Raw genomic sequence first — 140,000 nt, 5'->3', positions numbered from 1 at the left:
GTTGGGCATTCCCATAGAGTATATAAAGGATAGAGACCGAACTGGAGCACTAGCCCCGCCCCCAAGCTATTCATTTCGATGAAGTTGCTCGGTGGCGTTTTGAAGCACCCGGAAGACTGCCGGAAGTACCTCCTCCGGACGGGGTGACGTAGGGAGTGATGGTCCTACGTGTTAAAGCCCAGCTGCACGGGGTGTCCTCGTCATGAATCCACGGGTCCGCCTGCAGTCCTTCCTCGTACCACTAGGGCCCAGTGCTTCAACGTTGGAGCGCCTCACTGGCCCCTTGGGCATTCCACATGTTGGTGGCGTAACAGTAGAATGATGTCATCCCCAATGTGTTTGTGCCGAATCTGGGGGGGGGATGAGATCTGGGGGGGGATGACAATGACATGCCAGGGTCCAGTTTAGTTTTTGGGGTAGTCCTCCAGGCTCCCACCCCCACCCCCCCTCCCCTACACCACCAGCAGGTGCAGGGCCTATTTCCCCACCTCCTTATATTGCCATGCAACAGATGCCGCCTGCGGCCGCATGAATATAACGACATTACATCACTGCTCCTGTAACAATGACTGCTAATCATTCACACCACTCCCCGCGGCTGTGCTTCGAAAACTCTTAAATCACGCAGCGGACCGACCACAACACAGACAGTATATATACCACACGGCACACACCGTGATCTATTGTTGCGGAGGAAGTTACGACGAGGGAGGAGGAGGAGGAGGAGGAGGAGGAGAACGGGCTGATATTTGTTTTACTTGATTATTTATATGCATGTTCACTTTTGTCTCCACCAAGGGTCTCTCTCTCTCTTTTTGTTTTTATTGCACCGGCCGGCCCGGCTCGTGTTTCACGGGTCGGGCCATGAGTCTGTGTGAGTCTGTGACATAGGGAGAAAGTATACTATCTCACGTACACGTACGCACGTACGCACGCACGCACGCACGCACGCACGCACGCACGCACGCACAAAGAGAGAGACATGGAGCTGTATACATGTCTATAGTGTTCACCAGGAGGAGGGAGACAATGTTTATTTATTAGTTTCATTTGCTCTTTATGTAAGCGCTGTCTTTTGTGGTCCGTTTTTACTGGCCCGAGTTCATGTTTCATGGAGGACCCCCTGTGTGCGTGCGTGCGTGCGTGCGTGCGTGCGTGCGTGCGTGTACTTGCATGTTGCCGGGGGTGGGGGGGGTTTGCATTCTTCATGCAGACCACCGTTCTCTCTGCTCACAAGCACTGTGCTTCCTCCAATACAGTAATAGCTCCCTGGAGCCCCTTCCTCTGTAATGCGTGTGGAGAGAGAGAGAGAGAGAGAGAGAGAGAGAGAGAGAGAGAGAGAGAGCCAGATGGGTGGCATTCACTGCGTTTTGGGGCATATGGAGAGAGTTTTCAGGTGCACGCTAAATTAATCTGTGTTCAGTTAACTCCGAGGGTGTTTATGGAGGGAATCGAATGGACCCTCATTCCCTCCGCACACTCTCAGAGTTAAAACCCATTTTGGGCAGGAACCCCTTTTGGTGTTAGCATTATGTTATGCTTTAGCTATTGAAAAATAGCAGATCTACAAGCTCATAGCGCGCCACCGAGTGGCGCACTACGAGCTTGTAGGTCTGCTATTTTTGAAAAATCGAAGAACAAAGCTAGAAACATAGCTTTTTCAGAAAACTGTCAGGATGTAGAAGACATTTTTAGAATCTGATCTCAGGTCAAAATGGGTTAAATGAACACTACAGTTAGTCTCTCAGAGTTAAATCGACACTATACAGAGACACTCTGTACACTGTCAGAGTTACATTTACACTACAGTTTCCCTCCGTACACTGTCAGAGTTACATTTACACGACAGTTTCCCTCCGTACACTGTCAGAGTTACATTTACACTACAGTTTCCCTCCGTACACTGTCAGAGTTACATTTACACTACAGTTTCCCTCCGTACACTGTCAGAGTTAAATTTACACTACAGTTTCCCTCCGTACACTGTCAGAGTTAAATTTACACTACAGTTTCCCTCCGTACACTGTCAGAGTTACATTTACACTACAGTTTCCCTCCGTACACTGTCAGAGTTAAATTTACACTACAGTTTCCCTCCGTACACTGTCAGAGTTAAATTTACACTACAGTTTCCCTCCGTACACTGTCAGAGTTAAATTTACACTACAGTTTCCCTCCGTACACTGTCAGAGTTACATTTACACTACAGTTTCCCTCCGTACACTGTCAGAGTTACATTTACACTACAGTGTCCCTCCGTACACTGTCAGAGTTACATTTACACTACAGTTTCCCTCCGTACACTGTCAGAGTTAAATTTACACTACAGTTTCCCTCCGTACACTGTCAGAGTTAAATTTACACTACAGTTTCCCTCCGTACACTGTCAGAGTTACATTTACACTACAGTTTCCCTCCGTACACTGTCAGAGTTACATTTACACTACAGTTTCCCTCCGTACACTGTCAGAGTTACATTTACACTACAGTTTCCCTCCGTACACTGTCAGAGTTACATTTACACTACAGTTTCCCTCCGTACACTGTCAGAGTTAAATTTACACTACAGTTTCCCTCCGTACACTGTCAGAGTTAAATTTACACTACAGTTTCCCTCCGTACACTGTCAGAGTTAAATTTACACTACAGTTTCCCTCCGTACACTGTCAGAGTTAAATTTACACTACAGTTTCCCTCCGTACACTGTCAGAGTTACATTTACACTACAGTTTCCCTCCGTACACTGTCAGAGTTACATTTACACTACAGTTTCCCTCCGTACACTGTCAGAGTTACATTTACACTACAGTTTCCCTCCGTACACTGTCAAGAGTTAAATGAACTCTACAGATTCCCTCTGTATACTCTCAGTCGTTAAATTAACACTAAAGATGAAGTACTGTGTATTGCTGCCAACGGAATCGCTATGTTAAAAATGACAAATACTTCCTTTGCTTTGATCATTTAGAATCAAGCCCTCTATTTATATACTGTCTCTCTCTCTCTCCAAACAACAAGTTACAAAGAGCTTTATTATAAAGCTTTGTAATAAATGTCCTAGCTAGCTAAGCCTTATGTCCATACTGTTACACTACACACCACACCCATGTGGCATTTCGGTGGTAAACCACACCAATGCAACTCATTGAGTTGCAATGAGTTGCATTGGTGTGGTCTACCTTAAAAAACCTTTTGTCCCAACCCGACCCTTTGGTGTGGTGGTGTGGGCTTAAAACAGTACAGTATATTATTTCACTGTGAGTCATTGCTGCATGTTAACAGAAGTTACTTTTGTTGATCGTATTATGTCCATCGGACTCTTCAAATCAAATCGATCGAAATCCACACTGTAAATGGAAATTTCCTTCGTTAGAAGATGGGGTGTCACTAACAGTAAATTAAAACGTTTTATTCACAGTGATATCATTATGCAAATGATTTGCCACTTTCATTTCACATTACACACACAGACATGGTGTCTATTCAGTGGCCTCAGTTACATGCGCAAAATGTATTCAGAATTAATTTATTCATTCCGAACAGAGATTCATACCCAACTGTTTACAACGTACATGGAACCTGAATACATGTATTCCTATTCCTCAACTGTTTACATGGAACCTGAATACATGTATTCCTATTCCTCAACTGTTTACATGGAACCTGAATACATGTATTCCTATTCCTCAACTGTTTACATGGAACCTGAATACATGTATTCCTATTCCTCAATTGTTTACATGACCAAAGCATTCATTCGGAATATAACTTTGGCCAACCCATAACCGTTATCCCTTACGAAATGAATAACCGACAAACACCAACAGCTATTATCTGATAAAATAAAATAAAAATATATTTTCAAGCGCAGTCCCTGCAACCACCCAAAACAACCCAGAAGTAAAAAAACACAGCATGAAGCGGGTGAGAGAAGTGGTGTTTGGGAACGTTTTTCCCAAGAGATATATCGGCGTGGTCAATGGCGAGGGTTTTCAGGAGTTGCTGCCTTCCAAACGCAATTAGTTTTCATGATTGCACAGTGCGCAATTTTCGAACGCGCCCAGACTGTCACGGGTAGATAGATAGATGGATAGATAGATATATACTTTATTAATCCCCGAGGGGAAATTGAAGTGTTACAACAGCAACAGGCAGCCAGAGTTACGCAGCGCCGAAGGGTTCTGAAAGGGTCCGTCGAATGGAAGCCCATTTTAAAGAAAACATAAAGCTTAAAAGTGCAACTGGAGCAGTTGAGTTTGCGTGTGGCTCTTACGAGTCCGACCTACTGTTGGACGGCACTCGTCAGTCACCTCGGCCCCTCCTCTCTCCCTGTGTTTTAGGATCCAAGATGGCCGCAGCACCAGGAGGGGGTGGGGCAGAGGTGAGCGGGCGGGGGTCGACATATGACCTTACTGGGCTGCATTCAAGACACTTGCCCTGTGTCTGACACCTGACTTGTGTCTGAACACAGCTTTGATGGATGTGTTCTGCCCCCCTTCCCCCCCATCAAACAAAATGTTTGGTCAAACCATATGGGCTTCCATTGGAAATGCATTGGAGTGGCCATTAAACACAGACACAAGACAAACGCAAGACAGGTGTCTTGAATTTGTGAACGCAGCCCAGTAAGGCCACCCCCTCCTGGTGCTGCGGCCATCTTGGATCCTAAAACACAGGGAGAGAGGTGGGGCCGAGAAAGGCCCTTGCCACTATTGACGAGGAGTGCACGTTAATTCATCCGTCAGTCGTCAGCCGTTAGACAGAATTTGCCCGACAGACCGACAGACACAGACAATTCCTGGTAGGTAAACTCAACGATGCGGTGGAGGCTTCATGGTGACTCCTGGGAAAGTGTGCATGTGTTCACAACAACTCACGCCAATTTCCCCGCCCAGGTGGACTGGGACACTGTTCCATGTTTCACCCCATACACTGCAATTGGCAATGGCACTGTAATTCACCGATGGTGTATTTGTCTTTTTTTAATGGGTAGAATTGAGCATTTCTAGCTGCGCGCATAAAATGTCTCCAAATGGCCATCCCTGCATGGACATGGGCAAAAAGCACTATAGTCTACTAAGGGCAGATGTATTCCAAACTCCCAGTACCATTCGGAATAAAGTGTTTATATGGTGATCTATACCGATTCAAACGGTATATACCACCCCTCCAGACCGGAATGAAAATTAATTCGGAATGGGATATTCTATTCCAATTGAGGTGTTTACATGAGCAATTTTATTCTGATGACTAAACTGAATTTCTGCATGTAAATGAAAATGGGGGCACTGTTTCTCTGGGCTGGTTGAGGTGTTTATAAAAGCACCTTTGACAACCAGCCCTATATGGTTCTTTAGAACCAACTAGACCTGTACGTGCCCGTCGGCTACCGGCCTGGTTCCCAAGTTGCATCGTTCTCAAGTAGGCCGGTAGCCGACGTATGACAAGTTGACGGGTATTCCGTTGTCAAAAATGTCAACTTGTCATAGCACCCGATTTAACTGTCTGTGTTGTGTCCCACATGGAGATCTCTGTATGAGGCAAACTGACTGTGGTTAAGAAGGCCAAAATCCCCTCACCTGTGCAATTTCCAGCCACTGAGGCAGTGGCTGGAAATTGCACAGGTGAGGGGATTTTGGCTGATTAGGCCCACTGGCAGAGCCTGACCAGAGCCTTTTGTGGTGGTTCTGGAGAACCGTTTGGTCCGACCGACTCGACACCGGGCACTACACTCCCTGCGGTGGTGTGGAGCGCGTGTGTCGAATATGAAGTCGGTGGGGCAAATGGTTCTCGAGTTACGTGCATTACAACCGTACACACACGCACGCAGAGACGTGGCGCATTTATAGTAGGATGGTTCTCGACCTTTTCAGGCCGCGATCCCCCAAAATAATCATATTTGAACTAGGGACGCCACCAAAATAATCGTATTTGAACCAAAAAAGAATCATAATTGAACTGGGGACACCCCAAAATAATCATATTTTGCACTCCGTCCGTCCGTCCGTCCGTCCGTCCGTCAGTGTGTGAACAGCTAATCTCCGGCACAGTCGATGCCAAATTTTGCACACACACTCCCTGGATGCCAACGATGAACCTATGCCCCCACATTTCCAGAACGGCCTGTTCATATTCGTTTGAAGTATCAAGGACCCCCAGTTTGACATGCACCTATGGACAGTCGCACAGGTACTCGCATAGATCCAATTGCAGGTGCATTTGCGTCCAAAACGGTCTCAATTTTGAGCGTTGGCTTGAGAGAACTCATGGCTTTTGCAACCTGTGATGTTGTGAGCTTGTAGATTAGCTGTTTTCGCCGGAGCGCACGCTGTAGCCACTTCACGCTGTGTGTGTGTGTGTGTGTGTGTGTGTGTGTGTGTGTGTGTGTGTGTTTTGGGGGGGTGGGGAGAGGGAGTTGGTAGAGAGCTAAGGAGAGACACAGCCCTCTGACCACTTACGTTCAAGACAGTTGTATCTCGTGTTGTGTTTATAGCGAACTGAAGACGGCCACGCGCTGACGCACACACATACGCACGCGCGCGCGCACACAGCGAAAGTAGTTTACACACACACACACACACACCCCTGGGGGTCCCGACATGCAGGTTGAGAACGAGAACCATTATTTTGGACGTTTTTTCATCAGTAGGCTATGCCATGTCTCTTCATCACAGGTTCTTCATTGTATAGCTTTAGTTTAGACGAGAGGAAAGGATGGAAAAAAAGAGCTATATTAAAATGCAGTGTATTTCCTGGGGTCAACACATTACCCCCAAGGCCCCCCTTATGTCTGTGGAAATATGTCAGAGCCCTCCCAAAGGAGTCATGTCTGCCTCTCATCACTGCATCATTCTGTACATGTCCCTGACCTCTGAAGGCGCCATATGGCACCTTTAACCCATTTCGGGGCGGGAGCACCTTTTGGTGTTTTAACCCTGCAAAGACCCAGGTATATTTCTACTTATATTTCAACCTTACTACTACTTGTACTACTATAGGACTTTGTAGAGGAAACTTACTTTTGTCAGGGTTAAAGGTCAAAGGTGTTAAAGAATGTTCAAAATCAGAGTCCAGAGATTTTTAAGGTGTGGGAATTTCAGCCTCTGTGGGGGGTATTTATATGCAAATATCATGACCCATGACATTGCAATGGCATTGCAATGAACATCATGAGGATGTTTAGGTGAAAAAAGAACAGAAATATGAAAAAATATATTAATTAATTAAAATATAAATTGTTGGGGGCATGGTGGCACAGTGGCACAGTTGGCACAGTTGGTAGTGCTGTCGCCTCACAGCTAGAAGGTCCTGGGTTCGATTCCCGCTCGGGACGCTGTGGGCGCTGACGGCGTGTCCTCTCCTCCGCGTCATCAGTGCCCATACCCGAGGCGGGGTTGGCGAAAGGGCCTTTCTGTGTGGAGTTTGCATGTTCTCCCCGTGTCCCCTAGGGTAGGTAGGTACCCTCACAAAAAACATGCAGTAATCCTGGTCTCTAAACTGCCTCCCCCTGGCCAGCCTGATGGAGGGGAAAGGAACTGGTTGGAATAACGTGTCCCTTCCACGCGCTACGTCCAACCAGGGAAACTCCCCCCTGTCAGGTGTAAAGGAGCAACTTGGACACTCATGCATGAAGGAAGCATGAGTTCAAATCCGTTGCTCTCCCCAGGTTGGTGGAGGGTGTGTAGAGCCCAGGATCACATTAGATACTTGACACAGGGGTGAAAATGGGTTACAAAATTGTGGGATAAAAATTATTTAAAAAATATATATAAATTGTTGTATATTTACAACGGTGGGTCTTGTCTTTATAACATACTGTATATTCTTTCAGAGCGAACGTTTCAGAGCGAATATTTGCTTCTGGGAGGTCCCTGGAACAACATATTTTCAGATGGGGGGTCTCCGCGGCCAAATACATATCATTCTGGGGGTCCTTGACATGAAAAGGTTGAGCACCACTGACATAGGGTTTTTCAGATTTTTTTAGGATTTAGAAGACATTTTTTTACAATCAGCCTCAGGTCTAAATGGGTTGGTGTAACGGACCCACAATGGAGGGTTCCAATTGTCACAATGTGTTGTCCCTAAGGCTTTTATTTTGAAAGGCTTTCTGTCCAAATGTCAGGTCTCAGGCCTTATTTGATTGTTTCCTGCACAAACTGGTACTGATTACACAGATCAAGATCACCTGTGTGGTGCTGACACCCAGTATGGGGCTAGAAGGAGGCATTAGCTCATAAAACTGTCACTTGCCCACCTCGCTGGTAGAGGAACAGATATTGCCAGATTTGCCACAAGAGAGGAATGGCAAACATGGAGAAGTTTATTTGAGGAAGGGAAGGACGGACGGACGGACGGTCAGACCGCAAAGGAAGGACGGATGGCCCAAACGAGCCCTGGAACAGAACAGTTTTGCACAAGCCACTTTAGCACCGAGCTGGAAAGGGGAAAAAGGTGATACTTTTATTGTTGGTCAATCTTGTATGAGGGATATTGGTAATTAGTCTTATTGTTGTATGTATTGTCTGAGGGTTATTTATTTCTATATTGCATGTTGATGTGATGGATTAAATATCGTATAGTTTTGTGATGTATATTATGCTCATGGATGTTATGGAATATGTATATTATGCCTTTTGATTATGGAATGTTACAGTATATTGATGTAGCCTATGTATGTTATGTCATTTTTCCAGTTTCTACGTTGGGTTCTGAATAAAGAGAAACGTCAAACTCATCAGTCGGCTTTACCCAATTATTATCCAGCCGGTCCGCTACAGTAGAAACTTTACCCAAGGACTGCAACTCTTCACCACTCATCTACACTGGAGCTCAAACTATGCCATCAGGCCTGCAACACATCGGGCAGTCAAATGAATCTGGTGAACGGTTACATTAACACAAACGCTACAACTGCATGACAGAACATTACACGGTCAGGAGACGGAACATATATGGACATATTGTATATAAGGGTTCTTGAATTTAATTTCAGTTAATGGTTTACATGCAAAGATTATGGTGTTTTACAGTGAGATTGTAATACAGTGATTTAAGGTCCATATTTGTTTTTGTGTTGCATTTATTTATGGTTATTATATTCAAGGTCTTACATTTTATTTGAAATCTAATCCAAAATGGCAGACATTAGCATGATGGTGAATGAGTCAGATGACAATGCAGGTCTAGAATTTGTTGATAATATGGTAAAAAGGCTTCTCTGCTTATATGACGAGTGGAAGGTCATTGTACGCACAGTAAGAACGCAGTTAAAGTCAAAGTCCAATGCTGAGAGCGACCTAGGAATTCTAATTGAAACACTGGTTAAGAGTAAAGAAGACATTTCGAGACTATATGATGAAATCAGAGAATACATCACACCTGATATTGGGATAAAACGACGAGTTGAGGCATGTAAATGTATTTCAGAGGACATTTTGAAAATAGAATACAAGAGGTTTCTAGAGGATGAATTTAATGGAATCTTAGTGCAAAAACGGTTTAAAGAACTGCTTGACTGTGGGCCTCACTCCTTTGGCCCTCCAACACAAATCAATTCCAGATATGGCTGTCATTCTACACCGGCTTTGGTGGTAGCCAGCCATGTGGAGGCAGCAGAGCTTTCTGCAAGGAAAGCAGAAGTAAAGAAACGGAAGGAGCAGATGAGCTGGACGGAGCAGTTTGAAGCTGGACGGATGGAGCAGATGACATGGACGGAGCAGTTTGAGCAGGAGCGGGAGCAGCAAAGGAAGCTCCAGGCTGCCGCACAGGAGCGGGAGCAGCAGAGGAAGCTCCAGGCTGCCGCACAGGAGCGGGAGCAGCAGAGGAAGCTCCAGGCTGCCGCACAGGAGCGGGAGCAGCAGAGGAAGCTCCAGGCTGTCGCACAGGAGCGGGAGCAGCAGAGGAAGCTCCAGGCTGCCGCACAGGAGCGGGAGCAGCAGAGGAAGCTCCAGGCTGCCGCACAGGAGCGGGAGCAGCAAAGGAAGCTCCAGGCTGCCGCACAGGAGCGGGAGCAGCAGAGGAAGCTCGAGGCTGCCGCACAGGAGCGGGAGCAGCAGAGGAAGCTCCAGGCTGCCGCACAGGAGCGGGAGCAGCAGAGGAAGCTCCAGGCTGCCGCACAGGAGCGGGAGCAGCAGAGGAAGCTCGAGGCTGCCGCACAGGAGCGGGAGCAGCAGAGGATGCTCCTGGCTGTCAGAGGAGCAACAAAAGGAGATCCACCACTGCCAGACACAACAGCTAGGTCGGGTGCTCCGGATCGCAAAGAGGAAAAGGGCATCGAGGAACAGCTGGAGGTGAATGAGGGAGTGGCAGCAGTGAAGCCCAAAGACTCAGCCCAGCAGGGTGCAACGGCCGTAGCCTCAGATCCCAAGAGGCCAGGGGATTCAGTTGGCGCTGGTGTTCTGCAGGTCGGAGGGGCCGAGCCTCATGCCATCCCTCAGAATCAAGTTCAAGCTGAGGGCCAGGCCCCCAAAGCAGTGGCTGCCAAGGAAGACACCCTGACTGCTTTATTAGCGACACGAGCAGCTAGAGGAGCACCACTGCAACAAGGACGACAACCAGACGAAGAACGGGCATCCCTGCCCAAACAAACCAAAAGGAAACCAGCCAAGGCTGGAAGGTTCAAGGCCCAAGACACTATGCTCATCAGTCAATGCTCATCGGAAGTCAGTGCTGAGCATGTTCTCATTGGAGATGGAGTATTTAAGGTGGGAGGAAAGGTGGGAGACAGACTGCACAGCCCCTTCCTACATATTGTATTTAGAATTTTAAATGAGTATGGGGTCACGTAAATTGACAAAAAATCTTTGTGATTATGGCAAGTTTTTAAATCACTATGATTTTGGTGGGAGTGTAACGGACCCACAATGGAGGGTTCCAATTGTCACAATGTGTTGTCCCTAAGGCTTTTATTTTGAAAGGCTTTCTGTCCAAATGTCAGGTCTCAGGCCTTATTTGATTGTTTCCTGCACAAACTGGTACTGATTACACAGATCAAGATCACCTGTGTGGTGCTGACACCCAGTATGGGGCTAGAAGGAGGCATTAGCTCATAAAACTGTCACTTGCCCACCTCGCTGGTAGAGGAACAGATATTGCCAGATTTGCCACAAGAGAGGAATGGCAAACATGGAGAAGTTTATTTGAGGAAGGGAAGGACGGACGGACGGACGGTCAGACCGCAAAGGAAGGACGGATGGCCCAAACGAGCCCTGGAACAGAACAGTTTTGCACAAGCCACTTTAGCACCGAGCTGGAAAGGGGAAAAAGGTGATTATTGTTGGTCAATCTTGTATGAGGGATATTGGTAATTAGTCTTATTGTTGTATGTATTGTCTGAGGGTTATTTATTTCTATATTGCATGTTGATGTGATGGATTAAATATCGTATAGTTTTGTGATGTATATTATGCTCATGGATGTTATGGAATATGTATATTATGCCTTTTGATTATGGAATGTTACAGTATATTGATGTAGCCTATGTATGTTATGTCATTTTTCCAGTTTCTACGTTGGGTTCTGAATAAAGAGAAACGTCAAACTCATCAGTCGGCTTTACCCAATTATTATCCAGCCGGTCCGCTACAGTTGGATATAGCACCAAAAAGAGCCAATTAAGAAGCCACTTGTATTGCTTAAATTTAGCACCTTGTTGTTTTGCAGTGTGCAGGAGACTGTTGACTGACAGCTGTACTTAAAGTACTGTACTTAAAGAATGCAAAAATATATACGTTAATGACGTTTAAAAGATTTAGAACACTTTCCTGGGGTGTATGTGTGTTAATAGTTAATACGTAGTCCTTCCTGGACTACATGTTGTCTCAGACAGCCCTCCCCCTATCCACAAGGAGGAGCAGTGCACCAAAGCATTATGGGAATTGTAGTCCAGGAAGGAAGTGAGCCATCATGAACACTGCTAAAATCTAAAATATCTAAAACCACATATTACACACATAAGGAAAATGGAGAAAAAAATCTGAGATATTTTTTTATTAAATTGAATCGAGTATTTATAAGTTTCAATTATTTTACTTCTACTCCACTAAATCGCAGAGGAAAATGTCGTACTTTTACTCCACTGCAATTATTTGAAAACTTTGTTGATTTTGATTATTATTACAAATCATACATCCACTTCAGCCCTATATATATACACCGGTATACTATCTGAAATTCCATAAATGTATTTTAGATCTACAAGCTCACAGCGCGTTGCGACGCGCTGTGAGCTTGCAGTATAGATCTGCTATTTTCAAAGGATTTTTACCATGTGAAATGGGACGTTCTGCATAACGATGAGTACTTTAAGTATATCTAGACGCCAATACTTTTGTACTTTTACTCCAGTATATCTTGAATACCTATAACTTGTAACAGACTATTTCTACAATAGGGTATTGATACTTACTTAGGTACAAAATGTGAGTACTTAATTTGGTTTCATTTTACGCTCTCAAGAGTCACATTATTGGTAAAAATATGCATCATATAACAAGACATCTACACAGAACGTAGAAGAATTGTTATTTTGATCAATGATTCCCTGTTGTCTCTCCTAATGGTACCAACATCAATACAGCATGGAAATGTGGCCAAAATCTTATCCAACGATAACAAAATATTCTTTAGTTCAGGGTCTACGAGGTTAAATCACATCAAATGGTGGTCCGTGGCTCAAAGGCTGAATAAATAATGGTCCTTGATATGAAAATGGTTGAAAACCACTGCTCTACTGCATTGGTTCCCAAAGTGGGGTCCGGGGACCCCCAGGGGTCCTTGATGGAGTTCCAGGGGTTCCCCCATAGCTAAATGATAGTTTGGAACCAAATGGACCCTTGTGGGTCTGTAACTCTGAGTGTATACAAATGGAACCAAATAGACTCTTAACGGGTCCATTTGGTTCCATTTGTACACTCTCAGAGTTAAATTAACATTGCTTTTACAATATAAATTGGGGGGTCCCAGAGATAGAAATACCATTAAATGGGGGGTCCGTAGACTAATGCATGTCAAACTGGGGGTCCTTGAAATTAAACGGGTTGAGAATCACTGCTAGAGCCGTAAAAATCTTCTCTTATGGGGGTCCTTGGCATATCTTTTCAAATGGGGGGTCCGTGGGGGTTATGAGTGCCAATTTGGGGGTCTTCGACATGAAATGAAATGAAATGAAATGAAATGAAATGAAATGAAATCTATATTTACCCAGGGTATCTGGGCTAAGCTCAAGAACTTGTTTCCAGCCAGGCCCTGCTCATAGAACACATTTCATCGTAGTGGTTGATGCCTTGTTCAAGGGCATTTCAGCGGTGGTAATTTTAACGTGTCGGACGGCTGGTTCGAACTGGGAACCTTCCGGTATCTAGACCGCGCCGCTATCCGTTCGGCCACCGCTGCCACGTTCGGCCACCGCTGCCAAAAAAAAGTTTGGGAACCCCTGTTCTACTGTATGCGTGGAGGTAGCCTCGGAAACCCAGACGTTTTTTTTCCCAGGGAGAAAAAAAAAGTCTGGGTCCGAGTCCACTTCAATAGGCCTATCTCACAGCCCGTTTTTCACGCCCACTTCCGGTAAATAGTGGTGACTTTAACATGGGCATTTACATGTTTTTTTCTCTGGAGAATCTAAGTACATTTTCTAATGTAAAAATGTGACAGACCAATATTATTATGAAGCAAACAAGATGGTAAATCAGGTCGAGCAGATAGAACAAACCTTACCTTGAGAAAACAAAAGTTGTAGACTTCTTAAATAACCTCTGTTAACATGTAGCGTCTATGGAGTGACGTCACGCTATCACCACTAACCCCGAAAGGGGGCGTATTTAGGGGGGCGGGGAAATTCTGTGAGATAGGCTTATTCGGCATAGAGTAGCGCAAACATCTCTCACTCTCTGCTGATTTCTGATCGTCTGCACCTTTGTTAAATTGACACACACACGCACACATATACATACACACACACTCCTCTCTCTCTCTGTCGCTCTAAGTAATTAGTCTCATGTCGCGCAGCTGCGCATAGTTTCTCCCCGGGAGCTGCCTATGCCATAAAAAGCATAGGTGAGTTCCAGGCTAGCGTGGAGATGTCCCTGCAGCAACACACTCTAAACCAGCGGTTTCCCTGCAACCTATTTAGGATCAGGAAAGTGTTTTTTTCCCCCCGCTGCCAGCCCCATCTGATCAATTAACACGGCAGCCGCATATTGGCCGGCTTTCATGGCCATTTTCAGAGCATGTTTATTTTAATTATCAATCAATCGATTGTGTTCTGGCTTGAATCAGTGGAACTAATCTAATGTAGCCTTTAATCCATTCTGGGCGTGAGCCCCTTTTGGTGTTTTAAGCATTATGTTAAACTTTAGCTATTGAAAAATAGCAGATCTACAAGCTCATAGCGCGGCACCGAGTGCCGCGCTACGAGCTTGTAGGTCTGCTATTTTTGAAAAATCGTGAAAATGAGGCGCAAATCTTTGAATATATATTCTTTCAGAGTGAACGTTTTTAACTCAAATCTTTGCTTCTGGGAGGTCCCTGCAACAATATATTTTCAGATGGGGGGTCCGCAGCCAAATGCAGATAATTCTGGCGGTCCTTGACATGAAAAAGCACCACTGACACGGAAACATGCGTTTTAGAAGACATTTGTAGAATCGTCCTCAGGTCTAAATGGGTTAAGTTCCTGTTTAGGTTTGGGAATCATTGCTGCTACTAAACTCATTATGCAGACCCCCTCCCCCCCTCTCCATCTGAGCAGCTATACCTGCTGGATGAATACAGAAAACTAATTCCCCCTCCCCCTGGGAATCATATAATACTGCCCTTTCCCTTGCATCTTTGACCTTTTGTTTATGGGCTCTTTGTAACACCTGGCATACCGATTTGTTTTTAAAGCGTGGCCTGCATACCCAATTCAACAGGAAATGAAACCTGAGCCCGGTTTCTTGATATATCATGGCTCTTTTACACCATGAGAACACTAAAGCGAACCGCCCGTCGTGCCGCCATATGTAACTATGTCGCACAGACAGTTTCTGGATATGTTTGACAGCACTCTTCTGACTGCATGTGGCTCCATTTCGGATAAGGGTTTCAGAGCCTAATTTGGGTCCTGCTCCGAAGGTTAGGTAGCCTACTACCAACCCTGAGTTCTTAGAGCCTATATGGGAGGTGTTAGCAGTGTAAAAATAAACATTTGGGCTCCATTTTCGTCACCGCTAAAGCCCTTATCCCGAAACTTATTTTCCTTTTTTTTTTTTTTTTTTTTTTTTTACTATTTTGCAAAACATTTTTGAATAGTTAAAATGGCCAGTCTACAAGCTCACAACGTGTCAATATATAGATTGGCTAGTTGAACTATTCAAAAATGTTTTTCAAAATAGTAAAAAAAAGGCAAAGAAGTTTAGGGATAAGGGGTTTAGCGGAGACGAAAATGGAGCCCCCCACACACCTCTGCTCCACTGTGTTTAGTTTTATTAGTATACATTGTACTGTCATTTTACAGGTTCACGACGTTTCGGGCCATTGCTGGCCTTCATCAGGTGACATATAGTCTGTGACACACCTCCCTTATATCGTACTGTTCTAAAAAGGTGCTGGCCTAAACATTTTGTTTACATTTTTCGATTTTTAAAGGTTTTACAATAGCAGTTGACCACACTGGAACCAGACGCTAGTATACATCAACACAACACCGCCTTTTTTATAACCCCTTTAGTTCTGTTTTATACTTGTTTAAAAAAATGGCTACGAATGTGCGGTGTCAAAACATGCAGCTCAAGATTGTATTTATTTATTTATTTATTTATTTTATTTATAATGGTATTTTAATCACTTCACAGTTTTTGATTTTAGATATTTGTGATGGTACTGTAAATACGATGAAATAATGACTCCTGTAGAGAGTATATTTTGGCTCACAAGGGCATTAAGGCATGTTCTGCGTTTGGGACACTCAGGAATTGTTGAATTGTCTCTCCAGTGAATGCTTTACTTCATCATCATTAAGTAATGAGTCAGCTCAAGCACATGGAAGGGTAGCAGATCTACAAGCTCTCAATGTGCTACAATGCGAAAAAAATTTCATTTGTTTGAATTTCATGCCGTCGAACTTTAAGCTTCGAATTATATTCAAATTGTTTTGGGGGCCAGCCTTATGGGTCACCCGTCCCTCATAGTGGAAAGATACAGCCAAAAGATTCCTTCCTCCGTTGACACCAAAGCGCTCCAGATTGAACTGACTGACCTTAAGTTCCACACTAACAAAGGCTCTCTCCCTTATCGCTCTAGCACCGAGTCGTTTGGTCTGGAAACAGCCCTGCTGTCTTCCCCACTTCTACCAAGTCTTGTTTTTGAAACCTAATACTTTAGTCCTAGCTGGAGGATGACTCCGTGCCCCGGCCGGAACCCTTGGCAGCAGTGTGGGAACTTCACAAGAAAGGACTCCAGCCCTCCGAATATGTCTGTCATCATTAACACTTTGTGGGGGTCAGGGCTTCCAAAGTCCAAACCAATTACGTGTCTCCCCCTCTTTTCTCCCTCGAGTTGCTTTTCCAGTCTGTTGTTTGCTTGCGAGGAGAATGTTAAGTCCGAGAGTAATTTACAAGCTACAGAATAGATAACAGATAGCACCTGTATCCTACAAAAGGTACTAAATTACTTGGCTCCATTTGACATTAAAGAGGCCTGTTGTTACTTCCAATGTAGTGAAGCATTGTGTTCGGTGTGTAGCGGTTTACGAGAGGCGGTGCAGCCTATCTACTCCTGTTAGAAGGATTTGCTTACATTGCTTTGAATGTCAGAGGGAAAAAGTGGAGCGAGAGGCTGAGCATGCAGGGTTTATGGAGTGGGCACTTGCATGTCACACAGATGTTTTGGGGCCACAATTACACGCAAAGCCCTCATTTCTACTTAGTTTGCGCGCCCGGTGTCAGGTTCAGTAAATAGCATATCTACAAGCTCACAACGCTGTAGATCTCCCATTTAGTATTTACCGCATGCAACAACACCAGCATGCAACTAACGTAAGTATGAATCAGGCTTAAACAGGCTAATTCCCCCGTGTCACATTATTCTCGGCTTGGGTGCAAAGTGTAGCCACGCTGTTATTAGGGTGCCCTTTTCTCACGTCAGTTTTAATCCACTTACTTGCACGATAATTGCAAGATAAAAAAGCAAAGCTTTCTCATTACTTTGTTCAGCCCCTTTACTTAGTATCTTATAACAGATAAGGCTCTCTGCTGTTGCCCGACACTGAGATGCAGTATACACGGAATGTGTTTGGTGGCTGCCGGTGATCATGTTAGATTATTATGTCCAAAACGGTTATTTTTCGGGGAAATGGGAAAAGAAGAGTGTTCCAAATGGATGTCATTTGGTACATCCTATAGGCCTACAAGCACATCTACAGGCTCACACGATCTCACACTCTGCGATGCATTGTGAGTTCGTAGATATACGTTTGCTACTTTTGTGTGACACTGTAGTTAGTATGTTTTTTTAAATGTTTTTTTTGTGGCTTTCACCTTTATTTTATTTTAATTTTTTTATGGAGGGACAGACAGTAGGCTGACAGGAAATGGGGAGAGAGATGGGGGGAAGACATGCAGTAAAGGCCGTCGGGATCGGGAGTCGAACCCGCGGCACACTGCCAGACTGGATTACCAGCCAAGGTGCCTGGACCGCTGAGCCACGGCCCAGGCCAGTTAGTATGTTTACAGTAAGTATGTCCCAAAAAAAACACAGAGATATAAGGTTTCTGCCTGACAGAAACTTTATCTTCTTTGTTGTTTATTTGGGCAGACATCATTTGTTTGGGCATGACAATTTACAATTTAGGCATTTAGCAGACGCTCTTAATCCAGAGCGATTTACATTAAGCAAGAACAAAAACATGGGAATACATCACATATGTAAAATGCATTTGTCAAGAAACATGCGTAAGCTAAGAACGTAACAAGAACATATCTATATAATGACACTATACATATAAACTATACATATATGCTATACTATGCTGTACATATATACTATGAAGTGCTATGACTACATACAATGGAATTATTGTGCTGTCTACATGGCATGCTATAAGTCTGTTTCAAATGCTATCTAAGTCTAAAAAGTGCTGTCTACTCACACCAATGATACAATCCCACGCAAAAATGCATTTACTGTAGCAATTGTCTCCCCAAACTAACCCAGTGTTAGTGAGTCGAGACCTGGGTGTTTTCCCCCCCCGGATGGCTGGCTTTACCATTCTAAGATTCAGATTTATTTGAAAGATAAACACTTCACGGTATACAGTATACAGTACAGCAGGGGTTCTCAACGCTTTTGGCCGGGGACCCCCGAAAATGCTTTGGCAACGTCTCGGGACCCCCGCCCCGCTCCCTCCCGACCCCCAATATAAATTGACTGCTACAATAACCTTAAACCATTTTGGGCGGGAACCCCTTTTGGTGTTTTAAGCATTGTTATAATTTAGCTATTTAAAAATAGCAGATCTACAAGCTCATAGCGCGCCACCGAGTGGCGCGCTACGAGCTTGTAGATCTGCTATTTTTGAAAAATCGTGATTTAAAAAAATAATAATTTGGGGACCCCCTAAAATAATTTGGCGACCCCCCGAGGGGTCGCGACCCACGGGTTGAGATTAGAACCCCTGCAGTACAGTATACTGTGTATCATTTGTTAAGGAGGAGAGGCAAAGAGCAACTGCAGTTTGTTGTGGAGTTGTGTTGTATTTCCAGACAGTGTTTTTTTTTTGGGGGGGAGGGAGATGAATTTTGTAATATACTGGCAGTTACATTAAGACAGACTGTGTGTGTTCTCCTGTGAGATGCTGTGCCGTACGGAGGAGATTGTTCTAAGAGAACTGGAAATGAGGCATGTAATAGAGGGAGTTGTTTTTTGAGACAGACCGTTCGCGACAACAACAACACAGAGAGAATGATGATACACATTGATGCTGCTGCCTGCCGGTCCCCAAATGATACCGAGGATTAAACTCAGAACTGAGTTTTCCCCCGAAAAACGGCAGCAGTCTGCAAGGACCTTTTTAGTCCACGGACAGATACACCCACAACTCTGACAGAGTTAACAGTAGGCCTGTTAAGGTGATAACAGTGGCGTGCACAGATAGACACTAGGGCTAGGGGGTGCTAGAGCACCCCCTGCCCTTTTTTTCTTATTTTGTACAGTTACACTGTACAGTATGTGGACCATGGTAACACTGATCAATTCTTGATAAAAATCTTTTAATATATTATTTAGGCCCCACAATCTATAAATCTCACACTATTAAGGCAACCGGCCGGTTCCACGTGCTGCACAAAGTGCCCTTTTTTTCCACTTGAGCACCTGCCCCTCTAAATGTCTGTGCATGCCACTGGGTGATAAGCTGACCACCGAAAACTACAACATGGCATCTAGTTAGAGAAAGTTAGCGAAATGTGTGGCAAATCTGCCAAAAAAAAATGCTTGAATACCACTAAAAGGTTCATAAAAGGTGTCTACTGTCACACATCAATTTGTTCCAACCCAACTCCCTTGGGGAACTTTGTGACAGCTGCTGAAAGATGGGGTACAATTAGCCTCGATACCCAGGCTTTCATTTCGTCTGCGCGGAAAATGAAAGCCTGGTTTTACGCATGGGCTGCACTGGCCTAAACGTGGGAGTCAACCCTTCCGCGTAGGCGTCGCTTCAAATTATGTGACGTCAGGGCTCTGAGCGGTGTGCACCCGTCAAAATAACACCGTGAGGAAATCATTACCAGTGGAACTTCAAACGAGGCTATGCGAGGAAAATGAGGAGAATGGCTGAAGAACCCTAACCTGACTCCGCCAGATGGGGCAGCAGAGAGTACACTGGGTTCCCCCCTCCTGCTCCCATCTGGGAACTCTCAGGCAGACTTGATGCCCGGCCACAAAACGGCCTGGCCAATCAGCAGCAGCTATCCCGCCTCTAGCTGCTGCTGATTGGCCAGGCCGTTTTGTGGCCGGGCATCAAGTCTGCCTGAGAGTTCCCAGATGGGAGCAGGAGGGGGGACTCTCTGCTGCCCCATCTGGCGGAGTCAGGTTAGAAGAACCCACCACACCGTCTAAGAAAAAACCCAACGTGTGCCGACTCTGTGGAAATAACTTTGACAGTCCGTTAGAATGGTATACTCCAGCAACCAGTGGTTTCTGCTTCTGGTCGACACAATAACAGTGCTGCACGCGGGGGGGGAGGAGAGACCGGGGCTGACGGACAGATCGGTGAACCAATGGTGGGGGTGCGTAAATCTGAGCCACGGCCCTCCCATCTAGGCCAGAAAGGTCTAGCGTTAGCTCAGGCTAGGGACAACCTATATAAGGCACACTTTCATTTTGTAGCATGTGACGTGTCAAACTAGGGGGTTTTCATGATTCTGAATCCATTGCGAGCATTAGTTTTGCACGAAAAACACTCCTTGGGCTAAATTCGGCCATAGCCACTTGCCCAAATGTGTCCAAATGTGCTGACCTCGTCACATTTGCGAAGGAGTGTTTTTCGTGCAAAAGTAATGCTTGCAATGGATTCAGAATCATGTTTGACACATCACATGCTACTTCAAGTATAATGACATTTAGATTTTTTTGCCCTATATAGGTATAGCAAAATGTGTTAACACATTTTGTGCCCAAGACGTCCACAGACGTCCTGGGAATTACCGCTATGTGGTCACCAGGACGTCTGTGGACGTCTTTGAAAAAAAGAAAAAAAACTTTTATTTTTTTTGTGATTTTTATAAAAAATAAATAAAATGTCAAAAATAACATTGGGCACCCTGGGTCACTATTTTGAAAATGTTGAAAGGCACACAAAGCGTTTTAATGGTACCCTAACTTTCAGCAGCTGTCACAATTAAAGTTGGGTTGGAACAAATTGATATGTGATAGTAGACACCTTTATGAACACATTTGTGAAGAAAGCTAGTGGGAAGCATTTTTCTTGCAGATTTGCCGCACATTTAGCTAATCTTCCCTTATGAATCACGCTGCGGTGGTAAGAGACTCACCGCTCACCACAACACATCTCTCTGTTTTTACTAACCATCACCATAGGTGATAAGGTGGTCACCTTATCACCTAAAACTGGAGTATGAATAAAGGCTCATTCATAGTCTGGATTTTCGGTGGTTAGGTGACCACCGAACTACAACATGACGTCACGAGCCGCGGTGAAGAAGAGCAAACCACCGCCACCGCTCCAGCCATTCTCTCTGTTTTTACTCACCACCGCTCAACGTTATTTCAGCTCCGGTGGTCAGCTCACCACCGAAAATCCAGACTTGAATAGGCCTTAAGTCTCCATTTGGTTTCCACTTTGAGAACCACTCTCCTAGACCATCGCCGTTTGGGCACCGGCCTACTCAGGGACTGTTATGCGTGTGTGCGTGCCTGCCTGCGTGCAGCGAGGAAGAGGCGAGTTAATTAACCGAGGGTTAATAGAAACAAGAGAAGATGAGGTGTGGGCTGTGCTGGCAGGCTTCCACGCCTCAGCTGTCAGGCCTCTGGGTTCATACGGGGGTTACCTGGTATCAAGCTCTGCATGGAGCAGAGTGGCCTGCAGGCCAGGCTTCCTCTTGTACGGACACTTTCAGAGGTGATTGGAAACGAAGGGCAGCTGAGGAGATTGGAGACGAGAGGCAGGTGTGCTGTGATGTGCTGTGGTTGGGTGTGGAGCTCAGCCTCTTGGGGGTGCTGATGAGTGCAGAGAGCCCACAGAACGGAATGGATGTTGTGGAGGCGAGGCCGGCGTAACAAACGATTGCAAATTGTAAACGCATGCCCTGTCTGTCAGTTTTCTGTCTGTCTGTCTGTCTGTCTGTCTGTCTGTCTGTCTGTCTGTCTGTCTGTCTGTCTGTCTGTCTGTCTGTCTGTCCTTTTATGCCCACCATAGGGCAATAAGGGCATGGAAATTTCCGTATCTGTCTGGGCCCCTTTTTTGGCCAGTTCCGTGATGCATGCTCAAATATACATGAATGTGCAGGTACGCACGCACGCACGCACACACACACGCGCAGTCTGCACACACACACACACACACACACACACACACACACACACACACACACACACACACACACACACACACACACACACACACACACACACACACACACACACACACACACACACACACACGTGCAGTCTGCAGACACACACACACACACACACACCTCACACAGCCTTTACTTGCCATGGGGGAGCAGCGGTGATAAAAAAGAGACAGAGCGGGTGGCAGGCTCGCAGCGATTGGTCAAGCTGCCGCTAAACTTCCCGAGGGCGCCCCGCACCTCCACGGCGGTTGACCAATCAGCGTGGCTAAATTGCCACCGTGGGCGACGTTGGCGCGGTGTGTGAGCCCCCCATGCATGGCCCACCTCAGGAAAATTGCCGTGTCAAAGCAATGAATGAAAGTCAGACACCAAACCAACGGCCGTTGGCACTGCACTTTATCTGGGGTGGACAGAAACCAAATGCATTTACTCGAGTGCTAGTGCTTAAAAGACCACTTTACCACTTTTCAACCTCTCTTCATATAATTGGTCCTCACTAATGTTCATGAATAAATACCCCCCAAAAAACTCTACTTAGGGCCGATTCATACTCCTATTTTAGAGTAGAGCCTACAATGTGACGTCATTTGAGGTTCGGGGCGGGTACCGTCCTAAAGTCGGCTCTTCGGTGCTACTGAAAATTTCTTACGAGCCGAAATCATTTCGGCACTACAGCGCCGAAACATTTCAGGAATAGAAAGCATGCCGTTTCTATTATAGTCCGGCAGCCGACAGGCTTGGTATATAGTCTTTTTTATTGGCTAAGATATTGTCTATATACATACATTCATGAATCCACTTGCTGACCAGCTGTTAGTATTGGGCAATCTTTTTTATAGGGGTTTCTTGTGACCCTACCATTAACATGGCCGTTTTTAGCCCAAGGAGTGTATTTTGTGCAAAACTAATGCTCGGAATAGATTCAGAATCATGAAAACCCCCTAGTTTGACATGTCACATGCTACTTAAAACAAAAGGAAAGTTTGACATTTTTGCCTGCCATAGGATGTTAATGGTAGGGTCACAAGAAACCCCTATAAAATAAATTGCCCAATACTTTCAGCCGGTCAGCAAGTGGATTCATGAATGTATGTATATAGACAATATTTAGGCTAATTCAGGCTATTAGCTTGGATTCCCAGCAACGATTATGTCACTGGTGTTGACTGGTGTCACTGGTTTCTGAACTGCCAACAGCCCTCCTATGAGACACAGAACAAAAATGGTGCTATTTTTTATCATGAACATCAGTGAGGACCGATTATATGACGGTAGGTTGAAAAGTAGTGAAGTGGTCCTTTAAGTACATCTTTTGAGAAGCTGAAGTATTTGTTCTATATCTGAGTATTTATTTGTATATTCTATTTTTTGGATACTTAGGACTTTCACTCCACTACATTTCAAAGACAGATATTGTACTTTTGACTGCACTACATTTCTAGGAATAGAAGGGAAGCAAGTACACCGCACCAGGGGAGTCAACAGAAACATACCCTTCTACGCTAGCCTCGGTCCCAGGCTCACTTAACTGCGAAAAAGAAGAGCCTGGTCACAACCTAAGGCAAAAAAGCTATCGAACCCCCCCCGGAAGTTAACGTTTTTTGACCAATCGCAGCGTTGTGTTCCCGAAAATGTATTCCCGCTGAAATGATCATTGGGTGGGGACTAGTAAACACAGCCGCACCGCGTGACGTAGTTATCTTACACGCAACACTTCCGCCACTTCCGCTGATAGCCTTTTCAGCGTAGGTCTTGCCCAGGGTGCTTCTACGCTGGCTAGAAGTGCTGCATGCATCGTGGTTGTATAATGCAGAAGATATGAAATACAAAATGTACTCATATCTAACGTTCCATGTCATTGTCGGGCATACAGAAAGCTCTTATCTTGAGTCCTTCAAAACCGCTCTCAAAGGGCACCTACGGACGGCTGCAATTCGACAACTGGCCCCCGTAAAATCTGAATCCCCCACCCTACCAGTTTTCCCCTCACTGTATATGTTTCTCCCCCTTTTTGAGTGGTGCAACCACTCCCTTACGGACTTATGTGTGTGGGTGGGTGCCTGCCTGGCTGGCTGGCTGGCTGGCTGGCTGGCTGGCTGGCTGGCTGGCTGGGTAGGTAGGTAGGTATGAGCATGAAAACAGCATGGTTGTTTTTCACCACCTGTGCGCAACCTAAGACACACACAAACACACACGCACATATGAACTGTATATATGATGATTTCGGGTGTGCCAGTACAGTACAGTACAGTACAGTACAGTACAGTACAGTACAGTACAGTACAGTACAGTACAGTACAGTACAGGGAGCGGCACACAGTAACTCTGTCATTTCTCAACCGTTTCGGACACGGGGTGGCACGTCGGAACCGGCCCGCCCCCCTGGGCGTGTTCCTGGGGGTCTGGAACTCCACACCCCCCCACCCCCGGGGACCCCCACATGGTAACTCTGTCATTCCTCAACCGTTTCGGACGTGGGGCGGCTCGCCGGAACCGGGCCGGCACCCTGAGCGCGTTCATGTGGGTCTGGAACTCCCGCCACCCCCCCCCCCCCGGGGACCCCCACACGGAGTTGCACCACTCACTTCACACGGGTGTGATTTTATTTCCTCCTTTATGATGATTTCCTGTTTTTGGCTATATAGAAGTGTACATCTAAATGTTATGATGAATTGAAAACGGTGGACCCTCTTGTAAACAAGTGTAATGGTTCATGGTGTCGTCCACTCACAGAGGTAATGGTTTTTGCATTGAGTTGTGCTTGAAATGTACTGTAATTCTGCAAACTAATTGATTGAAAATACTTCAATCAATCAATCAATCTCCATATTTTTTTAACTTTTTGTGTTTTCTTTTTTGTAAACTAATGCCCATGACCACAGCGTCACAAAAAAAGCATCAAAAGTAGCAGATCTGGCGAGTTTTGAGCTTGTAGATCTGCTACTTTTTTCAATTTGAAACCTGAAAAGTAACAGTAACAGAGGTTTCCACACGAGAGACAATTAGCGTTTTCTATATTTCTATAGATTTCTATGGATTTCTATATCCAGCTATCTTCAGTTTTATCAATACCCACCAGACTGAATCACCTCAGGACCCTTAGATTAACCCATTTTCACCTGGGAACGATTCTACAAATGTCTTCTAAATCCTGACAGTTTTCTGAAAAACCCTATGTTTCTATGTCAGTGGTTCTCAAACATTTTCATGTCAATTAAGGACCCCCAAGATGTAATTGGCCACCGACCCCCATCTGAAAGTATGTTGTTCCAGGGACTCCCCAGAAGCAAAGATTTGAGTTAAAAACTTTGGCTGTTTTTAATCGTGAAAATGTAGTGCAAATCTTTGAATATATTTATATTCAAAGATTTGCACTACATTTTCACGATTTTTCAAAAATAGCAGACCTACAAGCTCGTAGCGCGGCACTCGGTGCCGCGCTATGAGCTTGTAGATCTGCTATTTTCCAATGGCTAAAGTATAACAATGCTTAAAACACCAAAAGGGGTTCCCGCCCAGAATGGGTTAAGCTGTACATGGGACTTTAAATGATTGCATCAGCTGAAAGGGTCTTTTGATCAGGCTAGTGTGTCACAATGAAACCGTGAATCAGACTCAATCATTGACTCCATTTTTTACTGTTATCCGTCTTCTTTGTGATGAAATGAAATTCCATTCCCAGCCCAAGTCCTAGTCTCTGGATTGTGGGATTGTGGGGAAAGGTGTCTTCATAAAAGGCTGTGAAAAACATGAGAGGATGGTCTTTCGGGAGGAGGCACTGACAGAGGACACACAGGGGAGGAGGAGGAGGAGGAGGAGGAGGAGGACGCCTGCCTCGACTGAGATGCTGTCTGCTTGCTTCACAATTCACATGCTCTTCTTTAACCCGTTCAGACCTGAGGACGATTCTTGTCGGCTAAATCCTAAAAGTTTTCTGAAAAACCGATGTTTCTATGTCAGTGTTACTCAACCTTTTTCATGTCAAGGACCCCCAGAAATATCAGTATTTGGCCACGGTACCCCCATCTGAAAATATGTAGTTCCAGGGACCCCCAGCCCCAGAAGCAAAGATTTGAGTTAAAAACGTTCACTCTGAAAGAATACATATTCAAAGATTTGTGCCACATTTTCACGATTTTTCAAAAAAATAGCAGACCTATACAAGTTCCAGCTCCTTTTGATGTTTGATGTGTGTGACGCTGTAGTATGATCAAGAAGGTATTCTATGCCTATAGGGCGACATTGGACTACCTTTTATAAAAGTCCTAGACCCCTTCGTTTTATAATGCGTGTAATGTTTCCGAAGTCTTTTCTGATTATCCGTTGAGCGCGATGGGAACATTGGCGTTTTCTAGAGCTAGTATGGACCTCATTTTAGCTCGGTAGCATTAAACGCTAATACTTTAGCATTCAAGATGGAAGCCTAAAGCGGATGCGCGTCATATAGTGGAATGGCCAGAAATCCCTGGCACCCAAGCGCCATACCAGCTTCGTCCAGCAGGCGGCACTCATTGTGTTAATATACTGCTTATTAAAATGTAGACATTTTCCATCTATACAGACCCACAACGTGTCACATGACCGGCATGCGCTGTGAGCTTGTAGATCTGCTTTTTTCTCAGGGTCACAGGTCACAGTGAACTTGGCCTTTGGCCACCAAAATGGAATCAGTGTGGATGTTTGTTCCCATTCCAAATTTGATTAAATTCCCTGGCGGAGGCATATATACAAAACGATAATTTTTTTACGGGACAACTGTATAGCAGATTTACAGGTCGTTAGACTCAAAAGCATGAACGGCAGAGAAGTGATGTTGTCAAAGGTTTGTCTAATCTGATTTCCCTTTAAGGGAAGCAGTAAAAGTGTTTATAGTTTCTTCTTTTCAAACACTTAACACTCCGATCGCCCGGGGTTATTTAATCCATTAAATCATAGCGGCCAGCGATTTATAGCAGCGGAGCACTTTTACCAACGGACCGGATGTTATCCCGGATGTGGATGTAGCAGCTAAATGTAGCCAAAACACTCTAGAGCCGATCAACAACAACGGGAGGTATGATTAAATCTACTGCGACTAGCGACAGGACCGCGATGACATGATCTTTTCTTAGAATTGGATGGGATGATTTAGATCAAGAGTTATTCATATTTTAATATTTTCGGTCTCGTCGGCTAAACCGGGGGGGAACATTTTCGATGACGTCCCACTGTTTTGATATCAATAACCTCCGTCTTTTTGATAAAACTTCGTCCTGGCGCTGGGTGTTACTAATAGAAAGGACGGTGAACTTCGTCCTGGGCGATCGGGGTGTTAATAGCTTCCCATCCCAGCCTCTCTCTCTCTCTCTCCGGCTGCAGACAAACCGACCAGGGGAATATAGAAGGAAAAACGCAGGTTAATGGGGATCATGTATGGTGCTCGCTGCCTCCTAAACAAATGCTTGATCCCGTGCTTGCTTTGCTTAGCTTACTTCCATTTCCTACGCCCTGACTTTTTTAAAGTTTGAACTTTACCGTCCGTCAGCAACTCGACGGTCCAGAGGACGCTGATCCCCTTTACCTCTTTCCTCTGATTAAAACTCTGCAGCTGCATGTGATCCTCTTCCAAGTCTCATCATCATCACTGACCAGCCAACCGGACGGCCTGCTTTGCCCATCCCTCCCAACCAATCAGCATTTAGACAGAAAGGCAGAGAACGAGAGGTGAATTCACTCAGAAGCAGAAAGAAAAAGAAAAAGCACATCAGAAAATATAATAATCGATAAGAATCAAGAACAAACAGCACTGTGATGCTTTGATATCCCCCCCCCTCTCCCCCCGCTAGTCAGTAATTTATTATGGTCAGTGGGGGATATGGGTTTTATCCCTGCATGCTTCTGGCCAGAATGAATTAATAACACCGACTGTATGTATATTTCCTTCTGGGAAATGTAGACAGTCTTGTTATGTTTGTGATATCATGATATCACAATGAAGCAATGTAGGCTACTCATGTTTCTGTGTCAGTGGTTCTCAAACATTTTCATGTCAAGGACCCCCAAAAATATATGTAATTGTCCGCCGACCCCCCGCCCCCCCCCACCCCCCCCCCCCCCCCCCCCCCCCAATCTGAAAATGTTGTTCCAGGGACCCTCCCAGAAGCAAAGATTTGAGTTAAAAACGTTCGCTCTGAAATAATATATATTCAAAGATTTGCGCCACATTTTCGCGATTTTTCAAAAATAGCAGACCTACAAGCTCGTAGGGCGGCACCGAGTGCCGCGCTACGAGCTTGTAGATCTGCTATTTTTCAATAGCTAAACTATAACATAATCCTTAAAACACCAACCACATTAACCCAGGCGTTAACCTGATTTGGTCAAAATCTTACTTTTTGATTGATTGATTGATTGATTGTTTGAGTGACTGATTGATTGATTGATTGATTGATTGAGTGACTGACTGACTGACTGATTGATTGAATACTTTATTAACAGCTTGCAAAAAGTACACGCAGTTTATACGATAATGCTAAAGGGATAACACTAAAAGTGACCATTTTGGTCCTGTGTATTCAATTCATCAAGACATCCAAAGCCATACAACACTGCACAAGAGATCTTCAATACTAGGAGCAGTGAAAGTCAAAGTTTGCAGTAAAATCAAAGTTTATTTTTATGTTTTTTTAAACGGCAAAAATAAAAGACATATAATTGAGCAAGTGACACGTGAGCATGTCGGTGGGCTAAGAAGTCGACATATAGGGTTCAGTCAGTGGTTAAGAAAATGTGTGTGTGCGTGTGTGTGTGTGTGTGTGTGTGTGTGTGTGTGTGCATTGCTGCTGGCAGGCAGGCAGGCATTCGTGTGTGTCCCATTTTACAAATCGATTTGAATCATGTATAATATGGCACAGGTGTGTGGATATATAGTGCGGCTGGGGCACAAACACCGCAACGCAGAGACATATCCCGAGTGTGAATTTAACTCCAGAGAGGGTCGAAACGGACCCCGAACGGGTCCGTTTCCAGTTCAGTTCCCACTCAGGATTTTGGGGGCCGTGCAGGTGGGTCGATGGCGTGCGCTGATGAGCGCGGCATTATACGTTGGCCTTTTATGGGGTTAACCCATTTCGGCCTGACATCGAAAAAGAAAAAAAAGGTTTTCTAAATCATGATAGTTTTTCTGAAATACCTCATGTTTCTATGTCAGTGGTGCTCAATATTTCATGTCAAGGACCCCTAAAAATGATATGTATTTGGCCACCGATGTTGTTCCAGGGACCTCCCAGAAGCAAAGATTTGAGTTAAAAACATTCGCTCTGAAAGAATATATATTCAAAGATTCGTGCCACATTTTCACGATTTTTCAAAAATAGCAGACCTACAAGTTCGTAGCGCGGCACTCGGTGCCGCGCTATGAGCTTGTAGATCTGCTATTTTTCAATAGCTAAAGCATAACGTAATGCTTTAAAACACCAAAAGGGGTTCCCGCCCAAAATGGGTTAAAACCCTCATCAGCTTTGCCTCACCAATTCTATTAATCACCTCTGTGAGGAATCAATAGAGTGCATTACTGCTCGCATATTGCTGCGATTCATCTCGCCTTCATCTCACTGCTGCTTCCTATTTTTCGGCGTTGCTTTGAGCACACGCACGCACGCACACACGCACACGCACGCACAGGTTTGTATTATTATAACTTTGTGAGGACACATCAACATTTTAGGACAGCTGTTTTATGAAAGTAATTTTTCTTTTTTTTTAAAAACAATATTGTGACGATAATAGCCGATCTACAATGAGTTCACAAACTTGTACATTTTCGGTGCACAACGCGGACGCACAACTGCATGTAAATCAGTGTTAGCTTTTTAGACCATCCCAAGGTCAAGTTGTGGCGGTTTCACCAATAAAGGTTTGAGTCACAGGAAAAGCCCTACAAAAGGTCACTGTAGGAAAATACAGCAACCTACCTGGTTACACCCAGGGAAATAATATAGATGTACACTTCAATAATCACAGGAAATGATTTCAAACCAACCCACGGTCAATAACGTCAATAAATGCAAAACGACAGAAGTCAGTTTAATGTTTGTATTGCAAAAAACAGTTCACACCATAACTCCACTTCATGTTTTGTCAGTAACCAGTAAACCCACAATAATTCGGGTGCCGCGCACCACTTGTAAATTAACCAAAACTCCTTTTCGGGATTTTCGTTTTACCCAAAATAGAAGAAAGAAAAGAAAACAGCGTCCTGGTGCTTGGTAATTAACCAAATGGACCCTGCAAGGGTAATCGGTAACACCTGTGAAGGAAGTAGGGGAGCGGACCGGAAGTAGGACGAGTTATTCTGTGTGCATAGAGCCATATCTGTGTGCTGCATATTATATACCTTATATTCACATCATAATGTGAAACCAAAAAGTGGAAGAACCAATTCAGCGTCTGTCTGTCTACAAATGGCCAAAAGTGCTTGTGGCCATAGATATTAAACAAGTAAGACGTGCGGACGCGGGAAGCTAACGCAGCTCGTAAATTCCAATAACAACAATTAGAATAAATTACGTACTTTAAGGTTCTTTTTTAAGTTCTCTTTTTTTAAAATTATTATTAAGTGTTTTTTTAACATTTCTTTTTTAAGTTAAGTTTTTTTAAGTTATTTGTGTGTGTGTGTGTGTGTGTGTGTGTGTGTGTGCGCGCGTGCGTTTTTTTTTAAGTTTTTTTCTTTTTAAGACAGACAGACAGACAGACAGACAGACAGACAGTTTAGGCCAGCTTCTATAGTTAGTGCTCACTGCGTTCGCAAAAAATAGATGCCTCATTGGCCGCTGCAGTTCGTTGGAGCGAGGTGTGTTGAAGGAGGGGCGGAAGAATTTACACTGGGGAGAGGAAGTACGCCGGAAGTGTGGAAGGCACGTTACGTCACGCTGCCACTCAAGTGATTACTGGCCAATCACAGTGCATCTTTTCCGGGACTTACTGTACAGACCCGAACATGCGCTCTGTGACGCACGCTCATGCTTCCGTGGTGCTTCGCAAGGAATCTCGGGAAAGTTTTGCTGTCTACGTTTATATGTCTGTATAGAACAGTGCTTCCAAAAGTAGGGCCCGGGGACTCCTAAGGGTCCGTGAGAGAGTACCAGGGGTCCCCAGCTAAATGATAAATAGGAAGCAAATGGACCCTTATGGATCTGTAACTCAGAGATTGTACAAATGGAACCAAATGGACCTGTTTCCTTAGTACACTCTCTGAGTTAAATTAACATTGATTTTACAATATAAATTGAGGTCTCAGAGATAGAAATGCCATTAAATGGGGGGTCCGTACGGCCTAATTCATGTCAAACTGGAGGTCTTTGAAATTAAAACGGTTGAAAATCACTGCTAAAGCCGTACAAATCTTCTCTTATGGGGGGTCCCTAGCATTATTTTCTAATGGGGGTCCACGAGCTGATTAGTGTCAATTTGGGTGTTAAAGGGTAAGACCACATTTTTAGAGGTTTGGGTTGTTTTTCTTACCTCATTATGGGCAAACTAGTCTCGCGTAACGGAAGCTGCCATTTCCGTTCACGAAAATATATATTTTTGATTTCCTTTTCTGCTAAGCAACAAGCTATAGCCTTAGATGTTTTCTATTTATATTATAGGATAAATATATGCGCGACTGTAAAGACGAAACGGAAGTGGCGAGGAGGCTCCACTTCCGCTGTATCCGGATACTCATGAGACTTTCTCCGTTGGCCCAGACTGTATGATGAAGCGTTTGGAAATCGCGGAGGCAACAGTCTGGTAACGCCAAGGGGGCAGGCAGACTTTCCAACGTTGAAGCTCTAGGTCCTAGTGGTAGGAGGAGGGACTACAGGCGGACCCGTGGATTCATGACCGGGAAACCCCGTGCAGCTGGGCTTTAACATTGAGCGCTCGGTTGCCCTACGTCACCCAGGACCTCAAAGTTGAGGTCCGGGGAGGGACTTCCGGCAGTCTTCCGGGTGCTTCAAAACGCCACTGAGCAACTTCCACTGACATGAATAGCTGGGGGGGCGGAGCTTCGCGCCAGTTCAGTCTCTATTATATATATATACTCTATGGGTAACGCGAGACTATGGGCAAACTAGTCCATTCCATGAGTTATTTCGCTCCGTTGTGTTGTTTATTAGCAATTTAAGAAATAAAAATGTCGCTCATTGACTTCCATTGTAACGGGGCAACGGCTCTCAACGTCACTCTTAGCACATAAACCATCGCAACTAAAGCTGATTCTGACAGGTTATGACATCAGGAGCACTCAGTGAGCTGCATGTGAAGGCTGGAACGGAGTGAGGGCTGTGGAGTCAGTGAGTTGCTGCTTATATAGGGAGTCACACCTGGACTGTGATTGGGCAATGAGTTAAGTGGAGATGATGGCAAACACCTGTGTCATTGTGGATGCAGGGGAGGGGGAATGTCCACCAGAGGCTGCCATTCAGACAGCATGAGATCATTCACAACATTGGGGGTCCTTGACATGAAAAGGTTTGAGAACCCCTGCAGTATAGAAGCCACATGATGAGGTGAATTACTCCAGTTTTTAGGTGATAATTTGGTGACCACCAAAACGGTGGTTAGTAAAAAACAGAGAGATGTGTTTTGGGTGAGCGGTGAGTCGCTTATCATCGTGTTGTACCTAGTTTTCGGCCTTTAAATGCCTCATTCTATAACCCCAACCGGAACCTTTTCATCTTTGTAAGCCTGTAATCGCTTTTGAAACCCTGCAAGCCCCAGCGATGCTTTTGAGCAACATTTATATTTTAATGAATTAATTAATCAATACTATTTATTTTTTCTGTTCTTTTTTTCACCTAAACATCATCATTGATGTTCATTGTTTAGTCTTGCAATGCCATTGGACTTAGAATATCTATGGAATTTTTAACAATTTTTAGCCTTTAACCTAAACCTTTATTTAATGATATATATATATATATATATATATATATATATATATATATATATATTACAGGCCTTTTACTTACTTTTTTCAGGGTTAAAGGTAAAAAATTGTACATGTATTATTGTGAAAGATATCCCCCAAATGTAAATGATTAATTAAGCACCAAAACAACAATTTCTCAACCAGGACGTGTGGTCTTCACAACGTCTATTTCTCACATTTCTACTGTACTTGGGTTGGACATCTGGTCCTCACAAGCATAGCAACACACACACACACACACACACGCGCACACACACACACGCACACACGCACACACACGCACACACGCACACGCATTAGTATCACCGTGGTAGAGATGAAAGGACCGCGGGGGGTGGGCGTGGCAGTTCTTCATCACGGGTGCCGGTGGACAGCTGCTGGCGAAAATTGCCGACGTAATTATGACCTCTCTGTCTGACGAGTTGGTCTGAGCCTCCGATAATATGAGCTGTAATTATCTGAGTGTGTGCGTGTGTGCGTGTGTGCGTGTGTGTGTGTGTGTGTGTGTGTGTGTGTGTGTGTGTGTGTGAGAGAGAGAGGTGATTTGGCAGTGTAATTGCTCCCAGTGTCTTAGTGCTCAGGTCACCCTGTAGGAGCAGACTAGGTCGGTGTGCGTGCGTGCGTGCGTGCGTGCGTGCGTGCGTGCGTGCGTGCGTGCGTGCGTGCGTGCGTGCGTGCGTGCGTGCATGTGTGCGGAATGATGAACCAACTGCAGTGTTCACTGACTGAACCCCCGAAAACAAACTCTTTCCACTCCTTCTTCCTTCTCACATATTGTGTTTCATTGCACAGCCCAGGGCCAGTGTTTTACTGCTGCACTAGAACGCTGTATTGTGTACTTTACATTATTCTATTGCTAATGCTTTCTTTATCATATTATATGCTAGACTATTTTTTTGTTTGTTTTTTTTGATACACAAAAGAAGGGGTATAGGACCCGATACATTTTTTACTAAACTTTTGTTTTATTATTATTTTAAATCTAGTTCTTCCTTTATTTCCTTTGCCTGTTCATTTATGTTTTAATAATTATGTTCGAAATAAATAAATAAATACAATTAAATTAAATATATATCAGACAGACAGACAGGCAGGCAGGCAGACAGGCAGGCAGACAGACAGACAGGCAGGCAGGCAGGCAGGCAGGCAGGCAGACAGACAGACAGACAGACAGGCAGGCAGGCAGACAGGCAGGCAGGCAGACAGGCAGGCAGGCAGACAGACAGACAGGCAGGCAGGCAGGCAGGCAGGCAGGCAGGCAGGCAGACAGGCAGGCAGGCAGGCAGGCAGGCAGGCAGGCAGGCAGGCAGGCAGACAGACAGACAGACAGACAGACAGACAGACAGACAGACAGACAGACAGACAGACAGACAGACAGACAGACAGACAGAGACCATTAGTTTAATTTCGATTACAATTTACAATTTACAATTTAGGCATTTAGCAGACGCTCTTAATCCAGAGCGATTTACATTAAGCAATAACAAAAGCATGGCATACATCACATATATAAAAATTAGTTATCATGAATCATAAACTAAGAACGTAACAGTGGAGTATCTATGTTAACTATACATACTATACTATATAATATATTATACATGTGTACTATAAAGTGCTATGACTACATAAAGTGCAATTCTAGTGCTGTCTACGTAACAAGCTATAAGTCTGTTTAAAATACTATCTAAGTCTACATAATGTGCTATCTAAGGATTACGTGTCCACATTTTGAGGGCCTATAGGTTTGTATGCCTTGGGGACCAGAGACTTGTACAAATCATACACAACAGCAACAGTAGCAACAGAGGCTGAATGGCAGTTGAGTGGTTTATTGTTTTGGCATCTGGATGGATGCAGCCTCAACCTGTCCTGTAACTGCCCAGTGCCCACACTTCCATTCACGCTCTCTTTTGTTGCGTCTGAAATGGGAGCTGTGATTGCAGTCATTCATAGCAACCACATGCCATGCTCGGAATATACGACGCAAAGAGTGGACTAGAGAGTGGAGGTTTTCATTCCAAGGACCCTCCAAATTAGGATGGATTTCAACGCGGATCACCATTTGAAAAGATCTTGTACCAGGGAAGGAAGGACGGGATGAATGAATGAATGAATGAATGAATGAATGACTGACTGACTGACTGACTGACTGACTGACTGACTGACTGACTGACTGGATGGATGGATGAATACATTTTTATTTTCATGTCTTGTCATAAAAGACCCATCCAAAACATAAACAATATCACTTTCACTTCCTGAACACAGAAATTACACAAAAAACAAATGGAAGAAAATACAAAAACAGAATCACACATATGATTTCTTTATCTGTTTGTCCCACGCTTCCTCTAAATATTCTGCAAATGCAAATATATTGTGTTCAAAAAACCCAAACAGTCTCATTTTTCATAAAACTGTTGATTTAGAACAGTAGTTTAGAGCTGCAGTTCTAAAAAACAAACAAAGCAGATCTACAAGCTCACAGTGCGTCAACTCAAGCCCCTCAAGGGCCCCTGGGGGTCCCCGGACCCCACTTTGAGAACCAGGGGCTACAGCAGACAATGAGCCATCAACACGGTAAACGTTGCACTTTGATTTACATTTAAATTGTGTTCTTTCATCTGCAGGGCAGTGAAGTGATTTAGCTCAAGACAAGCTTTCAAATGTCATTCTTCAGTGGGACATTTCACAATTTATAATGAGTGACTTATTCGATTCAGGTCACGTGCACGGCGCTTCCGCCTGGGTGACAGCAGACCGCTGGGTGAGCACTGGTGCTTTGGCATGGGGGGGGGGGGGGGTCAGATCAACATATGGAATGGATTCTGTACTGGCCTTAATGGAGCGTGTCTTGAGTATACAGGGTTTGATGAGGTCAGATCAACATAACCCATTTTGACCTGAGATCAGATTCTAAAAATGTCTTCTACATCCTGACAGTTTTCTGAAAAAGCTATGTTTCTATTCGTTCTTCGATTTTTCAAAAATAGCAGACCTACAAGCTCGTAGCGCGCCACTCGGTGGCGCGCTATGAGCTTGTAGATCTGCTATTTTTTCAATAGCTAAAGCATAACATAATGCTAACACCAAAAGGGGTTCCCGCCCCAAAATGGGATAATTATGGAATGTCAGAAAAGGTCAGCTCCATATATGGAGATCTAAGGGTGGGAGCGCGGGCAGTGTCTTTGAGTGTACAGGGTTTGATGAGGTCTGGCCATATATGGAGCGTGTCTTGAGTGTACAGGGTTTGATGAGGTCAGATCAACATAATTGTGGAATGTCAGAACAGGTCAGCTCCATATATGGAGATCTAAGGGTGGGAGCGCGGGCAGTGTCTTGAGTGTACAGGGTTTGATGAGGTCTGGCCATATATGGAGCGTGTCTTGAGTGTACAGGGTTTGATGAGGTCAGATCAACATAATTATGGAATGTCAGAACAGGTCAGCTCCATATATGGAGATCTAAGGGTGGGATCGCGGGCAGTGTCTTGAGTGTACAGGGTTTGATGAGGGCCCAGGTAGGGCCAGGCCTTAATTTTCGGGCCTGTTGAGAACTCTAGTTTTCGCCGGCTGCCGGGCTGCCACTAATAACTTTGGGGCGGGCCCGTCTAGACTTTGAATGGACAGGTATCAGTCAAAGGGGAGACATCGAAGAGGAAGGACGGATGTGGGGAGGGATCATCATATGGAATGTCAGAACAGGTCAGCTCCATATATGGAGATCTAGATGATGATGATCCAGTCTTCTCCATGCATGTATGGCTATCCAGGGTTTGATGAGGTCAGTGTCGTGATCTTCATATATGGAGACGGCCACATATGGAGCGTGTCACGAGGCGTGACGGACTGACGGCCACATATGGTGGCGTGACGGATCGAGTGACGGATCGACTGACATGTTTTGCAGGTTTTCATAGAGTAATCTGCGACCTACATTAAAAATGTAGTTACATTGTGGATTTTGATTATTATCCTGAAGAAGGCCGAAAGGCCGAAACGTTGCTATGACTCTTTAAAATAAAGTTATTGAACCAGCAAGTGGCGGTGTGCGGGTCTCTCCTCCTTCCTCATAACGATTATTATTACAAAACATACACTAGCCACATTCAGCCCCGATATACTTTGGCTATTTGAAAAATAGCACTCACGCACTTGTGCTACGGGGTCCGTGACTCTGAGCGTGTACAAATGGAACAATGTTTTGAATCTCCGGGACCCCAATCTGCACTGTAGAATCCAGTGTCAAGAGTAGCTCTGAGATATGCAGTAGGGTGGCGTTAATCCATTTAGGGGCTTTACAAACTAAATAACACCACTCTAAAAATCCAGTTTGTGTTCCCACGGGAGCCAATAGGGGTGATGTGCTCTCTCGTCCGTTTCTGTGGCAAAATACGAGGCAAATGGAAGCATGTGAAAGGTCATTTTATTGAGTGCTGGCTGTTTTTCTTCCTCTCCAAACCTGCGTGGTTTGTCCGTACAGTACCTGTGGCCTCCATATCTCTGAATAATATAGATTGGCTGGCAGTTCCTTTCTCATATTGAGCTCTTTTGAGCCGTGGCGTGCACACTGGGTCACGTGCACTGAGCACTTCTACTTACTTTAAATAAAATAGTTTCCACTGAAATAGTCCTGCCCGTGCTAGACGAGTGTCTCTTCTCATACAAGCTGTGGGCCAAATAATAATTGACAAAGCACTTAACCCATTTAGGCCTGACGTCGAAATTTAAAAAGTTTGTTTTCTGAAAAACCCATGTTTCTGTAATTGGCCGCCGACCCCCATCTGAAAATATGTTGTTCCAGGGACCCCTCAGAAGCAAAGATATGAGTTAAAAATGTTCGCTCTGAAAGAATATATATTCAAAGATTTGCACCACATTTTCACGATTTTTCTAAAATAGCAGACCTACAAGCTCGTAGATGAGCTTGTAGATCTGCTATTTTTCAATAGCTAAAGTACGACATAATGCTTGAAACACCAAAAGGGCTTCCCGCCCAGAATGGGTTAAGGCTTTAATGATAATATAACATTAAGAGACAGACAGATTATAATCAATGAATTGATTATAAGAAAACAAGAAAAAGATAAACAACTATAAGATTAACCTACATGAGCAAGAGGATGTCGGTTAGACTAAACTCAAGGTTCTAATGTTTTGATATACAGTATATGGGGTGTGAATTTCTTAGATCTGTGTCATTAATGTTTGGCTGGACATGGATGTTAGTAACTCACTGCTCTGAGAGTATTATATTTTATATTTGAAAAAAGAGGAAAAGAGTCCGCACAGCTCGTAGTCACGATGCAAGAAACTTTTATTGAATTTGGTTCAATAAAAGTTTCCAGTTTTATCTGCACTACTGGTGTGCGCTCCTACTGTATACCTCTTTGTTTGTTCCGCTAGTATTATTTAACAGCATATGATTTATATACCCATGGATTCTATAGCTTTGGCTGATTTCACACCATGTTGAAGGAGAGCATATCATATCATATATCATATCATGTCATGTCCCTCTATCGGGTGGAAAAAATAATCTGTTCCAATGGATCCAATGTAGTTATTAAGTCACACGCTCTTGTTAACCCATTTTGGGCGATAATAGCATTATGTTATGCTTTAGCTATTGAAAAATAGCAGATCTACAAGCTCATAGCGCGCCACCGAGTGGCGCGCTACGAGCTTGTAGGTCTGCTATTTTTGAAAAGTCAAAGAACGACTGACATAGAAACATAGCTTTTTCAGAAAACTGTCAGGATGTAGAAGACATTTTTAGAATCTGATCTCAGGTCAAAATGGGTTAAAGTCACTCTGGAGTAGGGGTGGTCCCGAACCTCAGGACCAAGCAGGTACCGAACCGAACATGCATGGGTATTACAATACAATAATTCAATTTCGGTTCTAACTATCGGTTTGTGCGCAGTCACGCAGCAATTATTCATTTATTTAACAGCAAAATCCGGTGAAACACTGTTGTAAGGAGTAGAGTAGCTGCAATCGTCTCTCTCTCTCTCTCTCTCTCTCTCTATGCAGCATTGACAGGGGACGTGGGGGGTGGGGGGGGGGTAGGGGATGGTTTGGGGATCACGTTTGCGCTTCAGCCAGTCAATCAGTGAGACAATAGCACGCAGCTGAGGGATCAGCGAACGGCCGCATTTTATTACTCTATGACGGCGTTGCTAATGAATTGCTCTGACTACACTCCCAACGCACGCAGTTGGAAAAGGAAAGAATCACTTCTGTCCGTGACAATAACCAATCCTATACGGTTTGAATTGTACACACGTCACGCACATATAGAGCAAATAGGCCTAATGATATAAAAAAAAGTTTGTGTGTGTGTGTGTGTGTGTGTGTGTGTGTGTTGCAGTGCTCCTCAGTCTGAGATAGCCTTTCTTTTGTTATCGTCAAAATGTGTTATTGTCACTCTTGTTCTCACTCTTATCCTCAACGTACGGTTCGATAAAGGATAATGTTCATTACATTACATTACAAATTGACTAAGGCACTAATAAACATCTAGAGTTATTTTATATCATTTGGAACCGAAATAGGGAACCGTTAGGAACCGGAATCGGTACCGGATTCACAAAAATCTTAACGATACCCATCCCTATACTCTGGAGCGTCTGCTAAATGCCTAAATTGTAAAGCAGTACTATATTATGTAACTTTCCTCTTCTACCCTAATTGCTCCCGATGTGCAGGTTGGTGCCTTGCATGGTTTCCCCCGGCCATCGGTGTGTGAATGTGTGAGTGTAATGCACATTCTATGTAAAGGTGTGTGAATGTGTGAGTGTAATGCACATTATATGTAAAGGTGTGTGAATGTGTGAGTGTAATGCACATTCTATGTAAAGGTGTGTGAATGTGTGAGTGTAATGCACATTCTATGTAAAGGTGTGTGAATGTGTGAGTGTAATGCACATTCTATGTAAAGGTGTGTGAATGTGTGAGTGTAATGCACATTCTATGTAAAGGTGTGTGAATGTGTGAGTGTAATGCACATTCTATGTAAAGGTGTGTGAATGTGTGAGTGTAATGCACATTCTATGTAAAGGTGTGTGAATGTGTGAGTGTAATGCACATTCTATGTAAAGGTGTGTGAATGTGTGAGTGTAATGCACATTCTATGTAAAGGTGTGTGAATGTGTGAGTGTAATGCACATTCTATGTAAAGTGCTTCAGATAAAGGCACTATATAAATGCACCATTTACTGAGCTAATATAGCTGGCCTGCTTGCCCAGGAGATAAATCGAATCCTGACCATCAGGTCAGATTTCAATGTCAGATCCTATATGTCTGGGTGAGACATGACCTTTGACACCATCTAAATGTCTCAATAGAAGAGCAGGGAGACACAAAATACAACCACCCCAATTGAATGAGTTGTATTGTATTCACATCATACTGTATTCCACCACATTGTGATGCGTTATCTTGTAAGCTTGTCAATTTGCTAGTTTCAATAAAAAACCTTTCCCCACAATACGGATGTTGGGTTTCAGTGGGGGTTGTTTTCGTACACGAAAAAAAGATTGTAAAAGGTTGAAATGTGGAAGAAAGATACGTGGTTTCTTCTCTCAGTGTTGTGGAGGTCTGTGATGTCCCAGTGAGCTGTGAGCCCCATGGTGGCTTCTGGGATTGCAAACGTACAGCCAACAGAACGTCCTCCCAGGCTCCCAGTCAGCAGGAGCTTAATTGAAATACGTGCCCATTTAATCACAGTGCTCAGTCTGTCCCTGTGTGTACGTGTCTCTCTCTCTGTGTGTGTGTACGTGTTTCTCTCTCTCTGTGTGTGTGTGTGTACGTGTCTCTCTCTCTCTGTGTGTGTGTACGTGTTTCTCTCTCTCTGTGTGTGTGTGTGTGTGTGTACGTGTCTCTCTCTCTGTGTGTGTGTACGTGTCTCTCTCTCTGTGTGCGTGCGTGCGTGCGTGCGTGCGTGCGTGCGTGCGTGCGTGCGTGGTATAAATGATATAAATGAAGCATATACGACTGTGAATGCATACCAGGACAAAAATGGTGAAACTAAACTATCAGCTCTTTCCAGGTTTGTTCATTATGCCCAATCACGGACATTTCCTCTCCCTCTTATTATTACAGTAAAGTCACGTCAACGCATAATTCCGGTAATAGCACGAGCGTTTCAAAGCCGGGTTGTCAGCACATGCCTGGCGGTCTCAACAATGAGAACGATTTAAGCAAATTAATGAGATAAAAGGAACAAAGTGTGTGTGTGCATTATTGGCAAACGCAGGCACATTTCCTCTGGAGCTGAAACAATCCTTCCCCCCTCGGAAAAGAAAAAGAAAGAAATCTTAAAGCAGTACTTTCCAGGAACTAGGTGAGTTGTGCGCATGTGTGCGTGTGTGTGCGTGTGTGTGTGTGTGTGTGTGTGTGTGTGTGTGTGTGTGTGTGTGTGTGCGCGACTGCGCGTGTTTGTGTGAAATGGTGAGCCCGCGGCGGGGCCACAGTAAAGCTAAAAGTCCATATAGCAGAAGTTTAAGGCGAGGACAACAACCTGTCTGTGGATGATGCAGTCCCAGTGGAGTCGGGACAGGACCCACGCAGCAAATGTGCGTGCGTGCGTGCGTGCGTGCGTGCGTGCGTGCGTGCGTGCGTGCGTGCGTGCGTGCGTGCGTGAATTACGTACACTTACGAGGACCAAAATGTTCCCACACAAGTATAGTAGAATAGTGAGGAAATAGACTTGTTATAGGTAGGGCTGTGAATCTTTGGGTGTCCCACGATTCGATTCGATTCCGATGCTTGGGGTCACGATTCGATTCAAAAAGCATTTTTTTTCCAGATTCAAAACGATTCTCTATTCAAAATGATTCTCGATTCAATACATAGGATTTCATCACAATCTACTCCAGCCAACAAACACCATGTAGTGAAAACTCCTGTAACTGTAACCAGAAAAAAAATCTAAAAAATGAATTAAAAAATTAAAAAAATCGATTTTTGGAAATTATGAATCGATTTTGAATCGTTCATAACGGGAATCGCGATTCTAATTCGAATCGTTTTTTTTTGACACCCCCTAGTTATAGGCTTAGCATTTAGACGTTTTAGGGATTAGAGAGATATAGTTATGCCTGATTTATACTTTGTGAGTGTATGTGTGCGTGTATGTGTGCGTGTATGTGTGCGCGTGCGTGCGTGGCGGGGAGGATCCTCCCGTGGGAGCAGACTTTGCCCATGGCCGTGCATGTGTCCTCATAAATATTCGGAGGAGAGAAGAACAGTTGTTTCGACTGCCCGCCCCGAGAGATATGATAGCTTTAAAAAAAGAAAAAGGAAAGAAAAACAGTACGCATCGCCCGAACTGTATAACATGAGATAATATAGGATAAAGATAAAACCTTTATTGATCCCCGGAGGGACTTTCTAGGGCAGAGAATACAGCCTGAATCATTGCCTATAGCCCACTGATACCTGGAACTCATCTGTGTCACTTTAGCCTTTAACCACTTTAAACTTTATAGCTGTTGAAAAATAGCTACAAGTTCATAACGCTGCACCCGGTGCCGCGTTATGAACTTGTAGTTCTGCTATTTTAGAAAAATCGTGAAAATGTATGTGCAATTCTTTGAATATACTGTATATACGTATTTTGAAGTGAACATTTTTAACTCATAATCTTTGCTTCTGGTGTGGGGGGGGGGGGGGGGGGGGGGGGTGTCCCTGGAACAACACGTTTTGAGATGCGGGGTCGGCTGGCCAAATACATATAATTCTGAGGACGTGAAAAGGTTTGAGCACCACGGATATGGAAACATGGAAATCTGTCAGGATTTAGAAGACATTTTGTAGAATCGGTTCCTCTGGTCTTAATGGGCTAGAAGAAGAACAAAAGGCAGGTTTTCCGTGATGCAGGTAATGATGACCTGCTGGGTCAGTGTGGACGATGAGGATGATGATGATGAGACCTTGGATCGCAAGGGTTGCAACACTCTGGGAAGAGGTCCAAGGTTCCCCTGGACGTCAGGGAGGCCTTGAAATATGCATTAGATTGTATCTATTTTTATGTTCTATATAAATATTACAGGTTGCGGTTACAATGATGCGACAGGGCTGGAATATCAAGCAGCTCCACCGTCCCTCCTCCTAGCTTGCTGGTCTGTTGTTGGACTGGCTATATTGGCTTATTTAGACTGGCTGTAGCCTAGGTACCCAGGGTTGAATTTAGACTGGCTGTAGCCTATAGGTAGGTACCCAGGGTTGAATTTAGACTGGCTGTAGCCTATAGGTAGGTACCCAGGGTTGAATTTAGACTGGCTGTAGCCTATAGGTAGGTACCCATGGTTGTATTTAGACTGGCTGTAGCCTATAGGTAGGTACCCATGCTTTTATTTAGACTGGCTGTAGCCTATAGGTAGGTACCCATGGTTGTATTTAGACTGGCTGTAGCCTATAGGTAGGTACCCATGCTTTTATTTAGACTGGCTGTAACCTATAGGTAGGTACCCAGGGTTGAATTTAGACTGGCTGTAACCTATAGGCTACAGGATTTTACTCCACTACATCTCGGATTCAAATATAGTATTTACTAATTTATTTGAAAACTTTAGTTACTACTAGTTACTTTGCAGACTTTGACTTGTATTACAAAACATATAGAAGGGATATTTCACTTTCAAAACAACTTTTGGTCATTTCATCGTCTATTCATGAGGCTTATGTGAATTTCATGAACACCCCAGACAGTTTTCAAGTAGCTCGATTCAGTACTATTTAGATATTTCAATTTGATATAGATTTTAGAAAAAAGGACGGGTGTGAAAATGGAGTTTGAAGTTACAATGGGTTTGTATTGGAAGGGGGCGGGCAGGTAAAATTAATTCTGAATCGAGCAACTTAAAAACTGTCTGTGGTATAAGCAACTAGTCGACTAGTAAATCCACTAATTGACCTCGTTGGTACTAGGTCACTATAGTTGATAAGGAAAAAAAATAGTCTTTTTTGTAGGCCTCGAGATCAGCTAGATTATAGTCACCAATTTACACAGTTTTTAAATGTACAAATATATATATATTTTTTAACATAATAGGTAGTTAAACAACTAGTCGACTAGTAAACTAGGCAACTAGTCAACTATTAAAAATCACTAGAAGTGAAAGCCCTAGTCTAAGGTGTTCACATAAGCCTGTGTATACGATAACATTACTGTTTTTTTTAAGTGAAATATCCCTTTAACCACTACATTTTGGGTCATTTAAAAATAGCCGATCTACAAGCTCACAATGCGTCGTGATGCGACGCATTGTGAGCTTGTATATTTGCTATTCTCTAAAGATTTTTTTACATTTGAAAACTTGAAACGGGACATTCTGCACAATTACTTTTACTACTTTTACTTTATACTTTTACTCGGTACATTTTGAATTCCGGACTTTTACATGCAACAGAGTATTTCCACATTGCAGTATTGATACTTTTACTTAAGTAAAACATGCAAGTAGCCTACTTTCTCCACCATTGGTAGTCTGACGTGGACAGAACGTCAGAGATCTGCGTGCGTGCGTGCGTGCGTGCGTGCGTGCGTGCGTGCGTGCGTGCGTGCGTGCGTGCGTGCGTGCGTGCGTGCGTGCGTGTGCGTACAGTGCGTACAGTGCGTGTGTGTGTGTGTAATGATGTGTCTGGGGAAATCTGAATTCAATCTGTGCACGGGGGCTTGTTGGGTTGCCGAGAGAAAACCAGCACTAATACAATCCTATACGCCTACTGCTTTTCAAAATAAATCCTTGATATAAAAAACATTTGAATAATAATAATAATGATGTAAAAATAAAATCAATCCTGACACGATACCAATATGACGAAACGCCCTAAAGCAGATTCTTCCCAAACATACATTTCAAGGGTCCCCATGCAGTGACATTGTTCCGTACAAATGAATCCAAATGGACCTGTAACGGACCATTTGGTTCCTAAACTTTAACCCCCCTGACCCACGAAGTATCTGCTGATCCCGATTTTTCCCGATCCGATATTTATATTATTAAAGAAGACTTATGCCATATCACAATAGTATACAATATCCCAAATCACAGACAATATCCAGTCTAATATCATATGGATATAATATTGATACTAGGGCATGTCCCAATCACATTTTTTCTCTCCCGATCCGATTCCGATCATTTGAAAATTACGTGATCAGACCCGATTTCCGATCACGTGATCGGATCGGGACAACAGTTAAAACATTCAGAAATGTAAAAAAAAAAAAAATCACATCCGTGTGAAGTGAGGGGCGCTCTTATCATTATACATCCTCTCATGAACAACTGAATTTATGTGATTTGTTTGCCGATTTGCTCGTCTACATATGACATAAATGCTCCCTTCATTGTCAATGGCATTTAATGTTTGTGTTGCCACATATTTACGTCATATTTGAGGCACATAATGACCTAATTTCTCCTTTCAAAAGCTGTAGCGCCCCTCGAAAATAAACATGTCACCCCGACGACCGTCAGTGGGAGTAATGTCATGACAATGATATCAGCGCTCAACGACATCACAATGTTTGTGACGTCACATGTCACGACCATGTGCTTTAAAAACACAAACCGAACGGGCACCGGAAGGACTGAAGAGCGCAGAGGGATGAACCTACATACTCTCCCGGAATCAAGAGGAACATTCTCGCTCCAAACGCGTCGTGTTCCTGAAGTCTATAAGGCCAGAGGTTGGAGGTCAGCTGAACGCGTTGATTTACCGTTTGACTGAAGAGGACAAGACTTAATTCAACCACTTCGAAAACAACAAATCCACCTGCCGTTAATCTTCTGAAGATTAGTTGAACAGTACAGGTACAGGCACTTTATATAGCCAGAGCTCATTGCCATCGGAAACACAGTATCGCCGCGGCGAGGGTGATCAAGTCGCTAACAACAGCCGCCGCTTTCCTTGATTGGCCAAACCCACCCCGTCGGCTGCGCAAGACATTTGCGCCACAGAGACGATAACGCACATTATCCACGATTAAGTCCACGGGACAACTCTTAGACCACAGTGTTAGAAAATGTTCTGCTGGACGCTGCATCTGACCGGTGGAGCAAGGAGACATGCCGCCGCGGTCGCAGTTGGACACGAGGCGTACGCCTTTGAGGGGTTCGACGACTAGGACGGCGGAAGTTTCAAGTTTCAGATTCAAGTGCATGTGTTCAACACTTTGTCTTTACGCTGGAGGATGTTGCCTCCATCCCGTGACAACTGGTGTTCGGACGCCCCTCATTCGCTGGCGTCACACAGCTGTGCTGATAGAAGATACCGTCTACCTCTGGGGAGTATGGCCTTACCCAGAACGTGCTTCATGCATTTTATGTCGACGCCCACAGATGGTTTAAGCCCAGGGTTTCTGGGTCTGTTCCGGAGGAGAGGGAAGGCCACTCAGCCTGTGTCTTGGGGAAGGTCATGTATGTCCATGGAGGTTCGGCTGGCTGGCTGACTACTAATGACACCTACAAGTTGGACACTACCACAATGGTAAAGCAAAGCAAAGCAAAGTTACTATATTTACCCAGGGTATCTGGGCTAAGCTCAAGAACTTGTTTCCAGCTAGGCCCTGCTCATAGAACATTTCATGGTAGTGGTTCAATGCCTTGCTCAAGGGCACTTCAGCGGTGGTAATTTTAACGTGTCGGACCGCTGATTCGAACTGGCGACCTTCCGGTATCAAGACCACTCCGCAATCCGTTCGGCCACCGCTGCCTTTAACTGACCTGGTCTGGTCAGTAATTAACACCAGAGGAACTCTACCTCCTGTTTCATCCTGTCACACTGCCACCGCCATCGGGATGAAGATGTTTGTATTTGGAGGCTGTGAGCAGTACAGGCATTACCTCAACACCATCAGAGTGTTTGACACAGAGACCAACGCCTGGCTGAGCACACCTTCTGCAGATCTTCTGGAAGAACGCAGTTATCATTCAGCCTTTGCCTACAACGGAGAGCTGTACATATTTGATGGTTTGGGCAGAAAACAATACCTCAAAGATCTGTGGAAATTCAATCCAGAGACATTCTCCTGGAAGAAGGTTGTGACAAGGGGGGGAGGACCACGTGCAAAGTGCGATATGTGCTGTTGCATGATGGGAGATCGTGTCATCCTCAAATACTCAAACGGCAGTGACGACCTGTTCGTCCTACACTTGAGTCCTAGTCTGAAGACGGTATGCAAACTAGCGGTCATTCAGTGCGGTCTGGAGCAGGCAGGACTCCCACACAACATCAAGTGGGAACTGGCAGCCATCACTATCAGCACTACCACTAAATCAAAAAGAACAAAACAAAAAACGCTGACTCGCTGACACAGAGTCGTGGAATCACAGATCACAATGTTATTCCTGCGCTCTATTTATTAGGGTGTACAGCTCGTTTGGTAGAGCTCTCGCTTTTGTATATGTACAAAACGTATATAGGAGTACTGTATATAGGAGGGGCTAGCGCCCCTCAAAAACGTGATCGGGACTTCCTTAGTTGAATTGAAATGCCACCGGACAGTATCAGTAGGCAGAAATCTATGATTGTCTGGCTCCTCGACATCAGCATCATTTCCCTGACCAGGGGACATCAATGTGTCCACACATGACAAATGTGTCCAAGGCTAGACTTGTCCTTGTCCGTGGCAAATTGTATTATAATGTTCTCAATACCTAGTTACTCAGTGTCACACTCTAGTATTTGCCGAAATAAGGCGTCGTTTGTTTGAAAACCATAGTAAAATAGCAAAACTGGAAAAACACAGAAAAAAAGCCTTACAGAGTCTTTGGTGATGCAAAGACGATGTGGGTTTTATTCACCTTTTGACAGAGCAGTGATCAAAAAATTAAGCGTAACACAACAGCACTGGCCAGATTGGCCCTGGGTCTTCTCTCCTCAACAGTAAAGTATTTACAATACTGAACAGATTAGCCCTGGGTCTTCTCTCCTCAACAGTAAAGTATTTACATTACTGAACAGATTAGCCCTGGGTCTTCTCTCCTCAACAGTAAAGTATTTACATTACTGAACAGATTAGCCCTGGGTCTTCTCTCCTCAACAGTAAAGTATTTACATTACTGAACAGATTAGCCCTGGGTCTTCTCTCCTCAACAGTAAAGTATTTACAATACTGAACAGATTAGCCCCTGGGTCTTCTCTCCTCAACAGTAAAGTATTTACATTACTGAACAGATTAGCCCTGGGTCTTCTCTCCTCAACAGTAAAGTATTTACATAACTGAACAGATTAGCCCTGGGTCTTCTCTCCTCAACAGTAAAGTATTTACATTACTGAACAGATTAGCCCTGGGTCTTCTCTCCTCAACAGTAAAGTATTTACATTACTGAACAGATTAGCCCTGGGTCTTCTCTCCTCAACAGTAAAGTATGTACAATACTGAACAGATTAGCCCTGGGTCTTCTCTCCTCAACAGTAAAGTATTTACATTACTGAACAGATTAGCCCTGGGTCTTCTCTCCTCAACAGTAAAGTATTTACAGCACTGAACAGATTATTTACAGCACTGAACAGATGGGTCTACTCTCCTCAACAGTAAAGTATTTACAGCACTGACTCACCTGTCATCATGAGAAGAAAAATAAAGGAAATATAAGTATTAATATTTGTCCTCTGGTCTATGCTTTCAATGCAATTTTGATGTGGTTCCTAATGTATTTCGATCATTTTTATAGTGAAAATCGCTGAAATTCTGTATTTGCTGTTCAAAAACAACGGAGAGACGAGAGGTGAGGCACGGACGAGCGGAGCCTCCCTCCATATTGCGCAACTGGATTGAGCGCGTGCAAATGGCGCGTGCTTGTTGACATTTCTATGTATGGTGGAAATGCTTGCCTTGAGGCAGCCAGTACCTCTGCCTCAAGGCAGGCGGCGATAGTGAGCCTAAGCAGGCTCAGAGCCTGAGCCTGCTTAGTCCTGCTGTGTAGAGTTCATGACCGGGTTAGCGGGGTGACTCTTGTAGAAAAAAGGAAAAAAACCACCACAACAACAAATGCGACGCTAGAGCTTAGCTCTAGGATTTGGATTTGATTTCTAAACTAAGACATTTCTCAAAGCTGGACTTTCAGTCAAAGAAAGAACTCGTAAATATTGGGAGACCGACGCCAGAACTACGAGGTTTGCTTCAAACGACGGGAGTCGGGAACAGACGTGAAACTACTCGTTCTTTTCAAACGGATTGGTATAGACTCGAAAAGACTGGCTTTGTGGCTGTGCTATAAAAAAACGTCTTTACTGCTTTCCCTGCCTTTTATTCTCAACGAGTGACAACGTGTGGACCCAAACAGGATTCTGTGATTTGAAAAACTTGCCAAGAAGCATTGACAAGGCCTGGGCCATGGCTCAGTGGTCCAGGCACCTTGGCTGGTAATCCAGTCTGGCAGTGTGCCGCAGGTTCGACTCCCGATCCCGACGGCCTTTCCTGCATGTCACCCCCCATCTCTCTCGCCATTTCCTGTCAGCCTACTGTCTGTCCCTCCATAAAAAATATAAAATAAAGGCGAAAGCCACAAAAACAAACATAAAAAAAAAAAAAAGAAGCATTGACAAACATGAAAGATCACTTGCTCACAATTCAAAATCTGATTTCTTTAAAAACCTTTGGAACCTCACGCATTGATCTGGCTCTGGATGAACAACGACGACTTAATATCAGCCTCCACAATGCCAAGGTAAAAGAAAATCGTGAGATTTTGAAAGACCTCATGAATTCAACCTGCTTTTTAGCTAAACAGGAGCTGGCCTTTCGTGGTAATGATGAGAGTGCAAGCTCTTCCAATCGTGGAAACTATGTGGAACTAGTGCATGCATTTGCAGAGAAAGATGAAAGGTTAGCGAGACACTTGGAGACAGCCACTGTGTTTTCTGGCTTATCAAACAGAATAGGCTACAGAATGATTTAATTGAAGCAGTCGGTGATGTGATCAGAAATGACATTAAAAAAGAGATTAATGCGGCCCCATTTGTCGCAGTAGAAGTGGATGAGACAACTGATAATAATAATAATGCTCAGATATCTGTCATTTTACGTTACGTGGTTACACGTGAACAGCAGGCCACTGACTCACAGCCTCACAGGCCACTTTCACTTGTAGGCTGTGAGGTTAAGGAGGCGTTTTTGGGATTTGATGATGTGAGTGATGATAGACGTGCCACTGCTATAGCTGAGTATGTTTTTGGAGTTTTGGAGAGGTATGACTGTGTAGCCCAGACATACGATGGAGCGGCTGTGGTGGCGTCAGAGCTTAATGGGGTGCAGGCTAAGATCAGAGAAAGGGTCCCAGAGGCCATGTTTACCCACTTTTATGCACATAAATTAAACCTTGTGCTCTCACATTCTGCAAAATGCATGCCTGAGACTAGGAACGTTTTTTAAAACAGTAGAGGTACTAGCTTCATTTTTCAGCAAGTCGACAAAACGCACTCACTTACTGGATGACGTTGTGAAGCGGCGTTTACCTAGAGCAGCGCCCACGAGATGGAGCTCAAATTCAAGGCTGGTGCAGTCAATAAGCATGTACCGATCTGATCCGTGTAATCTATTCCGGATCATGAACGAAAATCCTGACAACTGGGATAACGACAGCCTGATGATGGCCACTGGGTATGATGGGTGGTTATCCAAAGCATCAACATGCTTTTACATTATGGCATATGAGGAAATTTTCTGACTCTCTCTTTAGAGTGCTGCAGAACAAGACAATGGACATTGGATTTTGTTGTGCACGGATACGTGACACAATTGCTGTTGTTGAGCGTATGAGACAAGAGTTTGACCATTTCTATGAGCGGTTTGAGCAGAGATGCTCTGCACTTGGCCTGACAGATAATGAGATCAGCGGAGCTTGTCAAAGTATGCCAGGTATTTGGACTTTGTCAGGCTAAAGTCCGATCTGATTGGTCTGTATAGTTCACAAACGGTGACGAGTGAATGCAAATCTCCTGTACAGCTTCTAAAGTTTTTAGCCCAGAATAATCTAATTAAGACTGTTCCTGAGGCAACAAAGTTACTCCAGCTGGTGCTCACTGTACCTGCTACAACGGCATCTGTGGAAAGGTCCTTTTCTGCATTGAAAAGAATCAAAACATACAGTCGGAATAGGATCTTTGCTAGCTGGGTATTAGCATGCTACTGTATGTTTGTAAATGTGACTTGTGAGTCAGTGCCTCCCCAACTCCAACCCTCACTGCACGTCACTGGCAGCGTGCTAGCACCAGCTAGCTCGTTACGCTAACTCCATTCTCTCTCCCCGTTTCCAGGCAGCATGCTAGCAGCAGCAGCAGCAGCGAGCTCAGCGTCCTCCCTGGACTGCGTGGCGGCGGAGCAGGGCTGCGTTCAGGAGCAGGCGTGCATGGTGCTGTACCGCGTGCTGGAGTACTGCGCCGCTGAGGAGGCCGTGGCGCCGCTGGGCGCCGACGCCCGCTGGGAGTGCCTGGAGGCCCAGAACTCCCTGCAGCAGTACCGCCCCCTGCAGGTGTGCAAGTGCCAGCGCGGCTCTCGCAGGGAGGAGCACTGCCTCAGGGTCTACTGGACCGTGAGGTTTGCGGGTGAGGGGCTTTTGGAGTTGTTGCGTCACCGAGACAAAGCTTAACCCATTTAGACCTGACGTCGAAATTCAAAAAAAATCCTGACAGTTTTCTGAAAAACCTCATGTTTCTGTATCAGTGGTGCTCAATATTTCATGTCAAGGACCCCAAAAATATATTTAATATGCCTCCGCCCCCCCCATCTGAAAATATGTTGTTCCAGGCACCTCCCCAGAAGCAAGGGCACATTTTCACGATTTTTCAAAAATAGCAGACCTACAAGTTCATAGAGTGAGTGAGTGAGTTATATTAGTGTATTTGGTGATAAAAGAAAGTTCCATGACTATTCAGGGCCGTTTACCTTGACGCAAGGCACATTTGACCGTCCTCAAATTAGCAGCATTTGCCCCACACATTAAGACACAAGACCTGATAATTAAGACTCGCAAAAAAGGCCCCAAAGAGTTGAAATATGGAGACACAATGGTTTCTGCCTGACACCGATGGTTGTATGGCATATATGCATGTGAAGAAAAATGTGCCGTGACTGTTGTATTGTTGTGTTCCTTGCAGCGTATGAGGAGTATGACGTGTCTCCTTATGAAGAGCTAGAGTTGAACCTGGTGAGACACATTGAGATGTCCCGCATGGCCTCCATCATGGCAGGTAGGCTACCGTTTGTTTCTCTGGAAATATACTTGTACTGCTCCTATAAGTATCCATGATCTCGTGTATAGTATTAAGTCTTTATATGACTTGATGAATTGATTACACAGGACCACAATGGAAACAAGCCCTCAGGGCTTTTATATTACAATATATTTAGTCATCATAGCTTCGTTTTTGGATTTCGTTTTTATCTAGTTTGTCAGTGAAAAATGAATGTAGACGAACATTTATTCGTCATAGTTTTAGTCGACAAACAACAAATTCACCGACATTACACTGCTCTGTGTTTCTGCAAACTGTTATACAAAAGTATAAATTAATCAATTAATCAATCAATCAACCAATCAATCTATCCACTGACCTCTCCAGCCTCCTCTCTGACATTAACACTACTCCGCACTGTCTACCCTTATGCCACACACACACGCGCACACACACACACACACACACACACACACACACACACACACACACACACACACACACACACACACAGTCACACACACACACACACACACACACACACACACACACACACACACACACACACACACACACGCACGCACGCACGCGCGTGCGCGAGGAGAAACACACCCACGTTGAGGAGTTGAGGCATTTCATTTAGTCGGTTCCGCTTATTTAATTTTATTTGGACGGATGCTATGCCGAAAGTTAGCCAGCCGTTTGAAGTAATAAATAGTGCCAGAGTCAAAGGGTGCAGATGAGAACAGCTGCACAAATTGACGTCGTTAAGACATGCATGGCAACAGTTTGTGTGATTTAACACCAGAAGATATAAGATGATGCAATGTGTTGAAATTGACTATAGACTGTCGAGAGAGACAAAGAGCAAGAGAGAGGCGTAGACCAGACAAACAGACAGACAGACAGACAAACAAGACGACAGACCAGACAGACAGGGATGCTGTGTTGGACCATTTCTAAAACAGGAGGACCAAAGCGAACCCATCACGCTGTTGTAGCAGTGAGGAACAAACTGTATTCCTTTGGAGGCTACTGTGATGGATGGACCTACAACAGCAAGGATCAGATGGATGTTCACGTCTTCAACACGGTGTCTTTATGCTGGGAGAAGTTACCTCCAGTGAAACCTGGAAGAGAACGTCGCCTTAGGGCGCCATGCAGGCGCGAGGACCACACAGCTGTACTGATAGAAGGTACAGTCTACATCTGGGGAGGGAGGCCTTTCTACCACCTTTATGCATTTGATGTGGACGCCCACATATGGTTCCGACCCAGGGTTTCGGGGGCCGTTCCGGAGGGGAGGCAACACCACTCAGCCTGTGTCTTGGGGAAGGTCATGTTTATCTATGGAGGACGGACCCTTAATACCGATGACATGTACATTTTGGACACCAGCACAATGGTCTGGTCTTTAATTAACCCCAGAGGAACTCCCCCACCTGGTTCATCATGTCACTCTGCCACCATCATCGGGCCGAAGATGTTCGTATTTGGGGGCTGGGGGCATCAGTACTACAACACCATCAGAGTGTTTGACACAGAGACCAACCTCTGGCTGAACACAGTTTCTACACAGATCCTTCCAGAAAGACGCTACGGTCACTCAGCATTTACCTACAACGGAGAGCTGTACATCTTTGGTGGACGCAACGATAAACGGACCTTCAATGACGTGTGGAAATTCAGTCCAGAGACCTGCTCCTGGAAGGAGGTTGAGCCCAAGGGGAGAGGCCCGTCCGAGATGTTTACGATGTGCTGTTGCATGGTGGGAGAATGTGCCATCCTCTTTGGGGCAGCCAACAGACCAGGTGACCTGTATGTTTTAGACTTGAGTCCTAGTCTTAAGATGTTATGTAAACTAGTAGTTATTCAGCGCACTCTGGACCAATCAGAACTCCCACACGACATCAGGTGGGAACTGGCAGCCATGGCCAAAGAAGAGTAAATCACACCCGCGTGAAGTGAGGGGCGCTCTTTTCACAATGATGATGTAAGATGACAACTGAATTCATGTGATTGGTTAGCCGATTTGCTCGTCTACGTATGACGTACATTTTGACGTTTAATGTTTTAATGTTTAATTTATGTCATATCTGGCGGACATTTGACCTAATTTCTTCTTTCATTGTCAATGGCAAATATTGAGACGTGTGGGGTCAAAAGCTGTAGCGCCCCACTGTTGTTTTTGGCAGCAAATTTCTATTTTAGTTTAGTCATAGTCTTTGGACTGAAACTTCATTTAGTTTTAGTCATATTTTAATTCACCTGGAATGTTTTAGTGTTAGTCTAGTTTTAGTCGACTAAATATCATAAGATTTTGGTCGACTGATTCTACAGTTGATTTAGTCGACTAAAATGCATTTTGGCGGGCCTTGATGCCGTCGTAATGGCTGATTTTATACTTGCTGAAAATAGCCGATCTACAAACTCACAACGCGTCGTGCTGCGACGCGTTGTGAGCTTGTAGATCTGCTATTTTCAGCATTCAAACCAAGTGTAAAATGACTTATACTGGATCTTTTGTCCACTAGTCACTTCCTAACATTTTAGTCTAGTTTTTATTTGTCGACGAAATTGTCAGTATATTTAGTCTTAGTTTTAGTCATCATAGCTTAGTTTTCGTTTAGTTTCCATTTAGTTTTAGTCAGTGAAAAAAATGTAGTCGACGAACATTTTTTGTCATAGTTTTAGTCGACGAAATCAACACTGTAAGTAAGAGACAACAAGACTGTGTTGCTTCCTGTGGATCTCAGTTATTGTTGACGTCATATTTATTGACGACGTGATATTGACAATGTCAGCCCAAACCACACTCAATGAGTTGCATTGGTGTGGTTGAACTGTCCCAAGGAGTTCCAACCGGTGTGGTTTGGGCCTAAACAGTTTCCGTTCCATAGTTATGGGAAGTTGAAAGCTACACTCGTTTTTTGCCCAAACGCTAAACGATTTTTGAGGGGCGCTGGCCCCTCCTATGTCCAGCTTTGAGGGTGTGTGTAAACACAAACAGACTATAGTTATTGTCACACTTTATTATTATTTGTCTGGAGTAACCTACCTAACTTCCGCTGTGATTGGCCGAGCTTTGCATAATGCTTGTAGTAGCTAATTGGCTGTTGTTAATTGGTTACGTAACCAATCTATGTTTTACAATCATTTATAAAGACATAAATGCCCTTGCCGGGGCAGAAGAGTAGACCAAACTATTCAAGCGTTATAGAAATGTTCAAATTAGGGAGGGGCCTATGTAAGCGACTGCGGCAACCACACTTTTCTAGTTTGTTTGTTTGTTTGTTTGTTTGTTTATTTATTTATTCATTCATTTATTTAGGCCTATTCGACAATGCGCATTAATCAACATGTTTTATTTCACATCCATGTAAATGGGCCAGAGTTAGCCAGAAGCTCATTTACATCTGTATAGTCCTTGAGATCATTGCATGCCATTGACAATGAATGGCCGGTTTTGAGTGTTTGTGCAAAAACACAAACATTGAAGGCAAAAGTGAGGACGCAAATTGTGATTGGCCGGAATGAGATGTATGATGATAAGAGCGAGGTTTACGCAGAGGAAGGAAGGCCCTTAATTGGGCCGAAATGTTCACACTGTTATTGTTTGCTGCTGGGGGGGGGGTACAAAATAAAACAAGAATCCTTAACCCATTTTGGGCGGGAACCCCATTTGGTGCTGTAAACATTATGTTATGATTTAGCTATTGAAAAATAGCAGATCTACAAGCTCATAGCGCGCCACCCATTTTGGGCGGGAACCCCATTTGGTGTTGTAAACATTAGGTTATGATTTAGCTATTGAAAAATAGCAGATCTACAAGCTCATAGCGCGCCACCGAGTGGCGCGCTATGAACTTGTAGGTCTGCTATTTTTGAAAAATCGTGAAAATTAGAAGATTTTTTCTCATTTTTGAGGTCAGGCCTAAATGGCTTAAGGATACAACGTGAGTGCTGGTATTCATTTCTACTGTCTGTATCTTCCAGAACCGTGCACCCGTAAACATTCAGTTTTAGTTTTAGTCATAGTCTCTTGAATAGCTTTCATTTAGTTTTAGTCACATTTTAGTCACCTGGAATGTTTTAGTGTTTAGTCTAGTTTTAGTCGACTAAATGTCATAAGATTTTGGTCGACTAAATCTACAGTTGATTTAGTCGACTAAATTGTATTTTGGCGGGCCTTGATGCCGTCGTAATGACTGTTTTTACACTTGCTGAAAATAGCAGATCTACAAGCTCACAACGCGTCGCAGTTGTGAGCTTGTGGATCTGCTTTTTTCAGCATGCAACCAATTGACCAAAATGACTTATACTGGATCTCTTCATGTCCACTATAGTCCCTTCCTAACATTTTAGTCTAGTTTTTATTTGTTGACGAATTTGTCAATACATTTAGCTTAGTTTTAGAGTCATAATAGCTTCGTTTTCAATTAGTTTCCATTTAGTTTTCGTCAGTGACAAAAGGTGGTCGACGAACATTTTTCGTCTTAGTTTTAGTCGACAAAAACAACACTGGTTACATTATGACGTGGAATTACTCAACCGAGTGCTTGCTTTTGCTGTCTTCTTGATGATAAGAGCGCCCCTCACTTCACACAGGTGTGATTTCTTTTAATTATAAATTGTTTAGCATCATCCTAAAAATCACAGGGCTGCGGTAGAGCGCCCTCTATCGTAAACCACTGACAAAAAAGTCACACCAAAGAAAAGTCAACCAAAGAACAAGATTCCTATACAGGATCTCCTCACTGGACAAAAACACCTTGAAGACCCTAACAGGAGCCCTCGTACAAGGTTTCTTTGACTATGCATGCACCTCCTGGTACCACAGCACCTCTAAGGCCCTTAAAACAAGGCTCCAGACTTCCCAAAACAAACTGGTCAGGCTACTACTTGGCCTCACTCCCCGAACCCACCTCACCCCTGCCCACTTTGACAGGCTGGAATGGCTTAGGGTTGACGACACAGTACAGCATCTTGCAATGGGTCTGGTCCACAAGATTCGCTGCGGCTACACCACCAAGATACCCATGTACCTGTCTAAATACTTCCTTAATGTTAACAAAGTCCACACCCACAACACCAGAGGGAGTTCAACAAACCATGTGCAACCCAGATTCGGCACAAACAAGGGTCTAAATTAATTCCGCTCCTATGCCACCAAAATGTGGAACGCCCTACCAACAGTAATTAACTCATCCATCGCCACTAGGGGGCGCCAAAAGGCCCTGACCGCCACCATATATCTTTTATTTTATTTTATATATTTTTATTTTTTTCAAAAAAAAGTCTAAAAAAAAAAACTAAAAAAAATATATATATATATATATTTTTTTTTTACCATGTTATAAAACACGAAAAACACGTCCTTGGCGCTCCAGGACATCATGAAAAAGAAGTTAAATAAGTCCTTGGCGATGGATGAGTTAAGACATGCAAATCCCTTGACTCCTTCAAAACTGCTCTCAAAGGGCACCTACGGACGGCTGCAATTCAAAACTGGCCCCCGTAAAATCTGAATCCCCCAGACCCCCACCCACCCCTGTTCCCCCTCACTGTATATGTTTTTTTCCCTTTTTACCTCCTCTATGATGATTTCCTGTTTAGACTATATAGTTGTGTATATTCGTACGTCTCTTAATGTTTTGATGAATTGAAAATGGTGGGCCCTATCGTAAACAAGTGTAATGCTTTATGGTGTCGTCCACTCATAGTTAACAGTTTTTTGTATTGAGTTGTACTTGAAATGTAATTCTGCAAACTGGTAATAAATCAATCAATCAATCAAAAGTTAGACTTTAATATATTAGCGCCCTTCACGTCAGACGGGTGTGATTTTTCAGAACACTTTTAGGATGTAGAAGACAGTTAGAATTCTAAATGGTTTTAACACCTACTCTCTCCCACTGACCTCTCCCAGCCTCCTCTCTGACCCTGGACGGTCAGAACCAGTGCCTGAAGGCGGCCCAGGACTGCGGCCTGTACGAGAAGTGCGGCTCGCTGCGCTCCGAGTACGTGGTGGCGTGCACCAAGCGCGTTCCCGGCGGCGCGGGCTCCTCCGACGGCGGCGGCAGCTGCAACCGGCAGAAGTGCCACCGGGCGCTGCGGCGCTTCCTGGAGCGCGTGCCCGAGGAGTACAGCTTCGCGCTGCTCTTCTGCCCGTGCAGCGACACGCTGTGCGGCGAGCGCCGGCGCAAGACCATCGTGCCGTCCTGCTCCTACGAGGAGCAGGTGGCGGCGGCGGCGGCCAGAGGGGGGGAGGAGAGGACGGCGGCGGCGGCGGCGGTGGGGAGCAACAACAACAACAAGCCCAACTGTCTCAGCCTGCAGAACTACTGCACCAGGGACGAGCTGTGCAGGTCAGTGGGGGTTTTACAACTACTGCACCGGTAGGTCAGTGCATGGGGTTCAATGTGGGGGGCTGGGGGGGGGGGGGGCGGGGGGGTTCTGTGTGCGTGCGTGCGTGCGTGCGTGCGTGCGTGCGTGCGTGCGTGCGTGCGTGCGTGCGTGCGTGCGTGCGTGCGTGCGTGCGTGCGTGCGTGTGTGAGGGGGGGGGTAGCCTCGGAAGGAAACCCAGACGTTTTTATTTCCAGGGAGAAAACAAAATGTCTGGGACCGAGTCCTCTTCAATTCGGCATAGAGTAGCGCAAACGTCGATCACTCTCTGCTGATTTGTGATCGTCTGCACCTTTGTTAAATTGACGCGCACACACACACGCACATGTCCGTACACACACACACACTGCTCTCTCTCTCTTTCGCTCAAATTAATTAGTCTCATGTCGCATGTAGCTGCGTCTAGATTCTCCCGGCGGATCCTGCCAATCACTTTCAACGGGGTCTCCCCATTTTGGACAAATTCAGTTGTTACACAATGATTATTTGTGACAAATAATAGCAGATCTACAAGTTCACAATGTGTCCTGCTGTGATGCTGTCACGGTGCGACTCAAGATAAGAGGGACGCAAATTAATGCTGAACAGACAGGCAGGAGCAGGGCATGTCAAACTAGAAAAAGTGCCCCTCGGGGCACAGGTCTCCACCAGGCCAGGTCAGGTCGTGGCCTCCTGGTGGCGCTATAATAGATAGATAAATAATTTTTATCCCACGATTTTGTAACCCATTTTCACCCCTGTGTCAATTATCGAGTGCCATTTCTTCGTATGCCTTGGACGGCAATTGGATGATTTGAGGCATTTTGTTCCAAAAATGCGTGTTTGCAAAAATCCACCTGTTGGTGGCGCTGTTAATCACCAGTCACTGGCCATTCATTGTCAAAGGCATTCAATGTTTGTTTTAGGACAATGTTTGTGTTTACACAAACCATCAAAGCAGGACACAGGAGGGGCTAGCGCCCCTCAGAAATCGTAATGGTGGGTTTGGGCAAAAAAAACAAATAGCTTTCAACTTCCCATAACTATGGAACGGAAACTCTTTAGGCCCAAACCACAACGGTTGGAATTGGAGTTGAATTTCAGACACCTTTAGAAACACATTGGTGAAGAAATCTCTTGGTTACGTTTTAGTTCCCAGACTGGTCAAATACCGTATAAAATGCCCTTACTATGAGCTATTTTCGCAGTGAGAGCAGGGCAGCAGCTATTTGTGGGTTCTTGGCGTTGGAAAGGATTAGCATCCCCTGGTACTGTAAGGTGAGCTGGACGCTCCGAATGACAACAGATCAATACTGATCAATACCGAGGATTCAGGAACTTCTCTAATCACCTCAGTGTCTCCTCACAGCGCACTGTCTGCATCACAACCTCTAGACCAGTGTTCTCAAAGTGGGGTCCGGGGACCCCTAGGGGTCCTTGAGAGAGTTCCAGGGGTCCCCAGCTAAGTGATGGTTTGGAACCAAATGGACCCTTATTAATACAATGGTAGCAAGCCCCAAAATGCTATTCTGCTACTTAGCCCTGTGTGTCAGGATAGCCGATTCCGGCGAGCCGCCCCGTGTCCGAAACGTTGGGGAAATTACAGAGTTACCGTGTGGAGGTCCCTCTACTGTACCCTCCACTGTACTGTACTGTACTGTCACTGTACTGTACTGTACTGGCACACCCAAAATCACCATATATACAGTTAATATGTGTTAATGTGTGTGTTAGGTTGCGCACAGGTGGTGAAAAACAACCATGCTGTTTTCGTGCTCAGACGCACCCACCCACCCACCCACCCAGCCACACACATAGTCACTTAAAAACTGAAGTATATTTCCGGTGGGTGCATGATACCCCCCTCCAGAGCCAAGACTAAATGGGTCTGTAACCCTGAGAGTGTACAAATGGAACCAAATGGACTCCAACGGGTCCATTCGGTTCCATTTGTATACACGTCCCAGAGATAGAAATGCCATTAAATGGGGGTCCTACTAGGGGTTCTTGAAATTAAACGGGTTGAGAATCTCTGCTATAGAGCCGTAAAACATCTTCTCTCATCGGGGTCCCTGGCATATCTTTTCAAAAGGGGGGGGGGGGGGTCCGCGGGGAAAATTAGTGTCAATTTGGGGGTCCTTGACGTGAAAAAGTTTGAGAACCACTGCTGTAGTCTAAAGCAGGGGTTCTCAACGTTTTTCGCCGGGGACCCCCGGAAATGCTTTGGCAATGTCTCGGGACCCCCGCCCCGCCCCCTCCCGACCCCAAATATAAATTGACTCCTACAATAACCTTAATAATAGAGACAATACACCATAAATAAATACTGAAACCAGATATAATCATTAGGGAAGTTGTATGCATGTACTATGTGTACTATGTAAACTCTTCATTTCCATTTTCCAGCCATTTAGTTGCAAAAAAGAATCCAAAAAAAAATCTTTATTTTTTTTATTTATTTTTATAATTTGGGGATCCCCCAAAATAATTTGGCGACCCCCCGAGGGGTCGTGACCCACGGGTTTAGAACCCCTGGTCTAAAGAACAGCGTATCTCTTATCAGCGCCTATACAGTGGCCATTGATCAGCCCAAGGGAAAGCTCTGGTGTCCCTGTATCACCCTCATTAATGTTATGCCACCTCGCTGGAATAAAGTCAACTTATAATAAGTAAACTTTGTTTTGTTTACGCTGTGCTGGTGCTGCTGAAGGGACCAGCCATCTAGAACAGGTTTTGTCTGCATATACTGTATATCTCAGTATGAATCTCTGGTACTGTATCTCTGTCCCCACAAGAAGCAGACCAATCGTTAGCACATGCATTGATGATGCGTCAGGCATTGTTCGAGAGATGTACAGTATATGCATCGCTTGTAAAAGAACGTCAAGTCTCCCACTGTACGGCAAGACTGAAGAAAATGTACCTTTTTATAAGATGTATAGGTTGTTAGAATACACGGACGGGGATTCAAGAATCCACTTATAATTAAGCCATTTAGGCCTGACGTCGAAATAAAAAAAAACGTTCGCTCTGAAAGATTATATATACTATTTTCAAAAAAGCAGACCTAGAAGCTCATAGCGCGCCACTCGGTGGCGCGCTATGAGCTTGTAGATCTGCTATTTTTCAATAGCTAAAGTGTAACATAATGCTTAGTTAAAACACCAAAAGGGGTTCCCGCCCAGCATGGGTTAATAAAGCTAACTGTCTGAAAGCCTTTTGCGTTGTTGCTGAGGGAGAAGCCACTCTATAGTCTGTTGTAAGACTACGTGTCTGTTTTTTATTAATATTTTTTTTCTATGCCGGCTAGCTGTTAGCATTTATGAAGTTCCCAGTGCCACCGTCAGCGTCCACTTTAACCCATTTAGGCCTGATGTCGATTTTTTTTTAAATGTCTTCTAAATCATTTCTATACGAGTGGTTCTCAAACATTTTCATGTCAAGGACCCCCAAAAATATGACATTGGCCGCCAACCCCTATCTGAACATAATGTTGTTCTGGGAACCCCCCCCCTCTTTGAATATATATTCAAAGATTTGCGCCACATTTTCATGATTTTTCAATAATTGCAGACCGCGCTATGAGCTTGTAGATCTGCTATTTTTCAATAGCTAAAGTAAAACATAATGCTTAAAACACCAAAAGGCGTTCCCGCTCATAATGAGTTAAGAGAAGGAGTTTGAACGCCCCCCCCCCCTGCGCCACACACACACACACACACTACACACACACACACACACACACACACACACACTTTGCTATCATTAGCGCAAGCGCACACTGTTTACCTGTCGTCAGAAACGTTTACATTTCGGGACCGATCCGCTCTCCAAACTTATGGAGGTTTCAAAATCCTGCGAAAATCTTAAAACGTTAATAACTCTTGATCTAAATCATCCCGTCCAATTCTAAGCAAAGATTATGTGTTAAGACGGCCCACCGCGGTCCAGTCGCTAGTCGCGGTAGATTGAATCATACCTCCCGTTGTTGTCGAGTGTTGTAGAGTGTTAATTTAGCTGCTTCAGCCACATCCGGGATACCATCCGTTCCGTCTGTGAAAGTGCTCCAAACTGCTATAAATCGCTGGGCGCTCTGATTTAATGGATTAAATAACCCCGGGCAATCAAGGTGTTAAAAGCTGCCGTGGGGCTCAACCATTATATACACAGAACCTGGAGCAAGAAGCATTAACCCATTTTGGGCGGGAACCCCTTTTGGTGTTTTAAACATTATATTTTAGCTATTGAAAAATAGCAGATCTACAAGCTCATAGCGCGGCACCGAGTGCCGCGCTACGAGCTTGTAGGTCTGCTATTTTTGAAAAATCGTGAAAATGTGCCTCAAATCTTTCAATATATATTCTTTCAGAGTTTCAGTTTTAAACTCAAATCTTTGCTTCTGAGGGGGTGTCCCTGGAACAACATATTTTCAGATGGGGGTCGGCGGCATATTACATATAATTTTTGGTATCCTTGACATGAAATATTGAGAACCACTGATATAGAAACATGAGGTTTTCCAGAAAAAAAGTCATTTTAAAAAAATACATTTTTTAAATTTTGACGTCAGGCCTAAACGGGTTAATAACATCCTGAAATGTTTTAATGCGATGTAAAAAGGAAGGAAGAAAATGGTATACGACCATTAATTATAAACTCCATCAATCAGTCAATCAATCTCTAGCCACTAAAGCTTCACCCAGCCAACCCCATAATGTAATGCATGCATGGATTAAAGTTCTGCAGTCGCCACGACTGATTTCAATCATTTGGATTCCATAGAATAGAAGCCTCTATGTCTCCTCTCCTATATGGAAGTGTGACACTCACTGAGAATAGGCTATACACTTGAGCTTGTACATTCATTCATTCATGTCATGCACCGGAAATATGCTATCTACAAGCTTACAACACGTCACACTACAGTAGATATATAGCCTATTGCCGTTTTTTTGTTAACCCATTTTGGTGCGGGAACCCCCATTTGGTGTTTTAAGCATTCTGTTCTACTGTAGCTATTGAAAAATAGCAGATCTACAAGCTGTAGGTCTGCTATTTTTGAAAAATCATGAAAATGTGGCGCAAATCTTTGAATATATATTCTTTCAAAGCGAACGTTTTTAACTCAAATCTTTGCTTCTGGGGTGGGGGTGGGGGGGGGGGCTTTTGGGGGGGTCCCTGGAACAACATATTTTCAGATGGGGGTCGGTGGCCAAATACAGATAATTCTGGGGGTCCTTGACATGAAATATTGAGAACCACTGACACAGAAACATAGGTTTTTTTTCAGAAAACTGTCAGGATTTAGAAGACATTTTGTAAAATCGTCCTCAGGTCGAAATGGGTTAATAGAGGGTATGTGCGTGACATCATCAGTGGCGTGCACAGATAGACACTAGGGGGTGCTAGAGCACCCCCTGCCCTTTTGGCAATGTGCCCTTTTGAAGAAAAAAAAGGAAAAAAAAACATTTTTTTCTCTTTTTTTTTTTGATTTTTCAAAAATAGCAGACCTACAAGCTCATAGCGCGCCACTCGGTGGCGCGCTATGAGCTTGTAGATCTGCTATTTTTCAATAGCTAAAGCATAACATAATGCTAACACCAAAAGGGGTTCCCGCCCAAAATGGATTAAGGCAACTGGCCGGTTCCACGCGCTGCACAAGGTGCCCTTTTTTAACTTGAGCACCTGCCCCTCTAAATGTCTGTGCACGCCACTGGACATCATCATCGTACCCAGAAGTTATGCGGGAACGCATAACGAGTGACAAAAAAAGAACTACTTTCTGGCCTCGACAGCCCAAACATCCAAACAGTCCTATCTGATTGCATTACACGACATTAAACTCACTTTGCCACTGACTTAATGCATGCGCATACCCTCCATTTTAAGATTAAAGGGTATTTGAAGTGGTCAAACTAGCTAATAGAAAGCATGTTCAATCTTCCAGAAAATCCCAATGAAGGTTAACCCTCTGGCATGAATTTAGCATCGATCTGCAATTGATTCAACTGGTTTGTGCTAATGGTTTTTGAAACACATTGCTGGTTATAGTTCGGACTTGGCCAGACACCATTTTCTTTTTCTGTCGTGAGATTTTATTTAGCTTTAAAGGGATAGTTCAGATTTTTTGAACTTAAGTTGTATGAAATACTTGCCATTAATATAGTGGTTGCAACTGTATTAATTGATTGCCCGAGTCCCATGGTGGGAGTTCTGGTTTTGGTCAATATTAAGTAGTTCCGGTCATTTTGTGGGGGGCACTGGGGCCACGCAGTAAAAGTAAATGAATCCACAAAACGAACGTAATTTGTATTGTTGACCTATTTCTAAAATATTAGTGCGACTTTCGTTCAACTTTGACCCCTCTATCACATGGAACTATTTTTTGGGCGTAGTGATATGGACACAAAAAACATAGTTCTGTGTGATAGAGGGGTAAAAAAAGAACGGAAGTTGCACTAATATTTTAGAAATAGATCAACAATACAAATTACGTTAGTTTTGTGGATTCATTTACTTTTACTGCGTGGCCCCCAGTGCCCCCCACAAAATGACCGGAACTACTTGATATTTCACCAAAACCAGAGCAGAACTCCCACCACAGGACTAGGGCAATCAATTAATACAGTTGCAACCACTATATTAATGGCAAGTATTTCATACAACTTAAGTTCAAAAAATCTGAACTATCCCTTTAATGTACATAATGATAGCAATCCTGGAGTTTTAAACGTGTTCTGCTGTTACAAGTCATTGTACAATATATATATATATATAGAGAGATAACGTAATGGCTCGGAATCTAAACGTTTTAAAAAGTTGTGGTCTAGCTACAGTGGTTCCCAAACTTTTCAGGTTGACGCTCAAAAGAGAGATTAGTTGTTTTTTTAGTCTATTAGATGTCTAAATGGCCATCTAAAAATGGGGTAAAAATAGTCTAAAAATGAAAGTTTTTTAGCGGTCTAAAGGCTTAGATTAGACGTTGAAACAACGTTGTTTCAACGTCTATTTATAGACGGTCTATATTTAGATCTTGATTGGCCAGGCTATTTTTAGACCGTCTAAAAATAGACGTTGAAACAACGTCGTTTCAACGTAAAAAACAATTTTTACCCCATTTTTAGACGGCAATTTAGCCGTCTAAAAGCTAACTATTGCTCAGTGGGAAACGAGTCAAAATAGAAGATCTACAAGGGAATGTATTTTGAAAATGTTTTGAAATAATAATAATTCAAAACAAAAAGTGGGGAAACAAAAAAAATAAAGGAACGATGTGTCCGCGACCCACTGTTTGGGAACAAGTGGTCTAGCAGAACGTTTTTTTTGTTTCGTGTCGTAGACCGTAAGATGATAATGCCTACATGGGGGTACAGGCTTTAGTTTCGACATACTATTGGTCCGACAACGACAACCTACCTCAAACACTAACCTAACCATAACCGCAAGCACGGAGCAGCGCATATGTTCGCCAACCTTAACGCATGTTCGCCAACCTAAAAGGAGAATTCAATGCTAGAAGGCTTTCTTACCTTTCGTTGCAGTCGTTAGGTCCGCACCAAAGTGGTCTCCAGGTGTCATTTTGTGCAAAAAACGCATTATTGGCTAATTTGCTTATTTCCATTGCTCGAAAATCAATTTTCCTCTCTTCATAATGTCAACAGTATGCTCCATGCAAGTGGATGGAGCTCACGAAGTCTCGCGAGATCTCGCGATAGACGAGACTTGGCGCTTTACGGCTGGAACACAGCAATGGGGTTACTTTGCAGTAAAGTTTGATTGATTTTCAAGCAATGGAAATAAGCGAATTAGCACTAAAACCCAGCACCCCATTCAGGGCTTATGGTGGGGTAGGGGTAATAACGCGTTTTTGCACAAAATGACACCTGGAGACCACTTTGGTGCGGACCTAACAACTGCAACGAAAGGTAAGAAAGCCTTCTAGCATGGAATTCTCCTTTAAGGCATGTTCGCCAACCTTAAGGCATGTTCGCCAACCTTAAGGCATGTTCGCCAACCTTAAGGCATGTTCGCCAACCTTAAGGCATGTTCGCCAACCTTAAGGCATGTTCGCCAACCTTAAGGCATGTTCGCCAACCTTAATCCGATCGTTTTTCCGTATGTCGGTCCTATGGTATAATGTCGGATAAGCGCGCGCACCCCCTACATGGAGTGGCTGGCTGCAGATGAGGTGTCTAGCAGGAGGAAGACGATATGAATAATGAATGAATGGCTGGCTGGCTGGCTGGCACACACACACACTCATTGTGCTCCTGTACTGTTCCTGGCGCCCGTTAGGAAAAGGAATATACAGTATACGGGTGATATATGTGACATGATTGCGGTTGTAGAACATCTGCTCACAATGTGCAGTGTGAAGATATTATGCATGCAGCGGGTCCAGCCATCGTGTACGTGGGCTATACCTCCCTCTGGCACTGAGTGACGGAACATTTGTACTCTCTCAGTTACCGATATGTAGGAGTGTGGAAGCAGATGGCATCCTCCATCCATCCATCCATACATACATCAGGATTCATGTTCACTCACTCACAGTTCAGGAGATTTCGCTGTTTCGGGACAAAAGCCTCTCATTTTCATATTTTAACTTTTTGTGTTTTTCGTCAAATTAATGCCCTAGTTGATGATGAGGCCCCAGCGGAGCAAAGCGATGCGTTTTCAGAGTGTAGATCTGCTACTTGTGAGGCTTTCACGTGCTTTCACCCGATGGAGACGAGCAGAATCCTCTGCTCGTAAACTGATACGTGCAAACAGGAAATTATACAATTTCAAAAGTTATGATTCTGGGGAATTAAATAGAATAATTAGTAGTTCTTCAAAATTCTTCTTCATGTTTTAATAAGTATTCATTGTCCTTAATCTTTAACATTTTAAATGGCTGATAGGTGAAACCGGTTTTGCCGATTTGCTAACGGGGGGTTTGTTTGAAAACAAAGGCATAGCTTGCTGTGATTTTGCTACAACAGACATTTGCATGCATAGCGGTGAGGGACTGCCTCTTTTGTTGCTTTTTGTTTTGTTTTTCGCCCACTGCGTCTTTCAGAAGCTAGACTGGGCAAGATCTCAAGTGACTCGGCCTGTGCCCGAGTGGCCCATTAATGGACGCTACGCTTCTGATATGAGTAGGGTGACCTTTTGTGACCAGGTCTAGCAAAATGGTCCTCATCTCGCCTATAATGAAAAGGCAGAAAATCTAAAATAAACTAGATTTTTTTTTTTTTGTGATTTTCGTTTTTTTCATATTAACACAGTTTGAATGTTGAAGAAGGTTTTCATTCCAACAGATTATTGATTTGGGCAATTTAAACATACATTTATAAGTCAAAGTAGGCTTGTTGGAGACTAATAGTGAGGTGTTTGAAATGAAATGAAATGAAATCTATATTTACCCAGGGTATCTGGGCTAAGCTCAAGAACTTGTTTCCAGCCAGGCCCTGCTCATAGAACACATTTCATCGTAGTGGTTGATGCCTTGTTCAAGGGCATTTCAGCGGTGGTCATTTTAACGTGTCGGACGGCTGGTTCGAACTGGGAACCTTCCGGTATCTAGACCGCGCCATGGCAAGGCAAGGCAAGGCAAGGCAAGGCAAGGCAAGGCAAGGCAAGGCAAGACAAGAAGAGTTCCTACAAGAAGGGAATTCAAAGTGCTTTGCACAAAACACTAAAAGCATTAACAGACAGTGGATACAATTAAAATATAGTTATTAGAGAGAATAGAAAATAGAGAATAATCTAAAATAAAACATAAAATACTAAGCTTACAGTGCAGCGGAAGAAATCAATCAAGAAAGCTCAATGGAAAGGCAACGGCAAACAGAAAAGTCTCTGGGCTTTGATTTTCAAAAGAACTGAGAGTTTTTTGCAGCAGACCTGCAGTTTTTCCGGGAGTTTGTTCCAGACGATGTGTGGCTGAGAGTGGAAATGTTTGAAATATTTTTCTGCACAGTACATGCACAATGTACTTATGATCAAAATGTTTCTCATCTTTTGTAAGGGGCTCTGAATCCCCCAAACTCCAGCTGTCAAAACATCACCAGAAAATGCCTAACTCTGCTTTCCTCCTCCTCTTTTCTGTCCCCTCTCTGTGCCGCACGTGTGTGTGTGCATGTGCGTGCGTGCGTGCGTGTGCGTTTGTGTGTGCGTGTGTGTGCGTGCGTGTGTGTGTGTGTCTGGGTGTGTGTGTGTTAGATCTCGACTTGCTGATTTCCAGCATAATTGCCAGTCATCTCCACAGTCGCCCTCCGGCTGTGTGCGAGAGAGCAGGGCCATGTGCCTGAAGGCATACGCCGGACTCATAGGTAAGGAGAGAGAGAGAGAGAGAGAAGGAGGGAAGGAGGGAGGGAGGGAGAGAGAAGGGGGGGAGGTAGGAGAGAGATAGAGATGAAGGGAAAGAGTAAAGCCTGATTTATTTATAGTTTAACGCTGTTTTTTTTTGTTGCATGCTCAGGAAATGGCACATTGCGCTCACGGCGCGTCCCGGATGGGGCTTGTAGATCTGCTATTCCTGAGCACGAGAGCAACTATAAGTATAAATAGGGCTTAAGGAGGCTGAGAGAAAAGGGTTGAGAGGGAGGGGGGCTAGAGACATGGAGAGGGGAGAGGATGGGGAGGGCGAGAGAGAGAGAGAGAGAGAGAGAGGAGAGGGAGTAGGTAAGGGGCCGGGAGAGGGAGTAAGAGAGGGAGAAAGGGAGAGAGCGAGGGGGGAGAGAGAGAGGAGAGGGAGTAGGTAAGGGGCCGGGAGAGGGAGTAAGAGAGGGAGAAAGGGAGAGAGTGAGGGGGGAGAGAGAGAGGAGAGGGAGTAGGTAAGGGGCCGGGAGAGGGAGTAAGAGAGGGAGAAAGGGAGAGAGCGAGGGGGGAGAGAGAGAGAGAGACACAGAGAGATTGACAGGCTGGGAGAGGTGTGTAGTGAAGAGGGAATCGCAATCAAAAGAAACATTGAGAAACACAGAAAGATTGATTAGCGGTTGACGGGCGGTTGCTAGGAAACGTTATTCCACTCCACATCAGGCGTCATGTTTATTGAATTTGGTTGTGTGTGTGTGTGCGTCTCGGCGCATTACTCACACGCAGAGACACGCCAGAAGAAAGAGAGACAAACAGGAGATAAAAAAATAAGGACGCATGAATAAAAAAAATAAAAAAATTCTACTGTTAAGCCATTCTGGACGGGGACGCCTTTTGGTGTTTTATAAGCATTATGTTATACTTTGCTGTTGAAAAAATAGCAGATCTACAAGCTCGTAGCGCGGAAATTGTGAAAATGCGGCGCACATCTTTGAATATTATATTCTTTCAGAGCGAACGTTTTTAACTCATATCTTTGCTTCTGAGGGGTTCCTGGAATAACATATTTTCAGATGGGGGCCAATTACATATCATTGTTGGGGTCCTTGACATGAAACATTGAGCACCACTGATATAGAAACAGGATTTAGACATTCTTTTAAATTTCGACGTCAGGTCTAAATGCGTTAACAACTCAGTTTGACAGTAGATATATATATCAGCAAGAGGGCGGCCCTGTGGGAAAGTTTTTTGTTGTTGTTTTTTCGGTTTTGGAAATTATCCACCGTTCTGACGCACTATAGCTCTCTCAGCAGGAGGTTATCAAAACGTCAAAACCCAAAACATTTCCCGCTCGGAGCCATCTCTACACAGTCCGAAGTCTATCCCACACAAAAACATGTGCTATTTATGGGATTTTCTTCTAGATGCTACTTTTGGTAAACAAGAAAAGTTTCGCCTGTTAGTTTTTGATCAACACTTAGCCCTTTGGGGGGGGGGGGTGACAGTTAAGCCCGAGGCTACAGACATTTTGGACTCGCAGAGCACATAAACTTTTAAAAGAACTGATTGTGCTGGAAAGTTAGCAACTTTAAACACTATATATTGAGTTGACCGCTATCCCCCACGGGCTCTATACTATAGTATTCCACTAGTATGTCTCTCTTCACCCCAGAACTACGGGTGCTAGGGTTAACATTTCAAGCCAGTAGACTTTTGTTTTTAGCAGTGTAGACTAGGGCATTCACTTCTAGTCATTTTTACTAGTTGACTAGTTGCCTAGTTTACTAGTCGACTACTCGACTAGTTGTTTAACTACCTATTATGTAAAAAATAAAATAAATTTAAAAAATACTTATTTTCTTTCTTTTTTTTTATAAATATTTGTACATTGAAAAACTGTGTACATGGTGACTATAACTATAATCTACCTGATCTTGAGGCCTACAAAATCGGGAAAAAAATAAAAAATAAAAATAAATACACTTTTTTTTCCTTTTTTTTCTCATCAACTAGTCAACTAGTACCAATTTGGATTTACTAGTCGACTAGTAAACTAGTCGACTATTTGCTTAATGCCCTAGTGTAGGCATCTAGACAGTGTAGTCTAGATGTGCTCACGGATTCAGGTTCTCAGTTGGCCAAGAGTGATTTCAGTGGATACCAGAGAACTCGCCAGTTTACCAACTCGCCGCGGCCAAAATTCTTCATCAATGTCTTCATCGTTATGCTTAACATGCTGTCTTCATCAGTGTAGTACAGTTGGGTGCCACCGATATTGTCCCTTATCATTTGACCCATTTAGGCCTGACCTCAAAATTTAAAAAAATCCTTCTAAATCCTCCAGTTTTCTGAAATAAATATTTTCACGATTTTTCAAAAATAGCAGACCTACAAGCTCGTAGCGCGCCACTCGGTGGCGCGCTATGAGCTTGTAGATCTGCTATTTCAATAGCTAAATTATAACATAATGTTTAAAACACCAAAAGGGGTTCCCGCCCAAAATGGGTTAACTGTCCTTTTGCGCAGATCACACAAACCTCAGCAAAAAGAAAAGGACAATATCGATGGCCTCCAACTGTATAGTCAAACTCACAAATGTTATAGTTAATTTCCAAAGTGATCAAATAATTTTGTGCAATTAAATGGTCAGCTAGATAATGATGATAAAAAGGTGAGTATGTGAATTCCAATGATAAGTAGGCCTACCATTTCAGGAATAGAGAGTATGCGCATGCTTAAAGTGAATGGCACATCGAGTGGCAAATCGAGTGGCAAAGCAACAGACAAAGTGAGTTTAAAATTGTTTAATGTTGTTTAATGCGATCAGATATGACTTTTCTGTGTGGATGTATGGGCTGTCAAGGCCAGAAAGTAGTTTTTTGCCACTCAGTAGGCGTTCCTGCATAACTTCCTGGTTTGATGATGATGTCACGCGCATACCCTCTATTGTTTACAAATGAATTACATTGTTTCGGTACTTTGGTGTTTAAACTTTCAGCATTTCAACTTTCTCTAGTGTTAACTCTAAACAACTATCATTTCTCTATCTCAATGCAATTTAAATGAAGCTGAAGTAAAACAAGAATGCACTAAATCGCTGCGAGTTGGTAAACTGGCGAGTTCTCCGGATGCCATTTCACTCAGTTGGATTCCATAAAAGCCAGCATGTCTTCTATGGAAGCATGTTGAGCAGGGACAATAGCAGACCTACAAGCTCGTAGCGCGCCACTCGGTGGCGCGCTACGAGCTTGTAGATCTGCTATTTTTCTATGGAAGCATGTTGAGCAGGGACAATAGCAGACCTACAAGCTCTCAATGCGTTGCAGTTAGAGCAATTGAAGCGATAAAACTAGCAATATATTCAGAGGCATCTTGCAAAAAAAATCGCCTCTATATATATATCATATAAAGTAAAGGATAAAGGATAAAGCCTCAATCTGCGATTTCGTCACCTGGTTGGCAGTATGTAGAACAGAAGGAGCAATATTAGTGAAGTGTCATAATTTTACATATTGTGTTAATTGTTTATGAAACAATGCCAGTGTCGGGGACACCTTTTACAACGCTTCACACATCGCACATATATTTCAGCAGTGTGATTTTTATATTGCTTTAACCCATTCATGGCGGGAACCCCCTTTTGGTGTTTTAAGCATTATATGTTATACTTTAACTATTGAATCTACAAGCTCATAGCGCGGCACCGAGTGCTGAGCTACGAGCTTGTAGATCTGCTATTATTTGTTTTTATCGTGAAAATGTGGCGCAAATCTTTGAATATTCAGAGCGAACATTTTTAACTCAAATCTTTGCTTCTGGGGGTGTCTCTGGAACAACACATTTTCAGATGGGGGTCCGCGGCCAAATACAGATAATTCTGGGGGTCCTTGACATGGAAAAGTACCACGGACATAGAAACATGAGGTCTTTCAGAAAACGTTTAGGATTTATATCAGACATTTTCTTTTAAGATCGGCCTCAGTCCTACATGGGTTCATCTGTGTGTGCTGCTGTGTTTGTGGTCGTATCGAACCCGGGGCCTCAGTGCGTCTCACCCTCTCCCTCCCCCTCCCCCCCCTCCCCTCCCCCCTCACAGGCACCATCATGACCCCCAACTACGTCAGCAACAGCACCATGGACGTGTCCCAGTGGTGCGGCTGTGAGGGCAGCGGCAACGAGTGGCAGGGCTGTCAGCGCATCCTGCACATGTTCACCAGCAACGTCTGTCTGCGTGAGTACAGCACACGTCCTCCACATGTTGTTCACCAACAACAACTAGTTTACTAGTCCACTAGTAAATCCACTAGTCGACCTTGTTGGTACTAGTTGACTAGTTGATAAGAAAAATAATATTTTTTATTTTTTTCCTGATTTTGTAGGCCACAAGATCAGGTAGATTATAGTTATATTGTTTTTTTCTTTTTACATAATAGGTAGTTAAACAACTAGTCGACTAGTAAACTAGGCAACTAGTCAACTAGTCAACTAGTAACCCTTTTCACATTGGCCTGTTATAGCGCCACCAACAGGTGGACAGGTGGAACATATTTTTGGAACAAAATGCCTCAAATCATCCAAATTGCCATCCAAGGCGTAAGAAGAAATGGCACCCTTTTCACATTGGCCTATTATAGCGCCACCAGGAGGCCACAACCTGACCTGCCCTGGTGGAGACCTGTGCCCCGAGGGGTTTATTTTGACCATGCTTGTGCTCCTGTGCACCAGTTCTGTGCACCCCTGCAGTGCTAATAGGTATCCATAGAATTAAGCCTTGCTGAGCCATGAGGCCCATAGGGCAGGAGCCTATCTCCTGTTTCTGTAGCATGAGGTACACCCTCCCATAGGGCAGGAGCCTATCTCCTGTTTTGGTAGCATGATGCACATAGGGCAGGAGCCTTTGTTTCTCCGCACTATGAGCTTGTAGATCTGCTATTTTTCCAATAGCTAAAGCATAACATAATGCTTTAAAACACCAAAAGTGGTTCCCGCCCCCAAAATGGGTTAAACTTGACTCGGCCTTAGGTAATTTCACGCCAAAAAAAGATGTTTGGTTTTTTTAAATCACGGGAGCCAATCATCCCTGGCGACAGACACAGCACAGCTATTCAGCATGTCAGCGTGCAGGTATAGCTGGCTGTCTGTCAAACCTCGGGCGTTCTCCACACTTTAACCCATTTTGACCTGAGATCAGATTCTAAAAATGTCTTCTACATCCTGACAGTTTTCTGAAAAAGCTATGTTTCTATGTCAGTCGTTCTTACATTTTTCAAAAATAGCAGACCTACAAGCTCGTAGTGCGCCACCGAGTGGCGCGCTATGAGCTTGTAGATCTGATATTTTTCAATAGCTAAAGCATAACATAATGCTAACACCAAAAGGGCTTCCCGCCCAAAATGGGTTAAAGTGGCATTCTCCTTGACAACGCCCCCCCACCCCCCACCACCACCCCAAAACCCTGTCAGTCAGGGCAATTCATTAACATAATTGGCAGCAGCTTTACTGTCCTGGCGACTCTAATCATGGCCATATATATAAGGTGATTGATGATGTCTGATGTCGCCGCATCAAGCATGAATGATGATATCAATTTACTGCATGGGGATGACGATATATATATGAGGGGCATCATCATGGCTTCTATCTATCTCCTATTCTATTCTATCTGAGGGACGCACGGTGGCACAGTCGGTAGTGCTGTCGCCTCACAGCTAGAAGGTCCTGGGTTTGATTCCCGCTCGGGACGCTGTGGGCGCTGGGGGGCGTGTTCTCTCCTCCGTGTCATCAGTGCCCATACCCGAGGCGGGGTTGGCGAAAGGGCCTTTCTGTGTGGAGTTTTCATGTTCTCCCCGTGTCCCCTAGGGTAGATACCCTCACATGTTCTCCCTGTGTCCCCTAGGGTAGATACCCTCACATGTTCTCCCCGTGTCCCCTAGGGTAGATACCCTCACATGTTCTCCCCGTGTACCCTAGGGTAGATACCCTCACATGTTCTCCCCGTGTCCCCTAGGGTAGATACCCTCACATGTTCTCCCTGTGTCCCCTAGGGTAGGTACCCTCACATGTTCTCCCTGTGTCTCCTAGGGTAGATACCCTCACATGTTCTCCCCGTGTCCCCTAGGGTAGATACCCTCACATGTTCTCCCCGTGTCCCCTAAGGTAGATACCCTCACATGTTCTCCCCGTGTCTCCTAGGGTAGGTACCCTCACATGTTCTCCCCGTGTCCCCTATAGGGTAGATACCCTCACATGTTCTCCCCGTGTCCCCTAGGGTAGATACCCTCACATGTTCTCCCCGTGTCCCCTAGGGTAGGTACCCTCACATGTTCTCCCCATGTCCCCTAGGGTAGATAGATGAGTTCAAGTCCGTTGCTCTCCCCAGGTTGGCGGAGGGTGTGTAGAGCCCAGGATCACATTAGATAATTGACACAGGGGTGAAAAATGGGTTACAAAATCGTGGGATAAAAAAATATTTAGGAAAAAAAAATCTGTTTTTTGCTGTTTCTTCTCGCTATAGGCAACGCCATCAGTTCCATGGGCAGCGCCGCCGGCGCTGCGTCCGCGTCGCCTCCTCATCCCGCCGTGGCGGGCGGCGGCAGCACGCCCGTGACGCCCGCGGCGGCGGCCGCCTCGCGGCCCTCCTCCTCGCCCCGGGTGTACCAGGAGAGAGAGCGCGGCGGCGGAGGAGACCACGCACCCCGGACACACCTGAACAGCGTAAGAAGAAGGCGCCTTTCTAGGGCATGTGTTGTGTATTTTGGCAGTACATTTTGATTTTTAGTTTTGAGTCGTATCGTATAGTCTCTTGAATAGTTTTCATTTTAGTTTTTAGTCAAATTTTACTGTCACCTGGAATGTTTTAGTGTTTAGTCTTGTTTCTAGTCGACTAAATGTCGTAAGGTTTAAGTAGACTAAATCTACGGTTGATTTAGTCGAACGAAATGCATTTTGGCGGGCCTTGATGCCGTCGTAATGACTGTTTTTTTTTCACTTGCTGAAAATAGACGATCTACAAGCTCAAAACGCATTGCAGCGCGATGCGTTGTACGCTTGTACATCTGCTATTTTCAGCATGCAACTAATTGTAAAATGACTTATTCTGGATCTCTTGTCCACTAGTCCCTTCCTAACATTTTAGTCTAGTTTTTATTTGTTGACGAAATTGTCAGTATGTTTAGTGTTAGTCATCATGGCTTAGTTTTCATTTAGTTTCAGTTTAGTTTTCGTCAAACGGACGTTTTTCGTCTTGGTTTTAGTTGACGAAATCAACACTGCTTCTAGGGGGTCTGAACACCTTTCTGTGCCAATTATAGGCCAGTCAATCTAAGATTTGAACCCCCAAAAAAATTGCAATAATCGTTCATGGTTTTTTTATGATCCTCAGGGTCAGCCAAATAACATATTAAAAAAAGATAATTGTATAAATTGTGGATCGTGGTAAAATTCAGGGGTCGAAACTTAACACTTCTACTGCTTTATATTAGTCCAAATCAAACCACCTAGGCTGCCGGGATCGATCTATTACCTTTGGAGCATACGCCGAAGTATTTGCAGCTTTCAGCGAGAAAATAGTCCCATGGGTTGTTGTTGGAGAGAAAAACATGCCGCCATTACGATGCGAAACCAAAACAGCATGGACAGCCTGTTGTAGACCAAACAAACCCCTCGTTCACTTGCATTGAACTCATTTTCCCAGAAGCCCTAGCAGCCCAGAGCATGGCTTGATTTCCGGCCTCGTCACCAGGTCCGCGACAAATCCGCTCTTTCTTTTGAATTATTAAAAAACAGCGAATTAAACACATTAAACAAATAGCGGGTGTAGCGTATTACGCAGCACCGTCACATTGATTAAATAGCGAGGAACACGGTGACGCAGTAGAACTGTTAACTACTATTCCCCCCAAGGACCAATGGGACCCACTTTGAGAAGCTCTCTCTCTCTCTCTCTCTCTCTCTCTCTCTATCTGGGTATGTTTGCAGTTAGGAGGAATTTGTCGACATGAAAGAAAAACATATTGGCACAGCAAGTTGTCAAAGGTAGATACAGACACAGAATACAGAATGCAGATGAAAATAGCAAACTGTGTACAATACAGAGGACATGGAGGGTTCATGCTCGTAAAACATTCAGTAGGATAAGAGACACCGAATAATATTTAGTACTTCCTCGCTCCCCCGAAAATAGTACGTTCATTTTGGCTGGTTTGCAAATCTCATAAGAAAAGCCTAAGTAGCGCCTTTCCGGAGAAACATGAGATCTGAGTCAACACGCGGACATTCATCATTACTATGTCTCTCTCTCTCTCTCGCTCTCTCTATCTCTCTCTCTCTCTCACACACACACACACACACACACACACACACACACACACACACACACACACACACACACACACACACACACACACACAACAGTATCTCTCAATATGGGTTGAGGATTAACCCATTAAGACCTGAGGTCGATTCTACAAAATGTCTTCTGAATCCTAACTAGTTTTCTGAAAAACCTACGTTATGTTGCTACATAATCAGAGGCGCTCAAACCTTTTCACGTCAAGGTTCCCCCAAAATTGTATGTAGGCTATTTGGCCTACATACCCCCCCCCCCCCCCACCCCCCACCTCAAATTATTGTGTTGCATGGACCCCCAGAAGCAAAGATTTCCCCCGGTTCTAGTGGCTTAACCGTAGGTATGGGCCAGAATTAGAATCAGCCGTGTGTGGGGGTTAATATTCATTTATTCACACTCATACTGGCTCCCTATCCCCTCTTCCCTATAATCCTCCCCTCGTTCCCTATCTCCTCCTATCCAATCCAATCCCGCCATCCTGCATTGCGCGGTTTACCCACACCTCTCACACTGGTAAGCCGCGCGGCTGCATCCCGCTGTATTTTTATTCCAGATATCGCTTTAAGAGTGTTTTTTTTCCCATCCCCTCCTTTTTAAAATGCTACATGTACAATCCTCTCATTAAAATACATGACTGTGAAATTAGCTGTGATTACACATTCTAATGTCAGCAGCAAAAAAAGTGAAAGTGGCTGATTCTGACAAAAAGAAAAAAAAAGTCCCAAAAGCCATATTCTTTCTACTGCATGTGTGCCTTTTTAAAATTCTCAGTTTCTTGTGGAATCGTGCAAGGAATAGTTTTGGATGGGTATTAACAACACACACATAATTCACCAAACATGAATTCAATACTTTGTCCGAAGGGGGTACAAACGCTGTGAAGTGCTGTTCTCAAAACCAGGGGTTCTCCCCCTGTGGGTCTCGACCCCTGGGGGGGGGGTCGCCAAATTATTTTGTGGGGTCCCCAAATTATTATTTGTATGCAACTGAATGGCTGTAAAATGGAAATGAAGAGTTTACATGGTACACATAGTACATGCATATACACCTTCCCTAATGATTATATCTGGTCTCAGTATTTATTTATAGTGTATTGTCTCTATTATTAAGGTTATTGTAGTCAATTTATATTGGGGGGGAGGGGGTTACAGACCTGTAAGGGTCCATTTGGTTCCATTTGTACACTCTCAGAGTTACAGACCTGTAAGGGTCCATTTGGTTCCATTTGTACACTCTCAGAGTTACAGACCTGTAAGGGTCCATTTGGTTCCATTTGTACACTCTCATAGTTACAGACCTGTAAGGGTCCATTTGGTTCCATTTGTACACTCTCAGAGTTACAGACCTGTAAGGGTCCATTTGGTTCCATTTGTACACTCTCATAGTTACAGACCTGTAAGGGTCCATTTGGTTCCATTTGTACACTCACAGAGTTACAGACCTGTAAGGGTCCATTTGGTTCCATGTGTACACTCTCAGAGTTACAGACCTGTAAGGGTTCATTTGGTTCCATTTGTACACTCTCAGAGTTACAGACCTGAAAGGGTCCATTTGGTTCCATTTGTACACTCTCAGAGTTACAGACCTGAAAGGGTCCATTTGGTTCCATTTGTTACACTTTGAGAACCACTGGCATATTGTACATGGGATATGTTCTGTCAAAAGTTCACTATATAACCTTTTGAGGACACACCGTAATTATTCTTCTCCCGTGTCGCCCTTCTCTCTTTTCCCAGATGGAGGAAAGCGAGGAAGACGAGGAAGACGAGGACGAAATGGGGGTCGAGGATCAGAGCCGGAAGTTCAACGTCATTCCGCCGTATTCCGAAAAGGACAACAGCGCAGTGGAGCCGGTGGCCAAGGGCAGCCACCGGGGAGCGGCCCACCGCGCCCCCATGCCCATGCTACCGCTAATGCTATTAGCTCTGGTCGGCCCAGGCTTGTTGTTGTGTTGGGGCTAACTACTGACACCTTCACACAGTAAAACCATGCACCACCCGTCCAGACCACCACCTCCCTCCGACCCTCCACCGCCCATACACTCGGCTATACACCACCTCCGTCGCCACCACCACATCCGTCACTACAGCACTGGGGACTTGGCCGAGGACAAATTGCAAACGAAAGGAAAGAAACGGAAATTACACGCCCGCTGCCTGGGACATTTGACTTTGTATAAAAAAAAAAACCTTTCGCTTTCTTTCTTTAATTAATCTCGTCGTAGTAGGGGTAAAAAAAAGAAAAAGAAAAAAAAAACGCAGTTCGTCTGTCACTTGTTTATATTTAATTTGTAATTTGTTTTGCTCTCGCACTCGACTATATCCCTCCCGGCCTCGTCGATATGCGTAGCACGGGGGGGGTGGTCCCATCTGGCCGTAATAATAATATCCTTGCCCGAGTCCTCCTCCTCTCTCTCGCACGCATTCGCTGTAGCCGAGGACGCGGGAGCGGCTCGAGGCAGAAGATGATGCGCTGCGACGATACACGGCTGCGCGGATGAATTGCTAATCGCTGAATTGGTGAACCGTCTATCTGGGGAACTGGCTCTCCTTCAACTTTAACCCGTTTTGGACTGAGGTCGATTAAAAAAATGTCTTCTAACAGTTTTCTGAAAAACCAATGTTTTCTATGTCAATGGTGCTCAACCTTTTTCACGTCAAGGACTCACAGAATTATCTGCATTTGGCCGCCGACCCCCCAGAAGCAAAGATTTGAGTTCAAAACGTTCGCTCTGAAAGAATATAATAGTCAAAGATTTGCGCCACATTTTCACGATTTCTCAAAAATAGCAGATCTACAAGCTCATAGCGTGGCACTCTATTTTTCAACCGCTAAAGCATAACATAATGCTTTAAAACACCAAAAGGGGGTTCCCGCCCAAAATGGGTTAATGTGTTGTTTTTGACAGGATGCTTGCTCTGCCCCGAGGCCAGTACTTTCTCTCTACACACACACACACACACACACACACACACACACACACACACACACACACACACACACACACACACACACACACACACACACACACACACACACACACACACACACACCTATACGTATCCGTTGGAAAAACACGCAAGCTATTGCTGCTGTTGCTGCTGCATGCGCTTGCCCATGCCTGACATGTGAGCTGTTTTTATTTTGTATGTTTTTTGTTTTTTTCCCCCTCATTCCCCTGTTTCTTTTTGGTAACTCACGTTGAAGTATATAAGATGGGTTTTCGGTTCTCTTCCCACCCTCGGGAGTGGCCTGAGAATTCAGCCACGGTGCAAAAGTAATTAGATCAATTTCCACTGAAGCAATGACAAGCGAAGGAAAAAGCCACATAAGCAATAAAAGCAAAGGGGGTAAAAAAAGAAAAAAAAGAAGAAAAAAAAGCAATGGCTCGGCAGTCAGGGGGAGTTTGGTAAAGTTTGCACAGGGGAGAGAATAGCCAATTTACTGCTGTCTGCCTTCTTACTTTCCTCTCCTTTGAGCTGCCCTCCCCTTTCATCATGTATATGTAATGGAAGAGAGCTCCGGAGATAAGGAGGAGGGATACGTTTGGTGGATATCTGAGACACCGACGAGAGGCCTGCTGGGCTATCCTGATCATTGAGCAGCATATTGAGCCTTTTCTCTCTCTGTGTCTCATGTATATCTTTCCGCTGATGTTAATGATTTCTTTAGCCCTTTTTATGGCTCATTTTTCCGGTGAAATTGCTCAGCTGCGGGGGGGTGCAGAAAGGTGCAATCTGAAGTCGGCGAGGGGAACGACCTTGTCTACTTTGAGTTCGTGCGTGTGTGTGTGTGTGTGTGTGTGTGCGTGCGTGCGTGCGTGCGTGCGTGCGTGCGTGCGCGGAATGATCTTATCGTATAGCAGTTTAAAACGGAAGACCCCGCTGGCGACACTGTTGTCTCAGAGACGATGCTGTTTGTGTTTGGATGGATTATGTTATTATTATTATCATCAGGGACGTGCTGGACGTGGTGGACAAAGTATACTCTGTACTTGAGTACTTGAGTATAGATACTCAAGTTGCTTTCATCAAAACGTGTGACTTGAATTACTGGAGTACGGGATTAGGCGACTTTAAAAAGAAAACACACTCGTTTTCAACATTTTATTACGTCATTAATATACCTTAGAGTTGTGGAAGTAATAAATACAAGCGCGAGGTCTGAAACTGGAGGTCTGAAACGTGGGGTCCATGTATGCGATCGTTAACATTATGAAGTACATCGATCTTTGTGATGTCACTGAGATGTACTTCATAATGTTACATAATGACCACATGAGTGGTATTCCCCTTAAGTGTTCAAAAACTGCATACGTTTATCAAAAGTGCAAATTTACAAAGTACATTTTCTATTAATATCAATGCATTGCTGTATTGAAATGTATTTAAGTGTTCTAAAATAGTGAAACGATAGCAACGTCATGGTGTGATCTTGATGTGCAGCATATTTTCACTATACTTTTGAAATACAGCAGGGCTTCGGTGGAGTGGAGGTATGTCTGTACGTTTGCGTCCCTTCCTAGAAATGTAATGTAAAAAAGTCAAAAGTACAGAATCACAATCAGCTTTTACAGTTAAAAAAAAAAGTGGGTGAAATTCGTTTTTGTGCGTAGTTCCCTGCATCGTGTCAATTCTTTCCAAGAAAAAACAAGAACGGGAAGAAGAGAGAGAGCAGTGGCGTGCACAGATAGACACTAGGGGGTGCTAGAGCACCTGTCCTTTTCCCTCTGGACAGCAATGTGCCCTTTTGGAAAAGAAACAAATGTTTTTTCTTTCTTTTTTTTTGGTACAGTGTACACTGGTACAGTATGTGGACCATGGTGACATTGATCAATTCTTGATAATAAGCTTCTAATAAATTATTTAGGCCCCACAATCTATAAACCTCACACTATTGAAGGCAACCGGCCGGTTCCACGCGCTGCGCAAGGTGCCCTTTTTTTTCACTTGAGCACCTGCCCCTCCAAATGTCTGTGCACGCCACTGAGAGAGAGGGGGGGGGGGTCGGTAAGGAGATCAGGCGGGAAAGAGCGCTTTTACCACAAAAAAGTTCATGCAGGCAAAGGGTTTCAGATATTTACAAGCTTTTGCCACAAACGGCACAACCGCAGGGTATCTCTTAGCTTATTTACAGGATATTTACAAGCTTTTGCCATGAACGGCACACAACTATAGGGTCTCCCTTCTTAGCTGACATACAGGCTGTACAGCCGAAGGGTCTCTTTTTCCACACAAAAAAATAACATATTTACACAAAGTAGTTCCTGAGATAAGATATATATACTGTAAGGTTTGTGAGCATATACAGTTGGAGGCCATCGATATTGTCCTTTTCTTTTTGCTGAGGTTTGCGTGATCTGCGCAAAAGGACAGTTAACCCATTTTGGGCGGGAACCCCTTTTGGTGTTTTAAACATTGTTATAATTTAGCTATTGAAAAATAGCAGATCTACAAGCTCATAGCGCGCCACCGAGTGGCGCGCTACGAGCTTGTAGGTCTGCTATTTTTGAAAAATCGTGAAAATATTTATTTCAGAAAACTGGAGGATTTAGAAGGATTTTTTAAAAAATTTGAGGTCAGGCCTAAATGGGTCAAATGATAAGGGACAATATCGGTGGCACCCAACTGTAGCAGCCGCTGTGCACGGTGTACAATATTTTCCTCGAATGAAGTCAAAAGCTGCCTTTTTTCCCCCTTCTTCATACAACTTAAAAGAAACGAAATAAAAGCAACAATTTAAAGTACACAACTACACATACTCAAAAGTTTAACTTACTGTACATTACATAACAGTACTCGAGTAACTTTGTCACTGTCCACCACTGGGAATAATGCTATAATAATATGATACTGATACTGGTACCAAATGAAAGAGCCACACTCCACTGTTGAATCAGGCCTGATGTTTGTTTGTTTTTGGACAGATTGTGGTCGGTGTGGAGTTCTGGTGCCTGCAGCCAGGTTGTTGTTATTATTATTATTATCAGGGTCTAGTGATCAGCAAGAAGCCTAATTTCTCTGTTGACCAGGCGGTGTGGTGTGGTGTGGGGGTGTGTGTGGGGGGGGAGAATTCACCTCAGATGTTTGATTTCCCATGATGAAGAGAGAGAGAGATCCGGGTTCCTGGTGGTTACATGCGATGCCGTGACCTGAATGATGAGGTTCCCACTCGGTGGGGGCGGGGGTGAGAGGGGGTTGGATGTTAGAGCAGAGACATGCCTGCAGTTTTTACCCATTTAGACCTGAGGCTGATTCTACAAAATGTCTTCCTGAAAAACCCTGTTTCTATGTGAGTCGTTCTCGACCATTTCCATGTCAAGGACCCCCAAAAATATATATAATTGGCCGCCGACACCCATCTCCGGCCATGTAGATCCAGTGCAGTTATCACACGCTATTGTTAACTTTGCAATGGTTAAATATTTATATTAAAAAAACAGACTTGAACTTTTTTTTTTAAGCAAAAATAGCAGATCTACAAAGCTCACGACATCATAACGGAATAATGTGCTGTGAGCTTGTAGATCGGCTGTTTCTGTTCCCATTGTGAGAAACTGTAGTAGAGGATTAATTTACGGGGGGGGGGGGGGGGGGGGAAGCTACGGAGATACAAGGTTTCTCGGGGTGACAGCAGCGATATGGTCCGTGGTCAGAAGGCACTTCTCTTGGTTTCCCATGCCTGAGTCCGGGAGTTCCTAATCTGACTGCTCTTGGTTTCTCATGGCTGAGTCCGGGAGTTCCTAATCTGACTGCTCTTGGTTTCCCATGCCTGAGTCCGGGAGTTCCTAATCTGACTGCTCTTGGTTTCCCATGCCTGAGTCCGGGAGTTCCTAATCTGACTTCTCTTGGTTTCTCATGGCTGAGTCCGGGAGTTCCTAATCTGACTGCTCTTGGTTTCTCATGCCTGAGTCCGGGAGTTCCTAATCTGACTGCTCTTGGTTTCCCATGCCTGAGTCCGGGAGTTCCTAATCTGACTTCTCTTGGTTTCTCATGGCTGAGTCCGGGAGTTCCTAATCTGACTTCTCTTGGTTTCCCATGTCTGAGTCCGGGAGTTCCTAATCTGACTGCTCTTGGTTTCTCATGGCTGAGTCCGGGAGTTCCTAATCTGACTGCTCTTGGTTTCCCATGCCTGAGTCCGGGAGTTCCTAATCTGACTGCTCTTGGTTTCTCATGGCTGAGTCCGGGAGTTCCTAATCTGACTGCTCTTGGTTTCCCATGCCTGAGTCCGGGAGTTCCTAATCTGACTGCTCTTGGTTTCTCATGGCTGAGTCCGGGAGTTCCTAATCTGACTTCTCTTGGTTTCTCATGGCTGAGTCCGGGAGTTCCTAATCTGACTGCTCTTGGTTTCCCATGCCTGAGTCCGGGAGTTCCTAATCTGACTGCTCTTGGTTTCCCATGCCTGAGTCCGGGAGTTCCTAATCTGACTGCTCTTGGTTTCTCATGGCTGAGTCCGGGAGTTCCTAATCTGACTTCTCTTGGTTTCTCATGGCTGAGTCCGGGAGTTCCTAATCTGACTGCTCTTGGTTTCTCATGGCTGACTCCGGGAGTTCCTAATCTGACTGCTCTTGGTTTCTCATGGCTGACTCCGGGAGTTCCTAATCTGACTGCTCTTGGTTTCTCATGGCTGACTCCGGGAGTTCCTAATCTGACTGCTCTTGGTTTCCCATGCCTGAGTCCGGGAGTTCCTAATCTGACTTCTCTTGGTTTCTCATGGCTGAGTCCGGGAGTTCCTAATCTGACTGCTCTTGGTTTCTCATGGCTGAGTCCGGGAGTTCCTAATCTGACTGCTCTTGGTTTCCCATGGCTGAGTCTGGGAGTTCCTAATCTGACTGCTCTTGGTTTCCCATGCCTGAGTCCGGGAGTTCCTAATCTGACTTCTCTTGGTTTCTCATGGCTGAGTCCGGGAGTTCCTAATCTGACTGCTCTTGGTTTCTCATGGATGAGTCCGGGAGTTCCTAATCTGACTGCTCTTGGTTTCCCATGCCTGAGTCCGGGAGTTCCTAATCTGACTGCTCTTGGTTTCCCATGCCTGAGTCCGGGAGTTCCTAATCTGACTTCTCTTGGTTTCTCATGCCTGAGTCCGGGAGTTCCTAATCTGACTTCTCTTGGTTTCTCATGCCTGAGTCCGGGAGTTCCTAATCTGACTTCTCTTGGTTTCCCATGCCTGAGTCCGGGAGTTCCTAATCTGACTTCTCTTGGTTTCCCATGCCTGAGTCCGGGAGTTCCTAATCTGACTGCTCTTGGTTTCTCATGGCTGAGTCCGGGAGTTCCTAATCTGACTGCTCTTGGTTTCTCATGCCTGAGTCCGGGAGTTCCTAATCTGACTGCTCTTGGTTTCCCATGCCTGAGTCCGGGAGTTCCTAATCTGACTTCTCTTGGTTTCTCATGCCTGAGTCCGGGAGTTCCTAATCTGACTTCTCTTGGTTTCCCATGCCTGAGTCCGGGAGTTCCTAATCTGACTGCTCTTGGTTTCTCATGACTGAGTCCGGGAGTTCCTAATCTGACTTCTCTTGGTTTCTCATGGCTGAGTCCGGGAGTTCCTAATCTGACTTCTCTTGGTTTCCCATGCCTGAGTCCGGGAGTTCCTAATCTGACTGCTCTTGGTTTCTCATGACTGAGTCCGGGAGTTCCTAATCTCCTTTGTTGACAAGAAAAGAAGCTGTTGTAAGGATGAAGGATGAGCTCTATGCTAATAATATATAGGCCAGGGTATAGCGGTGGGCGCGGGTTTCTGGTTCCACTGAAAAATCGGCCATTCATTTTTCCCCATAGAGATTTACCAAAAATAATCAATTATTTTAAGCCTATAGAATCAAGCCACCCAGGATCCTGGTGAATAATGACGATAAAATCTTTGATTCTGTGCAGAAAAAACATATTTAATATTTAATTATATGATAAACTACATTTAAACCCCATTTTGGGCGGGAACCCCTTTTGGTGTTTTAAGCATTATTATCTTATGCTTTTTTTTGAAAAATCGTGAAAACGTGGCGCAAATCTTTGAATATATATTCTTTCAGAGCGAACGTTTTGAACTAAAATATTTCCTTCTGGGGGTTCCCTGGAACTACGTATTTTCAGATGGGGGTCCGTGGCCCAATAGAGATAATTCTGGTGTCCTTGACATGAAAAGGGTTGAGCACCACTCACATAGAAACATAGGTTTTTCAGAAGACATTTTCGACCTCAGTCCAAAATGGATTAATAAATACCCTTTGTTTAGTGGTTTTTGTTTTCATTTTTTCACAGAATCAAAGGTCTTATGGTCATGACTGACCAGCATCCTACAGTAGATGGCTTGATTCTAGGCTAAAAAATGATTGATATTTTTCGTAAATCTCTATGGGAAAAACGAATGGACGAACCAGAATACCATGCCCACTGCTATGCCCTGTAGCAGTGGGCATAGCATGCATATAACAACCTGAACGCTTTCTCCTTCCCAGCACTCCACCAAGATGGTGAGATGTCCCCTGTGGCCACTCACCATGACAGACTTACATTAACCATTTTGACCTGACGTCGAAATAAAAAAAAATGTCTTCTAAATGTTGACAGTTTTCTGAAAGACCTGTGTTTCTTTAGCAGTGGTGCTCAATATTTCATGTCAAGGACGCCGGAAATTATATGTATTTGGCCGCCGACCCACCCCCCCCCCCCCCGTCTGAAAATATGTTGTTCCAGGAACCCCTCAGAAGCAAAGATTTGAGTTAAAAATGTTCGCTCTGAAAGAATATATATATTCATAGATTTGCGCCACATTTTCACGATTTTTCAACAGCTAAAGCATAACATAATGCTTAAAAACACCAAAAGGGGTTCCCGACCGGCCTGAATGGGTTAAGCGGGCCATGATGGTATCGGTGCCAACCAACGCGTGGTCCAGTAGTAACGGACATCGACGATGACTGAATGTGTCTTTAATGGCGGTCGGATTCAAAACGCCACTTGGCGAAATGTATTCTCCTTAATTCATGTGATCTCACAGACCATCTTTATAGGCCTTGTTAGCAAATCGTGCACGTGGTTCTCAAACATTTTCATGTCAAAGGACACCCAAATTGATTTAACGCATACAGTGACTAAATTTGACTGAGGGACTGCCATTGGATGTTTTTGAAAGCAGGGGATCATAGCTTCAAATTGACATATTGGTTGTTCAGTTTGACCCACCAGTTTTTGAGATATGGCTTATAGAGTAATGTCTTGCAGAAAACAGCGAGTTGAGAAAACAGGCTTGAAAGGTTCACTTCTGTGGTCTCTAACATTACACCTAGCTACATGTTTGGGCATTTATTTCATATTTACATGTCGATTTCAGCTCTGACGCTTATTTCAGACATGCTCTAGTATGTGAAGAGTCTGCCTGTGCTATTAACTCATTTAAAAAAAAAAAAAAAAAGTTTTCTCCTCTGGTGAAAAGCTGTAATTTGCGCGATGGCAGTCTCTCAGTCAAATCTGGTCACAGTTGACCAGTGTCCACGGAAACCGCATTTGAAAAATATTTTGTGCCAGCGACCCCCATACACTGACACCACGCTAGACAGGAACGCCCAAAAAACGTCACATCCGGTTTTAGCCTGGGGTAAGAATTTTCTATGGCTGCCAATGCAACTTGGTCCAATCCTTAATCACATACGGACAAACATCTATGCCGATGCTATCTAACTTGCGGAGGTAGCGTGCCTTGTCCACGGGCAACAGATCTTTCAACGTATGGCATTGCAAATACGTTTGATAATCGCTACTCTGCTCAATATTGTTTTGAAAATGCCTTGCAGTGAACAAGCACAAATCACAACTTCCCCCGGTGGTGGGCGGAGTCACTGTTTGAGGCACTGTTTACGCGCCGTGGTGTCAGTGTATAAGAGAAGCCTTGTCATCATTATCATGTCAACATTTATTCAAAAAAGAAAAAGTAGCAGAAAAATAAAACTGATTTAAGGACGACTGGGGTCCCTATTCTCCATATGCAGACCGCGGCCATCTTACCATTATACTGTAAGTTAATGGGAAGGTGCTACCTAGGTGCAACTTCCAATGGCAGCCCATTCATCCAAACAGAAAAGTCCTATCTGATTGTATTAAACAACGTCAAACTCACCAACATTGCAGCTGTACGGAAAGCTTGAATTAGTCTATGTTTGCTTCATAAAAATCCACTGTAGACAAGTCATTAAGCTACTTTGTGTCCTTGCAGGTGATTCTTTTTCTAAGTGCTGGAGTTTGGAAGTGCTCGTTAGATATCACTCAACTGCCCTGCGCGTACCACCTGTTTTGAATTAGCACATAATGCAAGAGGCAGCAGGACATTGCTTCACTGAAAACGAGTGCTTCCAAACTCTGATGGAAACATGGCCGCGGTCTGCTAATGGGCAATGGGCTGGACCCCACACTGGTTTAGAAAACACGAGTAGTGACTGGTTCCTCCACGGAGTGAAAAAGCGTCACAGGCCAGGTGTGTGTTTTGCAAGTGCAGATGCTCAGACATCTGAATTTTGTGTTGTTGTTGTTTTTTGTTTTTTTTGAAGATTGAGAGTTATTAAAATAATTCTAGTGGGATTGACGACGTCACTGGAAGAATCCCTTGGATGTAATGTATAATGTATTGTACAGTATATCACGCCCAGACTGAAATGATCTCGCCGCCGCCGCTGGCTTTGTGTACATAGTGAATTATCGAAGACATTATTTTCATTCTTCTATATCGTCTGAGCTTTTTTATACATCATGACATGCAGTATTAAAAGGTGAAACGTGAGTTTTACGACTGGGCCTGCAAAAACGTTTGTTATTATGTGCCAATGTACTGTAAATACTGGAATAAAAAAAATCACCCATGTTTTGAGTTGAATCCAGGAGGTTCCAAGCGTGTTCTTCAATTCAACGACAATTCACAAGTCAAAAAGCCCATTGACAAACAACCGTCACTGGCCAAAGTGCTGTCTGTACTGATTATAACCATGGACATGAGATGAGATGAGATTTATTGTCAATGTACAGTACAAGTACAGCACAGCGAAAAGTATTTTCGCATCTCACCAAAGTGCAAACATGTCAGTAAGGAGGAGGATACATTAATTACAGTAGTACAGTAGTAACAGTAGATATGGGCTGAGCAGTAGTCATTTAAATAAATAAATAAATATAATAAGGATATGAGAAGGAAGAAAAAAAAGCATGATCTGTCCATATTGCATGTAGCCCTTATTGCACGTGGCCCAATGCACAAAGTGCTAAACTAAGGTCCAGAGACCATATTCCACAAGTCCAGTGGCCATATCGCACAAGTCCACATACTGTAGTGCTATCAACAACCATCAACAACCATCAACAACCAGACATAAAATTGAGAAGCACAAATAAACCATTCTGAAAATGACACAAACCAACCATTCAAATGCAAGTGAATTATACAGTACTAGACCTGTGCCCGGCTGTAGAACGCCGAGTCGGTAACGATGGAAGTTGGAGATCCATGCCCCACCCGGGCTATGCGATACCCGTTGTACCCGTGTCAGAGTACCCGTTCCACCCATCTGTCCCATGTGTCCCGTTTATGCCCATATATGGAGATTTCTGGATCTGTCTCTATGTGTCCCTTTTATTCCTATATATTGAGTTCTGTGTCAGGCATGCCCAAAATATGGAGTGTGGTGATATCAGAACAGGCCAGCTCCATATATATGGACCCTGGATGTCCAGAGCCCGGGCAGAGGCCTTCAGTATGGCGGTTCTGGACATCCGTGGGTCCGATCGACTCGACAACCGGGCACTGCACTCCCTGTGGGGAGTGGGGATTTGAAGTCGGTGGAGGCGAACGGTTCTCGAGTTGCGTGGATTCCAGCCGTACACACGTACGTACAGACAGACATACGTACAGATACATGGTGCATTTATAGATATAGATACATCAAATAGTTAACCCATTTATACCTTCTTATACCTCTTCTAAATCCGGACAGTTTTCTGAAAAACCCTATGTTTCTGTGTCAGTGGTTCTCAAACATTTTCAGGTCAAGGACCCACAGAATTATTTGTATGTGTAGGGCGACCCCCATCTGAAAATAATGTTGTTCCAGGGCCCCCCCCAGAAGCAAACATATGAGCTAAATACGTTCGCTGTGAAAGAATATATATATTCGATGATTTGCACACGTTTTCACGATTTTTCCAAAATAGCAGATCTACAAACTCGTGTAGATCTGTTATTTTTCAATAGCTAAAGTTTATAATAATGGTAAAAACACCAAAAGGGGTTGGTAAAACTGACATTGAGAGCCACTATCCTAGATAAAGAGATGCTGAATTCAAGTGGTAATTTGCAGTAATTTACAGTTTCCATTCACCGCTCTCCTCGTTACACTGTTACTGTCTTGTCTGTCCATATATCTAAATAAGAGACTCTGGGCTGGAACTAATTTGAGAAATCTAAAACGAGTAACGCTCTCAAAGCTATAGATCGTGTCGTGTATGTACGTACGTGACAGTGATGCCAGCGGACAGGATTTGTGGCCATTATCTTTGAGCCCACGCTGTGATACGAAAATGAAAAATGATAAAAAATATAAAAAGGGCATAACTATACTGTTCTCCCTGACTGGGTTTTGTGAAGCCTAATTCATTTAAATACAATTTACAGTTATTTATGACGATCTGTCTGCCGTCTGTCAGACCGTATCACAGTAAATCAATGTATTTGTATTATTCTTTTAAGCAGGTTGAAACACAACCTGGCAGACTGTCATATTAGGCCTGCTGTATCTGTCTGTGACAAAAGCATTGCTGCCTCACTGACAGTCGCCAACAAGATGTTCAACTAGAACCAGTGGCGTGCACAGACATTTAGAGGGGCGGGTGCTGAAGTGAAAAAAAGGGCAGCGTGTGGAACCGGCCGGTTGCCTTAATAGTGTGAGATTTATAGATTTTGGGACCTAAATAATATATTAGAAGCTTTTTTATCAAGTCACCATGGTCTACATACTGTACACTGTAAAAAGAAAAAGAAAAATGGGCACATTTGTCCAGCACCCCCTAGTGTCTATCTGTGCACGCCACTGACTAGAACTAAACTAAAGAATCATGTAGAATCACTGAAATCAACTCTCTCTCTCTTCAGCTTCAGTTCAAATTTAAAAAAAAAAAGCTTTCAAATTCAAAAGCATCGAAAGCAGCAGATCTACAAGCTCAAAACGCGTTGCTTCGGCCCACGCTTTGAGCTTGTGGATCTGCTGGATCTTGATGCTTTTGTGTAACGCTGTAGTTAGTCTGATCCAGTTAGTTCATACAATAGTCTATTTCTCAGCTTTCCTGTGACTATAAGAAGGACAGAATGCTTAGAATGTTGTCATCCAGAGTGTTTACTTTATTTGTTTATTTAGTCGGGACAATGTACATTAATGAACATTACATTAAGAATCACACCCGTGTGAACTGAGTGGTGCAAGGTCTTATATAGCCTGATCAGCTGTGGTCTGACGTAATGTCAGTGACCATAGTAACCATGCTCATTTTTTTGGGTCCCACGTACAGGTACACACACGTACAGGTACACACATACATAGACACAAACATAGATACAGACAAAGCTGGTTGTTGGAGTAAAAATCACACCCGTGTGAACTGAGTGGTGTAAGGTTTTATATAGCATGATCAGCTGTGGTCTGACGTAATGTCTGACGTAATGAAATAAGGTAAGGTATTATGTAGCCTGATCAGCTCTGATCTGACGTAATGAAATCACACCCGGATGTGATTTCACAACTGGCTTTTTCTGTGCAGAGAAAATGACCATGGTTGCTACGGTCATCCAGTTCACCCGGGTGTGATTTAATTACGTCAGAAATTATTTTGAACATAGCAACCATGCTCATTTTTTTCTGCACACAAAAGCCAGTTGTAGGAGTGGTTTACACCACTCAACAAAAATGCAGTGTAAATATACACTGCATTATACTGTGTTACCGGCATTATCATACCTGTGATGTCAGAAACCATGCGGGTGGTTTAAACTTTAAACACATGATGGGACCCTATAGTGTCCCCTATTCTGGGACGAAAATGCAGTGAAAATATCTGAAGACAAGGAGTCTTCAACGTTTTTCAGTACGTTTTTTTTTTAATGTTTTTTTGTGGCTTTCGCCTTTATTTTATATTTTTTTTATGGAGGGACAGACAGTGGGCTGGCGGGAGGTGGGGAGGGAGATGGGGGAGGGCATGCGGTGAGGGCCGTCGGGATCGGGAGTCGAGCCCGCGTCACGCTGCCAGCCTGGACCACTGAGCCATGGCCCAGGCCAAGGCCTGTAAGTTTTAGGTGATAAGGTGACCGCCAAAAACTACAACATGACGTCACGCTGCGGTGATAAGCGACTCACCGCTCACCCAAACACATCTCTCTTGTTTTTTACTAGCCGGTCATCTTATAACCAATAAGTGGAGTATGAATAGGCCTTTAGCTGGAGAGAGAGAGAGAGAGAGAGAGAGAGAGAGAGAGAGAGAGAGAGAGAGAGAGAGAGAGAGATGAAGCAGGAACCCCCACTATACATGAAATTGTTCAGCAGATTAAACTTTTTTTCATAGATTTCATGGATAGCGTCAGACTTATTTGACAACACTGTCACTATAGTGTATATTCTGCCATTTGACCTTTTAAACACTACTAATAGCTGAATTTAAAAAAAATCACACCCGTGTGAAGTGAGGGGCGCTCTTATCATCGTACACAATCATACATCATATCCAATCACAATTTGCGTCCTCACCTTCGTCATCAATGTTTGTGTTACGCAATGTTTGTGTTTACACTATGACGTAAAATTGTCCAATTTATTGTCAATGGCATTTTAATGTTTGTGTAGGGCAAAGTTTGTGCACGCACACCAAAAACTGGACATAGGTGGGCCCCTCAAAAAAATTCAACGTTCCAATCGCACAAAGATTTGGCGACAACCCCTGTAGTATCTCTGAGGACCCCCTAGGGGCCCCGGAGGACCCCCTGTTAAAGAGCCCTGGTGTAGATGGGGGGTAAAAAGGAGCTGACCAAGTACAGAGCCATGGGGGACCCCGGTCAATAATGTATTGTACCGTATATAAGGTTTTATGGAACCATATAAAACCCCCAGGTGATTCAGAGTAAAACATTAGTCGTGTAACCAGTGGAAGAGTGGATGGTATTGGAGTCCCAATAATAGGTTTTCTTGATGCACCGCGTACTGCTTGATTTGTTGACATTCTCATTTCCACCCAGACCCGGTGTTTGTTTTGTTGTTGTTGTCACCTCATCTCTGAGCTGACAAAACCAACCGTCCCGCCTCATAAGAACCCTTCACATTCCATACTCGCGACTGTCTTTTAAACCATTTTGGGCGGGAACCCATGTTGGTGTTTTATATGTAATAATTTAGCTATTGAAAAATAGCAGATCTACAAGCTCGTAGCGCGCCACTCGGTGGCGCGCTACGAGCTTGTAGGTCTGCTATTTTTGAAAAGTCGTGAAAATGTGGTGCAAATCTTTGAATATATATTTCAGAGCGAACATTTTTAACTAAAATATTGGCTTCTGGGGGGTCCCTGGAACTACATATTTTGAGATGGGGGTCCGTGGCCCAATAGAGATAATTATAGGGGTCCTTGACATGAAAAAGGCATGAGCACCACTGACATAGAAACATGGGTTTTTCAGAAAAAAAGTTAGGATTTTGAAGCCTTTTTTTTATCGACCTCAGTCCAAAATGGGTTAAGGCGTTAAGGTGTTGTTGTTTACACGCAATTTCCAGCAATGCTGCGAACGGAACGGCACTCATTTCTCTGTCATCTCCATGGTTTGGTGAACATTTGAATGTCTCCCCTGTTAGTTTGACTGACAAGCAATTAGGTTGTGTTTGTTTTCCGGCGGGGGGAGGGGGAGAGAGGGGAGGGACCCCCAGAGTTTCAGACTAATGACTAATTAATGAAAATGAGAATGGACAGGCGTTAGTCGCTGCACGAGAACACTCCCGGCGAGTCACGACAAGACCACGTTGTTTCCACTGATGTATTCATGAAAAACAAATTTTTTTAAACAGTTCAATAAACCAAAAAACGATAAAACAAAAATGGGTTTCCTCTTGACACACTTTGACAAAGGGCTTTTGTTCTCAGAGTAAATTGAAACGGTCGGTTAGGGTTATTATTGGAAGCTGCATATATCATACAAGTGGAAGTGTCACCCAACTTCCGTTAGCCAAATTAAAAGGGTGACAGTCAGCATCATTAAAATGCTAATTATGCAAATGGAGGTATAACAAATAAATTAACCACTAGGGCCCGTTTTTTTCCTTTTGACTTTGCCGTACGATGGTGTCAAGTGATGAAAATAGACAATATACAAACTCATGATGTGAGATCGGCTATTTTTGACAATTATTGACCATTTCTGTCAATTTTCACCTGCTGCATGTACCGGTATAAGAACATTGAATTGCCTTCAAAAATAAACTTGCCTTGCCTTGCCTATAGATTGAAACACGTGAACACATGCAGTCCGACATTATAAGGCTAGAAGGAACACAACAAAGTCCTGCATGGGGACCTGTTTCCATTGTGGTCCTATCTATTCAATTCATCAACATAGCATACAAGATTTACACCATCACGTGTATGTCATGAGCAAATACTGTACATACATACACTATTATGTGGCCTACAAAAGAGATGGGAATTTACCTCCCCTTGTGGTCTCCTAATATAGATGTGTTTTATACATTTACCTCCCCTTGTGGTCTCCTAATATATATGTGTTTTATACATTTACCTCCCCTTGTGGTCTCCTGATAGATGTGTTTTATACATTTACCTCCCCTTGTGGTCTCCTAATATAGATGTGTTTTATACATTTACCTCCCCTTGTGGTCTCCTAATAGATGTGTTTTATACATTTACGTCCCCTTGTGGTCTCCTGATAGATGTGTTTTATACATTTACCTCCCCTTGTGGTCTCCTGATAGATGTGTTTTATATATTTACCTCCCCTTGTGGTCTCCTGATAGATGTGTTTTATATATTTACCTCCCCTTGTGGTCTCCTGATAGATGTGTTTTATACATTTACCTCCCCTTGTGGTCTCCTGATATAGATGTGTTATATACATTTACCTCCCCTTGTGGTCTCCTGATAGATGTGTTTTATACATTTACCTCCCCTTGTGGTCTCCTGATAGATGTGTTTTATACATTTACCTCCCCTTGTGGTCTCCTGATAGATGTGTTTTATACATTTACCTCCCCTTGTGGTCTCCTGATAGATGTGTTTTATACATTTACCTCCCCTTGTGGTCTCCTGATAGATGTGTTTTATACATTTACCTCCCCTTGTGGTCCCCATGGACACTCAGGCATGAAGGAAGCATGAGTTCAAGTCCGTTGCTCTCCCCAGGTCCCCCATATATGGGGACTAGGTTGGTGGAGGGTGTGCAGAGCCCAGGATCACATTAGATAATTGACACAGGGGTGAAAAATGGGTTACAAAATCGTGGGATAAAAATGAAAAAGAAGGGGAAAAAAATGAAAGTCTTGTTTTGACGTCTATATATAGACAGTCTATATATTGACCTTTAAAAAACTGCTAATCAACGTTTAGGCTAAGCTTAGACCGCTAAAAAAACTTTCATTTTTAGACCAATTACAAGTTAACGGACGTCTAAAAGACGACTATTGCTCAGTGGGGGTTTCAGGCCAATTTGGACTTCTAAACGATATGTACATATCGTTTAGATAGAAGTAAGTGAGCGTACAGTGCGTGCCAGGTCAGTGCCAGGCCTCGTTTAGCAGGTATAGAGAGAGTGTTGATGACACAACAAACAGTGTTTGAACCACATTAACCTCATATCTATAGTCCATTTATAAAAAGGGGCAGTTCTGGCAACCCTCCACGTGATGATGCCATTGAGGGTTGCCAGGTCTTTGCATATAGAGCCAGTAATGGTGTTGGACTTGGCTCTGTTTGTATTTTATCGTCTCTGTCGGGTGGAAACCTCGGGCTTCATTTTCGTCACTGCTAAACCCCTTATCCCTAAACTTCTTTGCCTTTTTTTTTTACTATTTTGCAAAACATTTTTGAATAGTTAAAATGGCCAGTCTACAAGCTCACAACGTGTCAATGTAGATTGGCTAGTTGAACTATTCAAAAATGTTTTTCAAAATAGTAAAAAAAAAAAAAAAAAAAAAGGCAAAGAAGTTTAGGGATAAGGGGTTTAGCGGTGACGAAAATGGAGCCCGAGTCATGCGTGTCCAAAGCTGTTATTATTACTTGTCAGGATTCAAATTAAAAAGTAGCAGATCTACAAGCTCAACATGTGTCCATTGAGCTACAGTAATAATAGCCTGGTCACCATTGACAATGAAAGGATACTTTACGTCATGCAGGTTCTTCGGGTGATTTATTTTCACCCATCATTATAGTGATAAGAGGGTAAAAAAAAGAATCCCTTACTCCCAGTAATGCAATCTGATGCAATGTGACCATTCTCACATGCGATACATCCCAGGAATGGGTGGAGCAGAAGGAGAAGTAAATTCCCTGCAGCTCCATTATTATTATTATAATAACCTTTCGTACCTCTGTACTACGTATCTGCAAACTGTTTATAAAGTATTGAATCAATCAATCATCTGCTGAACTGCATGGACAATACTCACCTCACCTGTATCACCCATGCAGCACGGTGCCCGTCCACACACACACACACACACACACACACACACACACACACACACACACACACACACACACACGGTCGGCCCGCCATGCAGCTCTCCTCAGGCGGTACGTGGTGACAAAACGGTTGGCGTGATGAGGAGCAGAGTAGTAATGCAGCCCAGACACATTTTGCAGAGCTCTCGTCGCCTCGGGGGGAGTCAGTCAGTCAGTCAGCCAGTCAGCCAGCCAGCCAGCCAGCCAGCCAGCCAGCCAGCCAGCCAGCCAGCCAGCCAGTCAGCCAGTCAGTCAGTCAGTCAGTCAGCCAGTCAGTCAGTCACTCGTCTCCTTTGACTACCCTGGATGATGAGCTATGTGAGCCAACTACCAAATGACAGAGAGAGAGAGAGAGAGATTCAATGCATTAATGGCGTTGCTTTAATGGGCTTCTCACCTCCTCCCGTGAACTACAAAACACATTTATGGGATTAACCCTCTGAGACCGTGAACGCATTTTAGACGTGAGCGACAGTACAGTATATCCTATATATTGTATCACAACATGAGTTTTTGCAGGAAACTCTTCGGATTTAGAAGGCCTTTTCTCTGCTGTCGGGCAGAAAGCATTATTCTAACTTTTTGTGTTTTTCGTAAGTTTACGAAGTTGTACTTGATGACACTACCTGCAGCGTCACACAAAAGCATCAAAAGTATAGCAGATCTACAACCTCGAAATGCGGCGCGAAGCGGCGAGTTTTTGAACTTGCAGATCCGCTTTCTTTTGCCGTTTCTGAATTTTGAATCCTAAAAAAAAATAACAGTTTTGAACATGCGGCGTGAGGTTTCCAGTATACCGACAACAGAGACAATCATTGGGCAGTATTATGCGTGTCTTAAGTACCAGGTCTTATTACTTAATTTAAGACCTGGAGGCGTGATCAATGCCATTTGGCTATTCTGAGTGGCCAAACAGCATTGACCACGCCTCCAGGTCTTAAGTTAAGTCATAAGACCTGGTACTTAAGACACGTATAATACTGTGTTATAGAATGGGCCTCGATCAGGTCTTAGTGGGTTAATCCATCGAGGCCTGACGTCGAAATTAAAGAAATGTCTTCAAAATCCTGACAGTTTTCTGAAAAACCTTGTGTTTCTGTCATCAGTCATGGTGCTCAATATTTCATGTCAAGGACCCCAAAAATTATATATAATATGCCTCCACCCCCCATCTGGAAACATGTTGTTCCAGGGACCTCCCCAGAAGCAAAGATTTGACTTAAAATGTCCACTCTGTAATAATATATATTCAAAGATTTGAGGCACACTTTCAAGATTTTTCAAAAATAGCAGACCTACAAGTTCATAGCGCGGCACCGAGTGCCGCACTATGAACTTGTAGATCTGCTATTTTTCAATAGCTAAATTATAACATAATGTTTAAAACACCAAAAGGGGTTCCCGCCCAAAATGGATTAAGATGAGGTATAGCAGATGATTGCTGCGGGACCGGGAGGAATGTGTAGCCCAGACGACGTGTTCCATTATGAAAGTATACTCGGCCGCCGCTCGCCATACAATTACTAAACTTGTACTAAAGTGGGGATTGTTGTGTTAGGGGCGTAATTGAAATCTTCCCCTGGTCCGGCCCATTGAGTAGCGAATGCCCAAGAGCAGTGGCGTGCACAGACATTTAGAGGGGCAGGTGCTCAAGTGAAAAAAGGGCACCTTGTGCAGCGCGTGGAACCGGCCGGTTGCCTTAACCCATTTTGGGCGGGAACCCCTTTTGGTGTTAGCATTATGTTATGCTTTAGCTATTGAAAAATAGCAGATCTACAAGCTCATAGCGCGCCACCGGCGCGCTACGAGCTTGTAGGTCTGCTATTTTTGAAAAATCGGGAAAAAAAAAAAAAAAACTAAAAGTTTTTTTTTTTCAAAAGGGCAGGGGGTGCTCTAGCACCCCCTAGTGTCTATCTGTGCACGCCACTGGTAAGAGTACAGCTATTGCAAATATGATGGCCGCAGGGGCAGCATTTAAACACGCAAGGAGAACGTCTTCCTCCTGGAGCAGATCGACACGCACCGGAAACAGAAGATTTGCAACGCGCCGTGAGCTTGTAGATCAGCGATATGGCTTGCGATTGCGATGCCGTCATATGAACAAAGTATAGATCATAGAGTATATAAAGGATAGAGACCGAACTGGAGCACTAGCCCCGCCCCCAAGCTATTCATTTCGATGAAGTTGCTCAGTGGCGTTTTGAAGCACCCGGAAGACTGCCGGAAGTACCTCCTCTCCGGACCTCAAATTTGAGGTCCGGGGTGACGTATGGGTGACGTAGGGAGTGATGGTCCTACGTGTTAAAGCACGGGTCCGCCTGCAGTCCTTCCTCTTACCACTAGGGCCCAGTGCTTCAACGTTGGAGCGCCTCACTGGCCCCTTGGTATAGATGGACGGATAGATTGACCGGATCCTGTGGGGGAACGCCAGGTGCTATAGTACAGCAGTTAAGACATGCAGGGAAGAATAAAGATACAGGACTAATTAGCTATACAGCTAAAGGCAGCAACAATTAAGATACTATAATGATAAAGATGCAGACCAATGGTTCCGTAAAAGCGGACGCTGTTTTTGCCTTTGTTTTGCCAATGGGTTCCAAGATTGCTGGTTCCCAAACACACTGCATTTCTGTGGGTCTTTTTTGTTTCCTACATTATGTATGTATGTATGTATGTATGTATGTATGTATGTATGTATGTATGTATGTATGTATTTATTTATTATTACTATTATTACTATGATTATGGTAAAACAATTAAAAATCCCCAAAAAGAAAACATTAAAAAAGTTTTTTTTTCTTTTTTCAGTAGGCTAATTTCATGAAGAAATCAAAGAAAAATCTAAGAAATCACATGAATTAGAAAACAAATATTTAAGAACTAGTGAAAATAGCCAATCTGCAAGCTCACTATGTGTGTGTCCCGGAGGGCAAACGTCTAATTAATTTTTGGTTCTTGAGCTAAACAAAGTTTGGGAACCATGCATGCACTGATGCAGACGATACAAGAAAAGGCTCATCATTAGGTAACATACTGGGACTATAGGAAAGGGGTAGCAGACACTATACAGAACAAAACAAAATGGGGGCGCTCGGGTGGCACATGTGGTACTGCCCACCACCACAGAGATTGTGCGTTCGAATCCACCGTGGTGCTTTGGGGGGGGGGGGGGGGGGGGGCAGGCAGACTTTCCAACGTTGAAGCTCTCCTCCCTAGTGGTAGGAGGAGGGACTACAGGCGGACCCGTGGATTCATGACCGGGAAACCCCGTGCAGCTGGGCTTTAACATTGAGCGCTCGGTTGCACTTCCGCATTTGACCACCAAAATGTGGTGGTCAAATGCGGAAGTAGACGTTCTGAGACGGTACTTCCGGCAGTCTTCCGGGTGCTTCAAAACGCCACTGAGCAACTTCCACTGACATGAATAGCTGGGGGGGCGGAGCTTCGCGCCAGTTCAGTCTCTATTATATATATACTCTATGGGTGAGCCAGTAGGATATAACCAGTGTTGATTTTGTCGACTAATACTATGACGAAAAATGTTCGTCGACTGCCCTTTTTCCACTGACAAAATCTAAATGGAAACTATATGAAAACTATAAGACTATATTTGTTGACAATTTCGTCAACAAATAAAAACTAGACTACAATATTAAGAAGGGACTATAGTGGACAAGAGATCCAGTATGTGTAAAAGACAAGAAATTTTACACATGCTTTTTGATTGATTGATTGAAAATTTTATTAACAGTTTGCAGAATTACAGTACATTTCAAGCACAAACTCAATACAAAGGCTGTTAACTGTGAGTGGACGACCCAATTAAGCATTACACTTGTTTACAACAGGGTCCACCATGTTCAATTCATGAACATGGTGGACTGAAAATAGCCGATCTACAAGCTCACAACGCGTCACAGCGACGCGTTGTGAGCTTGTAGATCGGCTATTTTCAGCAAGCGTAAAATCAGCCATTTACAACAGCATCAGGCCCGACAAAATACATTTTAGTCGACTAAATCAACTGTAGATTTAGTCGACTATACAATCTTATGATATTTAGTCGACTAAAACTAGACTTAACACTAAAGCATGTCAGATGACTAAAATAATATGACTAAAACTTAAGCGTTATTCCAAAGACTATGACTAAAACTAAAATCAAAATGTGGATAGCCTGCAGTGCGGGGGCTATCCTCCTCCACTGGCAGATGAGTCAGTATAGGATACAGCAGCATGCACTGACTGACACCACAGACATGTGTGTGCATGGGGAGGCATCAATAGGCCTATCTCACAGCATTTCCCCGCCCCCTTTTTACGCCCCCCTTTTGGAGATAGTGGTGTTGTTTTTTTTGCGGTCCATAGGCTTCCATGTTAAAAGAGGTATTTTCACAAGCCACAAACTACCGTTTTGTAAAGGTAAGGTTCATTCTACTTATTTGAGTTGTTATACCATTGTGTTTTGACATTTTAACATTAGGAAATGTACTTAGATTCTCCAGAGAAAAAAAGTGTAAATGTTAAATGACACCACTATCTACCGGAAGTGGGCGTGGAAAGGGGGCTGTGAGATAGGCCTATTGGCCTATAACGACTAAATTGTGGAGAAAAAGGGGTTAGAAGCCCCCCCCCCCAAAAAAGGTATAAATATAGTGCTGTAAAGTATAAATGAGACAGCTCTATATTTTACCACGCTGAACAAGTTGACACAATTCTACAGGAGGTGAGTTCAGTAACCGTCACCTGACCTCAAAGGTTAATGTGGCAAGACTCAACATAAAGGGGAGGCGTCTAAAGGCGTCCTGTGGCATGGAATGAGTTAAATAAAGAACCTCCCGTGCGCGCACACGCATGCACGCACGCACGCACAGTCGCACACACGCACGCACGCACGCACGCACGCACGCACGCACGCACGCACGCGCTCGCTCTAAGAGCTTTTTGTGTAACTAATTACCGTCCTAAATGCACATGCAGGGAGCCATTTCAGAAAGGGAACCGTTCTTCAACAATTCATTGAGCGAGCTATGAATTATGAATATGAATTATCAGGACGTACGAGCGCATGTCAATTAATTGCACTCTGTAGGAAAAGACATGTCATTATGATTCAACATTAGAGCGTGTCCTTGTGTATTTTTTTACTTTCACCAGAGCGAGCGATATGTGGATGCATGGGGAACGCAGTCGGTACTTGGAGAATTCTTTGACAGACACCACAGCATGGTGAAATGTGTGCGTGCGTGCGTGCGTGCGTGCGTGCGTGCGTGCGTGCGTGCGTGCGGAGGATTTAGAGTGCACACAGAGCTATCTCCCCTGGCGTTGCCTAAATGAAATTTCTTTCCGGGGTCTCACCGGCAGACGAAACCGATAAAAAATTCAAGGAGTTAAAAACAACCTGCTGCTGAAGCAGGCAGAAAAAACACATCCATGGCAGGAGCAGAAAAGCTATCTGGAAGAACAGCAAGCTAAGGTCCGTTTGACAGTCAACACACACACACACACACACACACACACACACACACACACACACACACACACACACACACACACACACACGCACACACAAAAATGTGTCCTGTTGACCATGCACAGCCTATCCCTGTGTTGATTGTCAATTGATTCCACCTGAGTCCTGTTAGTCACGTGTCTATTTAAACTCTCGTGTGTGGTCAGATAATCATAACATTGTCCTGTTGAGTTGCCTATACAGTATGTATGAGTTTGCGTGTTTAACCTTTGCAGGTGATGTTTTGACATGTCCTGTTTCTGGCGAACCTTTGTTAGTTAATAAAACCTTTGTGTTGATTATCTGGGCCTTTGACTTCAGAATTTGTGTCCTCCTGCTCAACACTCATCCTTGACCAAATGTATTTTCAGAATTGAAATTCCTGTACGTGCCCGTCGGCCACCGGCCTACATGAGAACGATGCAACTTGGGAACCAGTAATAATACCCGTTTTCAACTTGTCATAGCACCCGTTTTAACTGTCCGTCTGTGTCCCACATGGAGATCTCTGTATCTGTCTGAAGAGGGCAAACTGAATGCCTGTGTAAAGTGGACTGGTTAAGTAATCAATTGTCAGGTGTGGGGTTGCCATGGCAATCAATTAGCTGAGGCAGAGGCTGGAAATTGCACAGGTGAGGGGAGTTGGCCTCATTAGGCACACTGGCAGAGCCTGACCAGAGCCTTTTGTGGTGGTTCTGGACAACCGTGGGATACCGGGCACTGCACTCCCTGCGGGGGGGGGGGGGGGGGGGGGCGTGTGTCGAATTTGAAGTCGATGGGGCAAACGGTTCTCGAGTTACGTGCATTACACACACACACACACACACACACACACACACACACACACACGGGGGGGGGGGGGGGGGGCACACACACACAGGCACACACACGCGCACGCAGACAGAGACGTGGCACATTTATAGTTAGATAAGCAGGCTAGCAGCACAAGTATAGCAGAGCTACAAGCTCAAAACGTGACTACTTCACGGGCGCTTGGAGCTTGTGGATCTGATTGTGATGCTTTTTTAGAATATGAACTTGAGAGGTTTAGAACTGCTCGACAGCGACGATACACAATCAAATTATTATAACCCATTTAGGCGATATTTAAAAAGTGTCTTTTTAAAATGTATTTTTTTTCTGGAAAAACCTCATGTTTCTATATCAGTGGTTCTCAATATTTCATGTCAAGGACCCCAAAAATGATATGTAATTGGCCGCCGACCCCCATCTTAAAATATGTTGTTCCAGAGACCCCCCCGTCAAAAGCAAAGATTTGAGTTAGAAACTGAAACTCTGAAAGAATATATATTCAAAGATTTGAGGCACATTTTCACGATTTTTCAAAAATAGCAGATCTACAAGTTTGTAGCGCGGCACCCGGTGCCGCGCTATGAGCTTGTAGATCTGCTATTTTTCAATAGCTAAAGTGTAACATAATGCTTAAAACACCAAAAGGGGTTCCCGCCCAAAATGGGATAAAGCAGGAATTCCTCCAAAACAGGTGCAGTAAACATGCGAGTGTTGAGTCACTCCTACAGCATGTCCAGTTGGGGTATGAATATTTCTATCTAGTCCCAGACAACAACAACAACAACAACAACAGCAGCAGCATCACCATCAGGCCACCCTGAGGGTCAGAACTCAAAACAACGCAGACAGAGGAGGACCGGTCTGGACTCTCTGGACCTGCTCTCTGCTTTACTTATTTATTATTATTATGACTCATCTGGACACCACTGTCCATATCTTGACATACCTTTACCACTGGACACCACTGTCAGCTCAATGACGGAACACTGCAAAACCACCCACAATGTATGCTCATGCTGCTGCTGCTCCCTTTCGCATTTTAACCCATTTAGACTTGAGGACGATTCCTACTAATGTTTTCTATGAATCCTGACAGTTTTCTGTAAAAAACCTCATGTTTCTGTCAGTCGTTCTCAAACATTTTCATGTCAAGGACCCCCAAAAATATCCGTAATTGGCCACCGACCCCCCCATCTGAAAATAGATGGGGTTAAAAACATTCGCTCTGAAAGAATGTATATTCAAAGATTTGCGAGCCAAAAACGTTGGGAACCCCTGGTTTAGACCGTTACTTTTCAGAAAATGCAGGGGGGAAATAATACAATGCATTCATTGGTTCAATGTTATGAAACACACAGACAGACTTTTACTTTAATTTCAAACGAAAAAGTTTAAAAAAATTACATCGTGTCACAATGCGACACGTTGTGAGCTTGATATATAAGCTATTCTTGCCATTTTCTTTGCTACTTTCGCGTGACATTTTTTTTTAAAACTACATTTTATCAAGTCAACCATGTTATTTTCAGACACACAGAATTTTGAGCTCTGCTACTGTAGGAGTGGAATTCAAAGATGGCCATTTTGGTCGGTCGGTCGGTCAGTCGGACGGTCGGTCGGTCGGTCGGTCGGTCGGTCAGTACATCTGTCTGTCCCACTTAATTCCTATAAACTAAACGTCTAAAATAAACTATATTGGCTAGATTGTACTGTCATGATCCCTGGATAATTGTCCTACTGATTATTGAAACTAACCCACAGCGCCCCGAGCGGGAATCGAACGCAGGACCTTCTAGCTGTGAGGCGATCCAACTGTGCCACCGTGCCCCTCTTCGCGTGACATTTAGAGTATGCCGAAGTATAAAGCAGTGGTTTTCAACCAGTGGTCCGCGGACCACCAGTGGTCCTTGAGGGGGTTCCAGGTGGTCCCAAAAAGAGAGTTGGTAACCAAATGGACCCTTACAGTTCTCTAACTCTTGAGAGTGTAAAATTAAACAAAATGGACCCTTTTTACGCTCTCAAGAGTTCCACACACTCAGATCTGCGGTGGTTCTTTTTACATTTATGCTCTCAAGAGTTCAATTATTGTTAAACATCTGCGTTACTTAATTTAAAAGACGTCTACACACAATTATTGTTAAACATCTACGTCACTTAATTTAAAAGGCGTCTATAGAGAATGTAGAAGGATTGTTATTTTGATCAATGTGTGCCTGTTATCTCTCCTATGGTACCAACATCAATACAGCATGGATCGATATGGGGACGTTTATCCAACGATAACAAAATATTCTTTAGTTTGTTTAGTCTTTAGTCTGAGAGGCTGAATCTCATCAACATTAATTAATCCATTTAGGGCCGGAACCCCTTTTGGTGTTAGCATTATGCTAGCATTTGGCTATTGAAAAATAGCAGATCTACAAGCTCATAGCGCGCCACCGAGTGGCGCGCTATGAGCTTGTAGGTCTGCTATTTTTGAAAAATCGAAGAACGACTGACACAGAAACATAGCTTTTTCAGAAAACTGTCAGGATGTAGAAGACATTTTTAGAATCTGATCTCAGGTCAAAATGGGTTAATGGTGGTCCTTGGCTCAAATGCCCAATAAATAATAATGGGCCTTGATATGGAAAGGGTTGAATTAAAACCTCATTAATTCCCCCCTAAAAAAACATATGGAGTTATATGGAGATACAAGGTTTCTGCCCGACAACAACCACAACAATATACTGTGGTTCAGCTTCGTTCGTGACGCCACTTCATCTAAATGAACAGGAAAAAAATGATAAACAGTATATACTGTAATAGCAAAGCACTTGCGCTGCAGTTCTGCCAGACATATTGCAATGCATTAATACCCCCAGCGGGCTATCCGTGTTTTTTAACACCTTAAGACCTTGCCACGCTTCTGTGTGTCCATTATTTTAAAACGTTATAGCTATTGAAAAAAATAGCAGATCTACAAGCTACAAGCCGCGCTACGAGCTTGCAGATCTGCCATTTTTGAAAAGTCGTGAAAATGTGGCGCAAATCTAGGAATAAATGTTCTTTCACGGCGAATGTTTTTAACGCAAATATTGGTCCATGGAACAACATTATTTTCAGATGGGGGTCCAGCGGGCCAAATACAGATAATTCTTGGCGTCCTTGACATGAAATAGTTTGAGCACCACTGGAAACATATAGGTTTTTCAGAAAACAGTCATGATTTAGAAGACATTTTGTAGAATAATATGGTCTTAATCCATTGAGACCTGGAACGCATCCATGTCACGTTAGCGTTTAACCACATTAACCATTAACCCATTTTGGGCGGGAACCCCTTTTGGTGTTTTAAACATTGTTATAATTTAGCTATTGAAAAATAGCAGATCTACAAGCTCATAGCGCGCCACCGAGTGGCGCGCTATGAACTTGTAGATCTGCTATTTTTTTTAAATCGTTAAAATGTGCCTCAGATCTTTCCGAAAATTGTCATGATTTAGAAAACTTTTTTTTTAAATTTCGACGTCAGGCCTGAATGGGTTAATGGGTTAAAATGGTACAGTACGGTATATATTGTGTGCTACTGTATAACACGCTGACTTCGTTCTGCTTATTATTACCGACAAGCCCTTCCCGTACAGTTTATCTGACTAATTGCATTTCTGGACAGAAGCACCTTGTGCTTATCTCACCAGGGGAGAGAGGACTGCTGCTGAACTCTTTTATACTGTAACAAGCTTTTACTCTGAACGGATACTGTAACTTTTACAGTATTACTGCAGTATCGTTAGTATCTGTCTGGTCAGTCTCTGTCTGGTGGAAGAAGCACTCTGACTCTTAAGTAGTATAAAAAGTATAGCGCTCCCACAATGTAGAAAAAAAACTCTGCTGAACAAGTAAAAGTACAAAGGTTATTGTCCTGCAAATACCAATCCACAAAGCTCGCAATGTGTCTGTTTTGTAATAATAATAATCGAAATTCAGTAACCACGTAACTAAAGTTTTCAAATAATTGTAGTACTGCCATATACTGTAATTAGTTACTTTCCACCGCAGGACATGTACAGCACAGCACAGCACAGCACAGCACAGCACAGCACAGCACAGCACAGTACAGTACAGTACAGCACAGTATACAGCACATCACATCACAGCACAGCACAGCACAGCACAGCACAGTATACAGCACATCACAGCACAGCACAGCACAGCACAGTACAGTACAGTACAGTACAGTACAGTACAGTACAGTACAGTACAGCACAGCACAGCACAGCACAGCACAGTACAGTACAGTACAGTACAGTACAGCACAGCACAGCACAGCACAGTACAGTACAGTACAGTACAGTACAGCACAGCACAGTACAGTACAGTACAGTACAGTACAGTACAGTACAGTACAGTACAGTACAGTACAGTACAGCACAGCACAGTACAGTACAGTACAGTACAGTACAGTACAGCACAGCACAGCACAGCACAGCACAGCACAGCACAGTACAGTTTGTCTCAATCCGGTCAGTGGGAGTCCGAGGTCAACCATGTTATTTTCAGACACAGTATTTTGAGCTCTGCTACTGTAGGAGTGGAATTCAAAGATGGCCATGTCAGTCAGTCAGTCAGTCAGTCAGTCAGTCAGTCAGTCAGTCAACTAAACGTCTAAAATAAACAACATTGGCTAGATTGTCATGATCCCTGGATTGTCCTACTGATTATTGAAACTCTACAAACTATAGGATGCCAGCTCAACAAATGAACCTGCCATTTGCCTAAATAACATGCTACCTAAATTACATTTTGACCCTTTGCATAAACCTGACGTCAACTTCGTCAAGGCTAGGACATCGACAAGTGCTACAACAAAGAGCTACTATACAGGCTAAGGTGGAGTCTATATTCACCGTATGACAGGATTGGTTCAGCATTCAGCAGATATGCTTGTATCCCCAGTGAGTTACAGTGCAAGGTCAGAGTAAATATCATATGAACCCTGAACCAGGGACGTGCAGAGAGTGTTATGAGGGGCAGGGGCTGAAATCCCGTTAAGAGGTGCACTTTTGGACAAAAATAGCGAAAATAGCAGATCTACAAGCTCACAACGCGTCGCGCTGCGACGCGTTGAGAGCTTGTAGATCTGCTATTTTCTGGGCGCAACCCAGCACTCTTTAGCTAGTGGAGATGCGGTGTGTACGACATGGATTTCCGTACACATTTGTTCAACGCCAAAATACTGTGTTTCAAGTTCAGGAGACTTGGAACAAAAGCAATTCTCCTGAATGCTGCCTTCCGGTATGGCATGGAAAGGAGTGGCATTTGCATTTCTTTCACCATGTAGTAAAAAAGTATTCGTGGTCTGGAAAGGGCATATGAGTTGTTTTACAGACAGACGTCAAGGGGGCTTCAGCCCCATGCCCTTTTACCCTATGTGTGCACGATCCCTGCCCTGAACAACCGACGACCATTTAAAAGGACGTTTTAAATGGCGGCGTGTAAATAGAGTGCAACGAAAAACCTTTCAGTGCAACAAGTGTAACCGCAATACCAGGGAACAGCATCAAGGCTATATAGCAGCTGTCTATATACACAGCATGCCATCTAAAATATTAGGTAAAAGAAAACTGCATATGGATCTAAATGACATACTGTACATATACCACTGTTGTCTACGTCGACTACAACGACGAAAAATGTTCGTCGACTACATCTTTTCACTGACGAAACTGACTAAATGGAAACTAAATGAAAACTAAGCTATGATGACTAAAACTAAGACTAAATATACTGACAATTTCGTCAACAAATAAAAACGAGACTAAAATGTTAGGAAGGGACTAGTGGACAAGAGATCCAGTATAAGTCATTTTACACTTGGTTGCATGCTGAAAATAGCAGATCTACAAGCTCACAACGCGTTGCGCTGCGACGCGTTGTGAGCTTGTAGATCGCCTGTTTTCAGCAAGTGTAAAATCAGCCATTACGACGGCATCGAGGCCCGCCAAAACACATTTTAGTCGACTAAATCAACCGTAGATTTAGTCGACTAAAATCCCATGATATTTAGTCGACTAAAACTAGACTAACAGTAAAACATTCCAGGTGACTAAAATGTGACTAAAACCAAATGGAAACTATTCAAGAGACTATGACTAAAACTAAAAATAGAAATGTGCTGCCAAAAAACAACACTGCAACAACGTGTAACCACAATACCAGGAACAGCATCAAGGCTATAGCAGGCAGCTGTCTACACACAGCATGCTATCTAACACATTTGTGGTAAAATAAAACTGCATATGGATCTAAATGACATACTGTACAGTAGCATAATCGACTCTGTCAGGTGAGAAAACCTCATACGTCCAAAACGGTTACTGCTCAAGGATTCAAATAAAGAAATAGCAAAAAAAAAGAAAATACAGTAGCAGATCTACAAGCTCAAAATGCGTCGCTTTGCGCCACGTTTCGCCTCCTGCTACTTTTGATGCTTTTGTGATACTGCAGTAATAATGAATTGCATTTTTATAGCGCTTTTCCAAGTGCTCAAAGCGCTTTACAATATGGTTCATTCATTCACACATTGGGAGGTGAAGCGGCGAACGGTCGACGCCGGCGTCCTCACTTCCCACATTCACACACCAATGGTGGCGAGCTCACACCGACCGACTCATTGGAGGCAATGTAGGGTTCAGTGTCTTGCCCAAGGACACTTCGACATGTGGACATGGAGGAGCCGGGATTCGAACCGCCGACCCAGGGATCATTGGACGACCTGCTCTACCTCCTGAGCCACAGCCGCCCCAATCAAGAAAAACTAAAAAAGGTTAAAATATGGTTGTTTCTGCCCAACATTAACGACATTAATTAATTGCCCATATAGAGGCAACAATGAAAGAGATAGTGAGATCTGTTCAGACTGTGGTGGGAGGAGAGTGAGTCTGTATAGTTTGCCCTCAGCCCTACTTAACTGTATGTTTAGGGATGGGGTTTTTACGGTTCGTTTTGAGGGAGCTTGGGGCTGCGGGAATTCGCTGAGGTCAAACACAATCCGTAACGTGGCACTGTGGCGGCGAACAAGACAAACACCCTTTGCGTGGAGCAGTGTTGATTTCGTCGATTAAAACTAAGACGAAAAATGTTCGTCGACTACCTTTTTCCACTGGAGAAAACTAAATGGAAACTAAATAAAAACTAAGCTATGATGACTAAAACTAAGACTAAATATACTGACGATTTCGTCAACAAACTAGACTAAAATGTTAGGAAGGGACTAGTGAACAAGAGATCCAGCATAAGTCATTTTACACTTGGTTGCATGCTGAAAATAGCCGATCTAGATGTAGATCTGATGTAGATCTGCTATTTTCAGCAAGTGTTAAAATCAGCCATTACGACGGCATCAAGGCCCGCCAAAATACATTTCAGTCGACTAAATCAACTGTAGATCTAATCTAACGATATTTAGTCGACTAACTAGACTTAACACACAAACATTCCAGGTGACTAAAATGTGACTATAGGTCCCAGAGATAGAAATGCCATTATTAAATGGGGGTCCGTACTCCGTAGACTAATGCATGTCAAACTGGGGGGTCCTTAAAAATTAAACGGGTTGAGAATCATTGTAAAAAATCTTCTCTTATGGGGGGTCCCTGGCATATCTTTTCAAATGGGGGTCCGCAAGCTGATACTAGTGTCAATTTGGGGGTCCTTGACATGAAAAGGTTTGGGAACCAGCCAGCCAGGCATGTGGACGTGATGATGGTGATGATGATGGTGATGACGACGACGACGACGACGACGACGACGACGACGACGCCGACACCGACGACGGCGGCGACGGTGACGGTGACGATGGCGATGACGACGACGACGACGACGGTGGTGATGGTGATGATGATGGTGATGATGGTGATGGTGATGATGGTGATGATGGTGATGGTGATGATGGTGATGATGGTGATGGTGATGGTGGTGATGGTGATGATGATGATGATGATGATGATGATGACGACGTGCTTTTCACCCTGCTCTGGACGAGAGTGTCAGCTATACTGTACACTGTATGAAGATAATAAACACTAGTGGCCTTTCCTTTCACTCTCCTCTTGACACAATAAGCCATGCGTAGCAGAAGCAATTAACCCATTCTGGACGGAAACCCCGTTTGGTGTTTTAAGCATCATACTTTAGCTATTGAAAAATAGCAGATCTGCAAGCTCGTAGCGCGGCACCGGGTGCCGCGCTACGAGCTTGCAGATCTGCTATTTCTTGAAAAATCTTGATAATGTGGCTCAAATCTTTGAATATATATTCTTTCGGAGCAAACGTTTTTAAACATATTCTGAGACGGGGTTCTGCGGCCAATTACATAATATATGTTGGGGTTCTGGACATGAAATAGTTTGAGAACCACTGACTGTCATGATTTAGAAGACATTTTCCGCTCTCAGTGATAAATGGGTTAAGTGTACGTCTCCCTTTACTGGCCTCAGCGTGGCGTGCATATAGACACACACTGTAACACTGACTGTATCATCATCACACGCGCACACACACACACACACACACGCACGTGCACGTGCGCGCACGCACACTGGACATCAAAACACTTCCAATAATAAGCTGTCCTTTAACAGCGCACAGTCAACACATGTCATATTTATTCGTAAAGAACTTTTAACAACTTTTAATGGCATGTGCACTTGAGCCTCTCCAATTGATCCAGAAAGCCTGCAGCACGCTTGGCCCGACTTCAACCAGCTAAATGTTCACATGCCTTCCCGCCTCCTACCAGGGACCAGGAAATGATTCTCCGTTCATTTTCCTCATAGACATTTCAGAAAGTATTTATTTAAAGACGTTTACGCCGTGGACAAAGCCAACTCGAGTCGTGACAAATCATGACAACAAACACAATTTTTGGGGCCGAAAAAATAATTAGAAAGAAGAAGAAAACGGCAGGTTACAACACTTTCTTTGTTGTTTTTCTTCTTTGTAATTATTTGTTTGGTCCAAAATATTGTTTGTGTTGTCATGAGTTGTCACGACTCGAGTTGGCTTTGTCCGTGGTGTAACCGTCTTTAAATAAATACTTGTTGAAATGTCTATGGGAAAAATGCATTGGGATTCATTTCCTGGTCCATGGTAGGGGGCGGGACTGCGACGCTCTATACTGCCACCCCTGTCCTGAGCTCAGGGACGTGCACACATCAAAGGGGGCTTCAGCCTCTGCCCTTTATACCCGTCTGTAAAACAACCACCCTTTCCGGACCACGAATGCAGCATTTACTATGGGTGAAAGAATTGCAAACGCCACTCCTTTCCATGCCATGCCATGCCGGAAGGCAGCATTCAGGAGAATTGCTTTTTTTCCCTGAAGTCAACTGAACTTGAACACGGTATTTTGCGTTGAACACATTTGTTTCGAAATCCATGTCGTTTACACCACATCTCCGCTAAAAGAGTGCTCCGAAAATAGCTGATCTACAAGCTCTCAACGCGTCGCAGCGCCATGCGCTGTGAGCTTGTAGATCAGCTATTTTTGTCCAAAAGTGCCCTCTTACGGGATTTCAGCCCCGGTCCTTCTAACACTCTCTGCGTGTCGCTGTCCTGAGCTGCTATAGAGCAGTATCCATGCAGGGCACCTTGTAGAAAGGTTACAACCCTGACATGTTTATGCCTCCGACTCTGGACAACACCATTACGTTTGAGGGTTACCTGTCCATCCGTCCATATACGTATCTGTACTGTCCATACGTACTGTACTGTCCATATGTACTGTACTGTCCATATAGGTATAGCCTATATGTACATATCTGCTGTCGGGAAGAAACCACCTAACTCCAAAATGTTCATTTTTCAGGAAATTTAACAATATACCTTTTTCAAAATAGCGTTCAAGAAAACGTTATATTTCTAAATCATCAAAGTTGGTGTTGTGACTTTATATATTGTCAATGACTTCCATGAGAGGGGTAGAGGTGGTGGAGTTAGTTGACAGTCAACAAGCTTGTCAACAAGCTTTGCTTTAGTAGACAAGTTCCATTGGTTCAATATTTTCGAAACAACACACAGAGGTAAAGGGTGTTCAATAGCACTGATTCATGCAACAACAAAAATAATCCAAAACCTCAAAAATTTAGTTAGGAGGTTTCCTCCCGACAGCAACGATTGGTATGTGCTGTACTGTACTGTACTGTACGGATTTGCACCCGTCCGCCCTTCTCAGAGCCGGATTTACCTTGCTGAGGGCCCCCGGGCTGGAGCAAATTTGAGGGCCCCCCTTGGGGCGCGCGGCGCAGCCACGCGGCCCGCGATTCGGCCTCGCGGCGCAGCCGCGAGGCCGGAAAAAATGTGGGCTATTTTGTTTTCATTTTGGGGTACCCAGGCCCCTAAAAAGAGAGGCAGGCAGGCAGGCAGGCAGGCAGGCAGGCAGGCAGGCAGGCAGGCAGGCAGGCAGGCAGGCAGGCAGGCAGGCAGACAGGCAGGCAGGCAGACAGACTAGTCGCTGTCCATGGTGCTGAATGAATGCAGCCACTAGTAGGCAATAGTGCACTAATGCAGAGAGAAGCTCTCTCTCAATGAACCATAATACAACTAAATACAATAACTATACACACATTTCACTTGAATTGGTCAATTGGATTTCAATACTTTAGTCCCATACTTCAGCCCACCCTAGCCCAACGGTAAGTCCGGCTCTGGCCCTTCTGTCCAAGTGTCCGTCCGTCCGTCCGTCCCAATTGGCTGAACCGATATATAGAAGTACAGGCGGTCGAAAGGTCAAGGTCACTGCGACCTCCACGCTGAGTGGGTAGAGAGAGGAGAGAGGGGGTCGCTCGCATGGGGAAGCGGAAGGAAGGTCTCCGGTTCAAGTCCCGACCCCGTTCTATGTGATGAAGTGTCTGAGCAAGGCACTTAACCCCATAGAACTGTTCCCCGAGGCGGTGCAGCGCTAATGGAGCTGCACTGCATTCTGGTGCTTATAGGATGGCTTTAACCCATTCTGTACGGGAAGCCCATGTTGGTGTTTTAAGCATTGCATTATGCTTTAGTCTAGCTATTGAAAAATAGCAGATCTACAAGCTCATAGTGCGGCACCGAGTGCCGCGCTACGAGCTTGTAGATCTGCTATTTTTTGAAAAATCGTGAAAAATCTTTGAATATATATATTTTTGAAAAATCGTGAAAAATCTTTGAATATATATATTCTTGAAGAGCGAACGATTTTAACTCAAATCTTTGCTCATGGGAGGTCCCTGGAACAACATATTTTCAGATGGGGGTCGGCGGCTAATTACATATAATTTTTGGGGGTGCTTGACATGCATGAAAATGTTTGAGAACGACATATAGGTTTTCTGGATTTAGAAGGCATTTGTAGAATCGTCCTCATAGATCTAAATGAGTTAATGCAGAAAGCACATTCCACTGGGTATGCAAATGTATGTGACCAGGCGTGCAAAGGAGTGACTGCGGACCAAATTATAATAATAACAATTATTATTACTTCAGACATAAACGGCAAATGGCTGCCGGAGGGAGGGAGGGAGGAAGGGAAGCACACAACTGCGATGCGGGATTTCTATAGTTTACTTTAACACATTTTGGGGCGGGAACCCCTCTTGGTGTTTTAAACATTAGGTTATAATTTAGCTATTGAAAAACAGCAGATCTACAAGCTCATAGCGCGCCACCGAGTGGCGCGCTACGAGCTTGTAGGTCTGCTATTTTTGAAAAATCGTGAAAATGTGACGCAAAATTGGAATATATATTTATTCAGAACGAACGTTTTGAACTCAAATCTTTGCTTCTTGGGGGGGGGGGGGGGGTCCCTGAAACAACATAGTTTCAGATGGGGGTCGGCGACCAAATACATATAATTGTTGGGGTCCTTGACATGACAAAGGTTGAGAACCACTGACATAGAAACATGAGGCTTTTCAGAAAACTGTCAGGATTTAGAAGACATTTGTAGAATCGTTCCCAGGTCAAAATGGGTTAATACATGCAAAAGTATCGTTCGTAACACATCCTGCCAGTAGGAAGTGGACGTATCTTTAACCCATTTAGACCTGAGGCTGATTTAAAAAAAAAAAATCTTCTACATTTTTTTTTCTAAAAAACAGTTTTCTGAAAAACCTATGTCAATTAAGGACCCCCAGAATGATCTGTCTTTGGCCGCCGACCCCCATCTGAAAATATGTTGTTCCAGGGACCCCCCCCCCCCCCCCCCCCCCCCCGGAAGCAAAGATTTGAGTTAAAAACATTTGCTGTGAAAGAAAATATATATTCAAAGATGTGAGAAACATTTTCACGATTTTTCAAAAATAACAAGCTTGTAGATCTGCTATTTTTCATTAACTAAAGTATATGACAATGCTCAAAACACCAAAAGGGGTTCCCGTCCTGAATGGGGTTAAAATACATACATGACAAAGTGATTTAAATGACACATGCTGTAATGATACTGTAGAATAAATGGAAATATAGGCAGAGTGTTAGTGAGACACGTTGTGCATGTGCACAGTGGTGGAAGAAAAACATTAGTACAGTGATTAAGTAAATGTACTTAGTTACTTTCCACTGCATGTGCATAAGCAGTTTAAACAGGCATGCTTTAACGCAGGGGTTCTCAACCCGTGGGTCGCGACCCCTCGAGGGGTCGCCAAATTATTTTGGGGGTCCCCAAAGTATTTAAAAAAAATATATATATATATTATTATTATTTTTTTTTACCAACTGAATGGCTGTAAAGTGGAAATGAAGAGTTTACATATAGTACACATAGTACATGCATACACCTTCCCTGATGATTATGGTTTCAGTATTTATTTATGTTGTATTGTCTCTATTATTAAGGTTATTGTAGCAGTCAATTTATATTGGGGGTCAGGAGGGGGCGGGGCGGGGGTCCCGAGACGTTGCCAAAGCATTTTCGGGGGTCCCCGGCCAAAAAGGTTGAGAACCCCTGCTTTAACGCACGCGCACACACACACACTCGCACACACACACACACACACACACAAAATCAGACTGAAAAGGTGGAAACCGACCACGGGTTGAAAATAAGCTACTTGGCCAGAAAGAAAAAACGAAATATTTCCTCTTTAGCGACTCACTATTCGGGGGTTGATCCCTTACAGCAGCACAGTGTAGAGTGCTCCTTTGTATTCATGTGTGTATGCGCCGCTGTACAGTACATTACAGGGAGCACTGGGGTGTGTATACGGAGGATCATAAAGTTAATTATTGTCATCATTGTCATCTTTCACGCTCGGCTGGACTTCGGTAGATATTTAGCCAGTGTTCTTCTCCTCGCCCAAGGAGGCTTGATCACGCTCATGTGGGCACGCTTTGCGAGGTATAGGCTTTCAATGTCAACGCTCAAAGACGACCTGTGCCGAGACGGCGGCCGCTGAGGCCGCTGAGCAATATAGTCAGCTTTTAGATGTCTAAAATGGGCCGTCTAAAAAATAAGTCTTTTAGACTATTTTTTACCTTATTGTTTAGACTATTTTTTACCTTATTGTTTAGACTATTTTTTACCTTATTGTTTAGACTATTTTTTACCTTATTGTTTAGACGGCCATTTAGCCGTATATTAGACCAGTGTTTCCCAACCTTTTTTGTGCACACTTTTCATAGCCAAAAAAACCCAGGGCACACCTAGATATACGGGGGGGGGGGGGGGGTGGTATAATTATTATATGTATACACACACGCACGCACGCACGCACGCACTAGGGCATTAAGCAACTAGTCGACTAGTTTACTAGTCGACTAGTAAATCCACTAGTCGACCTTGCTGGGTTTTTTTTTTTACCGATTTCGTAGGCCTCAAGATCAGGTAGATTATAGTTATAGTCACCAATGTACACAGTTTTTAAATGTACAAATATTATTTCCCAAAAAAAAAAAAAACGTTTTTTCTTTTTTTTTAAACATAAAAGGTGGTTTAACAACTAGTCGACTAGTCGACTAGTAAACTAGGCAACTAGTCAACTAGTAAAAATGACTAGAAGTGAATGCCCTAGCACGCACGCACACGCACACGCACACACACACACACACACACACACACACACACACACACACACACACACACACACACACACACACAGCATTTTTTGAGTCTAATAATTAGACGTCTATTAGACTAAAAGATGCTCAGTGGGGTAGATGCACAAAGATCCAAACAGCAGCAGGTATCGTTTCTGTCTCTGAGGTATCGCGAGATTTGGGTGCCAGACAGGAAAACAGCACGGACACGCGATACTGCTACACTGTTTAGATCCTCAAATAAAATGATATACTGTGCACTCATCATCAAAAAACAAGTGAAAACAACCTGTCATACTGATAATATGTCTTCTTTCATATTCCTGAACCGATTATATCCGGTCTCAATTGTTCGTAAATATATGTTTGTTATGAGCTGGTACAGCCAGCTCCATTCACTAACATGTAGTCATGGAACTTCCGGTATACGAGATTTATGAAAGTGCATCCATAAGAGTGTCATATGGGCTGGTCGTGTGACCGACCTTTCCATAAGCTTCCTTGTCCTAGACCAAGGTTAATTAAATAAGGTTAGGAAGCGAAGACCGTACGGTGGTCTCCATGTTGCTCCCTGGAATTGAAATAAACATGCGCAATGGGCTATATGCATGCCAACACTTCCACGTTCAGCTTCCTTGGTCTCAATTGCGCATGTTTCTTTCCTTCCAGGGAGCAACATGGAGTCCACCGTACGGTCTTCGCTTCCTGTTCTAGACCAGGAAATGTGGCCCAATTGAGCCGAATGCGAACGAAAATAAAAGCCTGGGTTCCCGAGGCTATACAGACTGGGTGACGACCAAGAAGAGTGTGGTGAACATGTGGTGAACATCTGGAGAGACAAGAGGACAGCCGGAGGGACGGCTGGCGACCTGGGGTACGTGGAGAGGGTTGGCGGCCCAGACTAATTCCGCGAGGAGGAACCCCAAAACCTATACAGGCTGTACATAACCTGCAAGGTTATGTACAGCTCGGTGCAACTCAAGAGGTGCAACTCGAGAGGTGCAACTCGAAAGGCTGTAACTCGGTGCAACTTGAAAGGCTGTAACTCGGTGCAACTCGAAAGGCTGTAACTCGGTGCAACTCGAAAGGCTGTAACTCGGTGCAACTCGAGAGGTGCAACTCGAAAGGCTGTAACTCGGTGCAACTCGAAAGGCTGTAACTCGGTGCAACTCGAAAGGCTGTAACTCGGTGCAACTCGAAAGGCTGTAACTCGGTGCAACTCGAAAGGCTGTAACTCGGTGCAACTCGAAAGGCTGTAACTCGGTGCAACTCGAGAGGTGCAACTCGAAAGGCTGTAACTCGGTGCAACTCAAGAGGTGCAACTCAAGAGGTGCAACTCGAAAGGCTGTAACTCGGTGCAACTCGAGAGGTGCAACTCGAGAGGTGCAACTCGAAAGGCTGTAACTGGAGTTGCACCGAGGCCGAGATGTGTGCTGTTCAGCAGCGGCAACGACGACGCAACGCGCACAGAAGGATTCAACACTTTTGGTCAGACGAAGGAGGAGCCATCTAGGCCCGGAGGCGACCCACAGCCAGCGCCTAGAGCCTTGTGTTGCCAACATCAGTGTTGTTTTTGGCAGTTTTAGTTTTAGTCGTAGTCTCTTGAATAGTTTTCATTTAGTTTTAGTCACATTTTAGTCACCCGGAATGTTTTAGTGTTAGTGTCTAGTTTTAGTCGACTAAATATCATAACATTTTAGTCTAAACTAAAATGTGTTTTGGTGGGCCTTGATGCCGTCGTAACTCGTAATGGCTTGATCTTACACTTGCTGAAAATAGCCGATCTACAGGCTCATAGATCTTGTAGATCGGCTATTTTCAGCACTCAACCAAGTGTAAAATGACTTGTCTTTTACTTATACTGGATCTCTTGTCCACTAGTCCCTTCCTACCATTTTAGTCTAGATTTTATTTGTTGACAAAATCGACAGTATATTTAGTCATAGTTTTATCATCATCATGGCTTAGTTTTTATTTCGTCTTTATGTTACGTTTTCGTCAGTGAAAAAAGGTGGTTCGACAAACATTTTTCCTCATAGTATTAGTCGACGAAAACAACACTGCGGCAACAACATCTCATCAGCCATCTTTCCCCACCCACTGACTGTCTGGTCGCAACTGTCTGAACCCCCAAGAGACAGTGGGGGGCCGTAGCACGACATTAATAATAATTGTAAACAGGCCGGGGTCTGATCAGCCTCGGGTCGGGTCGCCTAGCCCTGGAGGAGGGTGTCTGTCGCAAGACCCAGAAACATGCTTGATGATTCCAGATTAGTAAGGGCATTTTATCAGGTATTTGACCAATCTGGGAACTAAATCGTTACCAAGAAATTTCTTCACCAATGTGTTTCTAAAGGTGTCTAATAACATGTACTAAAAGTTTGAAATTCAACTCCCGTGGGAAATTTAGTTATTAGCATAATATGTGACCATACCCATAACATCCTATATAAGGCAAAAAAAGTCCAAATTTCATCATTCTTTAAGTAGCATGTGACATATGCAACTAGGGTGATTTCATGATTCTGAATCCATTCCAAGCATTAGTTTTGCACAAAAAACACTCCTTGGGCTAAATTAGGCCATATCCACTTGACCAAATGTGCTGACCTCATCACGTTTGTGTGGCCGTTTTCCTCCCAAGGAGTGTTTTTTGTGCAAAACTAATGCTTGGAATGAATTCAGAATCATGCAAACACCCTAGTTTCATATGTCACATGCTACTTAAAGAATGATGAAATTTGGACTTTTTTGCCTTATATAGGATGTTAAGGGTATGGTCACATATTATGCTAATAACTCAACTTTCCCACGGGAGTTGAATTTCAAACTTTTAGTACATGTTATTAGACACCTTTAGAAACACATTGGTGAAGAAATTTCTTGGTAACGATTTAGTTCCCAGATTTTCATAGATTTCTCTTACTAGATTACAACACAGATGGATGACAACAAGTGTCCAAGTTTGTGCATCAGTAGATGTTTTACTTTACCGATGCTATTTCTGGGACGCTGTAGTATGATATCAAGTACTCTACTACAGGGGTTCTCAACCCGTGGGTCGCGACCCCTCGGGGGGTCGCCAAAATATTTTAGGGGGTCCCCAAATTATTTTCAAAAAAAAAATGAAAAAAAAGGGGTTTTTTAAAATTTTATTTTCACGATTTTTCAAAAATAGCAGACCTACAAGCTCGTAGCGCGCCACTCGGTGGCGCGCTATGAGCTTGTAGATCTGCTATTTTTCAATAGCTAAATTATAACAATGCTTAAAACACCAAAAGGGGTTCCCGCCCAAAATGGTTTAAGGTTATTGTAGCAGTCAATTTATATTGGGGGTCGGGAGGGGGCGGGGCGGGGGTCCCGAGACATTGCCAAAGCATTTCCGGGGGTCCCCGGCCAAAAACGTTGAGAACCCCTGCTCTACTAGACTTTGAGTGGATTCATGTACAGTACGGAACAACCCACAAAAAGTTAAATATATGGAGGAATATAAGGTCGTGTAAACTCATTTAAACTTTTAATTTGATTTATTTGTATTTGTTTATCTTGTCTTTCCTTGTTTTATATTAGGTTTTTGTGTTCATACATAATGTCCATGCATACGTATTCTGTTGTTGTTGTTGTTGTTGTTGTGTTTGTCTTTTCTGTTTATTTGTAATAATCCAAATAAAGTACTGATCATAAAAAAAAGCAAACCTCTTATCTCCATATATATATATAGATAAGAGGTTTGCTGCCCGACAGCAACGATCAGTCATCAGTTGACTGGGGATTCGTGAGCTTGTAGATCTGCTATATTTTTTTTGCCCCGTATATGACGCATGCCCAGAAAAGGGACACTATATATTATATATAGAGTTCATCTGGTTGAAAAAATAATAATTGTCTGCAATAACACGAGCCTCTTTCCAAAATGTACACACGCCGAAATGTTCTTGGCGGGGGTGTAGACGCATTACTCAGTGTAGATGTCATCCTGCACCTTGTCTTAAGCCCTTTAGGTCGGGAGGTTTTATACTTTAGCTGTTGAGAAATAGCAGATCTACGAGCTCGTAGCGCGGCACCGAGTGCCGCGCTACGAGCTTGTAGATCTGCTATTTTTGAAGAATCGGGAAAATGTGGTGCAAATCTTTGAATAAATATATTATTTCACAGCGCAACGTTTTTAACTCATATCTTTGCTTCTGGGGGATCGAGGGTCCCTGGGACAACATCTTTTCAGATGGGGGGGGGGGGGGGGGGGGTCGGCGGCCAATTATTTTGGGGGTCCTTGACATGAAAATGTTTGAGAACCAACTGACAGAAACATGAGGTTTTTCCAGAAAACTGTCGGGATTTAGAAGGTATTTCGTAGAATCGTCCTCAGGTCTTAATGGGTTAATGTCTGCACTATTATCTGCTGTACACCAGAGACTATATATGATGTACAATGTGCCCTGCTGACGTGTCTCTATAATATACTGTATATATGCACTGTACAGTATATACAGCAGTGGTTCTTCAGACCTTTTCGGCTCAGGTCACCCCTGTAAATAAATAACTTTTCCACACCACCTGAATGACATTGTTACTTTTTACCTGAGTACCACAGACGAAAAACAGTCTAAGTCCAAATTTCATTCGGACCCCTCCACGAAAAAGGCCTCGTTGTCCTGAACCCTTATCTATCATTTATACATTATGGATAAATAGTGTGGACTTAGACTGTTTTTCGTCTGTGGCATTCGCTATACGTAAATATGTGAAACTTTCCCTCTTAAGATCCAGTACGTCATGATAGTAAAACTTAGAGAAAAGAGTTTCCATTACTACAGAACTTACTTGACATTTAACAACTTGAACCCCACCATCCCTATTCTAATATTCTCGAAAAAAAATGCCGATCTACAAGCTCACAACACGTCACAACGTGACGTGTTGTGAGCTTGTAGATCGGCTATTTTTTGGTGAAGAGACATTGTGTACTCTGTGTTGTGATTTAGGTATAGGCCATCTACATATATGGACTCTAGAATCTCCATCTAAACCAAGGGGTGGTGGGTGACGATTGGCTGAGTCACAGGTGCGGAGAACATTATGCCAACACCAGGCCACCTATTACACATACATTCTGAAGTTTATCACACACAAACGAACAGTGGATCTATATGAGCATAGCATGCAACGCATATCATTTCGCACACACAGTCAGTGTCTCCGATACAGTATAGTGGACATAGTCATCATATCCATATGCTTATGCAAATAAGTGTTTCGCCACTGATTCAAGCAGAAGTCATGAGATACTGTATAGTTTGCAAAAGAACGCACCAAGAACAGCGCGACTCACGTCCGCTTTACGACGTCTAGGCGGTCTAAGTGGTTAAAGGTATATTCAGTGATTTCACTTAATTCAAATATCACTTATTTTTTCTTATTTTTTGGATAATCCTCCCTACTATAAAGTGTGCTGACCATATAAGGAGTTCCTCCCTGTCCCCAGTGAGCCCCTGGGGTCAAAAAAACCCTAGTTTCGGTTTGGGCTTTGGGTGGCAAAGCCTTCATCCAATCAGGATGAGAGGGGCCTTCTTCCAATCATGATCGAGTGGCGACCGGGTTTTTTTCCAAATCACCCAAATCACTGAATGCTCCTTTAAAATGAAGTGATAAGTATTCTGAGACACATGGACTTGCTTCACGGCATCCTAGGGCTGTGCCACCACCGACACCCACTTTGAGAAGCCCTGCTAGTATACAGCAGCACTACACACCACTAAAGCAACCATCATGATGTATTGGGCCTCATTTACACCTATAAGACACACGCAAGACACACTCGTGTCCTGTGTCTTCTGTGCGTCGCACGGCTCGCAATGCATTTCCAACGGGAGTCACGTGGTTTGGTGACACAACCTCGTTGAATGGGGGAGGGGGGGGGGGGGGGGGGGGGTTGTGTCATCGAACCATGTGACTCCCGTTGGAAATGCATTGCGGCGGCCATGACACAGAAGACACAGGACACAAGTGGGTCTTATAGGTGTGAATGAGGACTTGGTGTCTGACAATAATAGCAATGACCACAATCTGCTTCATTCTTGCATTGCAGGACTATAGTCTGCTGCAACCTGCGTGATTACTTAATGACAGCACATTCCTGATCCCAAATAAGCTAGAAACACTTTTCAAGCTTGTAGATCTGCAGAAGAATCTGTGTGTAAATGGACTGCATTTATATTATAGCGCTTTTCTCCAAAGTGCTTTACATTAATTGCCATGTACTTCACATTCACCCATTCACACAACCGATGGCGGAGGAAACCATGCAAGGCACCAACCTGCTCATCGGGAGCAATTATTAGGGGTTCAGCGTCTTGCTCAAGGACACTTTGACACTGTGCCAGGAGGAGCCGGGAATTGAATTGAACCTGGAACCTAATACCAAGACGAAATATGTTCGTCGACTACCTTTTTTCAATGACGAAAACTAAATGGAAACTAAATGAAAACTAAGCTATGATGACTAAAACTAAGACTAAATATACTGACAATTTCGTCAAAAACAAATAAAAAATAGACTAGAATGTTAGGAAGGGACAAGTGGACAAGAGATCCAGTATAAGTAATTTTACAATTAGTTGCTGAAAATAGACGACATCAAGGCCCACCAAAATACATTTTATTCGACTAAATCAACTGTAGATTTAGTCGACTAAACAAGAGACTGTGACTAAAACTAAAATCAAAACTGCTTGCTGCCAAAAACAACACTGCCGTGTAGTACCAACAATAATATTGTTGCTTCCCCGTGGATCTCTAATCTATAAATCATACTGATTACGTTCATCTTGCCCGTGGAGGGGCGGTGGAATTGGAGATCATATGAATGAATTCACAAGAATTTGAAAAAATATTCACACCAGGAAATATATTCACATTATTATGTGTGAAATATTCAGGGATTATACTTCCCCCTCCACATGCTGACCAGTGGTTTGAGGATTAGCCACAGGGACACGCGCACGCATGCACACCCACACGCACGCACACACCCACACACGAACAGAGAGACAGACTTAGACAGATCCGCCCCTAGATTCCACATCATACAAATACTTGTTTTGTCTCACACACACACACACACACACACACACACACACACACACACACACACACACACACACACACACACACACACACACACACACACACACACACACACACACACACACACACACACACACACACACACACTCGAAAGAGACATAACAAAGCAAAACAAAACAACAGCATAGTTATAAGTAACACTGTACACATGTGCATCATTACTGGCCATCCGTCCATACACATCCATATTAGGGCGGCTCAGATAATTGCCAGAGAAAACAACAGCTATAGGAACAACCTCAGAGGAAGGTACATGTTTGGGAGAATATAATGAATAAATCGCTCGTGTTGATTTCCTGCCGTTGATTTCCCAACTGTAAAGACCTTGTGATACTTGGCGCAGGAGCAGCCTTGACCCCACCTGTTGTGAGTATCTATTCTCCCCCTGTTGGTCAGCTTTCTCCCTGTCCATCTGCTGGCTCCCTCCCGTCTCTCATTAGAATGCTCTTCACGATACCAACCGCAGCCACACTGTTGCCAGATTCTGTGAGAGAAACAAGCAACCGCCAGGTCTATTGAAGACAAGCCCAAAAGAAGCGACTATAGTCTCAGAAGCGAGCGCTGAATCGCCTTCGCGTTTGAGTATATAAATGGTCACACCCCCCTCCAAGTACAGTTTTAGACTGCGACGGAGGGGCGCCGTCTCAAGCGAACTTTGAGCCACGGGAGACACCACCGAGCGAGCTAAAACGTGCGAGTTGCCGCGCCGAGCGTTGCGAAGTTCGGCTCAGCAGACTCAGCCCCGGTCGAGTTGCGACGCGATATGGACAGAATAGTACATCATGTTCTGGCGAGAGCGTTTGCCCCCCCGACTGCCACTCAAAGTGGCTATTGGCCAATCACAGCGCGCCCTTGCTCAAACACGGAGGCGACTCGCGTCTCAGAATCATCTTTATTGTCACATCACAGGTTCACACGAAGAAATGGGTGAAATTATCTTGTGTGCATCGTTCCCATCGTGTTGTTATGTTCTATAGAAATAAGAAAGGGAAGAAGAAGAGGGGGGGGGGGGGGGGTTGCAAGGGGCGAAAGGAAATCAAACAATAACAAGAATTGATTAAATCAATGAATTACCAGTTGCATTATACTATAGCTGTGTCAGTTTCGGCGCAGTAGTTTAGGTAGGAACCAAAATTCTCTAAGGCGGAACTATTGTGTTTTGTGAGTCGTTCGTGTCCGCCCGGACTTATTTGTGGTGCGCACATTGTGGCAAACCAGGGGAAACAGCCAGGCCTATTCCCCACATAAGGAGGCTGGGGGAGGTAATAGAGGGAGTATATTACCCTGTACAGGTATTGCAGCCAATGGGAGCCTGGACATGGACGCACCTGCAGCCAGTAAGGCAATCAACAGAAGCTTTTAAATAGCCGACGCCCAAGCTGCCTGGTGAGTCAGTTTGGACTAATGGAGGAGTGAGGAAGCAGGAATCACTCTGTTCATGAGGAGGCTGGTATGATGGACATTTCACAAGACTAAAAGCCCAAGCCCCAGACAGGAGGAACCCTGAGTTGATGTTTTGCCCCGTTTTCCCCTTTCCCTAACAAGTTAATAAAAGACAATTTATGTTGATTCTGACTCTGAGCCTCTTATTTTATTGTGAATCTTGCCTATTCTCCCCTGGGTTGCCACATTTGGTGGAGAATGTGGGTAGCCTCGGGCCGGCATTGACAGATTCACAATAAAATAAGTACTCGTGAGTGAGACACAGGGCGTAATGGAGAACGCCTTGATCCAGCTCATACAGAACCAGGCCCAGCAGGCTCAGGGCCTTGAGGCCTTACAGGAGGCCATGACTAACCTGAGCAGACACTTGGTCAAGTCCGAAGAGATAATTGAACCCAGCAAGGTGCTCACCAAACAGACGGCCGACGACGACTGTAGCGAACCCAAGCCAGAGAATGGTGAAGCGTACTGATGTTTCCAGAAGGTTTTATTCATGCTCAGCCTTAGACCTTGTTTTGAACATAAAGTCCTTTCCTTTGTGTGAAACACCTCTTTTCTGGACTGACACCGTAAGAACTATAGGACAGATAAACAAGATAAAATGAGCTCTTACAACATACAAACATTACAAACCAGGTCATAAAACAATAACATACAGAATGGGCCTTTAAAACACACACAAAACATAATCATGAATAATCACAATGTTTACAAGACACCTCTCTGTTAATATAAACACATCCAAAGTAATTGCACAGAAACATAAAACACAAACACATTACCTTGTTCCCGTTCTAGCTGGGTGCTAAGATAAAACTGTTGCTGCTGCTTTCCTCAAACATTTCCTTCTTATTCTGAGCAGCCAGGTGAGTGCAATCCCCAATCAAGGAAACCCCCAGTGGAAAATTACCAGGCTCTCAGCCACACACTGAACTCAAAACCAAAAAACCCCTTCAAAATAAAAGTATGACACATATTGCATGCAGATAATTACACAGACAAAATACAGTGCCTTGGGTCATTTACACTCCCACCATAATTATGAGGGTTTTACAAATAAGGCATACAAAAACACAAATAATTTTCACATATGAAATGGCTCATATCAAAAACAAAAACATCACATGACCATTTCACCTGTACTGTCAGGATATACTAAACAGTTTCTAATAACAGAATCAGTTTTTGTACTGGGCGTTCTACCACAGTCAATTTGTTAACACGTTCACCCTTCTGATTGAGCTTTCGATCTCCTATAGTTATTTTGACTCTTCGGACCAGTCCATCTCCGAGACTCGTCCTAGCTTCCACTCACTCCGTGGCAACATTTCTTCCTTGTCCATCACCACGTTCCTTTTAGGGGTATGCCAGCACTGCCTGAAGGTAATGTTGTGGACATATTCCTTCCTCTAGCGACTCTATGTGGAGAGCCCGTGAGCAGAAGCAGTTAAAGAGTAGGCCGTAACGCTTGTGCCGTTTTCTTCCTTCTGTAGTGACAAAGGGACCGAAACAGTCCATACCACAATACATGAATGGTGGAGAGGGCTCTACACGTTCTGCAGGTAGGTCACTCATTCTTTGACCCTCTGGCGGTCTCCAGAGTCTATGGCAAGTCACACACTGGCGTATGCCTGATGCAACTGCTCTGTTTATCCCGGGGATCCAATAGCCATTGGACCGGATCTCATTGATAGTGAAGCCTTTTCCTTGGTGCTTGACCTTTTCGTGAAAGTGAGCAATTATCAGTTTTGTCACATGATGATCTTTAGGAATAACTATTGGGTGCTTGAATGAATCAGGGAGGGATGCATAGTGGAGTCTTCCTCCCACCTTGAGGATACCGTCTCCGTCAAGAAAAACATCAAGGTGGTGCAGTGTGTTGCACCGTGGTAGCTGCATTCCTTTGTTTAACAGCTTTTCATATGTTTGGCTTTGCAGATCTTTTATTATGACACGTTCAGCGTCTTCCCATTCACTTACTGTAGTACGAGTGCTTGACTTGATTTTCTTAGTCCGCCGTAGAAGGAGTGCCACAGCCTTGGTGGCTCTGGACCATGATGAGAACTTAGATACGCGGTCTGAGAGACCCACTGGTTCGGTGGTCTCCGTTTTCAGTATCAAGGCCTTTTTCACTTCAGGAACTCCATCCTCATGCACTTCCTCTACATCACACCTTTCAATGATGTCATTCATGTACTTAATGTACTCTTCCTTGTACTTCTCATCCTTGGAGAATTTCCTTTTGAGGTGGCTGAGTCTGATCTCGGCAAGCGGCTTGCTGTCTGGTAAGTATGGTCTGTCCTTAAAAGGTAAGGGCATTTCATAATGTCCTTGGTCATTTTGTGTTATGTCTTTCTGTATTTTATCTAGGAACATTAGATCTTCTTGAGACACGGTTTTGTCATGTCCAGTGACATCCTTGAAATCATACTCGAGAGCACGAATTGTATCCATCGATGTTAAAGGGGGCAACTCCTTTACAGCAACCCGGTGACAAAATCCGGTTGACCTCAATGCGTCGAGGCAAGGCCTTGAACATCCAACAATACTCCACCCTAAGTCGGTTTTGACAGCATAAGGCTCGTTTTCTTTGCCTAGTATCACCTTTCTAGGTGCCAATGCCCTGGAACAGTTGTAGCCTATGAGAAGGCCAACTTCACAACTCAGGAGTGTCGGTATTTCATCTGAGATATCAGAAAGATGACTCCAGTGTTTGGCTGTTTCACAGGTTGGTATGTGCTCCCGGTTGACAGGTATGCAGTCTTTCGTGTATGCTGAAGGGAGGTCGATGTGTACTGAGGAGCTATAGCCCCTCACACGGACACCTGATACCCTTTCACTATTCATGATTGTATTTTCTCCCAACATAGTGGTTAGTTTTAGCTTAACTGGGTAACGATCCATTTGCAGTTCACTGCTCACCTCTTGATCAATAAAAGCAGTGTCACTTTGTGTGTCTAATAAGGCATAGACAAGTTTTTCCTTGTTTGGATTCTTGACAGATGACACCCATACCGGCACAATCATTGAAGTGCTTGTAGACTGTCCTTCTCTGGTAATCTTGTGAGACAGAGCTGATGCTATGTCATCTGCATCCTGCTGTGTTGCACTATTCTTCTGCACAGGTTTCTTCACAAAGTTATTGTCATGAAGACAAGTGGGATGTCTTCCCTTGCATGTGTCACAACTGTGACGGCGGCGACATTCTTTCGTGCCATGTCCCGCTTTTGTGCATCCGTAACATAGTCTATTGTCCTTAATATATGTTCTTCTGTCCTCAAGGGAGTTTTTCATGAAGTCAGGGCACTTATAGAGCTGATGCTTAGTGCCCTTGCACCACATGCATGGGGCATCTTTTGTTGGCATTTCTTCATCACTGTCTACAGTTGCCTGGGTACTGTAAACATTCACATTGTTCCTTTTAATATCCTTTGGATCCCTTTTATCCTTGAATGAGTCAGATGAGCGAAGAGCGTGGATAGAGGTAACTGGGTTACATGCGATCTCTGCTTCGAATGACATGAATGCAGCAAAGGCATGAAATCTGGGAAATTCGTTACTTTCAATGAGGGCCTTAGTAACTTGCCGATTCCATTGTGACGCTAACCAATCTGGCAATTTCTGTGCTAATTTTTGGTTCTCTTCAGAGTCACTCAGTATATCCAAACCCTTAACGTATGGCATAGCCTGTAGGCAAGCATTCAGAAAATCTGAAAAGTTCCTTAAACCTTCTGCATCCTTAGCATGTATTGTTGGCCAATTTGTCAGCTTCTCCCTAAATGCCTTTTGGATGACAAAGGCCTGGCCGTATCGCTGGTTAAGTTTGGTCCAAGCATCTTGATAAGCCTCTTCATCGCTTCGGTAGAATGTGCCTTCAAGACATTTATGAGCTGGGCCACTAACATACCTCTTAAGGTAGTACAGTTTGTCGGCAGACGAAATGCTCTTTCTGTCTATAAGTGACATAAAGGAAGCCTTCCAATCAATGAATCGAATGGGTTCACCATTGAAGACTGTGGGCTCAGGCATAGGAAGTCGATTAATTGCTATGCTGTCCTGTACAGCTTGCGCCAGAATTGACACATCAGTAGGAGGAGGTGTTGTGGCCTCATTGCTGGGGGACTGCATGGCAATGGCTGGTGTGGAACGCTGAGTATCAGGGTCGCGTTTAATAGATTGGACTTGGGGCTGCATAGAGGAAGGAATGACGGAGCGCTGGTTATCAGGGGCACCCTTAACAGACTGTATGTGGGGCTGTACAGAAGTAGAGAATATGGGGTGCTGGCTCTCGGGGTCATGTTTTATAGATTGGTTGTCCGTTTCCCTTTGTACCTCTCTGTTATAGACCTCCAACCTGGCTCGTGCTGCCTCAATGTCCCTTTCTTTCTGTATTTTTTCCAATTCAGACTCCTGAACCTGTAATTGCTCCTTTAAATTCCTTATCCTTTCCTTTTGTTTTCTTTCGTCCACTAGTGCTCTATATTCAGCTTCCCTTGTTGCTAGCTCAGCGGCTGCATCTGCACGTTTGTTTGCCATACACACGGACGCAGAGTGTTGACTAACAATAGAAGATGGTGCAGAGGCATGTTTAACACTTTGTTGTGCTGCTGAGGGTGATTTAACAATTGCCAATTGTGCCACAGAGGCACTGGAAGGTGCTGGAGAGTGATGGCTTTTATTTGACGGTGGTGCAGAGTGTTGGCTTTTATTTGAAGGTGCCACAGAGTGTTCACTTCTATGTGAAGACGCCACAGAGTGATGGCCTTGTACTTGAGATGCAGTTGAACCATAAATAGAGCGGGCATAGTCATACTCTAGTAGCTCACGAAGCCGGCCATTTGCAAACTCTGCATCATAATCTCCATCAATCTCAGTAATCCTATCATATATAATTTTGGTGATATCCTTAGTCACGGCTTCACACGCATCAATTTTACGTCTTAGTTCAGTTGATGGTGGGATCTGATCTCTTATTTCCATGTAGGTCCTTGTGACTACATGTTGTGCCTTTTCAAGAGGGTCTACGAGTGATGTCAGATGGCTTTCTGTTATGTTAGTTTTGAGATCTTGTCTCGTTTTACGGGCCAAAATCTTCCACTGTTCATACAGGGTGGTTAGTCCCTTTTCTTTCTTACTCATCTCCTCTTGTTGGTAAGCATGCATTTTTTCTGTTGGAATTCGTACACGCTCAGAGCGGCGAGGTTCCTCTGTGACCTCACTTTTCTGTTCCCTGAGCTCCTTACTTTTACCTGACTTAGACATTGTCAACAGAAATATGAATTTCAACCTTTAAGTTATGAGAGAACCTCTTGGCAGTTATGATCAAATATATTGGCAGTTATAATTGACCCTTTGCAATGAAAAATAAACATGAAATATCAGAACCTCAGTAGTTATTATCAAATATATTGGCAGTTATAATTGACCCTTTGCAATGAAAATTAAACATGAAATATCAGAACCTCAGTAGTTATTATAAAGACAATTCAACCAATGTAGATCAACCATAAATGTCCATGTAAATACAACAATGAACCCAACTCTGAAAGTCCTTCAAATGTAAATCCAAAAATAAATGTATTCTTCTGTGTCTGTGTGTGTGTGTTGTGCACGTGGTGTACTGTATACGTTTCAAACACAAGTCCAAAAATGTAAATGTATCCTTAAGACCATGTATGTCTGTATCTGCGTTCGTTTTTAGAAATGCAGTATTTTTTTGTTCGTTTTTGAATTTTCTGTAGGTGAGCAGATGAGTATTGTTCACAGTTCAGTTCAGGCTACATCCGTTGCTCACCTTGTCAATACTGTTGACTGTATAACAATAATACTGACTTGCATCAATGGTGGTGGATATGTACCTGACCATTGCACTGAATCCATGTGACCGCTGCCCGAGTTGCCGATGCAGGTCAGGCTCCAACATGAGAGAACATGTGCCGTTTGATGAATGGAGCTGGCATGTAGCGACGTAGCAGGATCAGCAGCAGGCACTCAATGAAGTCCCTGGGTATGTTGTACCAGTAGCTGCAGCAAGCACATCACACCGTGTGTAGAGACCCTCCGTCGAAGCAGCAGCAGGCACGCCGTGAAGACCTTCTGCCGTAGCCTGTCCTTTGGCAACAACCATGTAGATCGTTGCGGGGAAGTTCTTACTGTAGCGAACCCAAGCCAGAGAATGGTGAAGCGTACTGATGTTTCCAGAAGGTTTTATTCATGCTCAGCCTTAGACCTTGTTTTGAACATAAAGTCCTTTCCTTTGTGTGAAACACCTCTTTTCTGGACAGACACCGTAAGAACTATAGGACAGATAAACAAGATAAAATGAGCTCTTACAACATACAAACATTACAAACCAGGTCATAAAACAATAACATACAGAATGGGCCTTTAAAACACACACAAAACATAATCATGAATAATCACAATGTTTACAAGACACCTCTCTGTTAATATAAACACATCCAAAGTAATTGCACAGAAACATAAAACACAAACACATTACCTTGTTCCCGTTCTAGCTGGGTGCTAAGATAAAACTGTTGCTGCTGCTTTCCTCAAACATTTCCTTCTTATTCTGAGCAGCCAGGTGAGTGCAATCCCCAATCAAGGAAACCCCCAGTGGAAAATTACCAGGCTCTCAGCCACACACTGAACTCAAAACCAAAAAACCCCTTCAAAATAAAAGTATGACACATATTGCATGCAGATAATTACACAGACAAAATACAGTGCCTTGGGTCATTTACAACGACATTGAGATATACCTTGACATTTTTGAAAGAACCGCAGAGAGAGAGCAGTGGCAAAAGGCGCAGTGGGCAGGCATACTGGCCCCGTTTTTGACCGGAGAAGCACAGAAGGCCTACCGGGACCTGCCGCTCACAGAAGCAAGTAGCTATGAGAAATTGAAGGTGGCCATCTTGGCACACTATGGACACAACCTTCAAACCAGAGCTCAGAGGGTCCACGCATGGTCCTATGACTCCTTCATTCCAGTCCGGCCACAGATTGCCGCCCTGATGCGCCTGACTCGGGCCTGGTTGATGTCGGGGGAGGGACCCGCAGCCTTGGATAGAATTGTGCTGGATCGGTGCACTAGGGCACTACCGGCCGAGGCCAAACGACACGTCGCCCACAACAGCCCAACCAACGTTGATGCCCTGATAGAGTTATTGGAAAACTACCAGGTCACAGAGGACCTAATGCGAGGCAGTCGGCAGGAGAACTCACGCCCGGCCCGTCCTGACCCCCGGGGAGATAAACCCCGGCAGAAAAAGGGTAATATGGAGGCCCCACACCAGGTCCCTACCAGCAGGCCGGATTCAACCCGACCCCCGGCCGCAACTCGAGATCGTCGAAGGTGCTTCACCTGTGGCCAGGAGGGCCATTTGTCCTGGAGTTGCCCAGGGAATGAGGAGTCCATGCCTACAGAGGGCCCACCGGATCCACCACAGAGGGGTGCTAGCTATCTCACCACTTGCTGGGCCCACGAGGGCACCAAGGCCCCCAGGCTCCCTGTTAAAGTAGGGGACCAAGATGCCGAAGCCTTGTTGGACTCCGGAAGTCACGTGACCCTCATCCGGCCCGAACTAGCAAATGGCACCCCAGGACCCTCGATTCCGGTTTCCTGCGTCCATGGAGATACACAGAGTTATCCCACCACCCAAGTCAAGATACAGACCACCCGAGGGTCCTTTGAGGTCTGGGCCGGGGTGGTGGAAAAATTGCCAGTTCCAGTGCTGATAGGACGAGACTGCCCCATTTTCTGGCGGTTGTGGGACCGCAAGACCGTTGAACACAAGAGAGGGAGGAAAAAGAAAATGCCCCGGCGCACAACTAAAGTCAAGCCGGTGCATGCATGTGCCGCCCCGTCCGATGTCCCCCTGTCGTCTGGACCTGGGACCGATGGAGAGGCGCGCGTCCCCGCCGAGACCCCCGGGAAGGAGGACACAGGGCCCAACATGTCCTCGACTGACGAGAGCTTTGCTGAAGCGTTCTCAGAGTTCCCCCTGGCGGAGGTAGAGCCGGGGGTCCGACCAGGACAGTTTGGGACCGCCCAGTTAGAGGATCCAAACCTGGAGCAAGCCAGAAGAAATGTGGCCGTCGTAGACGGGAAACGTGTGGACGGGGTGAGTGATGCCACTTTTCCACATTTTGCTGTAAAACATGGACTTTTTTATAGGGTGGTTAAAGGGGACACAGACAAGGTGGAGCAGTTGCTCGTGCCGAAACGTTATATTCCCAAAGTATTGTATCTAGCACATTCCCATCTGCTGGGGGCTCATTTGGGGGTAGAAAAAACCTATGATAGGATAATGGGCCGCTTCTATTGGCCAGGTGTAAAGAAGGCAGTCCAGGAATATTGCAGAAGCTGTGCAGAGTGCCAAAAAACCGCCCCAAAGGTACATTATCGAAATCCCTTGATCCCATTACCCATAATTGGCACGCCCTTCGAGAGAATAGCCATGGACATAATTGGTCCCCTGCCAAGGTCCAGTAGGGGGCATCGGTATATCCTGGTCACCCTGGACTATGCCACCCGCTACCCGGAGGCAATCCCGCTACGGACGGCTAATGCCAAGACCGTGGCCAAGGAACTGTTCCTCCTGTTCAGCCGGGCTGGCATCGCGAAAGAGGTCCTCACTGACCAGGGAAGTTGTTTCATGTCGCGGTTGATGAAGGAGATGTGCAAGTTGTTGAAGGTGAGACAGATAAGAACGTCAGTCTACCACCCAGAGACTGACGGGCTCGTTGAACGTTTTAATAAAACCCTCAAACGCATGCTCAGGAATGTTGTTGATGTTGATGGGAAAGACTGGGACCAGCTAATACCTTATGTCTTGTTTTCCATCCGAGAGGTCCCCCAGGCGTCCACGGGGTTTTCCCCATTTGAGTTGCTGTATGGACGGAGACCCAGGGGCCTGCTGGATCTGGCCAGAGAGGCGTGGGAACAACAGCCATCCCCTCATCGCTCTGTCATAGAGTACGTTGACCAAATGCGAGAGCGAATGGCTAAGGTCTGGCCCCTCGTGCGAGAGCATATGCAGCAGGCACAGCAAGCTCAAGCCCGGGTCTACAACCGGAATGCCAAAATACGGGAATTCAAGCTTGGAGAACTTGTCCTCGTCCTTGTCCCAACGGCCGAGTGCAAGTTCCTCGCCAAGTGGCATGGGCCCTATGAGGTGGTTAAAAAGGTCAGTGAGGTCAACTACAAGGTGAGACAACCCGGGAGGAGAAAGTCCTGTCAAATCTATCATGTGAATCTCCTAAAAAAGTGGCACCCCCCTGACTGTGTTCCGATAACCTCATTCATTGCAGAAGCCCCAGTCTCTGACGCAACACAGGTACCGCTAGGCCCCCAACTGGCCCCGACCCACCGTCAAGATCTCATAGAGTTGACCAGCCAGTTTCAAGATGTGTTCTCCGACCTGCCGGGGCACACTGATGTGATACAACATGATATAGTCACCGAGCCAGGAAAGAAGGTGAGGCTCCGCCCGTATCGTATCCCTGAGGCTAAGAGGGAAACCATCAGAGACGAGGTCAAAAAGATGTTGGACTTGGGGATAATTGAGGAATCGCAGAGTGCCTGGTCAAGCCCTATTGTTTTAATTCCCAAGCCAGATGGCACTGAGAGGTTCTGCAATGATTTTAGGAAATTAAATGAGATCTCCAATTTTGATGCCTACCCTATGCCCAGAGTGGATGAGCTTATTGAACGCTTAGGCCCGGCCCGCTTCATATCGACCCTTGACCTCACTAAAGGGTACTGGCAGGTGCCCCTCACTGAGGCTGCCAGGGAGAAGACGGCCTTTTCCACCCCGGATGGACTGTACCACTACCGGGTCCTGCCTTTCGGGGTCCATGGAGCGCCTGCCACGTTCCAGCGCATGATGGACAGAATCCTCAGACCCCATCGTGAGTATTCGGCATCCTACATTGACGATATTATAATTTACAGCAGTGATTGGACTTCCCATCTAGGACACTTGAGAGCTGTCCTGGGGGCCCTGCGGCACGCTGGTCTGACAGCCAACCCCAAGAAGTGCCACCTGGGCCTAGAGGAGGCCCAGTATCTGGGCTACACAATAGGAAGAGGCGATGTGAAACCACAACTCCGGAAAGTGGAGGCGGTAAAAATCTGGCCTAAACCCTCCACTAAGCGCCAGGTAAAAACATTTTTGGGCCTAATCGGCTATTATCAATGTTTCATTCCCCACTTTGCTACAATTGCAGTACCTCTAAATGAGATGACCAAGAAAAGCCTCCCAAATCATGTGGTCTGGACGGCCGAGGCAGAGGAAGCATTCGCCACCCTCCAGAAAGCCCTATGCACAGAGCCGGTTTTGAGGACACCTAACTTTAAAATACCCTTCGTTGTGCATGCAGACGCCTCAGGAACAGGGATTGGAGCGGTACTATCTCAAGGCCAGGATGGAGAGGAACACCCAGTGGTCTATATAAGTCGTAAGTTGCAGAAACATGAACTGAATTATTCCACTGTAGAGAAAGAGTGTTTGGCGATTAAATGGGCTCTACACAAGTTACGCTATTATCTACTGGGCCGGAAGTTTACACTGGTGACTGACCATGCACCATTAAAGTGGATGTCAACAGCTAAGGACAGTAATGCAAGAGTGACAAGATGGTTTTTGGATTTGCAGAATTTTAATTTTACTGTTGAGCACAGGTCGGGCAAGGCCCATGGAAATGCAGACGCCCTGTCCAGGAGAGTTGAGAGCTGTTGGTTTGTTGACGCTCCTGGCCTCTGCCTGGAGCTGGAAGGGAGGGTGTGTGGCAAACCAGGGGAAACAGCCAGGCCTATTCCCCACATAAGGAGGCTGGGGGAGGTAATAGAGGGAGTATATTACCCTGTACAGGTATTGCAGCCAATGGGAGCCTGGACATGGACGCACCTGCAGCCAGTAAGGCAATCAACAGAAGCTTTTAAATAGCCGACGCCCAAGCTGCCTGGTGAGTCAGTTTGGACTAATGGAGGAGTGAGGAAGCAGGAATCACTCTGTTCATGAGGAGGCTGGTATGATGGACATTTCACAAGACTAAAAGCCCAAGCCCCAGACAGGAGGAACCCTGAGTTGATGTTTTGCCCCGTTTTCCCCTTTCCCTAACAAGTTAATAAAAGACAATTTATGTTGATTCTGACTCTGAGCCTCTTATTTTATTGTGAATCTTGCCTATTCTCCCCTGGGTTGCCACAACATACATACGGTTTAGCCATAGAGTTATTAAAGGATAGAGGGAGAACTGGAGCAACAGTCCCGCCAACCACAATTTGGTTGGCAAATGCGGAAGTGCTCAATGCTAAACCCCAGCTGCACAGGGTTTCCTCGTCATAAATCCACGGGTCTGCCTGCAGTTCACGCTCTAACCAGTAGGGCCGAGTGCTTCAACATTGGAGAGCCTTCCTGGGGGCTTGGGTTTAGCCAATGAGAAAGCCAACTGGACTAGCACAGTGATGTCACCCAATGAGAAAACCAGCTGGACTAGAGTGGCGGCGGCTTGGTCCCCAGTTCGAACCCTGGCTCCCCCAGAGTTAGTGTCGAAGTGTCCTTGAGCAAGACACTAAACCCCTAATTGCTCCTGATGTGCAGGTTGGTGCCTTGCATGGTTTCTGCCGTAATCAGTGTATGAATGTGTGTGAATGGGTGAATGTAATGCACAATCTATGTAAAGCGCCTTGGATAAAGGCGCTATATAAATGCACCATTTACCATTTAGAGGACTAGCTTGCAGATCGCTGATAGACGACTTGCTATTGCATAGCAGCTGGTAAAAACAAAACAAACAAGATATCTACATATTTACATGGTGCCTGAGATAAAAGGTGCGTGAGCATAGCAGCAGGTGTATGCTGTGTGCATGATATACTTGTGAACATTAGTCAAGGTGCTACAGTATTGGAAAAAAGCAAAAACAAAACGCGTTGTACATGGGATCTACATGAGCTTTTTACCAATTATAATTACCTCATTTACATAATACCGCCCTATAGCGTACTACTTTTGCAATTACGTGTTCATTTTGGGGGTCCTTATTGGTATGAAAATGTTTGAGAACCACGGGTTTAAACAACATGAAAGCAAGCAAGCCCAAATAAGCAACTACACGCCCCCAAAAAACTTCAATCCGCAACTGTCAATATTTACAAGCGACTTCACGGAAAAACAAGCCCAAGGTCACTTAATGCTTTGATGCATTGCAAACCACTTGTCTTCCTATAACTTCCATCTTCCTCTTAGTTTTCGGACGGTAAAAGCCATAAAAGCTTAGATTTAACTCTTAGAGGGCAGGCTGAAATTGGATCTCTCAATTCAACTCAAAGGGGCTTTATTGGCATGAGAAAACATACGTTTACTGCATCGCCAAAGCAACATGGAACAAACAGGCTAGTGTACATCAAACTAAATGGGAATAAAGTAACGTTTCAACAGAGCTGCGTTACATTTTAACTTAGATAAAACTATAAATATATATCTTACAAAACGATGCAAATAATAGTTATACAATCCAAGTAGGAACGGTTAACTTATTGGGATATACTTTTTGAAACAAATGGCAGCAACAATGTTTTGCATTCACTTGCTCTTTCTCTCTCTAGTCTCTTCCTCTTAGTTGATTTCCCCCTAACTCTGAGGGTGTACAAATGGAACCAAATGGACCCGCACGGGTCCATGTGTGTACATTAACAGCGAGGATTCACCAGTGCAGCAGCATCTGTTTCCCACAGGGTCAGCGGAGCAGGTCCATGCTGTTTCCTTAACTTCCTTCTACCATTATTTAACAACACAGACCTTCTTAACCTTCGTAACGCTGACTTAACTTAACAGCGTTGCTTTAATCGTGGCTTTGTGATGGAGTTTAATTAGAAGCTATACAGCACTTTATGAGGATCTTTTTGCATTCTGGTCTATCTTTAAACTCAAGCTTAAAACCCAGCGTTGGTTGCAGTGTTACATTGGCCAGTGATACCAGGGCAGTGTTAAAGGTATATTCAGTGATTTTACTTAATTAAAATATTATTTTTTATTTTTCTCTGGATAATCCTCCCTACTATAGAGTGTGCTGACCATATAAGGAGTTCCTCCCTGTCCCCAGTGAGCCCCTGGGGTCAAAAAACCCTAGTTTCAGTTTTGGTGGCGGGTGGCAAAGCCTTCATCCAATCAGGATGAGAGGGGCCTTCCTCCAATCATGATCGACTGGGGGCGGGCCTTGGTGCACATGCTGTTGGCCTGTTGCACTTCCCCCCACTGTAGAGCGTGCATGTGCACATTTTGTTACCGGTGCGGACTGGGTGGTTTTCCAAATCACCCAACTCACTGAATGCTCCTTTAATCGGTTGTACTCGGCAAAAGTCCTATATCTGATTGTATTAAACAGTGTCAAACTCACCAACATTGCAGCTGTGCGAAAAGCTTGAATTATCCTCTTTCTATGTGCAAAGTGTTTGTGTCATAAAACTCCTAGCTCCTTGTTATGAGCTACTTCCTGTCAAAAAAATCCTTGCAGGTGATTATTTTTTCTTGGAGTTTGGAAGCACTCGTTATCAGTAAAGCAACCTCCTGCTGCCTCCTGCATTATGTGCAAATTCAAAACAGGTGGTACGCATGGGCTGTTGAGTGATATCTAACGAGCACTCCCAAACTCTGACACTTAGGAAAGAAATAACCTGCACAGAATTTATCTCGACAGGAAGTATAGCTCTCATAACATGTCTACGGTGGATTTTTATGAAACAAAAAACGAAAGAGGATAATTCGAGCTTTCCCTACAGCTGCAATGTTGGTGAGTTTCACGTTGTTTAATACAATCAGATAGGACTTTTCTGTTTGGATGAATGGGCTGTCTATGGGAAGTTGCACCTATAGATAGCACCTTGCTGGCAAGATGGCCGCGGCGTGCATAAGATCAGTAGGGTATAGGGCATTAAGCAACTAGTCGACTAGTTTACTAGTCGACTAGTAAATCCACTAGTCGACCTTGTTGGTACTAGTTGACTAGTTGATAAGAAAAAAAGAAAAAAATATAT

General features: G+C 44.2%; 1 protein-coding gene across 1 annotated transcript; it reads left to right on the top strand.

Moving 5' to 3' along the window:
* Window positions 1-42,921: 42,921 nt before the first annotated feature.
* Window positions 42,922-79,221, top strand: LOC306928842 (GDNF family receptor alpha-4-like; the record flags this gene model as incomplete). The annotated part of the gene is made up of 8 exons (XM_079509114.1): window positions 42,922-43,003; window positions 51,307-51,594; window positions 52,147-52,239; window positions 58,154-58,592; window positions 68,815-68,924; window positions 73,010-73,144; window positions 75,428-75,627; window positions 78,997-79,221. The coding sequence occupies 8 exons, from the start codon at window positions 42,922-42,924 to the stop codon at window positions 79,219-79,221; spliced, it is 1,572 nt and encodes a 523-aa protein (XP_079365240.1).
* Between the last annotated feature and the right edge of the window lie 60,779 nt (window positions 79,222-140,000).

The sequence above is a fragment of the Electrona antarctica genome, assembly GCF_951216825.1.
Source record: "Electrona antarctica genome assembly, chromosome: 8".
Classification (NCBI taxonomy): Eukaryota; Metazoa; Chordata; class Actinopteri; order Myctophiformes; family Myctophidae; genus Electrona; species Electrona antarctica.
The sequence above is the reverse complement of the archived record's forward strand: the minus strand, read 5'-3'. Positions and strand labels throughout refer to the sequence as shown.